The 101,559-nt window shown below is 38.4% G+C and overlaps 1 protein-coding gene and 2 long non-coding RNA genes across 3 annotated transcripts; 1 reads left to right on the top strand and 2 right to left on the bottom strand.

The window, feature by feature from the left end:
• The first annotated feature begins 784 nt into the window (after positions 1–784).
• LOC110375374 (uncharacterized) lies at positions 785–3,730 on the top strand. The gene is made up of 2 exons (XR_002429479.3): positions 785–1,273; positions 3,281–3,730. It is a non-coding gene; the product is annotated as an uncharacterized LOC110375374 (long non-coding RNA).
• Positions 3,731–6,728: 2,998 nt separating this feature from the next.
• On the bottom strand, positions 6,729–99,677 carry LOC110375379 (protein split ends). The gene is given in 20 exon segments (XM_064039027.1): positions 6,729–10,817; positions 11,338–11,496; positions 11,602–11,802; positions 11,884–12,047; positions 12,145–12,203; positions 13,609–13,715; positions 13,949–14,013; positions 14,507–14,947; positions 14,950–15,157; positions 15,160–23,967; positions 24,580–24,718; positions 24,794–24,916; positions 25,186–25,304; positions 27,360–27,560; positions 29,737–30,027; positions 33,714–34,040; positions 38,232–38,484; positions 40,428–40,616; positions 76,700–77,014; positions 99,296–99,677. Coding segments are annotated over 20 exon segments (12,381 nt in total). The 5' UTR covers positions 99,379–99,677; the 3' UTR covers positions 6,729–10,688.
• Positions 52,784–56,370, bottom strand: LOC135118073 (uncharacterized). The gene is made up of 2 exons (XR_010277343.1): positions 56,295–56,370; positions 52,784–56,117 (listed from the first exon to the last, which is right to left on the bottom strand). It is a non-coding gene; the product is annotated as an uncharacterized LOC135118073 (long non-coding RNA).
• Positions 99,678–101,559: the final 1,882 nt, after the last annotated feature.

Genomic DNA, 101,559 nt, shown 5'->3' with positions numbered 1-101,559 from the left:
GGGATTCAGCCACGCTACAGCCCTTTTGGATTTTTTTAACCCACTCAAATATAATGTCCCACTATATCTATCTCAGTCTCCACCTCAGTCTATCTTCTTGGAATAGACGTGCAAATACGAGATTTTGTAACTGTTCATATTTACTTTACGGTACTAGGTATTCATTGAAGACAATATTTATATACCTACCTACACTAGGTACTATGTACCTACACTAGGTAGGTACATAAATATTGTCTTCGCTGAATACCTAGTACCGTAAAGTAAATATGAACAGTTACAAAATCTCGTATTTGCACGTCTAATATAAAATTAAAAATCTATAGGTTAGTTACGTTTCCTAAGAAGTGTGTGTTGTAAATATGTATATTTCAAGTCATATTTTAAACATCGTCTAAATAGGCAACCTCCTCCCATTTATCTATTTATTTTTTTAGTTAAGGAACTAGGTATTTCCTAGGAAATGTAGGTATGATACAATTCCTAGACTTCACATATGTCCCCATATATGTGTATTACGAAAATGGTAATCTACAGAATGTGTTTTGTGTTAGTGTTTTGCTCTTCATCTGACTTTGGCGCCGTAATTATCCCTGGGCTATAGGGCATAGAACTTTCTATAGTATAGACACCTACTGTAGAGTTTCCCACGTTTTATTAGTTTACTAACAGTACTTGTTATCAGTATTCAAGGCAACATACGAGCTAGTACCTACCTACGCGAGCGTGACATGAATACAGGTTTAATATTTATCTGCGCAGATGACGTAATCGGCCATGCAAATGCAATGCCTAAAACGCAGCGTAGTCACAGATTAACTACCTAGGTAACTGTTAATTAAGGCAGTGTATTCAATAGACGAATAAGCTCTACTAAGTATGTATTATCTATTTTCAAAAAAATAACTAAAATCTGCAGGACGTTCCTCCATAATATTGCTATTACGTTATTAAAGCTAGTATATTACTCCGTAGGTAGGTTCAATTCGACCAATTCATAACAGTCGCGTTGTGAATGTGACATCAATTTTGTTAGGTCAGTAGCTACACGAGCGGCGTGCCCCTGAGAGACTATCAACAATGAAGCCAGTCGCGGACTGAACAGCACAGTCGCAGTTGTCTCACAGACTCACGGACGTACAAGTTGCCAGTGATTGTGACACGAATAAAAATACGAACAATCTACTTAGCCTAAGTGTATTTACTTAAAAGATTTTTTTTTGTTTTTTTTGTGTGTTAATTTCTCATTGCATAGAACTAGAACAGAACGTAGGTAAGTAAAAAAGAAAAAAGAAGTCATTTAGTGTACCTACCTTGTTAATGATTGATTTAAATATCAAAATAAACACTTTGGGCCTTACTACAAAAACTTTAAACCCTGTTTTACACTTGTCTAATAAAATTTTGGCTGCAAAATGAACCATATGTCAACGTCATAATTTGACATTTTTTTAGACAAGGCATAAACTAGGGCTGCCAGGTGGCCGGGAAATCCGGGATTGTCCAGGAATTACTAGTCTTGTCCCGTGTCCAGGAATTGCATCTTTTAGTCCCGGATTTTCGAATACCGTCATACACTAGTTTTTTTCATTTTGATAATAGTAGCAGGCCGCTTCCCTTCCTTTATTACCCCGCTGCATTGCAATTCTTCGTTTTAAAGAGCCCAGATTTCACAAGTCTTTTGAAAGGACTGCAAAAACAGTCTTCAAACATGCGAATTATGAATAAAGGCAAAAAATATAGATAGGTATTCTAATTTTTCATATTTTTTTCGTAATCCTCGAATTGTCCCGGAATCGAAATACCTGAATCTGGCAACCCTAGCATAAACTGACGTTTAAAAGTTTTTGTGGTAAGACGGCTAATCACCTAAGTAAGAAGTACCTACACAGGTATAGTACCTACCTATAGATTAAAGGTACTTACCGACCTATTTCAAAACATAAATAGGTAGGTATCTCATGTCATTGTTTATGCGGACTACCTTCTAGCTTTTAGTTCGATATACCTACACCAAAATATTTTTTTTTTTAATTGGGTGATGCGATTTAAATCTTTGATAAGCAGATAATATTAACGTACAAAAATATTAATCTGAAGTCTGCATACCTACCTAATAATGATGTGTAATACCTACGCGTTTGCCGCTCCGGTTATCTAAAGATACGACGAAAAGTAAAATAGGTCGCTAAAGATATTCCACCCACCTCGCTAGGTCGCAAAGAGGTCATTGCCCTACTTGTATTGACAAAATACACCTACAACTGTATTGTTAAGGTTGAAGCTCCGACTGGAACGGGAAAATCTCTGTATGGTTTTATTTTTAAAAATAATAATACATAGATGAAAAAATACATAAAACTACCTATTTTATTAAAAAAAAATTACGTAGGTACCTACCTAGGTAAGTGGCAGGTTAAGGCTGCCCGATCCGATCACGTTAGTCTTTTTGTAGGACAGTTTGCCTTTTCCCGAGCAAATACCTAACAGTAGGACGTTCTGACTAGGATTTTGCACTATTGCTATCAGTGTGTTCTACTTTTCTCTTACAAAAATCGGCCACCAATTTTATCGGACGTGGGCGGGCAGGCAGAGCCATATGATGACTGACAGATAAGAAGGATAGAAAAAGCAACAGCGCAAAATGGTCCCTTTCCATAAATATGAAGTTTAAAAAGATAATTAAAGGAAATAGAATTGTATCGCAATGTAAAACTACCTAGGTAGGGTAGGTACAATGTGACCGTCTCGCTAGTAGTGATGAACAAAACTGCTTTAATACCGCTTACCTAGAGCTACCTACCTAGATCGTATCTACAGAAGCGAACTCTTTATAACTGGATTTATGTAAACAAAAGTTTCTAATAAACACGTTACCAATTGTTCCATTTTGACCTTCAAAAACCTTCCTACTTTATAATTTTTTGTTGTAATCCTTTTTTCTTTATTTATCATCAATCAACTGCCAATAAGTACCTACCTATACAGTTTTTTTTAAATAAAAGTACAATTCCTAGCGATAATGTATTTTTTCACACACACACTTAGTTTCATCTGTAAGGTTAAGGGTCAATTCCCACTGAAAGAGCAGCGGCCGCGCTGGGCCGCGCCGCGCCGCGCTCTTACATTTTCCGTGCTCTTACGGCCGCTGCCGGCCGCTGCTCTATCAGTGTGAATTGACCCTAATAAGATTATTGAGTAGGTAGGTACCTACCTAACCTTACACGTCTTGAGTAGTCTCTAGTAGTCATTATACTTACCTTTTAACATTTTTTTACAGGATGACGTCACCTGCAATAACAAAATCTCCAGAAAACCAAAAAGCCGAAAAAAAGTCTCCATCGCATTCGGCGCGCACTCCCGAGAGAGTGCCCTCCAGCACCGACAATACCGCATCTTCTGCCGCTGGTGCCACGGCCCTTCAAGGCCCATCAGAAACATTTAGCTGGCTACGAATCTTTAAACTTGCAGATCTTATGATGAAACAGGGTTGTTAAGCCCTAGAAAGTTAACAATTCAGTTTATCATTGTTATTCAACAAAGATGTGAAGCTAGCAATAATTAGACGTTGTAGAAATAGGCAAAAATAAATCTTTATTAGGTACTTGTTATCAGTGGTTATATCTGCAGTAACACTAATGTGATTAGTTGTTAAATATGTTTCGTTAAATCAAATAAAGGCCAACTTGTCTCACGTCACACGCTTCGGCAGTTGGAGCAAGTCCCAAAACTGTGTTTTATAATATACCTACTACTTACCAGGGCCCCGATTCTCCTAAGTTAATAATGTCAAAATCGAAGAGAAATCGAATCGCAATATGATCGCAATAGCAGTTTTAACCATATCGGGCATTCTGCTACTAATAAAAGACCAATTGTATTCGATTGACATTTGATTGGTGTGCGATTGGTCTGCTATTTTGATGATTTTGGTCTATACGGTAGTTTGCTGTACAATCATTTTGCAATCGTAAATCATTTGCAGACAAAATGATTCATTATTGAATGACAGAAAAGGATAAACACGTTTATTTCAAAGAAAAAATAGCGGAATGCCACATACGCTTCAATCGTAATCGAGTCGGGATTGGATCTCAGTCGAATCGAGTCGAACGTCAATCGAAGGTCTCTTAAGTAAAATTAGGAGAATCGGGGCCCTGCAATACAAGTCGATTAGTATAAAGCTTGTGGCACATTATACCAGCACCGCAACAGCACGGCTCCACACCAGCATTTAAGTTGTCATTCAATTTAGAGCATTAAATCGTGTATATTATAATATATTTCGTAATTTCAATATGAAAAAGCCAACGGCGAGCACTCAGCGTGCTTGCCGCTTCCACACAACTCGCCTCGCCGCCCGCGTGCTGCAAGCGAGCGGTCCTCATGCGTACAGCGCGCCGACGGCGTGCCGACTCCGAGCCGGCAGCGAAACAACGTCATTACGTCGTGTTCAATCATAACATCAATCATAATCGTCTTAATATTGAGTTTGCGGTGACAGCAAGCTTACACCTCGCGGCCGGCGCGCCGACGGCGAGCGGACAGCGCGTGGTCTCTGCACACAGCGGGCGCGTAGTATAGATATTACGGAGGCCGCCACACAGAGCCGTCCCGCTCGACGCGACGCGACGTTCTAGTACATTGTGTCACGTCGCCGTCCCGTCCCGCCGCGCCGCGCCCGCTGTGTGCAGAGACCTTAAATTTGAGGCGACGCCGTGCTGTTGCGGTGCTGCTGTAATGTGCCACAAGCTTTACTCCGAATTACCATAATGACCGTCCACCCATTATTAAGTAATAAAGTGTGAGAAATGTTTTTTTTTTATTCTTTTCCTAGCTGATGACTAGATGGCGGTGACCAAGGTACGTGAATGTAAGGAACGGAACGTCATATCTTATCAACGTATAATTTACTTATTTTCTTATCATATAATTTTCAGGTGCCCGATTCTCCTAAGTTTATAATGTCAAAATTGAATAGAAATCGAATCGCAATATGATCGCAATAGCAGTTTTAACCATATCGGGCATTCTGCTACTAATATAAGACCAATCGTACTCCAACGACATTCGATTGGTTTGTGATTGGGCTGCTATTTTGGTTACTTTGGTCTATACCAGTGGTTCTTAACCGGTGGTCCGCGGACCACTGGTGGTCCCTGGAGGCATTCCAAGTGGTCCGCGAAGCTTAGCTTCGCGACGTTGCTATACGTTATCTAACTTAATTTTTATCGACTTATAATTGCGAGCGGAGGTTTTCGCATGGACGTACATATATCGGGTGTGTCGTACCTAGTCCCCCCCATTCATGAAAATGTATGTTTGGGCTACATTTTACGTAATTTTGGTTTTGAGTCTTAAAAAATCATTAAAATTTCACGCTCGCTCCGCTCGCGTATTCAAAAACTGTATGCTCTTATTTTTGCATTTGTCAACAAACACAAAGTTAAGTACGTTTGGGCTAAATTTTAAGTAATATTTTGGTTTAAGTCCGATAAAATTTCGCGCTCGCTTCGCTCGCGTATTCAGAAACTATACTATGGCTCTTATTTTTGCATTTGGCAACAAACAAAACGTTAAGTACGTTTGGGCTACATTTTACGTATTTTTTGATTTAAGTCCGATAAAAATTTCGCGCTCGCTTCGCTCGCGTATTTAGAAACTGTATGCCCTTATTTTTGAATTTGTCAACAAACAAAAAGTTAAGTACGTTTGGGCTACATTTCACGTAATATTTGGTTTAAGTCCGATAAAAATTTCGCGCTCGCTTCGCTCGCGCATTTGGAAACTACATAGGCAAGTTTTTCTTTATTTGCATTTGCTTACCTACACAACTGCCAACATGCGTTTAGCTTTGAGTTGACCCAAGCTGACCCAAAATTAATTTTTTTTTGGTAAATATTAAAGAAATGAGTACTAATTAAGGTAAACCGATGAGGTGGTCCCCGGCAAGACAACTTTAGTCAAAGTGGTCCCTCAGGTCAAAAAGGTTAAGAACCACTGGTCTATACGGTAGTTTGCTCTACAATCATATTGCAATCGTAAATCATTTGCAGACAAAATGATTCATCATTGAATGACAGAAATGGATAAAAACGTTTATATCAAAGAAAAAATTGCTGCCACATACGCTTCAAAAATTCAATCCGTAATCGAGTCGTGATTGAATCGCAGTCGAATGTGAATCGAATTAGGAGAATCGGGCCCCAGGTCGTATAACGAAATGTTTTGTCATCAACGCTAAAAACAATGGTATCGTCTCAAAGTAAATAAACGCAGGTATCTTTATCATAAAGGGCTCGGTGCAATATTTTAACTTGGCAAAACTTGGCACTCACGTATTATACCTACTACACACACATTACTACAACGCCACCTGTCACTTTCTTGGGGAACTATTTTTTAAATTAATTCTCAAAAAGAAAATCTCCTATCACACAGCGAAGTTCGGTTTTCGTATAAAATTCTTTGCAACTGACGGCCAGTTTCTTCATCAAAAGTTAAAGATAAAGTAATGTCTGTCCTAAGAATGCTGCAAGTAGATGAAAAAAATATATAATTTGAGGAAATTAAAAACTAAAAGCTGTAAATCGCACACTTAATCCAGTTTGTCCTGACCCTATAGTGCATTTAAAATTTAGGAACGAATTAGGAGAATTTACCTTAATAGTGTAGCACTGTAGCATATTTGACACTATATTAGGAGAGTGGTAAAATAATAAACAATATTATGTAATATTTTTTTTAATAGTATTGGTAGGTAGGAGGTACATAACACACAGGATTCTGGGTTGTTTGGATAAGGGAAGTAAAGATACAATACTATTTTCAATATTTACAAAATATACAATTATCTTTATATACTAGCTTTAAAACTATAATATAATTATGATCACAATATTTTTCTATACGTACGCTCTGTTAGAGTTCAAACCAACATCGAGCACACTGGCATCGGGTCGTGTCCGCACGCGACTGTTGCTCTACAACAATCTAACTCACGTTCACTTTTGCTGCACACTTGAGATCAAATGTTATTTTTACAATATTTAAACTATCATCTCACACACCGACAACAGTCGCAAGCGAAGGAGGCCCGAAGTTTAACCGTCCCATCCTCATAAAACCACTTCATGAACAGAATTAAAACATTTTAGCCAAATTCTGGGCCCGACGTCGCCGTGGCCCCAACAAACCAACTTGAAGCCACTGCGAAGTGGGACCACTTTGAGGTTAGCCTCAATATCATAAATAAACAAAACTATATTATACTTCTCACATGCAGTTAAGTGTGTAACTGTGTAAATGTTTTTGAAAAACGAAAAATAATTTCGGAATATGCATAATATTCTGATACATTTTAGTATTAATAATTGACATTTTCAGCATACCTCTTAAGGATGTAATTATTATCTAGGCAGATTGTTGTCAATATTTTAAAGGTTGGTTCACAAATTAAGTTACAAATGCATAATCAAACACTAAACAATACTCAATTTTAAGTGACTTTTATATACTGAATTAGCACAGTATTCATCATGCTACAGTAAGTAATCAAGTAACACTCAAACTTAAGCAATGCTTAAGTATTCAGCTTTGGTTCAATGTATACAACAGAAAGGATTTGAAAATAATAATACGAAGAAATGAACTTATTTAACACAACTTAGAAAATAACTACACCCCTGTTACAAAAAGAAGTAAATATTTTCACGCAATAAATTAGTAATTTATAATTCGCATGTTTCTTACATCATATTTTAATAGCGTGTCTAAATACCGTCATATTTATCACTATTATTCATGAAAACTTATTTACATTAACCTCCTTCATAAGGAGTTTAAATATGATTTTATAAGAGTGTACATCATTGGGCATCTGTTTGCTAGTAAAATTATAGATATTTTAAAATTAATGGACGAAGTGATGAGTTCGTTAGTGTTCCTCCTAGCCAAGTTAAGAACTGTTTGCGACGGAAATATGACAAACAATATGATTATTCATATTTATACATTCTAGTTTTAACCTTAAAAAGAATATACGTAATAATATTACCTGTGCTATAAATTTATATCGTACTTTATAAAATTACAATACATAAAATATTTTGTACTTTATTTTACGTACGACAGCACAGTCGCACCATTATCTAACTATAATAATAATGCAAGTTATGTGAAATGCCTTCTACTCGAATCAGAAAGTGGCAATATCACTAGAACTTAAATTATGAGAAGTACAATATTGTTAGTTTAAATGTATTGAAAGTTATCAAGTGAAGCTTTCTAAAACATATTTTTATCATTATGCGTTATAAGTACAAAAATCGCTTATTGAAAAAGCAAGTGAACAGCGGCAAATGAGGATGGCGAGTACAAATAGAGATAACCTGAGCGGCGGCCCGCAATTAAAGCAGCAATGAGATCCGAATACGTCGACACTGTATGGGCAGGCGCTCGACGTACATCAGCTGGCTGCTGTACGACTGATTCATTCAACCAAAAGAATGCCAATCCGTTATTGTGCCTTTAAGGAATGTTACATGTATCGTGCTTTCGATTTATTCTAATTAACAACAAGCCTCCGCCAGCGGTTTCATCCGTGTCTCGATGATCTACTTCCTTTACCCGGATGGGATCAAAAAGCCATGTGTATCCCTAGTTTTAAGCTACTTCTTTATGAAATTTCAGCCAAACCGGTTCAGTCATTTTTCATTTAAAAATGGTGTAATTGATACGAGTTATTGTATTTATTAATATTTAGAAAGATATACATACTATGATATATGTATTCGTGACCAAATAGTAATAATTTATTCTGCATATTTTTCTACCTAAAGGTCATCATTAACTAATAAAAAATATTTAAATATGAAAAAGCCGCGACGCACCGCAATATTCTTACACCTCGGACACGTTAACTGACTAAATAAATAATAAAATAAATGTGTAACTTTATTAACTAATTTGTATTATGATCGCTGAGCACAGAAGTATTCCAAGCTCGCATATCTATGCAAAAAAATATAATATCAAGGAAACGGGGACTAACTTAGACAAGAGGTCCTTTTTATACGAGTTCGGGAAGTAATGCAGCTTTGGACGCGTTGAAACCGCGGCGAATCAACACTAAATTACTCGGTCATTCATTTTTAAGGATCTTTTGACTTCAGCTAATACAATAACTGTCAAGCACTCATTTGTTTGAAGTCTGCCATGCTCCAAGCAACGCTTCACACCTCGTAACAGTAGTTCACATTCGATCTTCACACCGTTACGAAGAAAGAAGCGACGCAAAGCCAATACACAAACAATAATCGCTGGGATAGCCTTTTTTTAATAAAAGGCGATATTGCAATGATACCGCCTACTATATATTTATTAATCTATGTTTACATTTGCAATTGAATGAAGTTTATACCTACGTAAATATGCGAAGTCTTTTAGTGAACTATTACAACTGCAGAAAATTATGACATTGGCATAATAGTTTGATATAATACAATTGTCATACTGAAAACGCAGTTTCTATTAATATATAAAAATCACAACAAAATATGATCATCATTTTTGCGATAAATTTTTAGTAGTTTATAAATCAAAGAATAATATGACTTCGCACTGTTATATAGCTAATTCAAAAGATAGTCTTTCAGAACAGTATTGAACATATTTCCGATATCGCTAAAGGCGAGGCCGTACGCGCCGTCTATGCGCGTTCGCTTAGTAGCACACTGCACTCTATGCTCCATAAAATAGGGCTACCTACAGTCTACATTAAAAAGTCAGAATCACAGTTTATTTTCCACATGTATTTTTCCCTTACTATCTTATATAACTTAACTACGTAACTATGATTTTTACAAGTAAACAGTAATCATTCGACCCAGTATTCATGAGTTTCCATTACCTACCGTAATGACCTAAGCGAAATCGAACTTTAGTACGGATAGATTCGATATTTACAAAATTTAAATTATTTTAGACCTAATTCGCTTAAAACAAAATAACAATTTACACTAACAATAAAAATGCTCGATAGATTGCCACTCATCTAATCAGAACCCAAAATTAAATATATTTATCAACTGACTTTGCCATCTATCATTATTTTTTAAAAATTTAAACTCCGAACATCGTCGAACCCAGTCGACCATAACAAAAGTATTTTACAATGAATAAGCTATGACTTATATCTAGTACTTAAATAACTGACGGCTGCTTATCTATGTGAGACTTTATACAGGCGCGTGTGGGGATCCCGAGCCGTCAGAGACGACGCCGCGATACGCGATAACAATAAATAAACTCAAGTTTCATTACCACCTAGAGAGTTCACTTTCTCAGAGGTATTACAACTCAATTCCTCAGAAGTTTTGTCACTGTTAATATGACAAAAAATCTATAGTTACTTCAATATTTACTCCTACCAGGTCGATCTATTACTACAATAAAAATGAAGATAAAAATTTCACAACCTGGCCGTATTTACAATGCCTTCTTAAGATCGACTAAATCGATGACGGTTTAATGTCTTCATATAATATTTGAAGCAAACGTTTAAGGAATAAATGCGTCATGTCCAGAGTGAGTCCATGAATAAGATCAGGACTGATTCGTCAAGTTTTAGCTTTCCACAAGTTTGTAAATCTTCTTGCGAAATTGTATTCAATATCATAGAGCATACCTCAAACAGTAGCTATAACAATAAGTAAGTGTGCGATGTCTGCAACCCGATGCATCAGGTCTGGTGCGATACGGTTTAAATTCTCATTAGCGAACTCACACGAAGGGAAGATGTGAACTGTGAACATGGCCTGAAAACATACAACAATATTTAATACATCAATTCAACTACTTCGTAAGGGGCATATTTTAGATTCTCTGGGTGGATGATCATTTCCGAAATAATTTTGTGACTATCTGCCTAACCGGATGCAGCTGAGTACTGCCTGACACTGCATATCTGACCCTCCTCAACCCGGTTACCCGGTCAACCCAATACCCCTTGGTAAGACTGGTTGTCAGAGTTTCTGGCTTCTAACTTTCCATAACAACTGCCAAGGATGTTCAAATGACAGTCGGGACCTAGTTTACTATGGACGGACAACTTGTGTGTTATGACAAGATGGTGACTACCACAGATCGACCGCGCCAAACGTTGCTTAGCTTTATTGATCTACCGACTCCTGCGGCGGTTACTTAGCCAAGGGTTCCACACACAACGGCCACTCCGTAATTACGATAACAACTCGAGTGTTTAGGTCATCTCGAAATAACTGTCAAAATATACTGCTTCTTGCAGTTTTGGCCCCATTTTCCAATGCATGAACATACCTGATGATGTCCGGGCGGTGCTATGTTTACGATCCCAGCAGCTTGTTTGCGCTGGAGATATGTAATAAAGCCGGCAGTAAGGTTAGTAGACTGCTGTAGTACATCCATATGGTCACGACCGCACGGCAAAGCCAAGAGCATGCAGTGCTCGTTTTCCATCTGTGAATGATCGATGATTCATTACGATCTAATTATCAATATACTATATGAACAAAATAATATTCTCTTTCAGAAAGTTATTAGAATTGATATCGTTTTGCTTACCTTCATCTTGCGGTGCACTTGGTCCAGCTGCGGCTGCTCTAAGCGCATCCGTTGAGCAATACGCAACAGCGGCGTCGAGCCGTCCGCGTGTCTCGACAGCGTGTCGCCCGCGACGCCCGGGTTGCCGCCTACAAAGTGCATCTGAACGGCGGCCGAGTCGTTTTTAAGTGCCAACAACCCTTGCCACATGACCGGGTAGCGCTGGAATACAAAAGCATAATGAGCGATAGGGTCAGAAGGAGGGCACGGATCGGTAAGGAGGTCGCGGACGCGGGTACTGACCCGGAGCAGCATCTGCAGCGAGTCGGCCTCGCGCGGCACCTGCGAGGCGTGCGGCGGGCCGGGCGCCGGGCCCGCGCCGGGCGGCAGCGCGCCGGCGGGGCGGGTGGCGTGCGCGGGCGGCGGCGAGCGGCCGCAGCCGGCGGCGTAGGCGGGCCGGCGCGCGCCGCAGCACGTCGCGGTAGGCGCCGGGCGACGCGCGGCCGCCCGCCGCGTCGCGGAAGGCGGCGGGCGACAGGCGGCCGGCCGGCACGCGCGCCGACGGCGGCCGCCGCAGCTCCAGCGGCGGCGTGGGCGCCTCCGACCCTTCGGCTTCTAGAGACCTGTCGTGAGAATACGAGTTACCGTTTATGTGTCACTCGAACGCACAGTGACATTGTGAATAGTGATACTAACATAGATTTAAGTTTCTATAAAATGACAAGTTTTTGGATAATAATAAATTAATCATATACAAGATGTAAATGACTACTTAAATCGACACCATCTTTTCTACCTGGTGTGTCGTACCTAATCACATTAAATCCTATCACAAATACTTTATGATATTCTATAGCGAATTGTAAAAAAAAATACTTAATCCGAATGGTTTAGCCACAGGAGTAATTTTTCGTTTTCTCATAATTTACAACATCACGTGTAAAGCAGAGATAAAGTTAGGAGTACCTATCGAATGTTTCTACCAGTTGACAGCTGGCAGTTTTCAAGGGAGAATTTCCGATGTTTGTAATTACTGACTCTTATATGGTGTTCTAATTTTCGGACATTTTTCTTCTATTTACTTTGTTTGAGAAATGCATTTTTTTATTTTTACGTATTTTATTTTTTTCTTTGTGCTCGACATATACGTAATATAAACCAGTATATTAACGTATTTAATTTAATGTGATTAGGTACGACACACTCTGTATAATTATGTCATTTTTGATGACATTTTTATAGGTTGGCGATGTTATTGGCTATGATAATTTATGGGTATTTTTTAAATACTTTTATCTATACGATGTGTTACACGTTGTATATATTTCTGTTACTTTCGTCATCATCCTCGGAGCCTTTTTCCCAACTATGTTGGGGTCGGCTTCCAGTCTAACCCGATTCAGCTGAGTACCAGTGGTTTACAAGGAGCGACTGCCTATCTGACCTCCTTAAGCCAGTTACCTGAGGAACCCAATACCCCTTGGTTAGACCAGTGTCAGACTTACTAGCTTCTGACTACCCTGCCAAAGACGACTGCCAAAGATGTTCAGTTACAGCCGGGACCTACAGTTTAACGTGCTTCATCCGAAACACAGTCATTGGTGTTGGTGTCTAAGATATACTTAGAAAGTACATACAAACTTGCATTGCAAGAAAAGTTGCATTGGTACTTGCCTGACCTGGAATCGAACCCGCACCCTCATACTCGAGAGGTTGGTTCTTTGCCCATTAGGCCACCACGACTTTTTTTTTCTGTTACTTTTGTAACATAATATTGAATATGTTTGTTACCTTTAAGAGGTATATAAATACCTACATCTATTAGGCAATGTAGCCTAATATTAAAGGTATCATCATCGGCAATGATATTGAGCCCAGACCTTCACCTGCGCAGAAGTGATTTGTTAGTTTATTGCCATAAGTGTACGGTGCGCAAAGCGATCCCCACTCTTCCGCCGAGAGCTCATTATCCGTGCCTATTACTATACAATATTTGATTTTGTGTTAGTTGAACAAAGAAAAAATTACCTTGTATATGGAGAAGGTGTAGCTCGAGTTTCGTGCTGTGTGGCTCGGAAATGTTGCTGATACATTTGGTAATGTTGATGAGAAAAATGAGGATACATCCCGTCGCCCTGTAATCACAAACATAATATTTATTATCACGTCTCGCTTTTATGTATTTCCGCAAGTCACATATTATATGATTTTATTACGTTATGGTATACCGAAGTAACCGGAGAAGTTTGTTGATGTGCAGGCGGAGGACTTCCAACTAAATCAGCAGACTTCCGGACGGCATGAACAAAATTAAAAAATGAACACTTTGTCGATAAACTCCCACGTAAATAATACAAAACAAAATTACCATTCCTATTTGACCTTGCGGACTGATTGATGGCACACTCGCAATAGTAACTCTAGAAGCCGCACCTGAACAAATAAAAAATGTTTGTATTAATTATCACACCCTGTCTGGATAGGGTCAATCTAGTTAAGAATGGGATTCTGGCTAGTCAGACAAATCAAAGTGATAAATGCACAAAAAATATTTGGTATCAAAAATCACCCATTATCCCCTATTCCCTCTTCTCATTGAAATCGATATTGATTTCACATACCTAAAAAATTATTTCGGTGGTTGTTTTAACTATGCAAAATCAAAAAGAATAAATAAAAGACAAAACAAATTATTTTAAGCAAACTTGTATAATTTCGAGCTGTTAAATTGTGTAATTTAAAATGTATATATAATAGCATGAGCAAAAATATTATAAACCTACGAGAGCATTACTACATTACTTAGGCCCATTATTTACAAATTCTGATGAAAAACATAATTTTCATTTGCGATTTTTTTTTAAAAGAATATATATTTCATTTGATGAAATAACAAGTACAAATGAGCGTATCGCGGGGTACGTACCGGGATGGTGGTGGTGCGGGCCCACCACGGCCACCTGCTTGAGGTGGTGGTCGGGCGGCGGGTGCGGCGGGTGGTGCGCGCCGCGCGGCAGCGAGGCGGTGGCGGCGTAGCGGAAGGCGTCGGCGGGGCGCTCGTCGAAGGCGTCGGGCGCGCGCTCGGGCGGCCGCGCGCGCGCCACGGAGCGGATGAGCAGCGGCGTGGCGCGCTCGCCGCAGTGCGGCAGCGCCGGCGACTGCACGCGCGCGTCCGACGCCTCGGTGGCGCCCACGGGCACCAGCGCGCCCGGCACGCCGTCGCCCAGCCGCCGCCGCGCCGGCTCCGCGCCGCCCTGCGCCAGGGGCGACGACGGAGCCTCGCCCGCCGGCCGTTCGTTGGGAGCCGCCGTGACGACTGCGTCGAAAGTGCCCGCAAGTTTGGCGCTGATCTCGGAGATCATCTTTTAGGTGGTTTTGTAATAGGCGTAGGCGTAGAGTGTGGCGCAGGCGTGTTGAGCGGCGCGTGCGGGGCGGGCAGCAGCGGCGCGTGCGGAGCCGGCAGCAGTGGGGCGTGCGGGGCCGGCAGCAGCGGCGGCGCGGGCGCGGGCGGCGCCTCGGGTGCGGCGGCCGGTACGCAGGCGGCGGCCGGCACGCAGCCGGCCGGCGCTGCGCGCGCGCGCTGCGCGGCGCGGCCGCAGGTTCCGGTTCTGTCGCAGTTTCGTCGAGACGTGGAGCCTTTGGTTCACGAACGCAATCTCTGATGTTTCTCTCGTCGCCGCTATCCATGGATGCATCCGATAAGCTTCTGTCTCTAATGCGTTTAGCACCGCGTGGCGATTTCCGTGTTGTGTCAAACCCCGGAGACTTTTCCTGATTCGCTTTCACAACAGCTTGTCTTGTGGGCCGCTTTTTATTAGTTTCTTTTCCAATTTTTGTTTGACCAACGGGACCCTTTATAACGTCATCTATTACATCGTCTACTGTGCTTCGTTGAACGTCTTTCTCCTGAAGCCTTCTAGATTTGCGAGTATTTGGTGATGGTGTAATAAAGTCTTCGTTTTTCTCTTCTTTATTTTTTTCAATAAATTTCATTTGTTCTTTTTGAGCTATGCTGAGCGTCGAAGTGGCAGTCATAGAGGAATGTCCTGAGAGTGGACTCTTGATGGTTAAAATCAACCTCGGCCTTGTTTCAGTTTTATTAGGCGATGTGGCTGCTTCATCCCCAGAATCTTCGTGAAAATCATAAACGTCTCCTGGCATATTACTTCCACTGTTAACAAATGTTTTTACTTTCTTGTCAACTTTAGCTCTACCTCTACCTCTTTTTGAAGACGTACCACCTCTTGAAGGTTTAGAAATTTGCCGAGTCTGTACTCTGTCTTGATTTTTATCCATTTTCCTGCCCCTTACATTACGACCCCCTCTTTTGGTCGTAGCTGCGGTTATAGTTTTATCAGGCAAAATCTCTTCAATTATTTTACTTTCTAAGATATTATCGATTGGTGTATTACTAACATTTGTTGATTTTATATGTGGAGTATGGTTCATTATATTATCCGTTATGTTCGAGCTAGCTTTTATGGGATCAACAACATCGTCACCCACTTCGTCTGTTTTTTTAATAGATTCATCTGCTTCGTTACAAAATGATTCCACCTTTTTTAATACTGATTCTAAATTTAACTCTTTACCACCCCAAGAATCATTCTCATCATTCTCATCATTTTTGATTGGACTGTTACATATTTTAGATTCGTCTTGCTCTGATATGCGTAAACTAGATTCTTCAGATTTGATAAGATTCTCCATATTAAACGAAGATTCACTTTCGCTAGATGTATTCCTGATATCATTATTAACAGATACGTCCGACTTTTCACAGGTCATAGGTTCAGATGGCAATGTTGCCATTACCGTGTTATTTTCAGCACGAGGCAATACTTTAACTATGTCTGCGGGTTTACTAGAAATGTTCTCTTTGTCGATAACAGATTGCGATGACATAGGTGGAAACTGAGGATGGCCCTTATTTAACTCATTGTCCGTCTTCAGACAATCTATGTTTTTCGTTAAATTTGTGTCACGGTTCTCTTTACTACCGGTTATTAATGTTACTGTTTTGCCCACATTTATTTCCAACTTCTTCTCGGGATCATTGGTCACTTTTATCTCATTTGTATTATCTTTCAACAACTCTTCAAAGTCCGTCTCACACTTAGTAATATCAACAGGAGATAATATTGGTTTGGCTACTGTTCTTTCTCTCTGGTCTGATTTTTCTTTCTTACTATCCTCACTCAGGGATATTGAAGAGTTAACTGGATCTGTTTTTGTGTCAACTTTGGATTCATTGTCTGTTGAATGGTTTTGTAAAATCAAGGCCTTCATTGGTTCGTTATTATCTTTATCAAATTTTGTATTCACTTTTAGAGACCCTGAGCAAGTAGTTTTCAGTAATAATGGCGAAACATTACTAATACTAGTTGTTGTCATAGTTGGCGACGTGCATAATCCTAATTTGGCAAGAACTGATGGTGGTCTTATTGTAGCCATTGACAGAACAGACGCTGGTCCTTTTTTGGTGTCTATTTTTAACAGAGGTGCTTGTGTTATTAGCCTCTGCGAGCCTAAAGAATGAATAACATTGGAACCTTGGATTCTGTTTATCGTACTAGCTTCTTGTATAGGTGCGGATTTGCTACTACCTTGTATGATAGATGCTGTGTTATTCACAGCAGCAACGTGTATTATTGGAGTTGAACCAAAAGGTAAATGATTAACTTTGTCTGATTTCTGTGACAGATTTTCTCTTTTATCATTTATTTGATTGACAGTGCTTATTACAACTTTATTATTCAGATGAACAGTATTCATACTGCTTACATGTATTGCATTTTGCATTGATATCAAACGGTTTTGAGCCATAACAGTCGGATTTGTGCTATGTTGAATATTAGTTGGAGACAAAATTATTTTTGTATTTTCATTTGTATTTTCAGTAACATTTCTTGGGTCACTCTTTCTACATTCCCCTGATATGATTTTTTGCTGATGTATTAAAGGTGCAGAGACACAAATCCCTTTATTTTGTTGAATAAGATTGTTGACATTCATCTGTTTGGATATAGGAGTCAAAACTGGAGTTACAGGCAACCTATTAAAATGGATCGGCGTACCTTGGGTTTGTACTAGCACTGAATTAGGTCTATTCGGAGACAACATTGTTCTCGCACCATGTGGAATGTGCATTGTTTGAATGGGGCTTAACGGAGGTTGTTGCATTCGAACCACAGTAACTTGTCCAGGTGATCTTTGTTGTATGGCATTAGGTGATGTCATTCCAGCTGAGCTAATATTTTGTGGTGATGTACTTAGAATAGCCATATTCGTTAGTCTAGGTGATGTCATACTTTCATTCTGTGAGCTAGCTTTGGGGCTTTGCATTCTAGGATCATTGGACATTCGGGGTGATATTACGATACCTTGTGGTTTTTGGTACAAAATGTGTGGCTCCGGAATTTTTATGGTTGGTGGCTGTATGTTAGGAGCCTGACTGCGAATCATCTGATTAATGACCTGATATGGAGCTGTCACTCGTGCTTGGGCTACAATTGGTCTAGGAGAATTATTTGCTTGCACATTCTGGGTCGACGGGGCTTTAATTTGAACAATATTTGCAGTTATAGGTTTTATCTCATGTTTCTCTCTGTTTGAAATAGCATTAGACTGGATGTTTAAAACATGTGGCTCCAACATTTTATTATTTGTCAGGGTCCAGGATGTAATCACAGGAGTTGCTGTAGACGTTATTATTTGGACATTGTCCCTTTTAGCTAATTGTATTTTGACATCTGTTTCTTTTGTTTTGACATTGGAATCGTTAGATGTAGTAGTTACAGTGGAAACCACGTTTGTTTTTGTATCAGAAATTAAATTATTTGGCACATCTACATTTTTCTTTTGTTCCGCAATTGTATTCAAAGCTTGATTTGTTGCTATAATATTAACGGGTAATTTTTCTATTGCATCTTGAGTTGTTTCTTCTGTTTCTTCTGTGTCAGTGTCTATCAGTAATAAGTCACTATCTGAAACTGGAGTGTCTGGCTTCATTTCCATTTCACTCGCATTTAAATTTTGTACTGCTTGTCTCATTTCTTCGGCGTCTTCTTCCGGTATATTCTCATTTTCTATTGTTGTTATTTCAATTTCATTTTCATGTGTTGGGTTATTTTCAGACTCCTCATAGCAGCTAGAAAAGGCATTTATTTTTCCGCCGAAACTTTCACCTAAAAGTGCTGCCACTGCATCCTCGGTTTCTTCCTGAGAAATAATAGCTCGAGGTTTTTCATCCGTTTTCTTCTCCAACTTACAAGGCGAAATTTCTACAACTTCCGAATTTTGTTCTGGTTTTTCGCTTTTATCTCCTTCTTTTTCAGAGCTTGATATATTTCGCACCGCATCTTCACAGGAATCACCATCACTACTAAAGCTGGACAAGAAACTATCTTCCGTATTATTATTGGGTTTCATGGGTAAAGGATCTTTGGGCAACGGCACCTCGCTTATATCAGTAAGAATTGTTTCAAATGGTGGCGGCATTGGAATTTCTTCAATTTCTATCTCTTTACTTTCTACATACTCCATTTTGATGCCGTCATTCATCTCATTTTTTGAATCAATACTCTTTGGATCTGCATTTTCATTAGACTGAGTTAAAATTGGAGGACTGTCTGTTAATCTAGGTAAACTTGGCGATTCCATAGGTGAACAGGTTTCAATTTTATTTATATTAACTGTTTGGGCATCATTGGGCAAAGGTATGTCTAAGAGCAATGTTTTAGCTGAAGCTTCTTGATTCTCAGTCACAACATTTTCTGATTTGTCACCCTTATCTTGATGAAAGAAAGTATGGTGTTCTTTGCGACTTTGGCGGTCTTCTCTATTTTTCTTTTTCTTCTTTTTTTTCTCTTTACATTCCCTTTTTAATTTTTCATGCTTAACTATTTCACTTATGATGTTACCTTCAGCATATTTCATGTCGCTGTTTTCAAATTTATTGAGACTTTCAGTAAGAGTTTCTACTTTAAGGTAACTATCATCGTCTACTAAACCATCAGCAAACAGACGAGCTTCTATCGCTTTGCTTACAGCATCGACATCCAAACTATTGTCATCATCCTTGAAGAAACGGTTTTCTTTGCGTTTCTTTTCCTTTTTACGTCTCTCATCTTTCTCTTTCATTTTATACTCAGAGTTGTGAGCACAAAAATTAGATTCGACTTCATGCGAGGAATAGTCTAATTTATGAGTCGGATGTGGTCGCGTGTCTCGGTCAGAATCATCCGATAAGGGACCAAAGATATCTTCCATTTTACCATCTTTCCTAATAGCAGTGCCAATTGTATCAGTCATACTGTCAAAATTATTATTTGCAGATTTTTTTTCTCGTTTCAATTTATTTTTATCTTCACGTGTGTCATCAGTGTCAATACTTTCACGCAATTTGTCTTTTCTTTTATCTTTTTTATTGCTGTGCCTACGTTGTTTTTCAATATTTTTATGTTTATATGCTTCCAGTATATTAGTTTCATTGTTTTCACCTTTTTCATCGTCAGAGTATGTGGGTTTATGTTTTTTCTGCTTCTTCTTATGTTTCCTACGGCTTTCTACAGAATTTTTATTACACGTCGACTCACTTTCAGACGAAAACTCATTGCACATTGATTTGAGATAACTGGATTTAAACCAATTATCTTTTTCAAGATTTAACTTAACTTTACTGTCATCGCTGTCACTCTTCCCAAACAGGTTTAGTAGAGAATTCTTCTTTGCAAGCATTTCATTCGATTCTTTGAGATCATCCAGTTTTATTCTTGGTATAGATTCGGAATCAGACAACAATTCTTTTTTTATGTTATCGAGGAAAGAAGGGCTTTTGCTTATGCTTCTTTTGGAGGTTTCGTCATCAGAAGTATCAGATATAATGCGAGTTCTGGAGTTTTTCCGCGACAATTTATTACGCAAATCTTCTTCATTGGTGCTCCCATCACAAAACTCATCAGTTTTATTAGGCTCAAAATCGAAACGATGTGATTTCTCACGTTTTTTTGTGTGTATTACTAGGTCATCCTCAGAAGAGTTATCCATCGATAGATATTTTTTCCTATCTTGATCGGAATCACTATCTTCGTCCCAACTGGATCTCTTTTTTTCCTCTCGTTTTGCTCTGCTTTGTTTTAACTGACTAAACTTAGCCTTAATTTTTTCTTGACGTTTTTCCTCTTCTTGTTTTTGCATATTTTTACACGAACGAGCTTTTACTTTATCATACATAGATATATAAGTCGGCCCGTCATCGATTATGTCAAAGATTGAATGTTTTTTGGGCTCATCGGAATCAGAACTATCACTGCTATGCACAGGTTTGCGACTTTTGCGTTTACTGTGATCGATTTTTTCTTCTCGGCTCTTACGATCCGTGGACATTCGTTTTTCACGAGCGATTTCTTTCTTTTTCTCATCACACTTTTTCTTATCATCTTTGCTCTTACCCATAAATTCAGTTGGTTGTAACGCGTCCCGTTGCAGTTGTAATTCCTGAATTTGTTGTAATTGTTGAATTCTCTTCTTTTCTTTCATCTCTTTACGGAGAGCTCTTTGCCTTTCGTCTTCTTCACTTGAACGCAACTCTAATGTAGCAAGAAAATCCAAATCATTTTGCAGACCTTCTGTACTTATTTCCGTATTCGGTTTCTCATAATTTTCATCGTCTCCGGTCTTTTTGTAAGATTTGTTTTTGTCTGCAATCTTGGAGTCCTTGGACTCAGTAGTCTTGCTTTCAATATAGCCATCATCCGGCGGTTTAACCTGATTTTTCTTGTCTTCTTTTGTTTTGCTTTCGATTATCTTCGCAAAATGGCCTTTGCTAAATTTTGCAGTTTTATGTCGATTATCGGACCGTGACTCTTTAGAATCCCTTCGTTCCGAAATTTTTGTATCACTCCTACATTTTTTGACATCTTCATTAAATATATCAACACTATCCTGAGAAGACATTCTCCGCTTATGTCCAATGTTAGATGGCAGACTTGAACATGAGTTTAAACGTTCCTTCCGCTTACTGTCTACACTGGGCGAGTCTAGAGAATAATGTCTTTGTTTTTCACCCATTTCACCTTTCGATTTAGTGTTATGTTCTACAGCTACATCATGTTTATTTTGGTTGGCTGTATCTTTTTCATCTTTGATATCAGACTTTGAAGGTGCTTCTTTATCGCCGTCATGTTTCGCAAATTGTTCAGTGTGTTTCGACTTTGATTTTAGGTCATCCTTCGCATCAATTATTTCTAAATCTTTAAGTTTGGATGATTCATGCGACGCCCTAGATGTCGACGAATCAGTAGAATCTTTTCGACATAGTTCCCTAGACGTTTCATCTCTGGAGGATTTTCGATGTTTTACAGATTCAGATTCTTTTTTAGCTTCTCGTTTTGAATCATTATCCTTCCTGGATCGATCGTGTTTGTGTTTATCATCTTTTTTAACTTTTGCAGATGAATTATCAATATCTACAGAGTCCTTTCTTTTGTCTCTGTCACTTTTTTTGTGATGGTCATGTCGGTAAGATTTTTCTTCGCTATGTTTAACTTTTTCGATGTCATTTTTTTCTTTCTGGTGTCTTTCTGCTTCCCTATCGAGTTTGTTTTTATCGGTTACATTTTTTTCATGAAATTGCTCTTCTTTTGACTTTTTATCTTTATCAGAATTTCTTTCAGATTTACTACATTTTAATTTTTCGGTTTCAGATTTATCTTTTTCTTGAACTCTATCCTTGCAGTGTCTTATCTTATCACGATCTAATCGTACTCTTTCATCGTGATTTTTATCAGATTCTGCATTTTTTTTATCAAGTAAAGCAACATTACTTCTTTCTTTTTCTGTAGGCTTTTCATATTGAATATTTTCTTTTTCAAGCTTAGCCATATGGTAGTGATGATTCTGTCGATCCTTGAAAACTTTTTCAGCAATTTTTATAATATCTTGTTTGACTTCTGAATTAACCGATTTAATAGAATTGACTGTATTCAAATGATTTTGCTGCATTTCAAACTCAATAAAATCTTTGGTGTTATGGTTTTCATGGGTGTCCTTGCTAATATGATTATCTGTTGAGCAAAACTGATCTAACTGGCTTTTGGTATCAAGTTTAAATCTATCATCGTGTTTGTGATAATCTGTTTTTCCAATCTCTTTATTATATTTAGACGTGGTCTCGACTTGCGTTTCAAATTTCTGACCCTCATTAAATTTCTCTACCCGTTTCAATAGCATTTCCATAACTTCTTTAGCACTGTTATCTTCCGAATGAAAGGCAAAAGAGCTGTTTAATGTCTCCTCTTGGTTGACTATATCAGGTTTTAACTGTTTATTATCAATCACTGTAGGCTGACTATCGGTAACGTCACTCGTTTTGTTATTTAGACCAGCAGCAGCAATTGAATAGTTCTTATTACTTTCCCGGCAAGTAAGATCAACTTCTTTACCCTCAGTAATGTCTTCTTTTCTGCTTGTCGTGACCAATGACCCGCCTTCCCGATCACCCAAAAAATAATCTTCTCGCCTCTCGGTTAACTTCGTATCACTTTCAAATAGAGGCCCAGTGTCGATCTGGTCAGGTCGTAGCTTAGGATCAGTATCAGGCTCAGATTCGGGCTCTGGCGGTGGTGGCGGCGGCGGCGGAGTGCGCGGGCGGCCGCGGGGCTCGAGGCTCGGCGGCGGCCGCGCGGCGCCGGGCTCGGCCGCGCCCGCCTCCGCGTCGCCGGCCGCGCTCGGCGGCGGCGCCGGGGGTGGCGGGTGTGCCGGGAACGGGTAGCGAAGCGCGCGTGGCGTGGGTGCCGAAATACGCCCACGAGGGCTGCTACCTGGACTAGGCGCGCGACCGGCACCTTCGAGTCGCTCAGAATCCTCGTCGAAAACGGAACGTTTCGCAAGTAACGAGCGGACAACCTCTGATGGTTTTACCTCGTTGATATCGACGTCGAGCAGCCGGTGCCGAAGACGTGCGCGGTCGGGAACGTCGACTGGCGCTCGCGATCCATTGAGCTTTTCATCGAGGCTGCGTATGCGCTCCTCCAGCGATGGCGAATGCGGTGCAGAACCACCACTCGAAGAAGAGACGGACGGCGGACGTGGCGGCGAGTCAGGCGCAGGCGCGGGGGAAGGCCGGGGAGTGGTGGGCGCGTTGCGCATGAGCTGGACGGCGAATTTGGGCAAAGGCAGACTCATGGGTAACGGAGGGCGCTCGCGAGGCGCGCGGCGCGGCTCGGCGGGCGGCGCGTCGGGCTCGTCGCGCAGCGGCGTGCCGGCGCGCGAGTGCGAGCCCGAGCCGTCGCGGCGCCGGCGGTGGCGGCGCCGCGCCCCGTGCCTCTCGCCGCCGCGGGATCCCGACCGAGAACGTCGAGTAGTGCCCACGCTACGGTGCCGCTCCTGTACAAAAAAGAACCTATTAATTTAGAAATGTTATTTTAGTGAAATAACACTAGAACAACAATACATATACAGGGAATTACTTAATCCCTATCCAAATAAAATACTTTTTAACCAAAAAAGTTTCATTCATTTAAAAGATATCACGATATTGTCACAGTTAACAGAATAAATAATTAGTTACAGCGGAGCGCACAAAGTTTATATTAACAATTCCATCTTTAACATCCTTTAAAAATTATCTCTTTCGCATGAAATCATTTAAAACGGCCAGCGAATAACAATATTTAGCGTATCCAAATCTATATATATAAAAGAAAGTCGTGCTAGTTACACCACTTATAACTCAGGAAAGGCTGAACCGATTTAGCTGAAAATTGGCAGGGAGGTAGATTGGAGCCAGGAGAAGGACATAGGATTTTTGTCACCATCCGGCTAGAAAGCAGTTATCTCGGAACGCGGGTGAAACCGCGGGCGGAAAGCTAGTAGTATGTAATATCTAAGCTGTGCACCTACAAAACTGTGTGGAATTTTCGTGATGCAGTCTTTTTACGAATTTGGGCATTTTGTTATTTAGAGATTTGGACAAATTGCGAAGAACTTTTTTCTCACCTTGGAGTGCTTCCTGTCGTCAGGACTAGAGTCACGTCGATGGCGCCGTGCGTGGTGAGGCGACACTACCACAGACTGTAGCTTTTCCTCGTAAGGCGTATCTTCGGTTTGTGGGCTGGTTCCTACATCATCATATACCCTGCAAAAAGATGATGTTTGAGATATTTACTATCTAGACATGACGCTTCATTAAAAATAGTAAAAATTTTATCACCTGTACCGTCGATCGGCAGCATAATCCGCCGGATCGTAGTGTTCTAGTGTTGAATAGCGTGGAGTTCTAGACGATCCGCGACCGTAGCTTGAAGCTCTCGATCGAGACCCAGTCCCGTCAAACCTGGAAAAGACAATTAATTAAGTACATTAAAAAGATAATACGAATTCATATATTTTTTTTATTATTCTGATGCAATTCGCGGGTGTGTGAGTTCATCTTGGATTTGAAAGTAGCCACCTCTCCAATCCGATCAGGAACTACGATGCCACAGGCTGACCCACACACCCTTTCACACACAGAATCGCACAAAATACATTTCACCTACGCCCAGAAATTTTTGCGTCGGTACTTAAAATATGTTTCACAAAAATAATGTTATCCATACAAACCGAATGGGTTCATGACGTGCAGATGGAAGATATCGCGTTGTAAGATCCCCACTCAGTCTTTCAGAACCCGTCAACGCCGCTGAACCTCCATGCTTCTCCAATTGTTCGTAAAACGCCTCCTGTCAAAAACAATTTCATAATTGATTAAACACTGACACTTTCGAGGTTTGTTACTTTACCTCTGCAAAACAGTACTGGGAATAAGGAAACTGTATTGCAGGCTGAACCTAAGATTCGCGCAACCAATAATTATGAATAACATGGGAATGCTCGTCAAGAGGACTATTAATAACAAGTGAGTAATACTGACATCAAATCTCTGTTAAACGCTCCCGGTAAGGGAGAACTTTTACAACATGATTCCTTTAAAAAAAAACCGGCCAAGTGCGAGTCGGACTCGTGCACGAAGGGTTCCGTAAATTACAGTTAAATCAACCTATCTCAAAAACTATAAGAGATACTTTGATCAAACCAAAAATCGTTGAAAGAGTTAATTAGCATGCATCACCTCTATTTTTTTTAGAATTTTATACCCCGTAGTTATAAAAATAGAGGGGGGGGGACATACTTTTTACGACTTTGAGAGCTGATATCTCAAAAACCGTTCACTTTAAGAAAAATGTTTTTTAGAAAACTTTATATCATTTTAAAAGACCTTTCCATTGATACCCCACACGGGTATGTACATCGAAAAAAAAAATTTCATCCCTCAGTTACATGTATGGGGGGCCCCACCCCCAATTCTTTTTTTTACTATTTAGTGTCATATTTTTGTAGCGGTTCATACAACACATATTCCCATCAAATTTCATCACTGTAGTACTTATAGTTTCCGAGTAAATCGGCTGTGACAGACGGACAGACGGACAGACGGACAGACGGACAGACGGACAGACGGACATGACGAAACTATAAGGGTTCCGTTTTTGCCATTTTGGCTACGGAACCCTAAAAAGAATGTTATTAATATTATACAGCTGAAGAGTGTGTTTGTTTGTACGAAAGCAGTAATCTCAGGCACTACAAGATTTGTTTCAAAAATCTTTTCAGTGTTCAATAAGCCATTTATTGAGCAAGGGGATTGAGGCTACTTAATGTATCTGGGTCGAAACGACGCAGGTGAAACCACTGCACAGTGAGGTAAAATCTGGTCTCAGACTGCAGTGCTTAGAATAAAAAATAGCGGTTCGCGAAAACAGTACATGACTGACACAGAAAAGGGTATTTTACCGCACTTTGCGCTGGCAGAAGCTAGTTGCCGATACTACAGAAGGCTATTCTTAAGTCAAGCTCAAGTATGCAGATAGATAGATAGATTATACTTTATTGTACACCTGTATGTACCTACTCAAAATATATATAGTAATTAAACTAATATTATAAAGGCAAAAGTTAGTAATTGTAGTGCGTATGTTTCAGGTAAATAAAAAAACATAAGATCATGCACACTGTAACGGCACAGCTGCGACAAGGCTCTGTCTCGTATATTGGCTAACGCCCTAGCTACCGGGAAGTGATCTATTGATATACACATTAGGAGATAAATAAGTGCGTCTACGATTGAATCACTCGATTTCAAAATTAAGTTTTTTTCCTTTACAAAGGCCTTGCGGGCGACCCGCGGTCAGCGCGCTGCCTATAAGCATGCGACCCATCATCATCTGCCTAGCCTTTTCCTAACCGGATGCATCTTTGTAACTACCAGCGTTTTACAAGGAACTTTCTATCTGATATCAACTCAGATACCAGGACAACCCAATACTCTTTGGTAAGACTGGTTGTCAGATTTTCTGGCTACTGAATACTCATGACGACCGGGACCCAAAATGTATGGTGCCTTCCGAAACACGGAAGAACTCGTCATATTCTTCGTAAGCAAGCGCACATGAAATGGGTGTCCCTCTACGAGTTGTTAGATAGCAGCCAGCGTGCAGACACCCTGCCGTTGGCTGTTATATTGGATAAGAAACATATACGACCGAAAATAAATGTTGTAGCGGTGCCCTTACCCTGCTTGCCTCTAGTATGTCATGACATTAATAAGGGTGTCCTAGTGCGTACGAACTATTGCATCACGCGTTGAACACTCAATGACAGGGAACACAACATAATAACTGATCGAAACTATAGTATTAAAACCAAAAGAGTGCACGTGTTGCAGAGGCCGTTATCACCTGACACTCGCGTGAAGCGTAATCGACACAGAGGCGCGGGTGGTCAGGCTCAGCTGCCGACACGGCGGCAGCCACGCGGCGCAACTCCCGCACTGCTGCGCCCGCCGCTGCCGCCTGCTCGAAGTGCACCAGTGCTGCGCCCGCCGCCCGGTCCACGCACACCGACGTGGCACCACCGCACCGTGACACCGCGCTCAGCACCTACAAACGCATTAATTTTTGTATCTTCCCACATCGAAACTACCGATATCCCGAACTAAGAAAACCGGCCCAACACGAGTCGGACTCGCGAACAAAGAGTTCCGGCACTATTTATTATAAAACGAGCAAAAAAAAACGATTTTCGTTTGGAAGCTCCCTAGATACTTGATTAAATATATATTTTCACAATTTTTTGTGAAAGCGGCAACAGAAATATATCATATATGAATATTTCAGCTGTCTGTCTAGCTATCCCGGTTCATGAGATATAGTCTGGGGCTCAACTCTGCTAATTTAATAATGTGTCAATTGAATCTCAAAAGCAGTTTTAACCTTAGCTACTAACATAAGTTTGGTCTGCCGTTAGCCTATATGATTAATAATATGATTAATTATTGAATCGTAGAAAAGGAAGAAAACGTTTATTTCCAACGAAAAATTTCGGAATGCCACATAAATGCTTTAATCGTAATTGAGTCGTGATTGAATCCTGGACCTGTTTTACCTTTTCGGTCCTTTAAAACGCGTATGACATGACATTGTAATTTAAGAACCAAAGAGTTCTATTTATTAATAGTTTTGATACAGAATGTGACACGATGCGGTGTGACATATATTACGTCACCTCTCATATCCTTTGTCAGAGACCTAAGCTCGAGTAAGTGACCTCCATTTCTTGATGAGACCTTAACAGCAACGAAATTTGCGAGCTAAAGCAATATGGTTCCTTCTTACTTTGCAGGAATGACAAGGTTTAAACTAATAAAGGAGAGTGGTGCCCTGTATTGTTCTTCACGAATGATGGTGGCAACATAATTTATTTATTTATAAACAAAAACAGCCAAGGTAATGCACACATGAACGGCACGGCATTGCATGGTGCAGCTCAAATAAAGCGATTTATGTCATTTGCATTAGGCCCTAAAATCTTATCTATACTAATATTATAAAGAGGAAAACTTTGTTTGTTTGTTTGGTTGTAATGAATAGGCTCAAAAACTACTGGACCGTTTTTAAAAATTCTTTCACCATTCGAAAGCTACATTATCCACGAGTAACATAATCTATATTTTATCCCGGTACAGGCAGTAGTTACCACGGGACGCGGGTGAAACCGCGGGAAAACGGCCAGTCTCATATAAATATAAAAAGCCAACGGCGCGGCGGCGGGGTGACAGCGAGCTCGCAGCTATCTAACACTAGCTACAATTTGCCGTGCCATTCATGCGGTCGCCACCGCTCGACAACGTCTCGACGCTACCACTAGGCGACGGCGTCGTCGTGTCGTCGGCAGTCGTCAGCACAGCGACTAATTCGGTGCGCTTGTCGTTGACCGAGGGTCGTTGGTAAACGCCCTTACGGTTCCCAAATGGTATTCCGCGGAACCTTGAGGTTCCGTGACAGGCCCTCACTGGTTCCACGGAAAATTCAAGATTTCCATATAGAAAATCGTTTCACTTTTTACAATATTAAATTACACTGGTCAACAGCATTTTTGGTGCAAAGGTGAAATACATCATTTCTTATAGAATATTTGATACGTAATCGAAGTCCAGAACATAAAGTTGCACTAGCACTTCGGGATTTAGAAATATACCCCTCCTAAAGTACCAAAAACGCGTTTTTTAACGATAAGTTATTTTTTAGTATAGGATATATGTATATATATGTGCCTAGTTCATTAATGTATAGTTCCCACAGGACTGGAATCAGTAGTTAATTGGAAATACTGTCAGTCGAATAGTTTTTTAAAAGCGCATTTCGAGCAGCTGGGGCGGGGCAGAATAGGTGCGCAAACGAATGCGTTTACGGGTGCGCAACTAAAACGCCGCGGATTCGCAGCTAATACGTTATAAGGTAAGTCATCGTACGAAATACGTATAATTAAATAATCATATTTCATTTTCCTATCGTGATTCTCAGGTCATTTTCAAAGGAATACTATCAAGAGAAAATGCTCATATTTACTATTAAGCGACATGACATCTGGCACGCTCAGTTTAGGCGAATACCACATTAAAATATAGAAAATAAAACGGCTACGACAGTAAAGACAAAACCAGTTACTGTTAATAGACTTAAAACTCATAACTCTTCCGCGCCAGAAGATGGTCAGATTTATTGAATTCAAAGAAATCAGTAGTCATACAAAAAAAACGTATTTTAATAGAATTACCTGCTTCTCCGTATGTTCTGTAAGACCGTCGACCCATACGCATGTAGTTGCAACGGGTTTGCCGAAGCCAAGTTTCACGCGTGAGCCTCCGACGTTTTCACCATCCATGGCTCGTATGGCCTCCACGACACTCGAAATAGAAGCGTATTGGCAAAAGGCATATCCAGCACCACCACTGCTTCCCTTTTTTATATCAATCTCGATAATTCTTCCGAAGTGTTTGAACTTTTCTCGGAGTTGCTGTTGCGTTACATCTTTTTCTAAGTTACCGATAAATAGCGTCCTTGTAGCCTGCAACAATACATTTTGTTTTGCTTTAAAGTTTACTGTTTATTTTACCAGAAAATATTTTTACACTTCTATGTTAACTTGAGCACAGTACGTAATTTGTTTTCTGAAAAAGCATGCTTTGTTTTTAGGATTCCTTAGCCAGATCAGAGATCTTTGTTAACTTCGGTCCATTTACTTGTTATGTTCAAATATGTATAGATCACAACACCTTACAGGACATTTTGAAAACTGAAAATATAAACTTTACTGCCGTTGCATCTAATATTCCTCAAATATTACCTAATAGGTACCTTTTGAAATAAATACGTAATAACAAAAGCTCTGAAATAAAACCTGCATTATCATTTTTGAACTGTTTACTGACCCACTTGCTTGATACATCACTTATATTTTTACTCCTGTACTTACATAACAAGGAGGGCATATGTTTGTATAAAGACTCCGAAGCTGCTCAAGAGATTTATGAAATCCCATCAATATGCTTCAAAGCCATACATAAGTAACATGGGCTTTATATAGTCCGGCTACAGAAAGAAGTAGATAACACTGGTCAACAGCATTTTTGGTGCAAAGGTGTAATATATCATTTCTTATAGATTACACTGGTCAACATTATTATTTTTTGGTGCAAAGGTGAAATATACAATTTCTTGTAGAATATTTGATACGTAATCGAAGTCCAGAACATAAAGTTGCACTAGCACGTCGGGATTTAGAGATATACCCCTCCTAAAGTACCAAAAACGCGTTTTTTAACGATATTTGACGATTTTTTTGAAGGACAACAAAATTGTTTTTTAGTTTCTATCTATAGCATTATACAGTACTACTCTTCCCGATTGAAATTCATTTTAAGAGTTTGAATTTTCATGAAATATGTATACGATAGAAGTGCCCGAAGTGAGTATCGAACAAAAAATAATTTTGCAAATCGGTCCAGGCGTTACATAAAAGAACAATAAAAGATTCCGATGAATTGAGAACCTCCTAATTTTTGGGAAGTTGAAGAAATTGGCACTGCAAGATTTGCCGCGAGTGCACGAGACAACAGTGAGCGACAATTTGCATAATATTTTTTAATCCGAGAGCTCCATTCGATACATACCTATTGCAGTTGGTTATATAGATGTTAATATCCGATTGTTTACCTTATATCGAAAAACATGAAAATGCCGAGTGATAAAGATATTGTATCAAATAAAAAAATGTTAGTAGGGACCTTTCAAACGTAAAAGAGCGAATATGCATTATCTAGGCAAGCATGGTTCATCTTCGACCACATTGTTACCATCAGGCGAGATAAGATAACATGATGTTGTAAATTATGAAAACGAGAGATGACTTCTGTGGTCAAACCACTGAATGGATTGGGTTATTTATTTACGTTATTGTTAGGTTACTAACCTATCACATATACTTTATATAAAAATAAGTCGGGTTTTCCTCCCTGACGCTATAACTCCAGAACGCACGAACCAATTTCCACAGTTTTGCATTCGTTGGAAAGGTCTTGGTCTCCGTGAGGTTTATAGCATAAAAAAAAAACTTTATCTTTTAATCACCAAACAAAATGTTACATAAAACGAAGCCTGAAGATCTGCTGGCGAAACGGAGTTCGCCGGGTTTGCTAGTACTTTATAATATTCAATAGCGAATTGTAAACAAAATAACCTTCCATTTAGTGGTTTGGTCACAGAAGTCTTTTCCCGTTTTCATAATTTACAACATCATATGTAAAGCGATAAAGTTAGGAGTATCGTATGTTTTGGCCAGTCGACAGCTGTCAGTTTTCAAGTGAGAATTTTTGTTGTTTGCAATTACTTACTCTTAGGCCCAAAACATACACAAGCGACGTAAGGCAGCAGACGTGGAACAGGCGTGGGACAGATACGGCGCAGACGCGATGTGAATTACATCAGAAGAGGCGTGGAACAGGCAAGAAACGTTTAAATGCGGCATTTACAGGGTGACTTTTGTGCGATAAGATTGATGTGTTCGTCTTCAGAAGACGAAGATGCGCTTGCTTTGCTGCAATTAATTAATGTGCAAAGGTCCAGAAGATATTGGGTGTACCCAGTGTGGAAATTGTCTCCAGAATGTTACGATTTTACACTAGCTTCCGCCCGCGACTTCGTCCGCGTGGAATAGTTACTTTGGGCTAACGCTGACTTTAACTTGCGACGGTTATAGTGAGCTAACCTTAAAAGATAGACATATGCTGTCGCGGACTGTTTTTTAGAACTTTTAAAGGGAAACAATTCTGTCATACATGATTTTTGCAAAACTTTAACCTTTTACAATATCCCTCGACGAAACATTATTCATTGGTGCTCCGCTCCTTTTGGTCTTAGCGTGATAATATACAGCCTATAGCGGACCAGTAGTTCCTGAGATTAGCGCGTTCAAGCAAACAAACAAAAAAACTAGAGGTTTATAATATTAGTATAGATTTCTATTACTGTACTCCGGCTTGGTATAATCGTAGAGGGCTGGATATTGTTCCAATAACACGCAGAACTGTACATATTAAAATCAATATCATCACACATTTTTGGTTGGTAAATACTGAGCATACCGTATAACAAGCGACGTGCCCCTTGCCTGACTCACGAGAATCGACTGCTAGCGACAAGTAATCAGTATAATTCAAAAATGTCGCCTGCATATATTTTGTATGAAAACGTTTTGAAGCGGCGCTCGCCTGCGTCACGCCTGTCCCACGCCTGCAGCCTGACGTCGCTTGTGTGTTTTAGGCCTTATATGGTGTTCTATATCTCGCACATTTTTATTTTATTTACGTTGTTTGAAAAATGTTTTTATTTTTTTATTTTTGCGTATTTGATTTTTTTCCTTCGTGCCAATCGACATATATTAACCAGCTTATTAACGTATTTAATTTAATGTGATTAGGTACGACAAACCCGATATATATCTATATTTACCTATATCATATAATAAAAAACAAGGTACCAAATCATCACTGGCCGCTGACAACCCAGGATTCATACAAATTCGCCAATTGTCCTTTTACCTTACCGGATTCTTAAGGCGTAGTAGCGCAAAAGGGGCTAAATGTATATCTTATTGAGACATATTTTATAAGATTTAAGTATGTACTGCATAATTGAATCACAAAAATTAAATTATAATATATATGTTACTGTAAAAACCCGAACTATGGTAAATCCTAAGATTTTCCAGTAAAACCTAAGATTTACCGACATGAATTGGTAAATGTAAGAATTAATTATAAAGTAACGATTTTTTCGGACTTATACCATTTCAATTCAATACAAGCTAGGTTTTACCTCCACATCTACATCCCCAATACTTTTATGAATACAACTTCGAAATAAAAATCATTTAAATAGTTAGAATTTTGCGTAAGATTTTGACTAATGGTTACTTAAAACAAATGACGCTAATTTGATTTATCAATGTTTTATTCCTAAAACCAATATTTACCAGTCCACATTGGTAAAACCTAGCATGTACTGAATTAGAATAGTAACAGTCCGAAAAAATCCTACCTTTATAATAAATACTTAATACCAACGCATGTCGGTAAATCTTAGGTTTTACTGGAAAAACTTAGGATTTACCATAGTTCGGGTTTTTACAGTAACATATATAATGTATTAGAAATAAACGTTCTAATAAAATAAGTATGTATTGAAATGTCTTACCTTCGGGTGGTATTCATCGATATCAGTCTCGTAAGGTTTAGCTGAATCCGCATCTTCATCACAGCTTTGATGAGGCGCGACGGTGATTTTACAGCCAAAAAAAAGTTTATCCTGTGATACTTCCAATGCCTTCTCCACGTCAGATGGCTTTTTAAAACGCACCACAGCATAGCGATCGGCGTTCTGACCCACTACTTTAACCCATACTACTTTCCCATGTTTCTTGTATTCATGGTAAAGTCCGTCCTTCAAAGAACTATCTGTAGATCGTGTCGGAAGATTCCGCACACAGATAGCCAAAGGTCTACCACTCGCTGTTGACGCCCACTATTAAGACAAAAATAAGCAATGTTACTTGAAATCAGATTTAAACAATGCACGTATGAATAAAAACATAAGTTCATTGGATCATTGTGAAAGTGCATACGCCCATATCTCAATTAACAGTATGTTTGATATTTTTCTCTATTTACGGATCTACAGTATTGAGCATTTTAGAGGTGTATATCATAAGATAGATATAATTTAGACTCATGGGAAATAAATTATTTTATAGTGACGAAACTAAAATTTGTGACCAGTTATAGGCGTTCAAATTGCCTTTAGACAGCATTCAAGTAAGCGTTACAAATCGTACTTAAAGGAAAGTTGAAGGAATACAAGTAAACTGAAGGTGATTTGCACCTTTTAACTATAACGATAACTGAACCAAAACCAACTGTGTACTAACCGAATCAATCAACCGAAAATGATTCGGTTATTGTTATAGTTAAATGGTGTAAGCCACCGTACGTAAAATAAATTCAAAGTACAAAATAGTGTGTTTACAACTTTCAAAACAGGAGAAAAGGTATGCATGTTTTCATATCCAAAATGCGTAAGGTTAAAAAATATGAGAATTCACTTTATAAAAAAAAAAACACCCGTTTCCGCTAGCGGTGCATCCTAAGGGGATTATCTCCCGAATCCGGGTAAAAGTGAGTTATTCTGATGTACATTAATGTCAAGTTTCTATCAGAATTGTTTACTTGTTTGTGCGTTGAGGTTATAATTACACGCAAGAAACGTTCAGGGTGGCTTTTGTGCGATAAGATTGATGTGTTCGCATTCGGAAGACGAAGATGCGCTTGCTTTGCTGCAATTTATTAATGTGCAAAGGTCCAGAAGATATTGGGTGCACCCAGTGTGGAAATTGTCACAAGAGCACAGATATTTTAAAATAATTGAACAATTACATGAATTCCCTGATCGTTTTCCCGACGTATATAAAATGTAACCAGAATGTTTCATTTTATCTAGTGGGTACATTTCTATTACTGTACTCCTGCTTGGTATTATCGTAAAGGGGCTGGATATTGTTCCACTAACTCGCAGAACTGTACATTAAAATCAATATTATCACAAATTTTTGGGTGGTAAATACTGAGCATACCGTATAACAAGCGAAGTGCCCCTTGCCTGTCTCACGAGAATCGACTGCTAGCGACGCGGCGCAGGCAACAAAGCGGCGTCAATGCGCCACGTCTGCGCCGTGTCGCTTCAGTATAATTCAAAAACGTCGCCTGCATACATTTTGTAGGAAAACGTTTTTAAAAGCGGCGCTCGCCTACCCCACGCCTGTCCCACGCCTGCTGCCTTACGTCCCTTGTGTATGTTTTAGGCCTTGAATATCATTTCTAATGTTGTCAGTGTATTACTTCCGTAGTTATTTTTATAAAATATGTTTACTACTTAAATCGTGACTTATTAAGAACCCTATTTACGGTTTGTTTACCATTTGGCTCATGGCTCCGTGAATAGGGTATAGTAAAGAACTGAAATACGCGTCAGCGTGAACATGAGACCACATATGAATGTTTTCACAAAGGAAACATTTGGCCGGATACTGAAAATATACATCTTTACGCTGCTACCCGCCCAATTGTCGGCCACGGCGGCTGTTCAGGAGATATATTAAGGTGCACACGTATTTACGCAGGCACAGGTGCACTCTGTATTCCTTTACTCCCATAAACTGATGGGACGGCTTTCCGACTATAATATGACCTGCGCGGCTGGGTGATCTCCTTATGGAACAGCCGCCCTGGCCTATGATCTGCTAGGGCACCATGATCATATATGCTGAAAATCTGCAAAAAATCATGACATAATGCAGTCTCAATTTTGTTTTGTGAATTATTTCGATAAAAATTAAGTCTGATTGTCGGTCGCGGTATTTTCTTCGCAGATTCATTCACATCCCAGATAAAGGACGGAATGAATGGCTTTTTCTGCATGTTGGGTAATTTATTTTCTGATATGTAGCAGCGCTTCTAGCATAATACCCTATTAGGATTTGAGGAATATTATTTGTAGCAGGGATTAATTGAAAGTTGTATAATACCTAGTAAATGTGTCAGGAGACAGAGATTTTTTTTAAGGTGTCATTTTCAAGGTGTTTTTAATTAATAATGTAATTACGCATTTTGAGATTGGCTTTTACTTATGTGATTATGATTAACGCACATCTATCGAGCATTCGAGCTGAACGCGGCGAACGTCCCACACGAATTGAATTATAGGTGAGCCTTAAGGTACAAGTTGGCAGCCGACCGCAGGCGACAACTGCAGACGACATGTCGTCGCTTCATTCAACTACGGAGAGAATTTCATAGAAATACATAGAAACCAGTAGTGTCGTTGCGACACGTCGTCTGCAGTTGTCGCCTGCGGTCGGCTGCGAACTCGTACCTTAAGGGTTAGACGATTCCGTGCTGCCATATGTGGTCCAACCCTTATCCTAACTGGACGCGTCGACCGCACCGAAGTAACTCTCTTCAGCAGTGTTGATTAATAAGTTCCACAAATTAAATTGCAATTGCAAGCACAATTAAATGCAAGTGTCCATATAAGTTTTTTTTTCTTATCCCTAACTGTCCCATTTTGTCTTCACACTTCTCGGTCCTTTGATTGTTTCTACCTATCAGTGACTGCGTGACTGTCTTGTGATATGCACTGGGTCACTGTTATCCCACCTGTCTAGATGCTTTCGTCTGACATGTCCCAGTCGGATTTTAATTTGCCTGATTTTTGGCACACATCGAAAATTTTCATTTTTGGAGCGATCTCGATGAGGCGATAGATTTCCTTTTCTTGTCTGTTTTTGTAAGACACTAACCGGTCCAAGTTGATGTACTCATCTACATAGTGTAAAGTTTGCCCATCTGCCTCGACCCTACGTTTCGTGCTGTTGCTCATTGCCTACATGTGGCTTGCTGTGCTTAGATATTGGAGCGCTTATCGGAGCTTTTCTGATCAGTACAAGTGTTTTACAAGGAGCGACTGTTTATCTGACTGCCCAAAGACTGTAACAACTGCCAAAGACGTGCAATGACAGTTGGGCAGTTTAACTTGTCCTCCGAAACACAGTTATTGGTGACCAAGAGTTACCTAGAAAATGCATATAAATTTAGTGAAGTTGCATTGGTACTTGCCTGATCTAGAATCGAACCCACACCCTCATATTTGAGAGGTTGGTTCTTTACCCACTGGGCCACCACGACATTTACTTTGATATCATCAACAAACCGCAACTTCGTCAATATTTATTTTGCTCCCGATCACGATACCTTTAGGTGACCAGCGCACAGGTAAACAGATCGTTAGGTGACAGTGGATCGTCTTTTTCACGCTTTTCTCTATTCAAAACGATGGGTCTGGGGATAGAAGCTTCACTGATTCCGACTGTGCTTTGTAGTATTCATTGTATTTTCCAATTATTTGATTCAGTATAAAAAGATGATCGGTTGTGAAGGAAGGGCGAGATCCGGCCCGTTCCACTGGTTGATGTTAATCTAGTTGTCCTCTAATGCGGTTGTATATGACTCAATTCAATAGGTTGTACAGATGACAGATACATACGTTAAATAGTACAGTTCAAATGCCGTTTATTATTTTCCGAGAGTTGATCAACTACCTACAAAATTGATCAACTTACGAGTCTTTTTATTTTCCGCTGACATGTATATTATATACATATATAGTGTGCCACCAGCTTCGGTAACATGGTCCAAGCTAAAGGCAATCAAAACTCCATCGAAATATACCTACCTTCTGACAATGCGTGCGGTAAAGGGTAGTAGAGTCGAGAAAAGAGAGCCTCATGTAAATTGAGGCTCTTGGCTATCAAACCATTCGCTGAAACGACTGTCGGCACAATGATAGTAGAATCCACATGCCAAATGTTGAAAACCTCATGGTAAGCACAGTTATTCTTCACGTTGGGTTGGTAACATACAACTTGCTTCTTTTCTTTCCTTTACACTTGTCATACTCGTACACATCGAAAGCCGCGTCGAATCAGATTTTTGTGATTCTGCCAGATACGGACGATTTGAACGATTCGCCGAGCGGAGGTTGGCGAGATTTCATATGATTTCATACAAGAATTCTAAAATGAGTTTCGTTTTGATAGGTATGTGTTCACCATTAGAATAAAGCTTTCAATTTTCAAATAAAATTTACAAAATTGGGACCTACTTGATGTTGTAAGGACGGTGGCGTACGATGGTTGATGTGATGAGACAACGGCGTTTGGGTGGCTGGTGTTGAGGCACGTGAAGTATCACTTGGCTCAGGCGAACTAGAGTCGGAACGTGACGAGCCGGAACCAGAGTTGCGTCGCCGCCGCCCCCCTTCAGTACCGCCACCAGGAGTGCTAGGTGTGCTTTCACCACCAGTCGCGCCAGCGACTCTATCGCTACTTGCATACCAGCGATGATGGGGAGTTGTTCTGAAAAAAAAAAAAGAAATGTTAATTTTTCGAATGGACTTCTGATGTGAACTCTCGATCATCAGTGCGAACTCTTTGCCGTTGTACTTGAAAGGAACAAGGCTGGAATGCAAACTACAACCGCAAATGCCAGATGCGGCTAACTGCAGCAGGAAATATGTCTGCTATTGTAGAGTAGCATACTTAGTTGATTAACTGTTCTTTTGTTAATCAGAGAAATTCATCCTAATGTTGTAAGTAAAGGATGATAGGGGTAAAGTTGGCTGGTATAATATCCAATAAAAAGCATTTGGATAGGAATTGAAAGCTCATGTCATAACTCACAAGCTTAATTATTTATTATGGGCAAAACATTGTAAACACCGGAGAACGAAGATATCACACCTGATAGCACAGGACTGTCCATGGACTTGAACCACTTCTTTGCGTATGGGAGGAATGTTTAAGTGCATTATTACTGCTAATATCTGTCAGAGCATCCCACAGGAAGTGTCTGTGCCCATTTCAATCATATTGAAAAAAAAAGACTATTAGTAATTTGGTTTGGGTTTGGTTGTTTCGGGAGGTGCCTTCATCTGATTGGGCGGCTGGAGGTAGCACGGGAGTCACCACTGTAAGCACGGCCCGGAGGACACGGTGGAGCATACACAGTATAGGTGTTTTCTGCGCGGGAAGAGCACCGCCGTGTCCTCGTGACGGTAATTAATTGGCGGCGGCGACCTCTGGCCATGCTCTGGTTTAAGCTGTGGCTCGGGGTGAGAGGGAATGGGACGCCGTCGCCTCCTCCTGCGAAACAGTCATGGCAGAGGAGGAAGGGCGGAGCTACTGAGAATTCGCACCTCGCATCCCAGCCGTGAAGTTGGACGTTCAAGACACCATGGGCGCCCAGCAGTGCTGTATCTACGTTGGTGCCACGACATTGCCTTCTACTTCGGAATGTAATCTATACTAATATTATAAATAGGAAAACTTTGTTTGTTTGTTTGGTTGTAATAGATAAACTCAAAAACTACTGGACCTATTTTAAATATACTTTCACCATTAGAAAGCTATATTCTCTGAGAGTAACATAGGCTATATTTTATCCCGGTGCGGGCAGTAGCTCCCACGGGACGCGGGTGAAACCGCTAGCCGTTTTCCCGCGGTTTCACCCGCGGGAAAACGGCTAGTCTGATATAAACTTAAAAGATCTTATATGTTCTCTGTGACTCAGACCTTGAACAGTCCTGAGGCAAGGACGCTGAAGTTTCGTTCCCTCGATTGCGAACGCATTATCCTTTTTTTTTACTGTTATCTATTGCTATCTCCGTTCCTTTTTTTGTGACAATTATTTTACGTCGAATTGTTATTCTTTTTTTCGTGGCGAACAGGTCTGCACTGCTGCGGCAGCACTGCTACTTGAAGTGTGGTTTGGAATCATGCTTTTATGGTGGATCGAGAATCAGATTATCGTCTGGCCAACTTGTTAGTGAAACTCCATGAGGGAAGCGGGACGAAGGCTGCGGGGTTAATTACAGGAGCGCGCGGCGGGTTGTTACCAATGCGCATCTCAGGTATTTTTTTTTCTTGAATTGCGAAAACATAATTAACAATTTCTCCGATGTTTCAAAATATATAATAAGGTTTTTTTGGGTAGAAGAACAGACAGAAAAAATGGTATGTATGAAATGTTTGCAGCAATTTGATAATGAGTGTATTCAATACACTGAAACGTTTTTAGCATTTTCAATATACAAGGTACAGTTTCAAGGTCGTAAAGAAGAATATTAACATTTGAATTACTAATTTTATGATACTATTTTCGGTCACAAAAAAAAATCTTATGGACGCATTGGGACTAACCCGTTGTAATGACGCTATTGACATTCACTTCCCTTCACACCCGCGTGGCCCATGGGAGTGTCCTTAACGCGCTTGCCAGGCTTTAATTGATAGTACTGTACCTTTCAACATTTGATGGTGGAGTGGAATACGGAGCAGTGGAGTTGTTGCGCTGATACCTGCCGTATGCGGCGGGAGTGTTACCACGACGACAATATTCAGTCGCGCTGTCATTAGTACCACGCCACGTAGCTGGGGCAGCCGCCGAAGCTGCTATTGGACATGTATTGCTCGAACTATCTTCTCCGCCACTGTAAACAAATAAGAAGTTCACTGGATAAATCTTCATCGACAACAATAGTCAAAAAAATCACAACTCCCCGAAAATTAATAGCTAGGTTTTAACCCTAAACACGCGCATGTACCCCCATCATTATTGGTGTCATTTGAAGTCCCATTAAGTGAATTAACTAAAAAAAATCTTTAAAAAAACTTCATACCACAAATGTAACTTTAAATTAAAAAAAAAAAACAGATTTCACTGATTAAACAAGCAACTTCTTGAACTACCTCAGCTCCGGAGCTTTTTCCCAACTACGTAGGGGTCGGCTTCCAGTCTAACCGGCTGCAGGTGAGTTTTATAAGGAGTGACTGCCAAGCTAACCTCCTCAAACCAGTCACCCCGTGTAGGGACACACACATGCACGTACTTAGGTATAGTAAGGTGTCGCGTGCATTATTCCCGATCCCATACTTCAGTTTGGTTGAGATCGTCGTTCCTAATTGTCGTTTCTAAATTACTATATAATTGGTCTGTAACTTAATCATATTTTTGAGAACTTAAGTGTCTGTAACAATATCGTATCGATGAACTGTAGTCCTGAGTAAATAAATAACTTAAGTGTCATCAAGCATTTTATTTAATATCCTACCGGACTCGCTTCTACACCCCGGTAACCCAATACTCCTTGGTAAGACTGGTTGTCAGATTTACTGGCTACTGACAACCGCAAAAGCAAAATACGTAAGAAAGAGAAGCCTGATGACGTGCGTTCGTAACGTTTTACTTGATGCGAGCTTACAATATTCGAGGTGCCCTCGATATCTCAGCGATCATCATTGAATTGACATCTTCCTCCTTTTTAGGATACCGTACCCAAAGGGTAAAACGGGACCCTATTGTTTTCACTCCTCTGTCCGTCCGTCCGTCCGTCCGTTTGTCACCAGGCTGTATCTCATGAACCGTTGTAGTTAGAGAGTTTAAATTCTCACAGATGATGTATTTCTGTTGCCGCTATAACAACAAATACTGAAAACTAAAATAAAATAATATTTTGGGGTGCTCCCATACAACAAACGTGATTTTATTGGGTATTTTTTTCCGTAATTTTCATTTCAACATTGTTTTTCTATTTTACCTTTTTTTCCTTTAGTTTACAGATGATTTTTTGGTATTTATTCATCGTGATAATAGTTAACACCTGAAAAAAGCAGTATGGCTAAACTGCTTTTTTTCGAAACAAAATTTTCCGAAATACCGAAAAATCTCTACCTTGAAACAGATTTTGAAGCATCTCGTAATGAAAAAATCCTTTTCTAGTACTTTTTTTACATCAAATTATTCGTGAATGGTTACTTTACTTATTAATAAGTATTTTTTTTTAATTTCATTAAAAGTTTGTAAAACTGTAAATCCGTAAGATTTTGCTGAACATATATTGTGTTGTATTGATAGGCAGTGACCCTAGCTATCACCCCTTGCAGTATGTCGTGCTATTTACTGGACACCCTGTATATACAGCTTTTTACTTATTTGGATAGTACTCTTTTGTACCTTTTTGGATAGCTAGATAAATGTAGATATTTTTAAGTAATCTGCACAAAAAAAAGTAGAGTAATATTTTTGAGAAAATTTCTGTTCTTTGTACAGTTTTATGGTTTGTTATTATGAAGTGATTCATCTTCTGTCCAAAAACACACAAAAATCCGCAAAAACGAGACTTAACTAATAATAAAAATTTATACGTGTACCTAGACGACTTATTAAGAAAAAATCTTCAAGTTGGATTATCTTGAAAGGGGTTAACTTTTGCCCAGTGTATCCCATCGTCAAATTTGTCCGTATTGACCTATACTATCACCTCATGAAAGGATGCGCTCTTCTTACAAGTAACCCTGTATAGATTTTGTCGTGGATCTTCCTTGGGAATAATTCGTGGATGAACTTGGGGAGTCCACGACGGGAGCGGGCGTCCGTTAATAAATAATAATTAATGTGTGATGACCTTTTTTTACCTCATCATATTACAACCTAAGATTATAATAGAATGTATCTCAAACAGTGTAAGATGTCTATTAACTGAGTTTAAAATTATTGAACTTAATGAATCTGCATATATGGCTGACATACTTATTTCTATGTCGATTCAACTTTTATCGTTACTCGGATCGGACAGCAAGTTGAGGCTTCTCTTTCGTACGTATATTGTTTTGGGTGTTATTAGCCTATTAATTTGGATGACCATGCAGGATATAATAAAAGATAAAGATAAATTTATTTTTTTAAAACATACATATGTTGTATAGGGTGGTACAATATTATTTACAGTTTCAATATGTTTTGCCCTATCTGGCGTGCAAATATACATTTATAAAACTTAAAATCTATATTCTTAAGCTTAAGAAGGAACGTGATGGGTTTTAGTCAGTAAGAGTCTGATACTCCCTCACGCTGCTAACCTACAGCGGGAGGGGTCATTTGGTGATTTCCCCTTAAAGAAAAAAAAATAAAACGTTTGGGCCCCTCAGGTTTGGCAGGGGCAAATAATGAGATTTTTTTGTATTTCAAAAGTCCAATGGCAGCCTGGTGGTTAATTGTAGCCGATTCTGGTAGTAGTAAAAAATCTTCAGGGCATTATTCTCTACGATAATATATTATTTTGTACTCTGGCCGGCACTTTCAGTTGTGGGTACGAAATGAATCATATCCTTTCTATAATATACAAAGACTAGCCATTTTCCCGCGGTTTCACCCGCGTCTCGTGGGAGCTCTACTGCCCGCACCGGGATAGAATATAGCCTATGTTACTCGCAGATAATATAGCTTTCTAATGGTGAAAGAATATTTAAAATCGGTCCAGTCGTTTTTGAGTTTATCCATTACAACTAAACAAACAAACAAAGCTTTCTTCTTTATAATATTAGTATAGATAGTATAGATGGTAATGTCAGGATATTATATGTTTTATAAAGAGCGGTTTGCAGCTATCTGTGACTTGTAGACCAAATATAGCAAATAATGCCATATCATAGTGCAGACGCAATCAAACCGTGGTAGGCAATTATTAGGGTATCTGTATTTACTGTTGGTGCGAGTTCGTAGGATGAATGACTTACTTTTTTGCAAATTTTATCAATGCGTGCTTTCCAATTGAGTTTTTTATCTATTGTTAGCCCGAGAAATCTAGTATTATCCTCCTCTTGTATTATCTGATTGTTATAACTTATGTTCATGAATTTTTAACAAACTTATTTATTTGAAATAGTTTAAACATTGCTGCCACCTAATGGGAGGGTCATTTGTGCCTTTACGATAGAACTCTGAGGATCTAGACTGCACAAACTGAGTGAAAGCATTTTGCACTGCCTCCTGGGGAGAAAACTTCTTGTCACGCAGATAATTGTCCAAATCACGAAAAAAATGGTAGTCCGTTGGAGCAAGGTCTGGCGAATAAGAAGAATGACGAATGGTTTCCAGCTGGAGTTCCTGAAGAGTTAAAACGGTTTCTCGTTCTGTATGAGGTCGCCGGTTGTCATAGAACAATAACGGTGAAGGTCGATTCAAGTCGTGGCTGTTTTACTGCTAATTTTGCCAACATTTTTCGGTGTTCGGTTGGGTATCTGGGTAGTTTGACTAGGATCGGCTTCCACCACCTCTCTAATTCCTCATTATTCACCTGTGTAGGCGGTCTTCCTCGTCGCTCGTTCTTTAAGTCGAAGTCTCCAACACGAAAGCTTTTAATCCAAAATCGCACGGTGCGTTCATTAACAGACACCTCTTCAAATGATATTTATTGCGGGCTGTTTCTGTCGCGTTACTTCCGCGTCGGAACTTGTATTAAAAAATTACTCGAATTTTCGCAGTATCCATCTTTGTTGTCTAAGTTGAATAACATCGACAATCAAATGTTTCATTTTTTAAAAGAAGAACATCACAGAAACCATGTGAAAAAAGTTTCATTCGAAAACCTCATGAAGATTTTATGGCAATGAGGGTGTTCTAAAATGGCGTCCACCAGGTGGCAGCACCGAGTCGTCAGGTCCAGGTACCTGTCAAAGTGCTTATCTTTACTATGAATAGTGAACGATTTTAGTGTTTTTTTTATTTTATAATTTTATTTTATAAAGCACTGCATTATTGTTTTACTATTGCGGTTGAGTAAATACAAAAAACTAAATCATATTGTGTTAACAAATTTTTCAACAAGCTTTTCCTTAGTACCAGTGACTTTTGCACCCTCTCTCTTAGCTCATTTTTAGCTAATTTTTAGTTCGGAAACCTTATTCTGACCGTAGTCCATAATAAAATCAATAACACTTCCAATATAACAGAATTTCAATAAACAATAAGTTCGGCACCTACAATTCCATACTATTTGACAGCTGTTTGGACCTGACGCATACGAAGCGTCGCCTGGCGGCAGAAAAAGCATCGAAAACCCTCATTCAAAAAACCTATTAGAATAAAACGACAATTTCATACTTTAATCCCTAATATTTTAGATGTGATAGATATTGTCTATGGGTCTATAATTATTCATTGATTCTTTGGCATTTTTTTATGAATTGGTTTTATAATCTGAATTTTTAACCTCCCGGTGAAAATACCATTACTTATACATAAGTTGAAAATACAACTTAGATGTTTTAGCTAGCAACAGATTTAATGGTCGCTGCACACAGCGGGCGGGGCGCGACGGGACGGGACGGCGACGCGACGCTGAGCAGTTGTGATGTACTAGATATTACGGAGGCCGCCACACAGCCGTCCCGCTCAGCACGACGCGACGATCTAGTACATTGTGTCACGTCGCCGTCCCGTCCCGTCGCGCCCCGCCCGCTGTGTGCAGAGACCATTAATTATTTTGTTATCAATTTCGTCTAACTAAAGCTATACTACTTGTATTTTTCAGACCTTTCATTATATTTTGAATATCAGTGGGTAAGCTTGGAGCCATAAACATCGAATTTGTTCTGTTAGTGATATTTATGGAATTTCTATTACTGATGTTTGGTATAGGTACAACTTTGTCAACGAAATACTTATTAAATTCATTAGCTATAAATACAGGGTAAGTGATTGTTTCATTGTTAATTTTAAGTTGTTCTACGGTATCTTTTGGTGTATAATAATATGCTATTTGCCGTCACCATAAATTGGATTTATGATGACGGCAAATAGCATATAGTTTTCTAAGTTAGTATGTATGTATTTTCTAAGTATATCTTAGACATCAATGACTGTGTTTCGGAAGGCACGTTAACCTGTTGGTCCCGGCTGTCATTAAACATCCGTGACAGTCGTTACGGGTAGTCAGAGGCCAATAAGTCTGACACCAGTCTAACCAAGGGGTATTGGGTTGCCCGGGTAACTGGGTTGAGGAGGCCAGATAGGTAGTCGTTCCTTGTAAAGCACTGGTACTCAGCTGAATCCGGTTAGACTGGAAGCCGACCCCAGCATATTTGGGAAAAGGCTCGGAGGATGATGACACAAATATATAGAAAAAAAAATACTATGCAACTAACAAAAAGATTTTATTAGGTACTAGCCGTTTTCCCGCGGTTTCACCCGCGTCTTGTGGTAACTACTGCCCGTACCGGGATAAAATATAGCCTATGTTACTCGTGGATAACGTAGCTTTCGAATGGTGAAAGAATTTTTTAAAACGGTCCATTAGTTTTTGAGTCTATTCATTACAACCAAACAAACAAACAAAGTTTTCCTCTTTATAATATTAGTATAGAAAATATGAGCATCAATCTGGCAATGATTTTTATGAAATATTATGTTAAAAGGTCGATAAATGTTCACCTGTATGTTCAGTTCTTTGTGTCATTATGGCCCTTGCTTTTGATTATGTTGTTCACAAAATATTAATAGGAAAATTGGAACGCTACGGTAGAAGAGGAAACATTTTTAAACTCGTCAATTCTTACCTATCTAAAATAAGACAAGTAACTGCCATCACTAAATCAGACACTAATACAAATACAAAAAACCAGAGAGTCTATCCGTCTCGTGAATGAAGTGTAGCATTCGGTTCCCCAAGGTAGCGTCTTAGGACCTTTGGTATTGGTATACTCATATAAGTTATGCTACCCTGGTACATGGTGAGCAGTTGCATCGAAATTTCGTTATTGGTATACTTATACTCCGGTGAATTATGCTGTCCTAGTACTTTACTTTTGTGGTTCTGCGGCATTCCGTAAGTTGGTTTTTGTCTAATCACTCCCGTCCCGGGAATGTTACTCGCAATTTTTCCTTATTTGCTCACCGTTTAGACCTACCCTGGACTACGACAAACATTTTAAAACCAAAATCAGCTCAATCGGCCCAGCCGTTCCCGAGTTTTAATCAGACTAACGAACAGCAATTCATTTTTATATATAAAATTTAATTAACAAAAATAATTTGAATGTAGTACGCAGTTGTGTTGTACATACTGCAGTTTTTCTTTTAAATTGGTCCTTGTCCGGTTAAACAGAACGTTTCAGTTCAATTACCTTCTTAAACTTCTTGTTCTTACTATCCATACACTTCTTCTTCCGAGCCTTTTTCCCAAACTGTGTTGGGGTCGGCTTCCAGTCTAACCGGATGTAGCTGAGTACCAGTGCTTTACTATCCATACACAATTGAGAAAATATATTTATTTTATTTATGTATACCTATGTGCTTAAGTTTTGGTCACAAGTCACATACACTTCCAGGGCACTCAATAACCAACTAATAATGCATTTACACCACATGTTTTTTTGCTAATACCGATAATAGTAAATAGTTACTTACACAAAACAATAGAAACCGGACCATACTTTGCCCCTTTTATATATTGTCTCTTTCTAGAAAATAAAAGGCTTCTGTTTTATTACCTGATTTTATATATAAATAAGTTATACCGGGATTTTCAAAAAATTGGTTCACATACATAAAATACAATTCATCGACTTGGTGTAAATTGGTATGTTTATCTACAATTAGGAAAAAAATCGTAAAATCCTGACACTCTTGACTGCTATACTCCTGTATGTTATGCGGTCCTAGTACACGGTGGGCAGTCCCATGGACACTCGTTGATTGGTATATTACTCATCTGATTTATGCGATCCTGGTATTTTCGTTTTGGCGTGTGACCTTGTGTGACGCCGTTGAAATCGCGATTTTATTAATAGCGTCTTGCCATAATCGGAAAAAACATAACCAACATAAATAAAAAAAACATATTACAATATTGTAAAGCTTATCTTGTTGACAGTACTTTTTACAAAATAAAGTACGGATGACCAATTGGGACTAAGCAAAATAAAATATTTTATTGAATGACAAACTGGGACACGTTCTTTATGGATGCCAAATCACTAAAATGACGAATCGGGCATAACTCGTTATCAGCATGAGGGAGTATCAGACTCTTACTGACTAAAACCCATCACGTTCCTTCTTAAGAATATAGATTTTTAGTTTTATAAATGTATATTTGTACACCTGATAGGGCAAAACATATTGAAACTGTAAATAATATTGTACCACCTTATACAACATATGTTTTTAAAGAATAAATTTATCTTTATCTTTTATCATTGTGCATGGTCATCCAACTTAGAGGCTGATAACACACAAAACAATATAAGTACAAAACAGAAGCCTCAATTAGTTATCCGATCCGAGTAACGATAAAAATTGAATCGACAAAGAAAGAAGTATATCAGCCATATAAGCAAATTCATTAAGGCATATGTCGTCAGTTCAATAATTAATTTTAAACTCAGTTAATAGACATTTTACATTGTTTGAGATACATTCTATTATAATCTTAACGTAGTAATAGCCTATCGAGTTATACTACGGAAATTCAATCGTCATCTGATTTGACAAAAACTCAAAACATTTTTGTTGTTTACAAAGTGGCAAACAAATATGGAACAAATATGGCAGGACCGACATTTACGTGCTCTCCGATGCACGGGTGTATCAATCACCAACTTCCAGGCTCCGGGCTGCGGGTCCCACACCTGTTCCACGACTGCTGGTATGTTTTGGGAAATAGGTGTCCGATTTGTTTTGCAAAAGAGTGTAAGTATTAACACCTTATTTTCATGCTTTCATATTTTAGCCATCCATATATTTATACATTTTTCTCGCTTTTAACTATCTAATCTATACTAATATTATATTATAAAGCTAAAGAGTTTGTTTGTTTGTTTGAACGCTATGCTAATCTCAGGAACTACTGGTCCGATTTGAAAATTTCTTTCAGTGTTAGATAGCCCATTTATCGAGGAAAGCTATAGGCTACTTTTTATCCCGGTACGGGAAGTAGTTCCCACGGTATGCGGGTGAAACCGCTGGCAGAAGCTAGTAAATAATATTTTTTGTTGTACCAATTTCACTCGAAAGGATGCTCACGCTCTTAAAACGAAAACTTATATTGGATGTAGGAAACAGTAGGTCTGCTCTACCTTACCAAACATACATAACATTGTATATTATTATGTCGTTTCAATCGATTCCAGGTTTTTAGTAAATTTTTTGTATTGTCCTTTGATTAAATTAATAAAAAAGTAGGTTAGATTTAGGTACTATATATATGTCAGTCAGTCAGTGCTAAAATTTACGTCTTTTTAACCTTTTACTGTTTGAGCTGGCTTAGCGAAATTCTATATGTCTCTGTGGTTACAATTAAACATTGTTTTATTTGTTTACGTTAAAGAAGTTGAGTTACAGAAGGGTCAAAAGTGGCACCTAGTGCTTCGTGTAATCATTTTGAATGTTGCGCTCATTTAGTGAGGACCTTTTTGAGAGGTGAAGTGTGCATCTTGGGTTTTTGTATATCAATGCATGTTTTTGTAAAGGTAGAATTCCGTGGATCGCGGCTGTTGCAGCCGCGCGCCGCGCCGCTACCGAGGCCGGCGACAGTCGCGCGCGGCATTGTCTTGAAATTAGTCGATTTTGTTCGTCCGTTCCCTATAGTCCGAAGTGCTAATTGATATCCTTGAAGAAGAGGATGACGTGCTGCTGTGGCTGTATAATGAAAATAGATTTCCAATCGACACTATCTTTAAAATGTAGAAATGAAAAAGAATACTACCAAATACTGATTCAAAAGCATTTGTATTGTAATGAAAACAAAAGGAAGTTTTGCCGATTTAATAAAAACAATTCAATACTGGTTTTACTCAGATTCTATAGATGTTAGAGCCGCCGTACACGGACTGCTTCAAGCAGTTGAGACCGACTGCTTAAAGCCGCGACCGCACAGTGAACTATAGTCATTCATTCGCTGCCGTACACACGACTGCTCGAGCAGTCGCGACCGCTTCAAGCCGTCAACTGCATGATGAAATTCCATCGTGCCGTCGACCGCTCGCGAGCGGTTGCGAGGCATACACCGACTGCTCGAGCCGTTGACTGCGCTAGAGCAGTCGACAGCTCTCCGACTTCCCTCTCCCCCCCGCCCTTTGCGGCCTCGCGGCGTCTGTTTTCTCATTTGACTGCTCGAGCAGTTGGGTCGTAGCTCGAGCAGTCAACAACCGACAGCTCAAGCAGTCGACGCCGACCGCTCGAGCGGTCCGTGTATTTCACTCAGCCGCTAACTGCTCGAGCAGTCCGTGTACGGCGGCCCTTATTAAGCGCTATACCCCGCGCGGCGAATGATTATCCCTATGACAGTTCGTTAGCGCTTAACATTGTAGTGACGGCCTGTCACAACAAATCCTTAACAGGCCCATTAAAAATTGGAAAAAATCATAATTGTGTACATTTGTAAATTATAAAAATGAATATTAAGAAATTATTACGTGATGTTCGGAAATAATGGAAAAAAAACTCAATCGAAATGTACATGGTACATGCTGCAAAAGTTACGTCATCAAGCTGTTATCGAAAAAAAGGGACACATCGATAAACAAAATATCGATAATTTGTTGGAAGAAATTAACAAATGCTTTGAGTAAAAAAAAACAGTGTATTTGTATTTTATTTAATCAATCTGAATCGGATACAGGGTCAAGCGGATCCTCAAAATCTGAGTCCGAACTGCAGCTATCCGTGACGTTTATTAGTAAAGGTTGGTCAATAATATTGTCGAATTGAACATCTCGATCCCATTTTGTTCCAAAACAGAAACAAAACTCGGCTAACAAAGAAACACGTGGCGCATACAAGGCGTTAGAGCACTCGCAAGTAGTTGCAAGCAGACTATCAACAAGACATGCTTGACAGAATTAAAAAAATACGATAGGTCTATGTCCACCTTTTAAATATTTTTCCATGAAGCTGGAAATTATGATAATTAATATGTAATTGCTGGCCTCGGCAGCGGTGCCATACATTTTCATAGGTTGACTATTGTCGCGCGCGGCCGACGACTGTCGTAGGCCGCGCGCGGCTGCGACAGCCGCGATCCACGGAATTCTACCTTTATATTACACTCGGCGCTTGCTAGCTAGTTACTTTGCTCGAATCTCGTGCTTGCTGACTTGCATAGATCTATCTATACTAATATAATTAGGAGAAAACATTTTTTGTATGTTTGTAACAATTGTAACCCTAAAGGCCCCGAAACTACTGAACCGATTTGGAAAACTCCTCCAATGTTGGAGTGCTTAACTCTTCATATTTTATCCTGCTACCGGCAGCAGATCCCGCTGGACGAGGGTAAAATCGCGGGAAAACGGCTAGTTAAATAAATAAATAAACTCTTTTGCAAAAAAAGCGGGCAGCTGTGCGAAATTTTGATTTTAAGGACTTTGTGTGTGTTTCAAAAGGTTTTAATAACTGGAATATATTACCAGCATCAAAAGGGTTTGCCAAACAAGTGTAAGAGTCTATTCTAAAGGAGATGGCCAAAAAAAAATCCAGAGTCGACAGAAACTTCGTATGTATGGTTGGATTCAGTATAATGTGTAGATTACAAAAAGTATTTCATATCATCTAAAAACCATGGGGTTTTCTTTTTACAAGGTTTTTTCGATGACGATTTTAGTACATAAAAAGCTTAACTTTTCTGATTGCTGTTCATTAGGAGTTGTGCATAGGGTAAAAACTTTACACTCAGGTGTATGTCTGTTAGCACTATACAATAGTGAAGGTTTAGAGCTGACCTGATGATGGAGAAGAGAGAAGGCCAAGGGAACTCGGCAATGGTAAATATTAACTACCTCGTGTTTGGGCTTACAGGTATTATTCGTATTGACGAGAACTTTTCACTAATGCGAATAGTCACTAAAAAGCTAAAAATAAAAAAATGCCATTTTTTTTTTTTAATTAACCTTTGCCAGTTCACAATGTTACATATAATAGGGAAACCTCTTCAAGTAGGTAAGGTCGGTACTTAATCGTATCTGGAGTGGTTCATGTCAATAGTGCAACGGGTGGGGGTCAAACTCAAGACCTTTTAATAACCAGGCAAACTCTGTAACTGTAACTATGGTGATATTACCTACTATTGGCATTTATAATGTTAATATACTTTATTCTATAATGTTAATCTTTAAAATCAACATAAATTCAACATAACCTATTTTCGTGAAAATATGATATAGCTCCTATGCCTAGCCCCCATGGATTTCAGGCTGGAATTTTTGGCACCATCAAAGGTCTATCATAAATTCATAATGAACCCATTGGTACCCATTTCGTTGCTGTCGATTCTGGTTTTTTTTATTATGAAAATATGGCCATCTCCTTTGAATTTTGGAGAATTGCTAAGAAAGTTTTCGAAAGTGATTTTCAGAAAACTAATAATGCAGTTTTGATAACTGATTGATGAACCTTTTTGCTACATCAAGCAATTAAGAAAAATTTAGCACATTTAGTAAAATTGACCGCTCTACTATTGACCGGTCCGTATTGTTGACTGATGCCGATGTTAAGAGAGTGTACGGGCGGCGCGCGATGTCAACTTTAGGTAATTCAGCGCAAAAAATCACGCAGACTAGCGTCGCGGCCACTCGCGGCTGTGTGCGTGCCTATCATACTTCACGTTTAGTCACACACAAACCATTTTGATCCTTTCGAGTAAAATTGGTAGAACAAAAAATATATTACTTAGTAAATAGTTAATAGCGAGAAAATAGTGTAAATCTATGGATGACTAAAATATGAAAGCATAAAAATAAGTTGTTAATACTTACCTACTTACACTCTTATGCAAAAAAAATCGGGCAACTATGAGAATTTTGGTTAATTTTTGAAACTGAATTTTGTATAATAATAATGGTTCCGAAAAACAAATTAATCTCCAGCGATCTGTGGCCGACTATTATTCTAATTTACCAGCGTTATAATGAATTACCGACAAAAAATCGAAAACATAAACGACAAAAAATATCAATTTTAAATACAAAAATGAGCAGGTTCGAATAACTTTTTCTCCTAAAGAAAATTCGATCTTCGAGTAATAAAACTAAAGTTCCGACTAAATACTGAACTTCCGACAAAATTACTAAGTTACCGACAACAGAGGTTTTGACAAAATAATCATATTTTTACAACTTGCATGAACTGTTATAATTTCTTTTGTTGGTTATTAAATTTATTTTTTAACTCTCAATAATAATGAAAATACCTCAACACTGGCACACGCGATCGGGTTCGGGTCGCGTTCAGCTGTTTTCGTGTGCGAGTTCGAAAGATCCGAGCGCAGTGCGTTTGCAACGACCGATGCTTGCATGTTACGTCTGTTTATGTTAAGAAAATAAATAGTTTTTTCTTGCTTTTGCTTTCGTATTTTCAATAATATAACTATTAAATGTACTAAGGCAGTGGTTCTTAACCGGTGGTCCGCGGACCACTGGTGGTCCCTGGAGTGCAAGTGGTCCGTGAAGCTTAGCTTCACGACGTTGCTATACCTTATCTAACTTATAATTTTTATCGACTTATATATAATTGCGAGCGGGGGTATTCGCATGGACGTATATTGGGTGTGTCGTACCTAGTCCCCCTATTTAAGAAAATGTATGTTCGGGCTACATTTTACGTAATTTTGGTTTTGAGTCTTAAAAAATAATTAAAATTTCGCGCTCGCTTCGCTCGCGTATTCAGAAACTGTATGCCCTTATTTTTGCATTTCTCAACAAACAAAACGTTAAGTACATTTGGGCAAAATTTTACGTAATTTTTGTTTTAAGTCCGATAAAAATTTCGCGCTCGCTTCGCTCGCGCATTTAGAAACTACATACATCTAATAGGCAAGTTTTTCTTTATTTGCATTTGCTTACCTACACAACGGCCGACATGCGTTTAGCTTTCATTAGAACTGACCCAAAAATTCAGATTTATTTTGGCATGTATTTAACGCGGCGACTAAGTAAAACGAATATAGGTTTTAAAAAATAATAGAGTGGGTACCATTTATAATGGGTTGGCAGCTAAAAAGGAGTATCATAATAAGTCAAAGGTAGCATATTAATATATCAGTTATGAGGTCCGTTTTAATTTAAACTAGCATCAAGTTTTTCTTTTGGCGACTGAATTAATATCTAAGCGAAAACTTAATGATGACAATAAAATAGAAAATGGGCATTCATAAATAATACAAATCAGGTTCTATTTAAAATTGTTTGGATGAAGAATAAATATAAACTAGCTCTTTTTCCTCTTTTATAGAGGAAAAAATTCAAAACTTCAATGACATTTCGGACAGGTTACTTAAAATTAATGTACATTCGGCATATACCCTTATCCGATATTGTTGTTTCGGACCAAAATTTACTTATATCCTTCGCTCTTCTCATTTGTGGAAACATCCGAACCTATTAGATAAAGTTGACAAAATTATCAGGAACACCCTTTCTCTAATATTAAATGTGGCCCTGGACGACCGAGCCTGGCAACAGGCCTCACTGCCTATTCGCTTGGGAGGCCTCGGCGTCCGCAAAATTTCCAGTCTCAGTTTGCATTCCTCTCCTCGGTCCACAGCACCGCAAGTCTCACTAGGAAAATTCTATCTTCCTCACTGGTGGACTTTGGGGTGCCGTGTTTGGCCGATGCGTTGAATGCTTGGAAAATGACTTGCCCAAATACGGTTATGCCCAGTGACCCCTCCTCTCAGAGACAGTGGGATGGGCCGCTCTGCAGCATCACACGGAATGATCTTCTTAATACGTGTAATGGTGCTGCCGAGCGTGCTCGCCTGCTGGCTGTGGGAGTATGGGAATCTGGACTATGGTTGCAGGTTATTCCGTCAACCAGCATAGGCACTATGCTGGATGACAACACCTTCCGGATAGCTACATGCCTTCGATTAGGCGCTCCCTGTGTTGCTCCGCATCGCTGCCATTGCGGTGAAGCTGTCGACAGCCTCGGGCACCATGGTCTGTCGTGCTGCAGAAGTGCTGGTCGTATTGCACGGCATGCCAGCATTAACGACATTATCCGTCGTGCTCTTTCCACCGCCGGCGTACCAGCCGTTTTAGAGCCTAATGGACTGGTACGTGACGATGGAAAGAGGCCAGATGGTATGACGTTGTTGCCATGGAAGATGGGTAGGCCCTTGGTGTGGGACGCAACATGCGTCGACACCCTGGCGCCATCACATCTTCCTAGCACGGCAGTCTGTGCTGGGGCGGCTGCAGCTTCTGCAGAGACCACCAAGCGGCGCAAATATAATAACCTTATTGGAAATTATAGTTTTGAGCCGTTTGGGGTCGAAACGCTCGGACCGTGGGGCCCGAGTTCGCGGTTACTTTACAAGGACATCGCGAAAAGGCTTGTCGACGCTTCGCGTGACCAGAGGGCTGGCTTATTCTTTGGGCAAAGAATTAGCATTGCCATTCAACTTGGCAATGCAGCCAGTCTTCTGGGCACGTTTCCGGAGGACAGTGATGCGGAGGAATACTTCGACGCCTGATCGATGCTCTTTTATATTATGTTTTATGTTTATATACATTTTGTATATAGTATTTTATTTTTAGTTTTGTATAAAGATAAGTAGCTTAAGTTTGTATATATGTATAGTGTGTACATTAATAATTCAATAAAAGTTTAAGAACTAGCTCATATTATAAATATATTGTGCGACTTTTTAATAGCTTTAAATAAAGTCTAAAATGGCATGAAGAAAAAATATTTTGCGGCTGTTATTTTCAAAATTATAGGTGAATAGCATGGAAGTAAGCATGCAACATGCAGCAAGCATGACTTCTGTCACGGCTCCGGCGCTGCGGGGCTCCGGCGGTCCCATGCGAGCTTATAGTCGCAGATGGTTTTCACGCTCACCACCGCAGCTTCGGCTTGCTGGCCGGCAGGGCCGGCAAGCCTCAGCCGCGGCGGCGAGCGTTAAAACTACCTGCGCCTCAGCTCGCAGGCCGCCTCGCCCCTCCGCGCCTACGCGGTTTTGAATTGCACTCTAGGGGTAGGGCAGACAAGACTACGTGGAGTCGGTTTTGCAGCGATTCGTTTTCGTCACTAACTTCAATTTTTAATACAATGTTTTTTTAATTGAAGGTTATAAATGGCAATATGCTAAATAAAATGAATCCAAATTAAATTCTACCATCTTCATAGTGCGCCAAGTGAGATAATACCACCGCACCTTTTTTTTTTTTATCGACGTAAAATCATCAAATGACCCCTCCCGCTGTGGGTTAGCAGCGGTGAGGGAGTGTCAGACTCTTACTGACTAAAATCGTCGTGTTCCGTCATAGGCCTTTTATGTACCAGGGCCGCGGTATCTCTTTCGAACAACCCGCAGCCCCGGATACCACCGCACCTTCCGCCGTTTTCATTAAATTATGATACACAATATTAATAATTAACTCTTATTCCTTTTTATTGTACTCCTTTTAATAAAGGGTGATTTTTTAGCTGGTATCTTTTTGGCAACACTGTTTTTGGTAGATCACGCGTGAATCGTGTCTTGTGTCATTGTGAAACTTGTTCAGTATGGTCTATAATTTAACCATGAATCAACTTACGAACGAACAACGCTTGCAAATTATTGAATTTTACTATCAAAGACGACAATGGCCGAAACGTTACTGTGAATGGCGGGCGTTACCGTGTGATGATTGGCAATTTTTTTTTGCCCAAAATGGAAGAATTGGACATGCCTGACATGTGGTACCAACAAGACAGTGCCACATGCCACACGGCACGCGAAACAATGGCCTAATTGAGAGCAGCCTTCGGTGAACAGTTTAACTCACGTTTTGGGCTCGTCAATTGGCCGCCTAGATCATGTGATCTAACGCCTTTGGACTATTTCTTGTGGAGCCAGCAACGATTGACGCACTGGGAGCCAATATTGAAGCATTTATTCGTAATATACCGGCTGATATGTTGGAGAGAATGCCGAAATTGGGCCTTGCGAATGGGCCATCTAAACCGGAGCCGCGGCCAGCATTTGCATGAAATCATCTTCAAACATTAAATTATATTGATCGTTCCATCGATTCCAATAAAGATTTCATCAAATTTTTCAAGTTTTTTGTGCTTTTTTTGAAAATCAAATCCTATACCTCTTAAAAAATCACCCGTTATTTAGAGCTATCCACAAAGCGAAGCCTGAAACTGGGTTTTTAGTCGGTACGAAATAGTCGGTAACATATTATCTTTGCCACCCAACTAACATTATTAGTCGCCAAGTCATTATAAATAGCTCCTCACCTAATATTTCAATTGACTGGTATAGTTTATTTGCTACCCAAACGCAGCTGCTAGTTTTTAGTTTTTATAACACCCTTAATTTTGAACCCTAAGGTGTCTACACACCAAAGCCGCTGATGCCGGCGGCACAGCCCGGCGGCCCAACCCGCCGGCCGTATTTTGTACAATCATGCCGCCGGCTTTCATAGAGTATTTGACAATTACTAGAACACCACATGCCGCGGCTGTCGTGCCGCCGGGTTGTGCCGCCGGGTCAGCGGCTTTGGTGTGTAGACCCCTTTACATATTATAATAGTCGCGAAAATATTTAATCGCTGGCATTTGTAGACTTTTAAGTTATTAGTCACCAGGAATATAATAAGCCATTTATTTTTGATAAATAATAAAGAAATGAGTGCTAATTTAGGTAAACTGATGAGGTGGTCCCTGGCAAGACAAACTTTGTTAAAGTGGTCCCTCATGTCAAAAAGGTTAAGAACCACTGTACTAAGGAAACTACTAACTTACTATCTATTAAGGAAATTTAGTATTGTTATGAAATATGGATGAGGTACCCGTGTACCGTTCTGGATCGGAGGAAGAGGAGGGAGCTGGTTCATCAAGACCGGTAAAGAAGAATCGTCGAAACAAAAGTAGGTTGTTGATCAAATGCCTACAACTTTCGAAGGTTGCCCTCGATTTCTCAGGGTTTCCATCATCAGATCCTGACCTGATGACTATGGGACCAACTGGCAGCTATTCCGAGTCGAACAAAAACAGAATCACGTAAATCGGTTTATAAACCTCGGCGTAATCGATGTACAGTACACACATAGAAAAAAACATACCAGCCGAATTGAGAACCTCCTCCTTTTTGGGAAGTCGGTTAAAAAAAAAACATACCGACCGAATTGAGAATCTCCTCCTTTTTGGGAAGTCGATTAATAATATTCTAGGAAACCAAAATCTACTTGGTTTTAGATTAAAGCGTAAATACTACTTTAATTCTAACTTTTTCCTGAACCTGAAATAAGTACCGATATCAAAGCATACCCATGGTAAGTAAAATTCATGATAAATGAAGCAAGTAAAAGTTATTATTACAAGTAAAAGTATTGTTTAACCGCTGAGAATAATATTTTCAGTATAATGTTATAGTTAAAATGGCACCAAGTCTATCCTTACTAATATTATAAATCGGAAAGTGAGTTTGTTTGTTTGTTTGTTCCGCTTTCACGCCGTAACTACTGTACCGATTGCTTTGAAATTTTGCAGACGTAAAGTTAGAAGTCCGGATTAAATAATAGGGTACTTTTTATCCCGAAAAAAATAGATATTCCCGAGGGAAAACAAAAATATTGTTTGCTTGATGGATGGATTGTAGATGGCGCTGTGTGTCGTTTAAAACAAGGTAATATATTGCAAACGAATATAAACATGTAAATTTAGAAGCTAAATGATACGATAGTGAATCCTCGAAAATGAGGAATTCCCGAAGGATGATGTACAATTTGTTTAATCGTCTAAACTGTTTTTTTTTTACATCTACTTATATATTGCAAACGAATATGAACATATTTTAGAAGCTAAATGATACGATAGTGAATCCTCGAAAATGAGGAATTCCCGAGGGATGATGTACAATTTGTTTTATCATCTTAACTGTTTTTTTTACATCTACTTATCCTGAAATAACTATAATTCAACGAATTACTAATTGGTATAAGTATTAGTTAAGTTATTTAGTTCTTGAGGTATGCGATAGATGGCGCTGGGTGTTTTTAAAACGTGGTAACGATGTGTTTTTAAAATACGTAAGAAGTGGAATGATAGCTTTTTAAAACGTGGTGACGTTGTTTTTTTTAAGATACGTAAGAATTAGTCTTAAGGTGTTTTGAAATCAGTGGGGCCCAGTAGCGCCAGGGCCAGCCGCGGCTGCGGGTTGTTCGAAAGAGGTACCGCGGCCCTGGTATATAAAAGGCCTAGGACGGAACACGACGATTTTAGTCAGTAAGAGACTGACACTCCCTCAGCGCTGCTAACCCACAGCGGGAGGGGTGAACCGAATTCCACGCGGGCGAAGCCGCGGGCGGAAAGCTAGTGAAATAATAATAGTAGGCAAGTAAAGATTAAAAAATACAAAATTTTCAGTAGAACGTAATTTATACTGGTAGAAAAGTATTATAGCAACAAACAGTGATGTTTATTTTTCGAAGACTTTAGAATATCATTCGGTCGTTTCGTAAATTTTATTCGGAAAAATGTAGTCGGAAAGTCAGTATTTTAGTCAGTAGCTTAAGTATTTTGAGTATGGGCAATTCTTATTTTTTTGTCGGAGCTTTTATTACTAGCCCTTAATTTTTATTGATCTGCTTAGAGAAAATCCTTGTCTGTACGACCGTGCACGTCCCGATTATTTATTCTAACATTTATTTTTATTTAATTATACACAACCTTACATTATAGCATAAACGCCCGCGACTCGACTCTTACACGGCCGCTGCTCTTTCAGTGGGAATTGACCCTTACGCATGCTTTGCAAACCCTTTTGATGCTGGTAATATGTTCCAGTCATTAAAACCTTTTTGAAACACACAGAGACCTTAAAACCAAGATTTTACATAGGTGCCCGTTTTTTTACAAAAGAGTGTATTTGGAAAAATATGTACCTAGCGTTTATGTCAGAACGACTGTTGCATCGACCAAATAACAATAGAAAAACCAGAAAACCGGCCAAGTGCGAGTCGGACTCACGCACAAAGGGTTCCGTACCAGAGCAAAAATGAGCAAAAAATCACGTCTGTTGTATGGGAGCCCCCAAAATATTTATTCTATTGTAGTTTTCAGTATTTGTTGTTATAGCGGCATCAGAAACACATCATCTGTGAAAATTTCAACTCTCTATCTATCACGGTTCATGAGATACAGCCTGGTGACAGACGGACGGACGGACGGACGGACAGAGGAGCGATAATAACAGGGCCCCGTTTTACCCTCTGGTACGGAACCCTAAAAATGAACTGAACGAACTGACCATATCTTGGTAATCGAAAAACAATCGGAAGTGTGAACCTCCTTCTCTTTGGGAAATCAGTTAAAAACAACTGTTATCTATGAATTTCCATGTTCACTGTTCACCAGAGCAAATGCAAACCCAGCAATTATACACGAAAATGCCGTTTTCGGTAATCTACGGAGAATTTTGTGGTTTCGTAATTAGTAATAAAGTTAGCATCGTATTTTTTACACGCTTTTTATTAGCTTCACCTGTATGTTTGTATGTAACCGACTTCTTTGGGCGCGATTTTGACCCACTTTAACGGCCAGATTTCGTTCAAACTTTGTAGATTTATTGAGGACCGATGACAATACACTAATTTGATAAAATTATTCCATTTTTAACCGACTTCCCAAAAGGGAGGAGGTTCTCAATTCGGCCGGTATGTTTTTTTTTCTATGTATTTACATCGATTACTCCGAGGTTTATAGACCGATTTACGTGATTCTTTTTTTGTTCGACGCGGAATAGCTGCCAGTTGGTCTCATAGTCATCAGGTCACGGATCTGATGATGGAAACCCTGAGAAATCAAGGGCAAACTTCGAAAGTTGTAGGCATACGTAGGGTAAAAACTTGACACTCAGGTGTATGCCTGAAAGCACTATTCAACAGTGAAGGTTTGGAGCTGACCTGATGATGGAGACCAGAGAGGGTCGAGGGAACTCGACAACTGAATATGTAAACTACCTCGTGTTTGGGCTTATATTATTTGTATTGACGAGACCTTTGCAACAGTGAAGGTTTGGAGCTGATCTGATGATGGAGACCAGAGAAGGTCGAGGGAACTCGACAACTGAATATGTAAAATACCTCGTGTTTGGGCTTATATTATTTGTATTGACGAGACCTTTGCAACAGTGAAGGTTTGGAGCTGATCTGATGATGGAGACCAGAGAAGGTCGAGGGAACTCGACAACTGAATATGTAAAATACCTCGTGTTTGTATTGACGAGACCTTTGCAACAGTGAAGGTTTGGAGCTGATCTGATGATGGAGACCAGAGAAGGTCGAAGGAACTCGACAACTGAATATGTAAAATACCTCGTATTTTAACTTTCGACTTATATGGATAGTGACAACTATTCGTATTATAAAAAACTTTTTAGTGTTTTTGGAAGTCGGTTTAATTTTTTTGTAAAAAAGTTTTTCAATTTGCAAAATATGATTTTTGTTAATTTATATAATTTTCATTCATAGTCGATAAGGTAAGAAAATTAATTAAAATTTTCTATAATTTTTCTCTACAGTCGATAAGGCAGGACTCGTTGTTAATTTTTATTTCCAATAAATTATCTTCAGCCGTTTTCTCTTATATTGTCAAATTTTTGTATACTAAAGAGAATTTTAATTCTACAAAACAAATAATAGTTTTAAAAAAATTAAAAAATTACGCTTTTATAAAAAACCAAACTAAAAAGTAGAAAATAAATAATAGTAAAAAAAAAATTAAAAACACGCTTTTTATAGAAAACCGAACTATAACGAAAAATAGAAAACAAATTTTAATGAATTTAAATTAAGAAAAGTGTTCAAAATTTCAATGAATATAAATTAATAATAGTGTGAATAAAAAAAATATATTAAAAAAAAAGCGTGGGGTGTCTTTTAAGATACCTATTCTCGAAATGATAATCACTCTACTCATATCTGTCAATAAAATATAACTATTGACACGATGCACCCCACGCTTTTTTTTAATAAAATATTTTTTTTATTCACACTATTATTTATTTATATTCATTGAAATTTTTAACACTATTTCCTTAATTTAAATTCATTAAAATTTATTTTCTATTTTTTAGTTCGGTTTTCTATAAAAAGCGTGTTTTTAGTTTTTGTTTTTAACTATTATTTATTCATCTTACGCTCACAATTTCTTGTAATAATCGCTTTCATGGTGATCTTAATGATTTTCTGAAGATTATATCTATATGTATGAGTGTTTATATTTTGTAGAAAGTTAATTTTACATAAATTAAGGTAAAAAAAATCTTTAAAAACAAGCTTTTATTTAAATGCACTAAAAAGAAAATAATAAATTTTTACTGTAACTTTACTGTCAACTTATAACGACATTTCAAATTTAACATATTTGACACAATTTATATGTTTTAAAAGCTTGTCGCGATTTTACTAAGACAGTAAATACGAGTACTTAAATCTCGCGACAAGCTTTAAGGCCGCGTTTCCACTGACGCGGAGCTGGGCGATTAATACATTTTCAGTTTCTTATCAAAATAAACGATATGTATCACAAGTACTTATTTAGAAAAAAGATGACCGGTAAGTCTACATGGTAGTTTTAAAACAACAGTGTAGGAGGTATAATATCATACGTAGGTATTACACGGTGCGGCGGTAGGAATGGTAAACGCATGCCCAGACGTTGTTGACGTACCCATTTCGCATTTCTTTTTCTTTCTTATTCTTTAATACCTAAAATCCTAATTGAACGCGTACGCGCGTCAGAAGGAAGTCATAAATAAAATAAAAAGTATATACAAGTATAAGTGTTTATTGTTATATACTTTAGATCTAGTAAAAAAAATAAAGTGTTATTGGGGGTGTTTTATAATAATTTACAATAATTAGTAAAGGCGGTGTTTCAAATCTGGCACAATGTATGTACAGAGTACCACGATAAATCAAAAATCTATAAAATTCGGTAAAAATACAGACAAAATACAATTCAATAAAACTTTTTAATAAACAATTTTTTGTAATTATTTATTAAAAAGTTTTATTGACTTTCAATATGGCGTCTCACCATTTTAGATACTCTATTACCAGCAATGACAGCAAACCATAGATATGAGAGTTAAGACAAATAAACATGTTAAACATCATTAATCAATCACCATGATGGTAGCATAGGCCCATACATTAGTAAGGGCGTTTCGTATGCCGTCCGGAGACACAATTTAATATAGAAGTTTTATGCTGCTACAGGTATAGAGTAATTCAACAAAAAAAATGTCTGCCCTAAATGAGGGTATGAAGATTGGACCCATGTTCATTTGAACCGATTGACAAACCGTATATTCGTCACCGGAAAATAACAAATAACCGTAAGTTTATAAAGGAGAATTACCAAAAGCCGTCTAGCAATGGTTCGCGTTGCAAAACTAAAATACCTCATTTAGAAATTATTTTCAGTTTTTTTACAAGCACTTCAGGAACTTTGTTTTTGTGATAGTCATCAATGTATCTAGTGTATTAATTTCCTAAAAAAAAATACACATTTGGTACAATTTTCATCTGAACTAAATGGTCTCCACTGATCATTGATGGCAATGTTATAAGTACAGTCAACTTCAGGTCAGTGGTAACAGTTTTATAGGAAAATCGTACTTATTACTATTGAGTTAAGGTGCATGACAGTTACCACTGATGTGCGGTCTACCGTACATACCTATAAGTTCCGTTATTTTTGCGTGATTTGATCCACTATTAGAGTGCGTCTACACGGTGCATGAGGCTGAAGCACGTTAACATACGGGTGGGTATCTTGCTTGCTTGCGTGCAAGTGCGAATAGCTGGACGAGCACGTTTTTAAAATGCATGTAAATTGCGCTTGTGCCTCAACATGCGCAAGCTACTTGCACCGTCTAGATGCACTCTTAGGTATTGTAACCGTGCGTTTTAACACATATAAACACAATAGATTAGAGGAGTATCGATAGTTTGGGCTGCGATAAAACCAATTTTAAGTTAGTAATGCTGATAACAACTCTTCCCATATGAACAACTAGCCGTTTTCCCGCGGTTTCACCGGCGTCCCGTGGGAGCCACTGCCCGCACCGGGATAAAATATATATTATGCTACTCGCAGATAATATAGCTTTCTAATGGTGAAAGAATATTTAAAATCGGTCCAGTAGTTTTTGAGTTTATCTATTACAACCAAACAAACAAAGTTTTTCTCTTTATAATATTAGTATAGATAAGGGTCCGTTCAAACAGACCGGCTCGGAGAGCATCGGCGCGCATTTTTCTTTTCACACAGACCGGGAGCCATGATAAATAAAGATTTGTGGCGCAACAACATAAGGCCTAAAACGCACTCAGGCGACGTAGGGCCTAAAACATACACAAGCAACGTAAGGCAGCAGGCGTGGAACAGACGCAGCGCAGGCGTGGGACAGATACGGCGCAGACGCGATTTGAATTATATCAGAAGAGGCGTGGAACAGTCAAGAAACGTTCTAATGCGGCATTTACAGGGTGACTTTTGTGCGATACTTTGCTGCAATTAATTAATGTGCAAAGGTCCAGAAGATATTGGGTGCGACCAGTGTGGAAATTGTCACAAGAGCTCAGATATTTTAAAATAATGGAACAATTACATGAATTCCCAGATCGTTTTCCCGACGTATATAAAATGTCACCAGAATGTTACGATTTTATGTTGTTAATTTCTATTACTGTACTCCGGCTTGGTATAATCGTAGAGGGCTAGATATTGTTCCACTAACTCGCACAACTGTACAATCATTATCATCACGCATTTTTGGTTGGTAAATACTGCGCATACCGTGAGCATATAGGTACGTGCCCCTCGCCTGTCTCACGAGAATCGGCTGCTAGCGACGCGGCGGAGGCAACGAAGCGGCATGCCCGTGCCGCGTTTGCGCCGCGTCGCTTCAGTATAATAGGCATGATGACAAATTTTTAAATACCTTTATAAGGATCCCGTATTTCCCCAAATCCCGTTTCGATTTACCCTTTGGGTACGGAACCCTAAAAATGTAAGAAAGCTATTTCGAGGTTAGGTACTCTCATCGCTAAGTATATTATATTACGTACTAGCTGTTCCCCGGGGTTGTACCCGCGTCCCGAGGGTTCATAAATTTTATGCCGCCCTGGTTCATGGTGAACAGTTGCATCGACATTTCATTATTGGTGTACGCTCCGGTGAGTTATGCATGCTGTCCTAGTACTTTAGTTTTGTGGTTTTGTGGTACTTCGTAAGTTGGTTTTTGTCTAATCACTAATATCCCGCGGAAACTTTTTCCACATCCGGATGGTGACAAAAACTATCCTATGTCCTTTTCCCGGGTCTAAGCTATCTTCTCCCCAAAACTTTAGCTCAAACGGTTCAGCCATTCTTTAGTTTTAAAATGTTTAGGTAACACGACTTTCTTTTATAATACTAGCGACCCGCCCCGGCTTCGTACGGGATAACAGTGTTTCCCCACTATTTAATGGGTGTACTATGGTTAAATGCATCGCATATTCATCCCCTATCGAAACATCAATATTTTTGTATGAATTTGTATTCATTAAAAACACAAAATTTACTAATAAATTACATTTTAATCTTTAATTCTATAAGGTACATTTTAAAGTTTCAGTTTAAGGTAGATTTCAGTTACCCGATAATAATATTATTATCTTTATTTGATTCCAAAAACTCTAAGAGCATTATTATGTCGATTCTAGGCAAATTAGCGCTGTTTGACTTAAGAGGGCTGTCACAAATTTTCGCGAATTTAAACGTTTTATACGAGTTTTGATGCATCATTATGCTTTGGATATAGTCATATAATAAGATTAAGAAAGTTTGATAATTTATCTTGGGAGTGTTCTAAATAAATATTTTAATTTGTCCACTTACATCAGTAAAATCTTTGTCTCTGCAAAGGATGTTTCATAAAATGTTGCTTTTGGAAATCTTTTGATGCTTCGGTACTCCGAGGATATAGCAATTTAACCATTTATAAAAATGTTCAAGATACAACTATATCTTGTACTTTGGAATGCTCAAATCAATTTATTACAATTCATACGGTACACCAAAAATAATTCTGCAAAACTGAGAGTTACTGACAATTTTCCGTACGAAACTATAGTTTTTATCTATGAAAGTATAATCCAAATTCAAATAAAAATAATAATAATTAAGGTGGTATTGTTACAAAGTATGAAAAAAAATTGGTCTATTTAAAAGTAAAACAATATTTTAAAATAATTTTTGCAATGCAAAGAATCAATATAAATCTTGTGACGCGCGGTGTTCAACTTTAGTCAGCTCAGCGCCAAGCGCTTACCGAGGAAGGACGTATCGCTCGCTGGTAACAATGACTCGTCGTGGTCATAATGTAACCCACAATGCTAACCGATATTTTTTTTAAAAGAAGTATTCTAATCCCTAAAATCTCTTCGCTAATAAAATAAAACCTCTTTCGAAACGTCCAGCTACTTGCACGGTTACAAGGAGTGGGTCTCATGGAGAGGAATCGGCAAAGACGACTTAGTAGACGCTGCCGCGCTGTTTTCAAAAAAGTGATTTTTTTTACTCTGATTTAAAAAGGCAGTTGATATTAGCAGTTTTGGTGGAGTTAAAATTATAAATGACACGTTCAATAAAAAATAATGACATGGATAAGTGCATAAATAACCGAACAGGAAAATAACGAAATGACCGGTAAAAATGACTGAATGACCAGTTACGTGCGGGCAGTAATTAATCGGAATTTAACGGTAAGGAAATTCAGTCTAGCGATTCTATAAACAATGAGTTGGTAAAATAAAATAAGAAAACAGTACTTAAATAGTAGTGAAAAATTAAATGACTTTTGCTTTGACTGAAGGCCTGGTGACTCTATAGCAAGTCGACTTGTTCCACGTAGTTGAAAAAATTAAAATCTAAATAACTAGGGCCCGGACAAATATGTATTAATAAATCTAAAATATGTACATATAATATGGACAAAAAAATCTAAAATATGGAGTGTAAAATAACAATACCTTTCATAATGAAACATATATAATCTTGAGAAAAATAATTACTATGAATAGTTTTATTCATTTGCTTTACTTGACGTGCATACATAAACATGCATAATCCGGTAATTGTGTAAGCCAGTCTATATTGCCCTCAAAACTTCCGCTCATAATTTTGATATATTCTTAAGGTATCAAAAAACCGCAAAGATTAAAATACAGAAGGTAAATTCATGGATGATTGTGACATTTTCTTGCAAAATGTGGTCTTATGCCTTGAAATATGGAAAATAAAACTTGGTTTTTCACAGTCTAAATATGATAATCGATGTAGAAAACACATTCTAGACCGAATTTAAAATATGTGTTTACATATTAATCCGGGCCCTACTAATAACCTACTTCGTCCAAGTCGGGGTGCCCCAAGTCGAAAACTGACCTTCAGTGCTTATTTACAGACGAACCGTTGGTCCTAGGTATTTTTCAAATATTTAAACAACTGTTAAAAAAAAAATTGTTCCTTTTTAATTTTTCATTTCAATTTAATGTGGGATTATCTTTTTATTCATTTCCAAGCTCATATGCCTAGATAGCGCTGATCTTGGTACTTTAGTGGATGGAACGGAGCGTCATAGCAAAGTCATATAATTTTGAAGTCGTGTAAATGTAACTTTCTTTCTCGCATAACGGCGACACACACATATTTGGCATGGAATAAACCAAATCTGCGCGAAAGTCTGTCCCAAGTGTTGCCAAGGAATATTTATTTACTAGCTTCTGCCAGCGACTTCGTCCGCGTTAGATTCGGACTTTGTGTAAAGAGAGGAATAAATAATAAACACCAGCCTATCCAATTATCTTAATCTATGTGTACCTACTACTACTTCACCTGAAAAGAAATAAAATGTAAACTATTAATAATCATTTGTAATTGAGTGAATGTTTAAACGCTACCAAAATTACTATACTTACCTATTTTATAAAATAACAAAAGAAAGTTAAAAACATTGTTTAAAGTCTAGCTGTAAGGTTTGTTATATCAATTATTGTCGGTCAATAAGGTTGAAAACACTCTGAACGTCTATTCGCATCAATCGCATCAACAGCCAAATATTGTATGAAGCTCGCGCGGGTCACTAATCACCCCCTGATAGTTTTTTTGGAAATATATTCAATGTACAGAATTGACCTCTCTGCAGATTTATTATAAATATAGATTTAGTCTGTATTTATTTTTTCTATTATAATATCTGTTTAGTTTATTTTTTTCACTTTATTTAATTCTTGCCCCAGCAGACGTCATCGCGTCAGCTTCGGCTCTCGCTGAAAATCAGCGCTGAGGCTTTTGTGCCGTATAGGGTCTCAGCATTATGCTGGGACATGCTGCGAGGGCCGTTTCTCGTGGGGTGCGACACATATTTCCCATTACTGTATTTAATTGTAATTCGTCTTTTTTTTTCTTCTTCTTATTCTAACGACTGTAATTTTTATTTTTATTTATTTTTTGTATGGCAGTGTCACACGCGTGCATGAATAAACGTATTTCATTCCATTTTTCATTTCTTGAACCAATTGGCTCGGCGCTGTGTTTTTTTTTAACCTTATAAACCATTTTGACAAAGGCCCAGTAACATAGTAGGTACTACGTCATCTATCACTTTCTTGGGAACAGTTTCTGTTTTATTTTAAAATAATGGAACAATTACATGAATAACCGGATCGTTTTCCCGACGTATATAATATGTCACCAGAATGGTCCGATTTTATCTTGTTCATTTCTATTACGGGGATAAATATAATGAAGACCATAATAAAATGCTTTGATACCCTTAGTTTTGTAACCAAAAATATCTACTTAACACCAGAAAAATAAAGTCTAAAAATATAAAAGTACCAGCTATTTTAGTCACGACTCCACTTTAAATTGTATCCGACCACCAAAGGACAATGGGCAGATTGGTATACCCCACCAATAGCAATGTCATATATATCATTGGATAGGCCTTTTTATGTAGAACAACATTTACTATGACAGCTTTGCTGAAATGTTTGTCCGTTCTGAGATATAGATCAAAAACTGTGCAAAAGTTAGAACCAAGTAATCTATTCATAACTCAAGTTTTTAAAGGAAAATCTAAGTACTAAGTGTATGTCTTGTAAGTACTACCTGTTGTGCCCGTTAGGGTCCATAACTGTTATTGTTATTTAACATTTCAACTTTTTACTGTACCAACTGGATATTGGGCGTAATGAGAAACCGCACCAATAGCAAAGTCATATATCGTTGGACAGGTCTTTTTAACCACCAACCTTCTTTTTAACCCAAAATCCAGTTGATACAATAAAATGAAATGATACATAATAGTAACAATTATGGACCCTAACGGGCACAGCAGGTAGCACTTACAAGACTTACACTTAGTAGTACTTAGATTATCCTTTAAAGACTTGAGTTATCAATAGATTACTTAGTTCTTTTGCACAGTTTTGATCTATATCTCAGAACGGACAAACATTTCAACAAAGCTGTCATAGTAAATATTGTTCTACATAAAAAGACCTATCCAATGATATATATGACATTCCTATTGGTGGGGTATACCAGGTCCCATATATTTGTGCCCATTGTCCTTTAGTAAATGATCACCAAATCTTGACGACCAAATTAATGTATTATTTTTGCCTACATAAATCACTGTGATTGCCATAAAATGTAGGCTTATTATTAAATAAAGTATTAAGATGCAATATTAAGTTATGTGTATATAGACTCCACGTAGGTAGTCTTGTTTACCCTACCCCAAGAGTGCAATTCAAAACCGCGTAGGCGCGGAGGGGCGAGGCGGCCTGCGAGCTGAGGCGCAGGTAGTTTTAACGCTCGCCGCCGCGGCTAAGGCTGGCCGGCAAGCCGAAGCAGCGGTGGTGAGCGTGAAAACCATCTGCGACGATAAGCTCGCATGGGACCGCCGGAGCCCCGCAGCGCCGGAGCCGTGACAGAAGCCATGCTTGCTGCATGTTCGCTTACATTAAAATGCGAGTTTCATTTTGGTGATCATTTACTATTTTTGTCTGCTATTTGTTACTATATCTGGTGGTCAGTCAAACATAAGCCTTCTATTACTATACTCCGGCTTGGTAAAATCGTAGAGGGCTGGATATTGTTCCATTAACACGCAGACCTGTACATAAATATCATCACGCATTTTTGGTTGGTAAATACTGAGCATACCGTATAACAAGCGACGTGCCTCTTGCCTGTCTCACGAGAATCGACTGCCAGCGACGCGGCGCAGGCAACGAAGCGGCCTGCCTGCGCCGCGTCTGCGCCGCGTCGCTTCAGTATAATTCAAAAATGTCGCCTGCATACATTTTGTATGAAAACGTTTTGAAGCGGCGCTCGCCTTCGCCACGCCTGTCCCATGCCTGCTGCCTTACGTCGCTTGTGTGTGTTTTAGGCCAAAGAGTGGGCCGGGGCTACATATATTACGAAACATTTCCTTCATTCTCAAAAGGTTATTCCAAATAAATATGACATCGGGTGTGTCGTACCTAATCACATTAAATTAAATAGATACGACGTTAATATACTGGTTAATATATGTCGATTAGCACAAAGAAAAAAATAAACAAAGTAAATATAATTAAAATGTACCAGAATTAGAATACCATATAACAGTTAATCATTATAAAAAACGGAAATTCTCCCTTAAAAACTGACAGCTGTCAACTGGTCAAAACATTAAATTTTTTCTAACTTTATCTCTGCTTTACACATAATGTTGTAAATTATGAAAACGAAAAATAACTCATGTGGCTAAACCAATTAATAGATTAGGTTTTTTTTTACAATTCGCCATAGAATATCATAAAGTATATGCAATAGGATTTTAACTCGATTAGGCACGACACACCCGATATATTAATGAATATAATAATATATCTTAGGAGATATCGCAGTTTTAAAATACCATCACAGCAAAATAATGATCCAGTACTGCGAGCAACAATATGCAAAGCCTAGGACTACTGAACCGACTTAAAAAATCTGCTGGGAGGCTACACTGGGCGAACGCTATAAAATTACTTAAAATCGTGAATAAGCCGAGTTTCGGTTTCTCAGTAGCTAGAATTGAGATGCTCCGATTAGGGAATGCAATCTCGTTCTCGCGAGATCTCGGCTTTTCTGAGCGAGATTAATCTCGGGGGAAAAAAGGCGAGATCTCGCGAGATTAACGAGATTGAAATCGAGCATAAAAACGTCCTCTTCGAAGTTTTTAAAGACTATGAGAGTGTATCAGAAATATGAAAATACTTTCTTAGAGCCGAAAATGGATTGAGTGCTAAGTGCAAACTTTGTAAGAAGATTTTTAAAACCAAAGATCGATCTCCCCGTGGCTTACATGTGCATTTAAAATCTATTCACAAAATTGATACGAAGAATGTCATATCACTCCCGCCGTTGCCGTTGCCACTACCATCAAAAAATAAAAATAAATGTTTATATTACAATTCCTTTTTTTTATTTTTCTAATTGCTATAATATAGTAATTATTTGAAAGAAAAAAAAACTAAACTACCAATCTCGCGAGATTTGCATTCCCTAGCTCCGATCTTTGCCAGCAAGTTAGCCTGATGGCATCCGCCAAGCTAGTTAAAGACCCTTACAGGCATCGGCGTCACAGACCACACCCAGTAGTAAAAAAAAAAAAACAAATTTCTAAGGCCTAAGTCCACCGAAAATGAGATACCTAAACACTTATAACTGTAAATGTTATCACTTGTCTTACAATGAAGCGGGAATATTTGTGTTCACATCTCATAAAAAAACCTACTACATAGCGCTTCTACATAAATGAAAGAGTGAATAATAACCCAAAAATGCCAAATAATTATACAATGTGTCCCGGGGATAAGTGACCGCCCGAAATTTTTTGAATATTTGTACAAAATTAAGGATAATTTCATTTATATTTTTGAAAAAAAAAATCATTTAAAAATTTTTATTGTCAGGCCTGTTAATAACAGGCTTTGCTCTTTTTTTTCAAATTTCAACTGACTGTATTTTTGCATTTGTTTGAAATAGCAGCAAACATTGTTGTGAGCTATTGTAGGAAATATCATGTAGTTTATTAATAAATTAAAAGAAAGTGATATTCAGGGGGCATTTATTGGACTTATTTTGAAAAAACTGGCGGTAGGAAATATCATGTAGTTTATTAATAAATTAAAAGAAAGTGATATTCAGGGGGCATTTATTGGACTTATTTTGAAAAAAGGCGTTATTTTCTTTGAATTTTTATTTTCTTTTTTTTCTAATAAATGTTTTATTACATTTTTGTTATGTTTGATAATTTTAATTGATAAACTATGATGTCGGCTAGTCAATAAAGAAAAAAGAATTTAAAAAGATGTAAAAACTTAGGAAATATCTTTAAAAAACTGCAGCACGTCACAGTATTTATTAAAAATCATAAAAAAAAAACAAAGGCGGTAAGTCCCAAATATAAAGGAAATTATCCTTAATTTTGTACAAATATTCAAAAAATTTCGGGCGGTCACTTATCCCCGGGACACATTGTATATATAAGCTATACATCTACGTAGTAGGGAATAAATACGTAGCAGAACAGCTAAGAAGAGCTCGTGGCTACGTCAAAGCCGCGCGGATCAATCGATCATCCCACAAAAAAATTGGTTGCCTGTAAAGTCGGTATACGGGCGAAAGTTTTGCGTGACAACGACTTTGAGTGGTAAAATAATTTTAATGTGAATATTCATTCGTATAGTAGGAAGAAGGATGATTCATGTCTGTCTCTCTCGCTCTTAGGCGGGCTAACCATGCCCGAGTGGAAGGGACGCGTGCCTCTCACTCGCTCTCATTGTGAGCGCATAACGTGAGCGGAGCGTAACGCAGTTTCTTGAAGTCACACGGAAAACCAATTAATAAGACGTTGTCACGTCAAAACTGCGATGCGATGCGTATTTCTGCGATAGGTACGATTTTGTGCGGCAAACCGTTGGATAGGCCAATCATTGTATTCAAATGTAGTATTGGATGTGTTTTTAGGAAACGTAAGCTGGATCACAAAAAGATTATTGCACTGCTGTTATTGTTAAATAGATATTAAAGAAAAAATGGATTCTGGGTTCATCCATTTATTACAATCATGAACTCCGATGGGTACTATTTTACTCGAAAGTGTGATCGGCCCCTAAAGGTCTCTGCACACAGCGGGCGTGGCGGGACGGGACGGGACGGAACGGGACGGGACGGCGACGCTGCGCTAGCGCCGGCATCGGCGGCATCGGTCACACTGCGGGCGCGATCACGTCCCGTCCCGCGGTCCCGCCTGTATTCGTGTGTGTTGTATACGTGACTTGTATTCCCGCTCGGCGTTGCGGCGGCTTGGCGCGACAGTTACAGTCGCGTCGAGCGGGACGGCTCTGTGTGGCGTCGTCCGTAATATCTAGTACATTACAACTGCTCAGTGTCACGTCGCAGTCCCGTCCCGCCGCGCCGCGCACGCTGTGTGCAGAGACCTTAAAGGTCCCGAAACCACTGAACCGATTCGAAAATATTCTTTCACTGTTGGAAATGAACACTGTTCCCTAGTAACATATGGTATTTGTAAAAAAACCGCGATACCGCGGTAAAATAGCTAGAGTATTAAATAATTATGCAATACTCTAGCTATTTTACCGCGGTTTATATGTAATATTTGTTACTTAAGTGTTTTTTCCTTTTTTATTCATAAATAGTATATAAATGTTAATATGTCAATATAAAAATATAAATAACTTTTTTCTTAACCTCGAGGGTAACCTTCAGCAAAAGTACCTCTTTATTTAAAAAATCGAAATATATTTCTTCCAGATTATCATTAAATATTACCACGTGTTACAAGGTACAAATATGGTTACGCCGAAAGGGGGTTGAATGGCCTCTTATGAAGCGACAATTAACCTTATTTTTATCGTTGTATCGATTTTTGACTAACCGCGAAATAAACAAAAGTACATAAAATTTTCATTGAAATGCAAGCCCTTGGATCGTCAGGATTCATTAGGATTAAGGAGTAGGTAAAATACGCATAAGCTACATTTTTATCTAACATGAACTGACGAGGAAATTCTGAATAAACACGTTGAATTTGCTTAGATATTTAAATTTAGATGAAAAAGATTTGTGTCAATCTTACCTAGATTGTTTACGAGCGACAAATATGTAGTTTCATTTTCCAAAAAATAAAAAAACTACAGAAATGGTTTAAACATGTTTCGTAACCAGTTAGTTCTTTATTTATTACTAAAATGAGGTAAATGTTTATAGATTGTAAAATTTTGCGAAATTAAGGAAATTCAAGTTTAAAATACGATTAGACAGTGAGTTCAGTATCGTATATTTTCGTTTGACATGTCGTAAAACGTCGAAATTCTCCGATGAACCACCCGTCCTACCTGAATTCACGAGAAGAGTCATTTTACGTGTTTAATCACTGAATTTGCTCTGGCAAACGTGGAAATTCTAGTAAACTTGTTTTAAGAAAAGCCGACGTTTATGATGTTGGTGAACTTGGGCCTCGGTCACGTAATCTGTGTTGTTTTTATTGACGTGATTGTATTTAGTGTTCACCACGTATCTGCGTGTGTTCGCAATAAGTTCAAAAAGTACAGCACAATTTCAAGCGGTTTTCATCACATGATAGCGTATTTCTTGAGGAAGGTTTTAGTACATATTTTTTTAAATTATTTTAATGTACATCAACGAAAACTTCTCAAATAATTATGAAAAATGATTATGAACTTTCATAATGAATTTCATTAGAGCAGTTTCAAAAACGGAAAAGTTTCATACTTAATGCCAACCCACGTTGATTAAAGCTATTTTACGTGTTGCATGTTTGATCAGGAACCTTCTTATTGCAATTTCATTGGAATACTTAACTTCAAAACAGTAAAGTTTCATACTCCCTTTTTCATTTTTAAAGGGTGATTTTTTTTTATATTTTAAACTTCTTTTATGAATCTTAATAATGAACCTTCATAATTAAATTCATTATCAAGCAGTAAAAAAGAAACAACGAAAAGTTAAAAAGAATAAATAAAAAACGCGAGATCTAGAACACGTAAGAATAAAAAAAAAGGTTGGCGCATCGGGTCTGGAATCGGATAAGATCGGTATAGAAATGGATCTCCATGGTTCTCGTCAAGGAGGGACCCGAAACTGACTTCACTATCTTTGACAATATAAAATAAATTGGGGGGATCGTGGACGGAAACCTCGGAGATCGGGTACCTGTAGTACTAACCCAAATAAACATAGCCATAGCATCCACTAGACACCGACTTCTATACCGATGTGCCTAAAAGTTTCTTTTTAGTGTTTTTAGAAGCCAGTTTTTATTTAACTCGTTGTTAATAAAAAGAATTGGTTGCCTGTAAAGTCGGTATACGGGCGAAAGTTTTACGTGACAACGACGTCTGTCTCTCTCGCTCTTAGGCGGGCGAACCATGCCCGAGTGGAAGGGACGCGTGCCTCTCACTCGCTCTCATTGTGAGCGCATAGCGTGAGCGGAGCGTAACACAGTTTCTTGAAGTGTCACCCGGCAAACTAATTTATAAGACGTTGTTACGTCAATAAATCATCATGTAACACTCAAGCTTCACCCCACGTGCTTACACAAGCCGTCTTGTACAGGAGTGCTCTCGGTAAACTTTCCAAGGTTTTCCGTGTACGGTATGCGTCAGCAAGAGTAGTGAAGCTTGCGCTAGCAGCTAGAACCACGCCATGACTTGTCTATTCATTTATAACAGCTAAGAGTCCAATTTGTTGCACAAGGGCCATTCTAATATCGCAAACTAACAAACCATCGATGGAATTATAAAATGTAGGGTTTTTTTTAGGCTTGGTTAAGCGCATTTAACACATTTAATATATCTAAAACACACAAGAGTTATTTACAAGGTGCATAGTAGAAATTATGGGGCCGCCGCCAGCCATCTAACTTTCCTTTCGAAAATTGTCCACTATCGCGTCAGTTTCACTGCACTCCACTTAAACACTCACTGACACAATTTTAACACTGCACCCGTCACTTCTCCGGCAAATTCCGCACTGCAATCCAAATAATTCACTGCAATCCTTAATTAATAACGCCGTTTGCCACTGTGGACGGCGGCGGCGGCACCGTAATAGTGCATGAGAGAAAGTTTTACATGCCACTTACACCTACTACCATGAAAGCAGAAAACTCTAAGAACACACCATATTACAACACATAATTGCGTAAGTTATTCATGTTAAATTTTACACAATACATAGACATTATCAAGACCAAGCATATTTTATTAGTGACCTAAATCCACACTATAGCTAAACTGTATAATAAATTTAATGGTAATTCATATGGATTGATAAAATAAATCTCAAAATCCTTTATCATATGCATGATTGGATTTAATCATGTGTTCCATCAGAGATGAACTTTTTAGTAGCCATCCATCTAGATTGAAGTAGAATGGACACCAAATTCAAATCTGAGGGACTATCGGATAGCATCCGTGAGAAACGCACTTAACTGTGTGGTTTTAAGCCCTAGAAAATGAGTCAGTGATCACGTTTCAAGTTACTCTAAATCGTCTTTATGTTTCTTTATTCCAGCCGTATCTATAAAAAAATGATAAAAGCTTGTCAAAAAATGATCCCTGATTCTTGATAAAAAAGCCCAACAAAATTTGTACTCACGATAAGTGGTAGCGTGACACGGAAGCGGGAGCAGGGGTAGAATTCACGGAGGACGAAGAACCTGAGTAGCCTGAACCGGCAGGGGATGAGCCGGCCGAAGGCGCTCCTGCAGCCGAAGGTATCGCTGCTGGCTCATAATACTCGGTTGTAAGCGTGCGTTCGTCCAGCACGTGCTCTGCATTATGTGCCTTTGATGCAGACTTGATGTCCATAAAGGCAACCGTTGCACATATGCCACTGGCACCTCCGGCATTGACGCCAGCGGTAATGTTGTCAGCCCGACCCAATAATTTGATATTCTGGACTCGGCCATAGCTGTGAAAAGAAAAAAACTTTCACATATCAATAATCTAAACTTGAGATGACACATCAACTTAAAGAATCATATATTTTAAAGAATATTTGAAGCATTCCAATTGCAGCAATAGTGCCATCGAGTCTACATTACTACATACACCCCCGCCATCAACGAATCAATAAAATATGCAATGTTATGTAGTGTGATTTACGAAACCAATGAGTTTGGAATCTATGTAGTATGGATAACAGAAGAGCCCGTGTATAGTAAGTATGCAATATTAATGAAGAAACTGATCGTGTGTACTTTAAACCACCTTTTAAAATTAATTATCAGCCGCTCTTCAGTCACAGATAGGAGGATGACAGAATTGTCAGAAATACCAGGGGACCATATATAGTAGAAAAAAAAAATTAAGTGCCCAAATTGCGCAAAAGTAAATAATACGAAATGTGTCATTAATTTTTTAGAAGTAATAGATTTGTAACAACTAGTTTTTTTTTAAGAACTACATTTTTGTTTATAGCCTAAAGTTCCACAGAGCAGGGTATGTATTTACAAAAGTAACACTTACTCGCTACACATGAGAACGGAGTAGTTGGTTCGTTCGTCATCTCGACACACTTAACTCACCACGAATGTGTCCACTTGGTGAAACTCAAAATTTTAACATTTATCATGTCGTCAACTTGTACAGTCGCTTCTTGTAAAACAGTGGTACTCAGCTGAATCCGGTTAGACTGGAAGCCGACCCCAACATAGTTTGGGAAAAGGCTCGGAGGATGGATGTCGTCAACTCGACACGTAAAAGATTTTGATACGTGTCCAGTTAGTGAAACTTAAATTATAAACTTTTATGTTTTCACCAAGTCGACACGTTTTAGAATTTAACCCGATTTCAAGCAAAAAGTACAGTCAACAAATGAATGTGTTCATTTTCTGTGTCACAAACATCAGCCACTGAGCTTAGTAAACGCTTGAAACGCGACTCGAACTACTAACCACAAGTACTAGGAAATCATAAGTGCATTGAAGCCAGATGCATTACGAACTTTTATAATTTTCTACACTAAAATAATGGTATTGAAATCGAATCATTTTTCGTCACATGTACCAGGGTGACATGACAGAAGATATTCGCTATCGGATTACTAAGTAATGCACTTTTTCGTTTTCTTTCTCACGACATGATTCACGACATTCTATTTCCAATGTTGATTTTATTGATCTCTGTAGTTATTAGGTATTTTTGTAGTTATTAGTTCTTAGTCTAAGTAAAATGATTGTGATATTATTACGATTGCGATTATGAACCTGACAAGCAAACGGAATGGCAGTAGTAGACCATATAGTGAGAAAGAAAACGAACATAGTACGTGAGGAATAATTAAAATCAAACAGTGGGTGATTTTCAGTTAAACTCAAATAAAAACAGAGTATTATGAATTACAGACAGTACTTGAAAAGTCTTCTGTCGATAAATTGTAAAAAAACAGATATATGCATTACTTAGCAATCCGATTAATATTGAAGATAGAATATCTTCTGTTCAAATCTGTTACCCACTGTTACAAGTACTAACTTGTGACAAACAATGATTCGATTTCAATACCATTATTTTATTGTAGAACTTTATTAAAAGTTGCTAATGCATCTGGCTTCAATGCACTTAATGATTTCCTATTACTTGTACTAGTTTGGGAGTCCATGTTCGGGTTTGAAGTGTTTGCTAAGCTGACGTTTAGTGGCCGATGATGTTTGTGACACAGAAAATGAATACATTCATTTGTTGACTGTACTTTTTGCTAGAAATCGGGTTAAAGTCTAAAACGTGTCGAGTTGGTGAAAACATAAAAGTTTATAATTTAAGTTTCACTAACTGGACACGTATCAAAATCTTAAAGTGTCGAGTTGACGACATGATAAATGTTAAAATTTTGAGTTTCACGAAGTGGTCACATTCGTGGTGAGTTAAGTGTGTCGAGATGACGAATGACCCGAGTAGTTCTGCCAGCCTCACTATCGAAGGTAGGGCGGTATGATAAAGTTATACTGAAGTGATAATTTTTACTGAAGAACTTGTTCAGTTGTGTATCATTAGTGATGATACACAACTGAACAAGTTCTTCAGTGCTAGCTCACTAGCGCGGGTGCTCTACGTCGAATTCTTTGAATTTTTAATTCGCCCATCTTTTTGAAAACAGTGGGTCACTTCTGCGATAACGACCTATATGGAAGACATCTTGTCTCAATATGTTAACAGACGTATTCGAACAAATTATTTGCATGGACGTTCTTGTTCATCAATAGAATATATATCAATGGATCATCATCTGCCTAACCTTTTCCTATAATGTTGGAGTTGGTTCCAGTCTCACTGAATGCTGCTGAGTACCAATGTTTTACAAGGAGCGACTGCCTATCTGACCTACTCAACCCAGTTACCGGCAACCGAATAGCCCCAGGTAAGACTGGTTGTTAGACTTACTGGCTTCTGAGTACCCGTAACGACTGCCAAATGACAAAATGTCAAAACTGTTCTGACTGTTCAAATGACAGCCGTGTCATTCAGTTTATCGTGCCCTTCGAAACCCGATTATTGGTGTCCAAGAAATACTTAGAAAGTACATGTACACAAACTTATAAAAGTTGCATTGGTACTTGCCTGATCTGGAACGGAACCCACACTCAGATTTGAGAGGTTGGTTCTTAACCCACTAGGCCACCACGACTTTATATGTTTATGGATAAAAACAGTTATTATCTAGACGAATGTTTAGAATACATAAAGTCGATGAAAATATATTTTTTAAACCTCACTGAAAACCACATAAAACACCAGTTGCTTTAAAGTTTAGCCCTGTGCTGTATTAATGGTCATCGCATAGCTATCATACGTTAAGAAATTATTTGATATTATTTTTATCTTATTAGTGGGCAATTGTATTTTTCTTCACCAATTTTAAAAATAATTACATCTATATATATAAAAGACAGTCGTGTTAGTTCCTCCACTTATAACTCAAGAACGGCTGAAACGATTTAGCTGAAAATTGGCAGGGAGGTAGATCAGAGCCAAGAGAAGAACATAGGAGAGATTTTTCTCACCATCCGGCTACGGGAAGCAGTTATCTCGGGACGCGTGGATATTTCAGAAAAACTACATAGATACATCCTAGCGTGAAATAATCAAAGCAGTAACGATCGCCTCAGCACAGAGTCACAGACGTCTGTCATGTGGCTTCACAGTTTGCGTCTGTGTGAGACCGATTACAAAAATAAATATTATTATATAACAAAATCATAAAATAAATAAAAAAGCGTAATGTTTTTAATGGTCATAATTATTTGGCTATAATAAATTATGATTCCTATTATTTTACTATAACAAGTCTGGCTAAAGGCTTACACTTACGTAACTCGTATAAAAACAATGGGAACCAAACACGGAGCAAGGAAAGATGAGCGGAGATGTCATAATGCAGGTACGTTCTTCTAGGTCAAATATGTACGGTGGGTGTGACCAAAAAATTCAGTTGCGAGTGAACTAACGAAGCTTTCGGGGTCTTCGAGACATCTATCAACAATTTATGGTATTAGTAAGGCGTATAAGGGGGAAGACAGTTACGTTCCTCGTCCCCCGCAAACCCGCATTTTGGCGCGTAACTTTCTTAGGAGATTTTCCGTTATGCCACCTCCGTTAGTCATTTCGTATCCATGGAACCAAACGTCAATCATAATCTGATAAATAAATGTAATTAGCGATCGTTTAATTTTGCTAAAATACTCCGGGTTCGAAAACAAAGTTTCTGAAGTGAAAAGCTAGTAAGAAAAATATGAACATCGTACCTGTTCAGATTAGGATAGCCCTGAAGCAGCTTAAGAACAACAAGGCACCGGGCAAGGACGGAATCTTTTCAGAGCTTCTGAAAGCGGGTGGAACACCGGTACTTAAAGTCCTCCAGAATCTCTTTAATTCCTTCCTGTCCGAGGGCAAAACGCCTGAAGCATGTAGCAGGGTTGGGGTGGTGCTGTGTTCTTCAAATAAGTTGATAACAGCCTATTGAAGAACTACAGACCCATCACGCTTCTAAGCCATGTTTATAAGCTGTTCTCAAGGGTTATCACGAGCCGTCTCAAACACAGACTTGATGACTTCCAGCTACCAGAACAAGCCGGTTTCCGAAGAGGCCATAGTACCATAGACCACATCCATACGCTGCGGCAAGTTATACAGAGACCGAGGAGTTTTTGCTATTATGCGTAGCGTTTGTGGACTATGAGAAAGCCTTCGATTCGGTGGAAACATGGGCGGTAGTACTTGAGTCACTCCAGCGATGCCGTATTGACTATCTGTACATCGAGGTGTTGAAGTGTTTGTTTAATAAAGCCCCCATGTCGGTCCGTGTACAGGAGCACAGCACGTAGGCGATTCCATTGAGAAGAGGCGTAAGGCAGGGGGACGTTTGCTCCCCGAAACTGTTTACTGCCGCAATGGAAGTCTTCAAACTCCTGGAATGGCAAGGACTTTTCATCAATATAAACGGCGAATACATCACTCACATTCGGTTTGCCGACGACAACGTAGTCATGGCAAAGTCGATGGAGGAACTCAGTATGATGCATGTTGGCTCGCTCGACCGAGTTTCACAACGGGTAGGCCTGAAAATGGACATGGACAAGAGGAAAATTATGTCAAATGCTAATGGTGTGCCCACCCCAAACTCTGTTGAAAACTCGATACTGGAAGTTGTTGACTCATATATCTACTTAGGACAAGTAGTATAATTAGGCAGGCCAACTTCGAGACAGAGGTCAACCGCCGAAACCAAATCGGCACGGCAGCGTTCGGGAAACTACGCAATGTCTTTTTGACATACCTCAGTGCCTCAAGACGAAAGTACTCAACCAATGTGTGTTACCAGTGATGAATTACGGCACCGAAAAGAGGTCTTTCACTATTGGCCTCATCTCAAATGGCAAAGTAGCTCAACGGGCAATGGAGAGGGCTATCCTCGATGTTTCTCTTCGTGATCGAATCCGAAATGAGAAGATCCGTAGACGAACTAAAGTTACCGATATAACCCACCCGATAAGCAAGTTGAAGTGGCAATGGGCAGGTCAAATGATCGCAGAACAGATGGCAGATGGGGTCGAAAAGTGCTGGAGTGTAGACCACGGAGGCACGGACTAGCAAGCGCAGGACGTCCACCAATAAGATGAACAGACGACCTTATAAAGGCAGGAAGACGCTGCTGGATACAGGTCTTTTCCAACCGGTATCTATGGAGATGTAAGGGGAGGCCATGTTCAGCAGTAGACGCCCTATGGCTGAGATGATGATGATGATGTGGCCTACCTAATCACATTAAATTATTACGAATCTGTGAATAACGTAGTTGGATATACAATTGTAAAACCTTGTTATCAATGCTTGATATAAATCTATACTTATGTGTTTTTCCATATTGTTACTACATTATATAAAACACATTGTAAATCTGTTTGTTGTTCCTAAGAAAAAAAGAAAGAAATAAATACGTTAAAATACTGGTTAATATAATATGTCGATTAGCACAAAGAAAAAATAAAATATGCAAGAAAGTATTCTATTCTATTTTTATTTATGGCAATCCGTGTCTAGTAAAATTCTCCCTTGAAAACTGACAGCTGTCAACCGGTCAAAGCATTCGTGACTCCTAACTTTATCTCTGCTTTACACAATGTTGTAAATTATGAAAACGAAAATTGACTCCAGTGGCCAAACGGCCAAACCACTGAATGAATTAAGTATTTTTTTTTACAATTCGCCATAGAATATCATGAAGAATATGTGATAGGATTTAATGTGATTAGGTACGACACACCCGATATATTATTTTGGTTCTGCAACGTGAATCACTGCTAGACGGCTTTTGAGCAATGTCCTTTATTATAAATAACATTTTGTTATTCATTATAAAAGAAGCATGTTTAACGAATCCTGTTTTAAATGGTGATTATGGGACCAAATGGAAGGTATACCCTATCAAACAAAAAAAAAATTTGCAAATCGGTCCAGGCGTCTTCGAGTAATCGGTGAACAACCATACAAAAAAAAGGATCCCGACGAATTGAGAACCTCCTCCTTTTTGGGAAGGCTGTTAAAAATACAGAAATTCTTAACATTGTCAGTATTACACTAATCTGCAGCATTTTCATCCCCAAGGTCAAATATAAAAATTCTTTCAGATTATTTAATAAGTAATCAAAGTCCAGAACATGGATATGGTGATATACCCGGAATAAAATATTGCTGGGAAAGAAGTAGGTACTATAAGTATGATGCTAGGTAGAGGTATACGTGTTCGTGCAGCTTTATGTTCTGGACTTTAATTACGTATGAAATAATCTACAAGAATTATATTTTTTTTTTTCCAAGGGGATAAAAAAAAATGTACTGTAATCAGAATTGACCATTTAGTACAGGTTACTAAATGTACAGTTTTTCATAAAACGTTATTATGTAATAGAAAGGTGTATGCATATATATACATAGGTAATAGTATAGTAATATATGCGACTAGGAAATTGTTTAGACTGTTTTTGACAACAATTCAATTAGAATGGCATTATTATGAAGAGCCAACTTTAAATAAAAAATAAACAACTAGCCGGACGACTGCAGCGGTGCGGATCGGCATGACACGAGAGTGAGCAGGCCAGAAGCTATATAAAAGCGTTGTTGCCGTTCTGATCACTGTTCACAATAGGTGTATAAAAGATAAGCGCTGTTGCCGTCCCGCGCGCCGCTTGCCTCCCCATTCTCTATCGTAAGTTGCGAACACGATTCATTATGTTTATGGATATCACTGTTATATTTTTTTTACGTTTTGGTTTTAAACAACACAAATTCCACGTTATTGTTTAAATAAAGTAAACAGTCAAGCTTATGTGTCTTTGGTCGGTTTCAAAAAGTTATAGATTTACTTGTACCCAGGCCGGTTATATTTGAGGATTTACGTAACACACTAATTTTTCTTTGTTACACATAGTATCAAATATTGTGTGTCTTAGTTAAGTAAGTTAGTTTGGAAGTGTCTTACTCAGAACCCTTATTTAGAAGTAACCTATAGATTTAGAGAAATTGATTCAAACAAGATTAAATCGGTCGTCTGGTGCGACGTTGCCAGTTTTATGGTTCTTACAACATGGCCGCACTCGATGCCGTAGCCGGTTTCCGTGTGAAACTCGACTCAACACACTGCGTGTGTGTTTGTGATAACACACGCAGTCAGACGGGCGGTACAGGGGAGAGGGGTTCGAGGTGAAGTAGCAATGGCGAGTCAGGCAAGGAAAAATAAGCATTGTGGCGCGGAGTGGGAGGGGCAGGGAGATACCGGGTCGGTGACGTCATCTACTTTCTGAATACCATACATACATATACATATTGTTATCAATCTTTGAGAATCTTCCCACTTTTTATATAGGTATAGCACAGCTATTTATATCTAGCTTGTGCCAGCGGTTTCACTCCGTAGGAACTTCTCCACGAACCCGGATAAAAAGTAACCTAAAGCCTTCCTCTATTAATGGGTCTAACACTGAAAGAATTTTTCAAATTAGACCAGTAGTTTCTGAGATGAGCGAGTTCAATCAAACAAACACAGTCTTCAGCTTTACAATATGAAGTATAGATAAATAACCCACACCAAAAAAATATGTTATTTTAACTACTCCATAATTTGAACACAGCGCGTTTTTAAAGCATTAGAATAAAAACAAATTTTAGATTCTTGTAATGAGTTATAACTTATGGGCCTCACCTCGAAGGACATTTTGGAAACAAGATATTTGCATGTTACTTCGTGAGAATTGTATAAGCAAAGTCATTATTCGCAGTTTTTGATGTTTACTTTATCCTGTGCTTTTAAAAAACCTTCAAGCTTCTATTCAGATTCTGGACTGTCATTTCTAATCAATCCTGGTCCTGATGAACTTTTTTGTATTTTTTTTTTAGTTTGGACTTCTTTATAAAAGGAGCTTATCACCAAATATATGTCGCATAATATGCATAATCCCCGGCTGTCATTTATGCAGAGTTAACACGAAGCCAGTTATGCTGGCGCCAGTCCTGCGGAGGTCACTGGCTAGAAAATAGACGGGCAATATTTTCGCCAGTGCTTGAAAAACTGAGGCAAATTTCAAGCCAGCGATGGTTGCCAGTCTTATTGGCAGCCAGTGTTGGCTTTGTGTAAACTATACTTTACACATGTTCAACATTGGTTATATTATAAGTATGTAGTCAGAAGCAAGTTAAGGCATACCTGGGTTGTGTTACACCAGATGTCTGAAAAGTTCAAATTTTTTTATGGTTCAAAGTACATCTCGGGGATAAAACATCAAAACATTAAGTATAGGAACATTCTGCATCCCTAAATACCACTGACCGCTGATAGACCAGGGTCCATAATTTTTTTTTGCATTGTTTTATACTTTTTATTAATCCGTCAACTGCCTAGCCTTTTCCTTACGATGTTGGGGTCGGGGAACGGATGAGTACCAGTGTTTTACAAGGAGCCACTACCTATCTGACCTCCTCAACCCAGTTTCTCAGGTAACCTAATACCCCGTAGTTAAGACTGGTTATCAGACTGATTGGCTTATAGTACCCGTAACTACTGCCAAAGATGTAGAAATAACAGCTGCAGCCTACAGTTTATCGTGCCATCCGAAACACGGAAGAACTCGTTATGATAAGATGGTCCCCCCATCCAAGGATCGACCGCGCGGCTTTGACTTAGCCACGAGCTCTGTATTAAACCATGCCCATAAAATAATGAGGAGCTTATGACCAAGTAAAAGCAGCACGATTCTACAGCTGAAAGGTTAAAGAGCGTTTGACGTTATGTCGAACCAGTTAAATGCCAGAAAGCCTGACACGACAGCCAGTCTTCACCGAGAGGTTTTTTGTTGCCGCAGACCGTATTTATTAGAAATGTATGTATGTAATCCGCCATTATGTATAACGTCAGAGTGTTCTCTTGAATCTCTTGAATCAGAGTGTTCTCGCTGTTATGTTGAATTTGTCTCCTTTCCGAATAGCAGAATAGCAAAAAAACAAAATTTTCCTTATTTTCAGCCGAGAAATCTCGCGACTATACGCTTTTACATAAAAGTAGTTGTTCCCCGCGGTTTCACCCATGTCCCGAGAGTTTTTTTCATGTATGTTATGCTGCCCTGTAATATGGTGAGTAATACGGCTGGAGATTGGAATACTCAGGTAAATTATGCTGTCCTGGAACATGAGGAGAGCAGTTCCATCGAAATTTCGTGATAGTTTTTTTCAGCGTGGCGTGGCAGAAACGAGTAATAATTACATGAACGCTACACACTTTATTCTCCTGGCTGATCTCCTTAAATGAGAACAGCCGCCGTAGCCGATAATCGGCTTGGAGGACATCATTCTCCTATCCTTCTCCCGGGTCTACTATCTATCCTCTTATTTTCAGCTTAAACGGTTCAGCAGTATATATGTAGATTAGGTGGTCTTCAACTTCAAAAAAAAAGAGGGGTTTCTCTCAAGACGATTGTTTTTTTTTTCTCGAAGACTCCTAAACTTGGGCTAGCTCATAAAACTTGTAGGAACGCCATCGGGTGGAAATTTGATATTTGTGTGTTTATCGGGTAAGACTTATGGCCATGAAGGGTTGCACCTTACTTGATGATGGAGACGACAGAAAATCAAGGGAGCTCCGCATCGGTATTTAGCAACTACCAAGTGTTTAGGTTCATTTCATTCGTATTCACACCGAAATATGTTATGACTACCTGACAATGAAGGCAGTTTAGGGAACTCCATAGCGGTTGGTAGCAGTGGGCATATTTTATTTATATGGGAATGGACTTCTTCGGTGGCCTTTGCCTCTGTACGGTTTTTACTAATGTGGCCAAGACTGAAGTCGTGACCAGCAGCAGATTGAAATAGCGACCAGTATAATAAACCGGCATTAGGATTTAGACGTAATCGTTAATCACAACAAACTTTTAATTCTTGGCTGGCACCATACTGATTAATGATATTCGCTTGTAGTTCTTTAATAAATATGGTTCCAAGGCAAACACACAAGTAACAAAATAAGTTTTACGTAAGAAACTTCTGAAATACGAATTTAATAATAGCTGAGTTCATATACAAAATAAATGAGGGGACAGAAAAGTTTAAATACTGTGAGGTCGGTCGACGAGCTCCTAGTAGCCTCAGGCCGGATGCTTGCGCAGGTCGATAGAGCGGGGGCGTGGGTGGAATACAGCTATACTCTGTATGGAGGGTGGTTCCCTCACACTACGGCCCCGTCACCAGGCACCAACTTTCGCATTGCATAATAATGTTGCAACACCTAGACCACACACAATCCCCCTGGCATGCTTATGGGGACATCCGTTGGATGGCAATACTACTATAATATACACACTTGCTGTATCCCACGGTTTCACCCGCTTCTTAGGAGAACTTCTTCCTGTACCGGTATAAAATATAGCCTTTGGTATTCAGGGATACTGTAGCTTCCTAAAAGTGAAAGAATTTTTCAAATCGGCTCAGTAGTTCGGAGACTTTACAGACTTGTACAAACAAATAAATAAATATTTCCTTTTACTATATAACGTTGAAGTATAGATAAATAAATATCAGCAAAAAGTGTAGGTAAACGTATAATTTAATTAATATAAATAAATTTGCAAAAGAACCGAACGGGCGCTTATGTAAATCTCGGATTAGAATAATTAAATAGTCGCTGGCGTATAACGAGCGTTTTTCGGTGTCATTTTGACGTCGAAAAAGTGATGTTTATCAGCCGAGTTCAAAACATGTATTCAAATACATGTTTTTCGATTTTGAATCTAAGGGTAGCCAAGAATGAATCAGAGTATATTCAGAATTCATCGTTATAAAGAATTTTTAAGAAAATGATTTGAAATGTAAAATACACATTAAAACGCTTTTAAATTAAGATACCGTACCTCTTAACATTGCCATTGATGTATGGTGACGGCGACTCACGAAAATCATAGACATGAATCCTGGTTAAACCGTTATGGCTTGTGAATAAGTATAAACATTTTATAACGACAATGTAAAAGCCCTCGACGTTGTAACAGCGAGCAACAACCGCTGCGCAGTTCCATGCCCTGCCGTTTCGACTGTCGTTCAAGTGTGAAATGACCTATAGCCAACTGATTTGTTTAACATTAGTACATGACAACTTGGCAACTGGTTACGAACTCTGAATGTGATAGCAACGGGGACAGTTGGTTAAGGTAAAGTATTCGTTTTTTTTTACCATCTAGAAACAGGACTACAATTTGTTAACTCAGGCCCAGTCCAAAATTAATTAAAAACCTACGCGATTGATTAAATGGCGACGTTCAGTCAAAGGAGTAGCTGACTGAATGAATGGCTATTTTAACCAGTTGGCGAGTCCGATACACTTGATAGGGTTTTAAGATTCAAAGGATAAAACGGGACCTATGTCATGATAATCTGTGATAGTCAGAGACACCGTTAGATCCGACTAGACAGAAAGAATTTTCACAAATGATGTAAATATTGTTGCCGCTTTTACTCCAAATACTGAAATCGAACTGAAAACAAATATTTTAGTGGGCGCCCGTACAAAAATCTTTACTCTTTCGGTTTTACGGAACCCTTCGTGCACAAGTCCGTACTCGCACTTGCTGGTTAATAAAAAAATAAGCCTAAGTTTATTGTGCAATTACTGAAATGCAAGTCCTTCAGATACAAAATTTTAAATTACGCTATGCTTCTATACTATAATTATAAAGATGAAAAAAAAAACATTGTTCCTGAAGGCTTCCAAACTACTGAATCGATTTATAGGGTAGCATAGGCTTTATTTAATCCGGGTTAGGGCAGAAGTATCCCGAAAAAGAAAACGGCGAGTCTTTAAAAACTTTGTCTGGCAAATACGACGACGCAAGAAAGCAGCAACCGCTTCCAGGTAGGGTAGGCAACAAGCTCAATATAATATAACATTACATGCAAAATTTTAATAACGAAAACAAATTATAAAACCATTCCAAAATTAAACATAATAAATAGGTAACATCAAAACTTGAACTCGCTAGTAAATTATATACTCTACATTTGACTGGGAACGCAGGCTGATTGCAAAGTATTCTTGGTCGCTGGACGCAGTCTGCCATGCGATCGATGCCAGCCAGCCGGTCCAACGCCATGAAAAGGGGGTGAGGTGAAGTGAGGAGTAGTGCGCACAACTTCATTGCGCCGACTAACATGAAAGGCGGGCGCGGTACAACGTATGTTTATATTATGTACGTATGATTCACATTGTAACCAAGCTTTCTATTTACTATCTTTGACAGACAAGGTGGTTAAGTCGTAGGGTATCAACGTTTTTTGGAACATAAAAGTGCATAAATCTGCGAGTATAAGTATGAAGCATGAAATAGGTATGCTCTTAGGTGTTGAAAATCAGCATAATACATGCATCGATTGCCAGTAAAGCTACAATCCTTCTTAGCAGTCGTGTAATAAAATGAAGGTTTCATCATTGGGTTTACCTAAAACGAATCGTTGGGTTGTCTTCATGGAATTTTGCAATTTTTGAGCAACTACAATAAACAATGGGAAAATAAATGAGTAGTCAAATAAAGTTGGGTACTTTCCAATCAATCAATGTAATCGTAAAGACCATTAACTTATTAAGTCAGAGGACACCACGATAAAAAATAAGCGTAGTTCCCTCTTATGTATTCTGTTCCTTACTAGAAAACAAATTTAGAAATATAAATCATTTATTTGAAAAAAAAAAGTAGGTTACAGATATGGTGATATATATATTAATTTATTTTGTCTCAATACATTTCGCCTTACGGCATGCAAAGTATTTCTTGATGATAACGACTAGTTGACATTGACAACTGTGAACTTGTAAATTTTTACATGTAAATTGTACTCAAACTCTAAATATAAATTGTCAAAAAAAAAAATGCTAAATAGAAAAAATCTTTATAAATACAAAATAAAAAGATAAAAAATTAAATAAGCCTTACATAAAATTTTCAAAAGTAAACTCTACAATAAGCTCATAACTTACTATTTACTGTAACAAAGGACAATACCTTAGTTTAGTTTTAATATCCCAAGCCGCGTAATAAGGAGCATTTTATTTTTTATAATTGGTATTCCCTGTTATTAAGGAACATTACATTAATTTAATATTAACAAAGCTAAATAACACAAAAATAAATAAATTGATTTACTGAGAACTCTGCTCTTTTTTGGGAAGTTGGTTAATAACTACTCGGAAACTAATAAAAGGCATAAAAAACGGTCCTTTATTCATTGAACGAAATAATATTTGTTGTTGTAACAGTAACATAAATCCACAAAACTGCAGAGGGGATGAGGGATTATTATTTCAAATTAGAAGTTTTCTAATCAATGTCGGTAGGCATAAATCTAGTTTGAAGGTGGTGGAGCTGACTATCACGATCCATTGGGACTACGTTCGATGTATGTACTTTGAAACATTCTTATTGAAGAAACACAATTTCATATGCAAGTTTTGGGTGGGTACCTACCTAGTATATGATTTTTGTCCACATGCAAAGCCGGGACGGCTCGCTCCTTCTTTACAAAGAATTCTTAAATTGTTATTACCAGATTCAGAAAATATATCCTTGAAACCAAAACATTTGTGAAGATTGGATTTTTTTCAATTTTGTTCGTGGAATGTTATAGATCTATCGTTGGCAGGTAACGTATCTGTCGACGCGACGTGCGCAAGTACAAAACACTAAATGCGACGTTGCCAGCTCGCACGCCGGGCGCATACTCAAGGCGAGGCGAAAAGAACACGGTACAACAGAGCGTTATATTCCACGTTGGTTGTTTCATGTCATGTGTATCAGCCGTTGTTGACTTCTTAAATACAAGATTTTTAACAACGCGTACGTTAAAAATAAGAGTAATTATACTATACTAATATAGATTTTTTTTATATAGTTATTTCATTTTCAAACCTTATATTTGTTTATCTTAGTCTAAATCATGATGTTTTTGTTAGTCTGTATATTATGGGTTTTAATACAAAATGTATGCAGGCGACCTTTTATGCTGAAACGACGCGGCGCAGACACGCCGCTTCGTTGCCTGAGCCACGTCCTAAAACCCTAAGGCCTAAAACCATGGAGAACAAAATGACGAGCGGAGGTGCTATAACGGAAAATCGCCTAAGAAAGTAGCGCGCCAAAATGCGGGTGAGCGGGGGACGAGGAACGTTACTGATTTTGCTCTTATACGACTTCTTTGGACCCGAAAACATTTTGTTTCATTAAAAATCGTTGACAGATGTCTCAAAGAACCCGAATGTCTCATTAATTCACTCCTAATTGATCATTTTGGTCATCTCCACCGTACGAATTTGACCTAGAAGGAGGCGCCTGACCTACCTGCATTATGGCATCTCCACTTATCTTTACTTACTCCGAGCCTTAAACACACACAAGCGACGTAAGGCAGCAGGCGTGGGACAGGCGTGGCGCAGACGCGATTTGAATTGAGAAGAGGCTTGGAACAGGCAAGAAACGTTCAGATGCGGCAACAGCTCATAAGTTCGTACCGTAACAGCACATAAGTCAATTTAAAATGGGCAGCGATCGGCTGTCGGCATCAGCCGATAAAAGGCTAAACTCTTTCGACAATCAATACTTTGTGAAATTCAACACAGAGACTCACACAACACAAAGAATCGAACCTGAGACCGACTGCACAGTAGTTGCACTATAAGACATCTGGACCAACGTGTCAATTCGCCAAATAACTTTTCTCTGCAGAATGTTTGACGTATTGACAGCTTTTGTATAGAAGATGTGTAAAACCGCTATATTTATTGCTCAGAAAGTAGTTGAAAATCGGCCCATAGTAGGTATCATCGGCATAAACTCAGATGTTTCCCTGTTGGACCATTAAAACTATAACGTTAACCAAGTTATAAACCAGCCCCGTACTCGGTCATTGTTCAAAAAGTTAAAAGGCGCAACTCATCATTTATCAGTATTCCGGTTAGACGAGGTGTAATCTAGGTACATAATATAAATGTTGATTACATGCGTTTCGTTACTAAATGGCACACTATTTATGAGCGGCCCATTTCTCAATAAAAATAATTGTCTCTTCTATGCCAGTCGGCAGTCCCCCGCGGTACTGTGGGCCTTGTATGTTACAAAAGGAAACCCTATGCAAAATTTTTAAGTTTAAATAATGGTTATGAAAACCATTATTTATTGTTCAGGCCATGCGTTGATGTGCCAGTCATTAAGTCAGCTTTTCATATAAATTATACACATATGCGCAAAATGATGACACAAGTATTATTCTTGCTTGTTCTGGGTTCAACGACCTAACCGTCCCCGCCCGCGCACCTAGGCTGCTTTTGGAGCGCAACATTGCAAAACCGTGGTGGGGCGCTAGACACCTAATAATGCAATGGTTTGCTGCTAAGCTCAGACAGACACGTAAAATGTAACTTATTATGTTTAAGAAAATTATTATTTTATTATAACAGACGCGAAAATAGACTTATTCAATTAGGTATAATTTTAATAATAATTAAAAATATTTCCATAGAATATTTAAAGGTGATAAGTATGAGTAAACTACAAGAATTAAACAATAATGTAAATTTCAACTATCAAGTCGATAAAAATCAATAGGCATATAAAAAAATAATATTTGCATGATCAACATGCTAATTGCTAGAATTAAAATTCCTTTTCTATACAATATCGAATACAGATTAGTCATCCATAAATAAGCTGTGTTCTATTGATTATTTCATTAAAAATCACTTTTAGAAAACATTCACCAAACAACTTTTTTCATTAAAACCCAAAATTCCTGAGATGTTAAAAACCGTTGTATGTATTTTCTGTCATTTATTTATCTTACAACTTATAACAAACGCTTCAAACGCGAACATAGACTTCCAAATTACTTAGTACAAGTACTAGAAAATCATAAGTGCATTGAAGCCAGATGCATTTGCAACTTTTAATAATGTTCTCTACACTAAAATAATGGTATTGAAATCGAATCATTTTTTGTCACAGGTACTAGGGTGACATAACAGAAAATATTCGCTATCGGATTACTAAGTAATGCACTTTTTCTTCAACTTATCGACAACAGACCATTAATTTTTCTTTCACTCGGCATTAGGCTTGCCAGACCGCCGGGAAATCCGGGATTGTCCCGGAATCTTGCCTCTTGTCCCGTGTCCAGGAATTAGCGCTCATTGTCCCGGATTTTGAAAAGTTATTATTTTTTAACCGGATATCCATGGATTTAATCAAGTCCGAACTGCAGACTCGTATAAACTTTGACGTGTCTACCAAAGTTTTAATTTATAAGCTAATTACATACCTACAGCTAATAAATATGTTTTTTGAAAAAATGGCATTTCATCTTTTAAATATAAATATGAATCCTTTGAAAATAAAAAAAATATATGATATTTTCTATTATGGCCACGACCCGACATTGTTTTTTTTTAGAACTGTCCCGGATTGGGAAGTTCCTATCTGGCAACCCTACTCGGCATACACTCATATCGGAATGAAAGATGCAATAACCAACATCGTATCGATCGTTTCACCAGTGAATTCATCCCGCGTTCGTGTTTCATTTTATACTCAAGACAATTCAATTCGAGTCAAAGGCGAAAGATAATGTACGGAAATTGAAGCATCTGATATCAGCTTAATATACATCAAGAGTTCGTGGCTGATTCAAAGCGGCGCGGATCGATCGATCATAAAGTTAAGCAACGCCTGGCGCATTCGGTCCGTTTATGAGTGACCATCGACAAGTTCTTCCGTGTCTCGAAAAGTACGATAAACTTAAGATCCGGCTGTCATTTGAACATCTTTGGCAACCATTACGGGCAGTCTGACAACCAGTTTTACCAAGGGGTATTGGGTTGCCCGGCTAACTGGGTTGAGGAGGGTTGATAGGCAAGTTAATCCTTCTACATTGGTACCCAGCTGCATCCGGTTAGTCTGGAAGCCGCCCCTAATGGTAAAAAGCAAAGGCTATGTAGATGATGTTGACACATCACGATTAACAGATTGCCATCAAGTAGCGTAACATAATGTATATCGGGCTAAATTAAAAAACGATCGTAAAAGGATTGCCTTATTGTTTCTTTAAAAAAAACAAGTTCACGTAGAAAAAGAAATAATAGCTTCCTGTTACTATTTCGAACGAGCAGTTTTTCCACTGTTTCACTTACGTCCCGTGGTTGCTTCTGACCGTTCCGGGATAAAATATACTCAATATTCCTCGTGAAGAGTGTAGCTTTTCAACAGTAAAGTCGGTCTACTAGTTTTTGTAGTATACCAGTAACAAACAAAAACTTTTTTACAAAAAAATAAAACCGACTTCCAAAAACACTTAAAAGCAAAATAAAAAATTATTTTAGAAGCATCGGCCTAGAAGTCGGTGTGTAATGGATGTCCCTAAGTTAATTTTGCCACCGACTTCTAGGCCGATGCTCCTAAAATTAGTATTTTTTTTTGCTTTTTAGTGTTTTTGGAAGTCGGTTTTATTTTTTTTGTAAAAAAAGTTTTTTATTTTCAGCTTTATAGTGATACGAATAGGTCACTATTACACACATTCCACATTACTGGAAAGTTCTCATTAATACGTATAATATAAGCCCAAACAGTAGTTTTCATTTTCAGGTGTCGAGCTCCCTCGACCTTCTCTGGTCTCCATCATCAGGTCAGCTCCAAACCTTCACTGTTGAATAGTGCTGTCAGGCATACATATGAGTGTCAAGGTTTAATCCTATGTATGCCTACAACTTTCGAAAGTTGCCCTCGATTTCTCAGGGTTTCCATCATCAGATCCTGACCTGATGAATATGGGACCAACTGGCAACTATTCCGCGTCGAACAAAAAAAGAATCACGTAAATCGGTATATAAACCTCGGCGTAATCGATGTACATACATAGAAAAATAAAAAAAACATACCGGCCGAATTGAGAACCTCCTCCTTTTTGGGAAGTCGGTTAAAAAATACAAATATTTCATTTTTATATTTGTATGTGTATGTATGGATTAAATAAGTATGTCGCTTTTTATGTATGTATATCTAACAATTACGATCCTCAACATTAAAACCAAGGGGTAAGAAACTATGAGCAGAGATGCCATGATGCAGGTAGGATAGGTCCCTTCTAGGTCAAATTCGTACGAATGATGGACATGACCGAAACGATCAGTTACGAGTAGAGAAACGAGGCGTTCGGGTTCTTGAAATATCTGTCAACGATTCCAAAGCGAGCGGGTACCAAAGAAGCGTCGACAATAACGTTTCTTGTCTTTCTAATAAGCGCATTTTGGCGAGCTATTTTCTTTTTTTTTCGTCATAGCGTCTCTGATAGTAATTTTGTTCTACATCTGGTCTGGTGACGTTGACGCCACGATCTTAACTAATATCCAAAACGTATACGCCGCGTACTACGCCGTGTACGGAGTGCCAAAATGTCTGAATGGTAGACAAAAAGTCGGTATATCGGCGGAGTATTTGTATTGGCTCACGGCTCGGTGAATAGGGTAAAACAGCATGCTAAAAATTACCTCTGATCGATTTTTAATTAATATAATAAATAAAAAGATAATTATGGAGAGAAACATTAAATTCCTTAACAATTTCAATTTCCTTTGTGTCTTTGGACACATTTGCTGAGCTGTTATTAATTGTAAGACATGCTTTGACAAATGCGAAAACAATAATGAGGAAGGGCATTGGTCTTGAAGTAAAAGGTAAAATATGCTGCTATATTTTATTGTGTTCAAGTAATGATATTCTATAATAGACCATTAGGTTCTTAGAAATTAAATCTGTCTATCAAAAATTGAATTCCGATGAGATTGACGCATCTCACGCATCGATCTTTAGCGCCATAGCACATACGTCACGCCCGCTTACTAGTGAGTGCAGACAGTATACGGAAAGTGGGCGTCGTATATACGTCCGTACGTCTGCATTAGGACCTGTCGAATTAAACGTTTTATTTTCTTGAACACACGTTCGTAGGTACTTGTGTTATGCACGATTTCGATTTTTACGAGAACTGTAATCGTAAACCTCTCAAACTCAAACAAAACCTCAAGATTATGGTAAAGAATAAAATATGTGCTTACAATGACATTAATAATTTCAAGGTTTGGTAACAACGGGAAACCGAAGCCAACGAAAACTAGTTTCATTTGGCAAACAGAGAATCATTTTTATTATCAGAACTAATATTTTCGGAAAAAGATACAAAACAGTGCCTGCAGAATTTGTAGACATCGACAGTGTCAGAAAACAGAAAATGACTAAAAATATTATATCTTTGCTAAATTTTCGTATCCAAAAATGTGTAAAACGGTACAAGACTTCGCTGGTCATCTGTCACCAGGCTGTATGTTATTAATCGTGTCGTGATAGTTAGGCAGTTGTATTTTTCACAGATGATGTACCTATTACTGTTGCCGCTATAGCAAAATCAGAATAAAATAAGGTGGCTCCCATACAACAATCGTGAGATTTTTGCTCGTTTAACAGATGTACGTAACCCTTCTAATGAGCCCGATTCAGACTTGGTTGGTTTTTCTTTAAAATAATATGAACACTGAACTGAACTAACGGGAAAATTTACTTTTATTCATGAAACAAATATATGATTCATACCCACAAAGTGATAACTCTTTTATATTTACCTTCTCTAAGAAAATACTTAAACATAAGAGGCGGAGATATCGTATGTTTTCAGTAGTTTTGCTTCCATTAGTTGGTGCTGACTGGTATTTTTAACTTTCAGAAAGATTTTTTGACGGTTTTGGATAAGCCAAGCAAAAATCAAATCCAATCGTTTTTTTTTTTAATAATGAACGAAAAACAAAATGGTTGCAGCTTTTAAAGGACAATGCAAGTAAATTCTCCTAGAGACTCGTTGAAAATTGCTTACATGACTAGAAATGTCGTTCTGTCATTGAGGTAAAGAAAGGAAATACTTAAGACGATAATATAATACGCATTTGTTTTAAATTATAATTCAATGCAGTAAAGAAATCAAACTCCAGTCTTCGAAGTTTGTCCAGGGGCCCGAATTCTCCTAATTTTACTGAAGTGACATACGATTCACATTCGACTGAGATCCAATCACGACTCAATTACGATTGAAGCGTATGTGGCATTCTACTATTTTTTCTTTGAAATAAACTTTTTTATACTTTTCTGTCATTTAATAATGAATCATTTTGTCTGCAAATGATTTACGATTGCAATATGATTGTAGAGCAAACTACCGTATCGACCAAAATCTCCAAAATGGCACACTAATCGCAAACCAATCGTATTCCAACGGAATTCGTATCGGGTCATATATTAGTAGCACATTGCCCGATATGTTTAAAACTGCTATTGCGATTTAATTTCTATTCAATTTTGACATTATTAACTTAGGAGAATCGGGCCCCAGTTGTCCAGGGGCGCGATTCTACTAACTTTACTTAAGCGACATACGATTCACATCCGACTGAGATCCAATTACAACTCAATTACGATTGAAGCGTGTGTCATTCCGCTATTACCGTTTTTATCCGTTTCTGTGATTCAATAATTAATCATATTGTCTGCAATTTATTTATGATTGCAATATGATTAGAGCAAATGACCGTATAGACCAAATGGCAGACCAATCGCAAACCAATCGAATGTCATTGCAGTACGATTGGTCTTAGTTAGTTAGTTATTAGTAGCAGAATACCCGATATGGTTAAAACTGCTATTGCGATTCAATTTCTATTCACATTATTAACTTAGCAGAACCGGGCCCCAGTCCAGTGGCAGTTTGAATAAAATAATACTGTTCCGGTAACTGAATATTTGATCAGTTTTTAATTATATTGCCACCAATGAATATACCTTATCGAAAAGGATTTTTCACTTACATTCGAACTTTTGTCATGACGACAAGTGCGGAATCGTCTACGAGATAACAAGAGTAATTAAATATGGAGCACGTGTATGGAGACATCAAAGAAAAAAAAAAACAATTTATGTGACCTTGATTGTCTCATGACAGGGACAAGAGATGAGGCTTATAAGTCTAGGACGTGGTGATCAACGCAAATTCCGTCCACCTCGATTAAATACAATCGCAATGAAGTAACTCATCATTATACTTCCGATATTCCGTATGTCAGGATGTAACCTGCTCAATAAACTTAGTAATTCGTCCTAGCATACATTTTATCTCATGTTAATCGTACTTCTATTCATTCACTATTTATTAGGTATATATTCCAGACCATGTCGAGATCGTTGCCAAATCTTAAATACAAATTGTTGTCGTTTTAATTAAGTACATAATAACTAAGTAAATTATTATGTATTACATGTTTTGAACATTTCCATAAAAAAATAAATGTAGGTACCTATTTCAGTATTGAGTTTCATGGGAATGAAATGGTAAGCAGCTAAGAACGGTGAATTGAAATGGATGTAAAATAAGACAAGTAGGTATAACGAGAGAGCAACGACCTTGCTTATGATTTTGTATGTCGACAAATAATGTGATAGTTAATGAAATTATGTGCAAATATTAGAAGATTGCAAAGCTTTACTACCTGTATCTACTTAATACAAATACCTAGCAGATTTATACCAATATCACTAGAATAAATTGGTCGCCATAGGTACTCAGTGAACGTAAAGAATGAATCCTACAAGGCTACTTAAGACAAACAGCACAAAGAATGAAAGCACGTCGCCCAATGGAAGGGTAGAGTTTAAGGCGAACCAAAACATTTTTACCCCTTTAGATATAAATAAACTTAAAATTTTAAATCAACAATGTTACTTCGTAGTAGGCAGGAACCTATTTACATAATTAGGAAAAGGTTATAAATCGACTGCGAAATTCTATTTTATTTTGCAGGTGCTATAGATAATAATAATAACTGAACAGGAAAAAATAACTGGTTTTAGACACCGGGCTTAAAAGACATTGTAATCATTAAAAGTACCTAAATAAACACATAGACCATTCAACGAAACAGTCCCTTCTACATTATAGTCGGTTAGTGTTTATATTCAAACGCCCACACACGACTTTCAAGGAGTGATCAGAACTTCGAATATCCGGTACAGGGATTCAATTTATTTATGAAACAACTCAGTAGTATCTGGAAATAAGAAGATAATAAAGTATATATTACCGTTTGAAGTGCTCCCTTATTCGGTCTTCTCGAATGTTATCGGGTAAATTTCCAACCCACAGGTGCCGAGTCTCTCTAACCATCTTGCTTCGAACTCCACATTAGGAATCATTACCCGTTCGCGTCACTACGTGGCATAAATCAATTTTGCACACAATTGTGATTCACACATTTTGATTAAATCACTATAAATTAACCATAAACATTGTACAGCCCACGAGTTGCACTTTTTGATAAAACAACACTATCTTTCACTTCACGACATTCGATAATCTCATCACAAAATCCACTTCACTATAAACACACCACGTAATAGACGCGAGCGTACTCTTCGCGGCTCTCGAATTGACAGTGAAGCCAGCTTCGACGCGAGTTTGCCGATAAGCTCCGCCTTCTGACCGCTGCCGCGCAAAGTGGAGTAGGGTGCCTAGTCACTTCTAAAAAAATACCCAATTTTCAGTTTTTTTATTTCGGTTTCTGCATAGTCCAATAAATAGCAAATAAATGTTTAATGTTTATTTAATTAAATTAATTTACATAAAAAACTTGTGTAGCAGTAAATCCTCTTGAAATACAAAGGCACCTGTGGTTTCCTTCGTAAATCCTTACAATTCAATAAAAAAATTAACATCAACAGGCCCTAGATAATTTATCACATAAATATCAGATATTTATTTAAACAAATGACATTCTGTAAAGAAATAAAAATAAACAAAATTAGAAACAAACATGTTGATGCAGCGGTCCGCTGGCCAGCTTTCCCCGAGTCGGTTGTTCTTCTCTTTCAGATTACGTATATCGTTCTCGTTTTAACTTATGGATGAAAAACATCGGTGTTGCAACTGAAGGAAAAATACATTGCTCTAGGCTAATTAAATCGTATCACCTAGACCCTTTTATTTGATTCAAGATTGAAAAGTTGGATGCATTTTTTTAAGTTAAGCACTCAATACACGATAAATCAAATTATGCAAAATTGCGTAATGTGCAATTTTTTTATCAATTTGTATGGTTAATATTGACGATTGCGCAATAATAATATTTTAAGCGACTAACATTTTCAAAGAAGTTTAGTTTTCAGGAACTTTTTAGATGGCGTTGTATCTAAAAAAACATTCCGATGAGCACTTTAGCTGAGCTCCTATAATTTGTGGTATGGTTCAATAAAGTTACAGATATTGCACGAATTTATTTCAAGATCATCATAATATTCTGGCCGACCTCTTTTCTCTCTTTTATTACATTTTTAGTGTTCCGTACCCAAAGGAGGAAAATGTTTATTTTATTGTAGGAGCCCCCCAAAGTAAAATAAATATTTTGGGGGGCTCCCATAAAACAATCAAGATTTTTTTGCTCATTTTTGCTCTGGTACGGAACCCTTCGAGCGCGAGTCCGACTCGCACTTGTCCGGTTTTTTACTCACCTGTCGTTTTTGAAGTTTTCTGTGATTGGATGGAACCATTAAGTGAACCTTAAATCTGTTCGGATAAAAGACAACAAATCAACATCGGTAGAAGATTCCGATATTGGGGACTTCAAATCTTCCGACTAGTTCCGACAGTGATCGGCGATCGGCGAGTTTGTGCAGCCAGACTAATACTAACCATTATTAGTTCTACGGAGGAAGAAATTGATGGACCTGATGGAAGTATCTACCTACATCATTTACACAAGCTCGTGGAAGAACTAGACGAGGCTCGCGGGGAGTGTCTCGTGGCTAGTCAAGAGGAAGGTCGCATGGCTGTACACGTAATAGCATCTGTGGCTGAATTACAGGTAATAATATCAATATCCAATACCTTCAACTATGTGTGAGGGATTACCAGGATTACATAAAATTACCAGAGACCAGCTGTGGTAAAATTATGTCTAAGTAAGCTGACTGGACTATACAAGGTGTTGATTTGCATTTGTGCCATATTTCAGGAGGAGGACATAAAATACGTAAATAATCGATTGGAATTACAGTAGACGGGAAATAGCTAATAATAATTATGCACTGCTTTTTTGTTATTGTAATGTCGTAGTATTTCAGAAGTAATCCAATTTTATGAATGAAATGTGTGAATGATCGTTGCGTATGCTTTGTGTTTGCGTTTGTGTGAGGGCGCAGCACGGTTTTAAGGCCAGTGACATACGCGCCAAGTTTAAATACGGCTAGATGACATTGAAGGAATTCCGAAAAAAAAAATACGTACAATTTTTTTTGTTGATTTGGATCGAGAATCATTAGCATAACTACGTCCTTGAATATGGCACGGATG

Source organism: Helicoverpa armigera, chromosome 18, assembly GCF_030705265.1.
Source record: "Helicoverpa armigera isolate CAAS_96S chromosome 18, ASM3070526v1, whole genome shotgun sequence".
In the NCBI taxonomy this organism is placed as follows: Eukaryota; Metazoa; Arthropoda; class Insecta; order Lepidoptera; family Noctuidae; genus Helicoverpa; species Helicoverpa armigera.
Note: the sequence above shows the minus strand (reverse complement) of the source record. Positions and strands in the feature narration are given on the sequence as shown.